This window comes from Phyllobates terribilis, unplaced genomic scaffold (assembly GCF_046119375.1).
Source record: "Phyllobates terribilis strain yellow unplaced genomic scaffold, ASM4611937v1 Scaffold_1__5_contigs__length_1240528914, whole genome shotgun sequence".
Lineage (NCBI taxonomy): Eukaryota > Metazoa > Chordata > Amphibia > Anura > Dendrobatidae > Phyllobates > Phyllobates terribilis.
Window position 1 is genome coordinate 438,388,382 of NW_027362761.1, and position 144,179 is coordinate 438,532,560.

At 43.0% G+C, this 144,179-nt stretch overlaps 3 protein-coding genes across 3 annotated transcripts in view; 2 read left to right on the forward strand and 1 right to left on the reverse strand.

Moving 5' to 3' along the window:
- Positions 1-23,248: 23,248 nt before the first annotated feature.
- On the forward strand, positions 23,249-83,512 carry LOC141267224 (uncharacterized). Its single transcript, XM_073680237.1, has 8 exons — positions 23,249-23,417; positions 38,425-38,592; positions 40,811-40,912; positions 51,379-51,489; positions 66,131-66,309; positions 80,401-80,558; positions 80,799-80,841; positions 83,396-83,512. The coding sequence occupies exons 1-8, from the start codon at positions 23,267-23,269 to the stop codon at positions 83,510-83,512; spliced, it is 1,029 nt and encodes a 342-aa protein (XP_073536338.1). The 5' UTR covers positions 23,249-23,266.
- Positions 83,513-84,952: 1,440 nt separating this feature from the next.
- LOC141167679 (cytohesin-4-like) lies at positions 84,953-90,022 on the forward strand. The gene is made up of 3 exons (XM_073655015.1): positions 84,953-85,136; positions 85,752-85,887; positions 89,559-90,022. The coding sequence occupies exons 1-3, from the start codon at positions 84,974-84,976 to the stop codon at positions 89,656-89,658; spliced, it is 399 nt and encodes a 132-aa protein (XP_073511116.1). The 5' UTR covers positions 84,953-84,973; the 3' UTR covers positions 89,659-90,022.
- Positions 90,023-118,695: 28,673 nt separating this feature from the next.
- Positions 118,696-144,179, reverse strand: part of MACIR (macrophage immunometabolism regulator) — a 26,456-nt gene continuing 972 nt past the window's right edge. The window contains exon 2 of the mRNA XM_073677690.1: positions 118,696-121,129. Coding sequence (XP_073533791.1) covers positions 120,483-121,109 — 627 coding nt within the window. The 5' untranslated portion in view covers positions 121,110-121,129 and the 3' untranslated portion in view covers positions 118,696-120,482. The remainder of the gene's footprint in view (positions 121,130-144,179) is intronic.

Here is a 144,179-nt window from a genome sequence, read left to right on the forward strand (position 1 = left end):
GGCGCCAGGTCTGATATAGATGACGCTGTGCGGCCAGCCAATCACTGTAATGCCGCAACCAACATGGTTACGGCATTACAGTGAGTGGCAGGCAATCTCTGCATGTTCATTGGCACTGTAAAGAGCGCCAAACATGCAGGGAGGAGACCCGAGCTCCCGCCGAGCAACCCCAGAAATACTCGGCGAGCGCCAAGCATCTCGAGCAGTGAGATGCTCGGGTGAGCACCGAGCAGTAGCGAACATGCTCGCTCATCACTAATAAGGACCTAATCCTGTCTAGAGTCCTCATATATACCAGCATCAAAAAATACAATTAGCAGTCACTAAACCTATGTATATACATTCCAGTGTCTATCCATATCGGGAATAAGTAAATTACCTGAATAGTGTGGGGACCGCTGTGTAAGAACAAACACCGGTGCTCCAACCCCGACGCACATTTCGGCGAAGCCTTGGCACACCCCTTGAAAAGCTCGGCGGGACATCTGTGTCTCCACCCTATTCAGGAAATTTACTTATTCCCTATATGGGTAGACACTGGAATGTATATACATAGATTTAGTGACCGCTAGTTGTATTTTTTGATGCTGGTATATATGGGGACTCTAGACAGGATTAGGTCCTTATTATAATTAATACCTGATTTCCTCTACATACTGTTATACACAATATTGTACCGTATATATAATATTTTGGCCGTGTGCTCCAGGGATGTCCACTTGTGTATCCTCTTGTATGCTATCCTTTCACCTCATTTTGTATGTTCTTTTTAAACAATAAAATATGTTTGGATATTTATAACCATGTTCTCTTGGTCTATCTGTTTGGGGGCTGTTCGCTTCCCCTCCCCTTTTGTTTATGGGGGCAATGAAAGAGGGATATAGGACTTCAGCAGGAGGAAAATGACTAAGTAAAGGCTGGAAAGTTATGAGATCTGCTCTTCTGTGACACAGACAAATATTTATTTATTTTTTGTGGGGGGGGGGCCCAATTACAGCTTCTGCTATGGGGTCCCGTGATTTCTTTGCCAAGGAGTAATGTTTCTTCTTGCGGAGAGTGACATGTTAAACATGTCAAGGTGAGGAGACTTTTAAGCCGCAATACTCCTCTGGGAAATATGCAAATTGTCTTTTCAGAGAGGAAGAGAACTAGAACTCTAGTGCCACCTATTGGAAGTAGCAATCCTAAAAGTCAATATCAACTCTCTATCGAGCCTTGTCACATGACTTAGGATAAAAGCCAGAACCAGAATCCCAATTTGCAGACCCTGTATTTCGGGTTACTGCCCCTCATCAGTGCGAAGTGTGAGATCTGGTTTGGTTTGGTGAGAGGCATCTGATCGGGATCCAAGGGAAAACATTTCCAATAGGTGGCACTAGAGTTCTAGTTCTCTTCCTCTCTGAAGAGACAATTTGCATATTTCCTAGAGGAGTATTGCAGCTTAAAAGTCTCCTCACCTTGACATGCTTAACATGTCAGTCTCCGCAAGGAGAAATGTTACCCCTTGGATCCTGATCAGATGCGTCTCACCAAGCCAAACCAGCTCTCACACTTTGCACTGATGAGGGGCAGTACTCAAAAACACAGTGTCTGCACACTGAGATTTTGGTTCTGGGTTTTATCCTAAGTCATGTGACAAGGCTCGCTAGAGAGTCGATATTGACTTTTAGGATTGCTACTTCCAAAAAGTGGCACTAGAGTTCTAGTTCTCTTTCTCTCTGAAGAGACAATTTGCATTTTTCCCACTGAAAAATGTCAACGTACAGTACATCTACTGCTTGTGTCTGGTATTGCAGTTCTAACAAAGAAAAAAACAAAAAAAAAGTGGTTTGGAAGGAGCGCCAAACAGCCGGGATGAGGCAAATAAGTGGGATTAAAAAAAATTTTTTCATTAATCACAACGCATTTCGGCGGAAAAAATCCGCCTTCATCAGGTGATCAGATATTGCAGTTCTGTCCCATTAATTTCTATACATTGACCATAAACAGGTATGGTGCTGCACCACTACTTTAATAAATTCATTAGAATACATTGTCTTATACAGCAATCAGTGTGTTCTCAACCTACAATAGTCTTTTCTAGGTCAGCTTAAAACCATTTTCAACTTATCATACCACGGACAGTACCGTTGGAAAAACGCCTGTGAATGAATGCACAGCAGTGGGGGCAAGTTGAGCCAATGTGCTGATTGTCTATCTACCGGCACTTCTCTGAGAAGCATTTACTGTACATGAGCTTTAACATTTTTGTATTTTTCTATAATATTTTATTTTTTAATTTACTATTCACTTATGCTTATTTTGAGGGTAAAGGTTGAAATACTAGTTTTCTACAGAATTAGTATTTCAAGGTACAATACTTTAACCCCTTTATGCCATGGCCATTTTCTGTTTTTAATTCTCATTTTTTCCTTACCCTTCTCCCAAGAGCTATAACTTTTATATTTTTCCGCCAATATAGCCGTATGAGGGCTTGTTTTTTGCGGGACGAGTTGTTGTGCTTTTGAATGACACTATTCATTTTATCACATAATGTACTGAAATTATTGTACTGATTAAATCAGCTGTCATGTGCGGGGAAAGATGTGAGCTTGGCGTGCAATCCCACATCAAAAGCAAGGACACTACATATGATGTAAATTTACGTCCTATAACATGAAGGGGTTCAAGTTCGCCTTTAACAGTTTCATATTGTAACTGGAGGGCACGCTATATATAGCTTATAATAATTGGTTTTATTATAGTTTGTCTTCTGTATGCACAATATATCTTCTGGATTGTACAATGAATTGTAAACTAAAGCGTTATCTTATCCCCTAACATTTAATCTCTTGATGGTCTAGAATAGTGGTCTTCAGCCTGTAGGTTCTAGACAATGATAGGTTGGAGAATATTGACCCACTTTACTAAAGGCTTCATACACGTTAGATGAACGTAATCGGAACCCGCCAATTTTAATGGGACGATGTGCCTTGCAGTGAATTTCTCTTCTCTTTTGTTTAAAACACTCAGCCGAGCCGAGGGCGCAAGTATAGAGAAGTAGGGATTAGACAGGTGTCTGTGGAGCCAGCAGCTATGTCAAGTGTATGGACAGTTAAAATGAATATTAATGTATTTAATAGGCTGATATAAAGGCTACAGAAATGATAAATGGATGTTTAAACAATATATTGCAAAATAGTCACAAGTGCCTTCAGAGGCAAAAAAACGACATTAAGTGACAGCAATACATACAATAGATAATGCCAGTGCATGAGTACTGTATATTGGCTGGAAAGTATTTCACATTCGCTGTAGATTAGAGATAGGTGGATTGATTCATGGGGCTATTGATTAACCAGGATGTTGGGACGTCATCTAAAGCCATGCCGGGGATCCCAGAAGGTAAGAGATTCGCGAGCCCTCTGTACAGCGGACCGGAGTCCCGCAAATCGATCTGCCCATCTCTACTACAGCTCAATCCGCAGCAGTATGCTGTTTTTCGACAGTCGGTAGGCTAGTAATGGGAGGCTGGGTATTTATAAAGAATTAAATAAAATCCAATGTCCCATGCAGATTATCAGTGTCTTGCTAACATTTTGTCACATTATTAATATAAAACATTTGTTTTTTTGGCCATTCAGCAAGAAGTTTCAAAACAATCGCAAATAATGAGCAGAAAACGGAGAAAACCCAAAAATCGTAACAATTCAGACAGTGATGAATGTAAGTCATGCCGTGACATTATGCAAAAGCATTGTATCTACTAATCATCTGACTGGTTTCCAGTTTGTTAAAGACAGTTTGCAAGTTTGAGTTTGCACTATTTTTCATACATGATATTTAAAAATAATACAATCCTGAGTTTTAACCAGATAAACTTTTTTTAAATGCATCACATTTAAGTACCGTTCCATTCATGCTGAATTGAATCCGTCATTGACTTTCTGAACATGCATAATATTCATTTAAATCCTGGCTAACTATTGTATGTGCTTTTGATTTAAATGGATGAAATGATTGACATCTTAACAACCTTATACAGGAAAAGTTGCTAATCATATAGTTATAAATCTGTGAGGAATCCTCACTGATTGCCAAAATAACAATAAATGTTATTCAACACAAAATGATACCATCAAAACATATAACTCGTCCCTCAAAAAAACCTATTTCTACATAGAATAAAACATTAAACAGCTCATGCAACACGGAAAAAAAATGGAAACATATTTGCAATGTTCTTAATTAGGTTTTCCATTTCTATAAATGTGGTCCCTAAATTATCAGATAATAGTAAAAAAAGGGTACAGATAGTCCTTAACCTCACTGGGTCTAGCACTAGCTCCAGTCTCTGTGTTTTGGCTGCAGTGGTGATATCATGTCGACAAAGCATGACCGCTGCAGTCAGTCACTTAGCTCAGAGGCTCATGCCGTCCACATCTGCAGAGCCACTGAGCTCAATACAAGACTGCAGCAGTGACGTGCTCTGTCGACTTGACATCACTATTTCAGCCAAAACAAAGATATTAGCTGCAGCAGGGAGATGACACTAGATCTGAGGAGGTTGAGTACCATCTATATTCGTTTTTTTTACCAGTATCTGATCATTTGTTGACCACTTTTCTAAAAGTGGAAAAAACTTTTAAGTGTTTATCACTGAAAAATTATTTTTTTTCTGGTTGGACAACCCTTTAAACACAACAATATTTAGAAAACTACAAAGCTACACCTTGGTTATTTTGCACTAATGCATTGAACCAAGTTTTACCTTTCATGGTTCCAAGGTTCTAACATTTGTGTCTCTTTTTAGATCAGCGCTTGCCATTTGTTTGCCGTTGTCGTAGAAAATCCTTTAGTCAGAAAACAGATAAGGAATTTAAAGACAGTCAGAAGGAAGAAGTGAATGGTCATTCCCACGCATGTACCTTACAGACTGAAGCACAGACACAGCCTCAGCACTGTGAGAGTAAAGACTATGACCATCACCACAGACCAGCAGAAAGTAAAACAAGTTCATCAATACATGACAAAATGGATAATTATGTAAAAGTTACATGGCAAGATACAATGTCACAAGGTGATAAAGAGGAACTCTACCACAATACAGATGAAGCAGAGGACAATGGGGAATTTACGGTCACATCTGATGGATTTTATCTGAATTTAGAAATAAATAAGGCAATAGATAAAAACTACAGGACTCATGTTATAATTATCAATGGAAAAAGTGTCAAGAAGAGCAGAAGTTACCATGATAGAGAACACCAGCAAAGTCAGCATAATGCCAACCACAATTGGGATTTTTTGGAGAATTCTGGAAAATTGTCAGACATGGCAGCACTCGAAAACAAGAGTTGTGATAAGCCTTTAATAAAATTAGAGATAATAGGGGAAGATATAGAAGTAAAATATAAAGTCAAAGCTAGACAAAATGTAACCGTTCACATAGACTCTGACGAACAAAAAAATAATGATGTCTTTGGAATTGGTTTTGCTCAAACTAATGATTACTGCTCACCTGAAGGATCCTGCAGCTCTTACCTCGTGTCTGATTTTAGTCTTAATGATGGGAAAGAATTTTGCTTTGATTACAGATATCCTGAGTGGTGTGTAGATGTCCCTCCACCTCCTGCAGAGTTTGCAGATCAAAAAGAAACATTTGTAACTACAGAAGATGGAGCCTTAGTTCTTGGAGAGTTCATGAAAGAACCATATTACATATCTCCATCATCATCATCATGGTCTGAGTTGGAAACTGAGCCACGACCCCCAAAGGATGAGATATGCCCTGAAGAAAGAAGTCAAAACCACCACATTCAGTACCTTAAACAGTCGAAGCAGCGTGCAAAGAAACCAGTTAAGTACTGTCACTCAAGGAAGAGTGATTGTCCCTTTCATGCCAAAGTAATGAGATGTAAAACATTTCCACCACTGTATTATGAGCCATATGTTACTTGCAGTAGCACAAGGCAATCTTTTTTTGAAGCAGGACAACAGTTGTTTGCATCAAATCCAACATCTCAAAAAACTCGAGCTCATGTTTCTTCTCTGGACTTCAAAAGAACACTAGTGTCCTCAACAATTCAAAGCAGCAGAAGACTCAGTGAAGACAAGGATCATAACATCATTCCACCTGATCTTCCAAAGATAATTTCATGTTGGGGCCAAGAAGATTTGGCAAGCACTCAATCAAATGTTTTGGGTCCATGTAAAAATGGTGAGCATGTTTTAGATATTGAGAATAATCAAGTGGATGACGATGATGACATAATGAAGCAAGCTGAAGAACATGTCGATTTTAGCGAAAGTGGGTTTGATGAAGAGATGTTAGATAGTGATAATCATACAGAAGTACAAGATATTTCAGTGTTACACAGCAATAGACTTTTAATACAGGTTACTCCTCCTTCTAGAAGCACATCAAGAGAATATATTCTGGGGAAAAACAGCAACAGTCGAGTGCCTGCTGAATGTCTCCAATCATCTGAAATAAGCCAGTCTAACACTACAGAATCGGAAAATACAAATAGAAAAAGAAGAAGCTCAGTTGTTACTGTTGTAACAGGAGACCTGGACCAAAGAGTGCTAATTCAAGGTGACACTGAGGCACCAGCTGCTCGAGCGCAACGAGAACTTTCCAAAGAGTTAAAATTTCCCTTGTTGCAAAAAGACTCAGTATTAACGCCTGTTTCTGATGTTGAGGAACCTGATTCAGATAACAAAATACACAGTTCATTTGAAGAACAAAGTGCCCTGGTAGGCCAGGATATTTCTTCACAAACAGCTGAGCCATTTGAGCCTTTTTTATCAATGGAACACCGAATTAATATATATGATGAGTCATGTATCAGAGAAGAAAACAGAACCACAGATACAGAGCAGGAGGAAAGTAACAACACATCTCCAAGAAATAGTTCTGATAGTGCCATCCCGGGCACTTCTTTCGAGTCAATGACTTTTCAGATTCCGAGCCTGCCAAAGTCTGATTCTGAAGACAATTATTCAAAAATTTTTGAAAAAGATGAAAACTATATGGGAAAAATTGAAAGTCCAATTAATAAAGGGAATAAAAAAGGTAATTCTTAATTATACCAGTTTATTCTACATGATGATCCATAACTTTAACTCCAATTAGAATGATCATTATTTATATGTATTTGAAAATCAATCTCTCGTATCTGACTCCAACATTGAGAAATCTATCAGCTGATTCTATAATCACCATAATTAGTCACTAAGTCAAACTGCATGTTATTCTTACGCTTAGATCTCATTATTCCTGAACATAAAATATAATCACCCTCTTTGCTGCAACTATTTCTATATACTCCTTTTATTATCTATAGATAAATTATGACCTACATACAAGAAAAGCTCAAAATTATATAATGCTCTCTTCACAGTACCCTTTGAAGTCAAAACGCTCTGCTGGATCAGTTGAACATCAGATACCACTAGTGCTGGATGGTCCTTGTTGACTTATAATGGGGTCCAGAGTGTTTTCACATGTATATCGCCAAGAGACCATTAGTATCCACCTATGCAGTAAATGGTATAATAAAAAGCACATAGTTCTCAATTAGTTAAGATTTTCCAAGACATAAAAACATGCTAACCCCTTTTAATAATTTACTATTATGTGTCTAAGTGCTGAATTTTGAGGAGGGTGTAAGCACCAAAACAATGGCTTACCAATATTATTTACACAAGATAATGTAGCTTGATTATATAATTGCCAACTGCAATTTGTAAAAAAAAAAATCTATTTTGGAAAAACCTATTACAGATTTCTGAATTATTAGTGTGGGATTTATTAGCCACTTGGAGGATGTGGCAGATCTGTGGATTACACGTACATACCTTTCAATGGGCATTGTATAATGCTTCATGGTACTGCATATAAATTGAACCCATCTTTAGTTTTTATTAAGGTAACAGTCGATCACTGGGACTCCCAGAGGGAAGGCAGGGGTGGGTTCAAAGATTTATTAGTTGCCCAAAGCAAGCAACCCCTCTAACATTGTGGTCTAAATCTCATGTAACAAGCAGATCTTATTGGGTGCTCAGCAGATTTTCATGGCAACATTAGGCAAGGGTATTGATCTTCCTATCATTCTTCCATGATCCAGGAACATATGTCAATTTTAAAAAAAAGTTGTAGGGACTACAATCCACATGCACTTCGCTTTAGATGGCTTCATATTTCTGCATTAGAAACTTGCCTTTAGGCACAAAATAAATGATCATGATGCAACTGATGAATGAAAATCCAGCCATAAAAGCATAAAGCCACAAATGTGCAATATAGTTGTAACGGGTCTGGGAGGTGGAACCTCTGAGCAACTATACAAGGGGGCAGTCCTTGTAAGGAAGCGGGTGGCTCCCAGGGAAGGCGGGCAGGTAGTCACGGCTAGTGACGGGGACAGTCTCTGGGTAGAAGGGCAGGAGGTCACGGCAAGTGACGGGGACAGTCTCTTGACAGGCGGGTGGTCACGGCAAGTGACGGTAGAGCCTCCAGGTAGGTTAGCAGGCAGGTAGCAGGTGGACGCTCCCAGGTGAGCGGGCAAGAGTCTCTGGACAGGCAGGTGGTCACAGCACGTGACGGCGGAGCCTCCAGGTAGGCTAGCAGGCAGGTAGCAGGTGAGCGCTCCCAGGTGAGCGGGCAAGAGTCTCTGGACAGGCAGGTGGTCACAGCACGTGACGGCGGAGCCTCCAGGTAGGCTAGCAGGCAGGTAGCAGGTGAGCGCTCCCAGGTGAGCGGGCAAGAGTCTCTGGACAGGCAGGTGGTCACAGCACGTGACGGCGGAGCCTCCAGGTAGGCTAGCAGACAGGTAGTAGGTGAGCGCTCCCAGGTGAGCGGGCAGACTGATCCATAGACAGACTGGTAGGGCTGGTAGGCAGACTGTCGGACCGCAGATAGATAAGTAACAGGCAGGAATCTGGCAGGTGACTGGCAGGTAACTGGTAACGGGACCTGTGGGCTGAAGCAGTGTTGAAAGGCTTTGCAACAACATTGCTCGGGCACCTCCATTTTGGAGGAGGTGCCTTATATATGGGAGGTCCTCCGGCAATTGGCCGGGGACTCCTTAGGACGGCGCGCGCGGTCCCTTTAAGAGAGGGGGAGCGCGCGCGCGCCCTAAGCACACTGCCGGGGAAGGAGCGCGTGCCGGAAGCAGCGGGGAGAGAAGCGCTGGAGGACGCCGCTCCAGGAGCGGGGAGGTGAGAGGGACGGCGTCTCTGCCTAGTACGGGGCAGAGACGCCGATGCTACAATAGTTTTCTATAGTTTGTTATAAACATTTATTGGGGTAATTATGCTCACAAACATCTAATATAAAAAACAGCATTATCAGGAATGAAAAGTCCATGTGGTTACCTTGTTCAAAAAAAGTCTACAGATGACTCAAGGTGTGCCATACGCATTAGCTTTATCAGGGGCCATAAACTAGTAGTTTCTGTAAAAGAAATTGGAAATGTTGTAAATCCTGGAAGTCTATCTAAGATAGTGATCACATTACGCTCTGCTCCCTGCTCAGTACTTCATGGTTTTCTAGACATTCCCCCAGCATAGCCCTTTTCTGTACTGAGGCAGAGTCTAAAATTTAAAACTTTGGATTCCTTTTACAATAGAGTGTTCTACCAAGTTATTGTGTCTAGGAAAAAAACTGACACTGCTGGAAGGAAGACTAAGAGGAGTCCAAAGTTTCATATTTTAGACTTAGTTTGTCTCATTCAGATGAAAGGTTAAACTGAGGGAATGTCTGAATATCACTTTTTGACTATTTAGATGGAAGCCCCCGACAGAGTGGGGAGCAGAACATCATGTGAACAAACTCTCTAAAGAAATATAGGCATATAAGAGAGTGATGATTTCACCCATAGATTTCTCAGTTTGCAATACAAAGGAAAGCAACATACTAACATCATTTATATCTAACCAGATGCAAAACAAGAAACTTTTAACAAACACTTAAAACTACCTAAAGACTTGGTATTGAAGGAATCGAGGAGCTGTGATAGTCCTCAGGAGGAAGGGTCCGATCGCTGGGCTAAGAAAAGGAAACAGTTCAAGGAAACAAGAAACTGCAGCTCAGCTGGAGGCAGCTCAATCACCAGCACCTTCACGGAAGAGTCAGGTGAGATATTTGTTACTTCCACTGTATTAATAAGATATCAATATTACGTATGTGGTTACTGAGTCAGACGGCATTCAGATAGTACTGGACAAAAGTAGAGCAAATGTGAAAAATATGAAAATAACAATAGGGATGATAAAAATAATAACAACAATAATAAGTAGTTTAGATAGTTTCCAAGTTACCTAGAGTCACGTTGTGTTACATTGACTTATACTCACTATTAGTGACGAGAGAACGTGCTCGCCACTAATCGGTACTCGCCCGAGCATCATGGTGCTCGACAAGTTTGCCTCTCGGCGAGTATTTCCGGGTTACTTGGGCAGGAGCTCGGGTCCCCACCCTGCATGTTTGGCGCTCTTTAGACAGCCAATGAACATGCAGGGATTGCTTGCCACTAGTGATGAGTGAGCATCCTCGTTACTCGAGATTTACAAGCATGCTCGGGTGTTTTCTGAGTATCGTCAGCGTACTTGGGTGTTATGCTTTCGTCACTCCATGCTCAGGATTTGCGACTGTTTGACTGCTTTAATAAATGTGAGGAATGCCTATTTCTTAGGCATTCCTCACATGTATTAAAGCTGTCAAACAGTCATAAATCATGGGCATGGAGTGACTAAAACATAACACCCGAGCACGCTGAAGATACTCAGTGAGCACCCGAGCATGCTCGCCGAAAAGGTTAACAGAACACACTCGCTCATCACTACTTGCCACGCACTGTAATGCCGTAGCCATGTTGGTTGTGGGCATTACAGTGATTTTCTGGCCGCACAGCATCATCAGGTCTATATAAGACCGGCACCACTATGCTCATCACAGTCTACCCCGGAAACAGGCAGAGAAGGGAGAGCTGCTGCTGAGTCAGGGAGAGATTGCTTGTTTATCGTTAGTACAGGTATTCCACAACATATATACACTGCTCAAAAAAATAAAGGGAACACTCAAATAACACATCCTAGATCTGAATGAATGAAATATTCTCATTGAATACTTTGTTCTGTACAAAGTTGAATGTGCTGACAACAAAATCACACAAAAATCATCAATGGAAATCTAATTTATTAACCAATGGAGGCCTGGATTTGGAGTCACCCCCAAAATTAAAGTGGAAAAACACACTTGATGTAATGTCCTTAAAACAAGTCAAAATGAGGCTCCGTATTGTGTGTGGCCTCCACGTGCCTGTATGACCTCCCTACAATGCCTGGGCATGCTTCTGATGAGGTTGCGGATGGTCTCCTGTGGGATCTCCTCCCAGACCTGGACTAAAGCATCTGCCAACTCCTGGACAGTCTGTGGTGCAACGTGATGTTGGTGGATGGAGCGAGACATGATGTCCCAGATGTGCTCAATCGGATTCAGGTCTGGGGAACGGGCGGGCCAGTCCATAGCTTCAATGACTTCATCTTGCAGGAACTGCTGACACACTCCAGCCACATGAGGTCTGGCATTGTCCTGCATTAGGAGGAGTCCAGGGCCAACCGCACCAGCATATGGTCTCACAAGGGGTCTGAGAATCTCATCTTGGTACTTAATGGCAGTCAGGCTACCTCTGGCGAGTACATGGAGGGCAGTGCGGCCCTCCAAAGAAATGCTACCCCACACCATTACTGACCCACTGCCAAACCGGTCATGCTGAATGATGTTTCAGGCAGCAGATCGCTCTCCACGTCATCTCCAGACTCTGTCACATCTGTCACATGTGCTCAGTGTGAACCTGCTTTCATCTGTGAAGAGCACAGGGCGCCAGTGGTGACTTTGCCAATCCTGGTGTTCTGTGGCAAATGCCAACCGTCCTGCACGGTGTTGGGCTGTGAGTACAACTCCCATCTATGGACATCGGGCCCTCATACCACCCTCATGGAGTTGGTTTCTAACAGTTTGTGCAGACACATGCACATTTGTGGCATGCTGGAGGTCATTTTGCAGGGCTCTGGCAGTGCTGCTCCTGTTCCTCCTTGCACAAAGGCGGAGGTAGCGGTCCTGCTGCTGGGCTGTTGCCCTCCTATGGCCCCCTCCATGTCTCCTGGTATAGTGGCCTGTCTCCTGGTAGTGCCTCCAGCCTCTGAACACTACGCTGACAGACACAGCAAACCTTCTTGCCACAGCTCGCATTGATGTGCCATCCTGGATGAGCTGCACTATCTGAGCAACTTCTGTGGGTTGTAGAGTCCATCTCATGCTACTACGAGTGTAAAAGCACAACCAACATTCAAAAGTGACCAAAACATCAGCCAGAAAGCATTGATACTGAGATGTGGTCTGTGGTCCATACCTGCAGAACCACTCCTTTATTGAGGGTGTCTTGATAATTGCCAATAATTTTTATCTATTGTCTATTCCATTTGCACAACAACATGTGAAATTGATTGTCAATCAGTGTTGCTGCCTAAGTGGACAGTTTGATTTCACAGAAGTTTGATTTAATTTTGAGTCATATTCTGTTGTTTAAGTGTTCCCTTTATTTTTTTGATCAGTGTATATCCAACTGAATTAACAGTCCTTCTGAGGACTAATCCAGCTGCATATTTTCAGTGGTGAAGGTGATAGCAGGAGTTAGGCAGGCAGGCAGAGTATGTGACAGACTGCAGTGCATGATACTGCACAAGAGGGTCCATGGCGCATTCAACTTCTGACTGATCCTGCTATGACAAATATTTGTAGACATAGCCCCAGATATCAGGGGCCAGGGCTAATTAAATTTTTTTTATCTTAATCCTGATTATTTGCTTAAAAAGCAATCCAGAGTACACCATTTTTCTGTTCTATTTGCTTGTTAGCACTGCAGAATACAGCCAGATCTTGTCCATATTTCAGCGATAAAAATACAGAAATTTGAACTGAACATGGAAAATATTGACCTCCATTTCCATTTTGTTGCAGTGTGTCAGTCAAGCTTTTCACACGACGTCGCTGTGAAGAATAGTATTAGTAAACTACAGGCCTGCCATCTAAAACCGTGGTTCTCAGTCAGCTGTATCACATATAACTGCGTTCCAAAATCAGCCATTTCTGACTTCCATTTCCATTTTGTTGTAGTGTGCCGGTCAAGCTATTCACATGAGGTCTCTGTGAAGAATAGTATTAGTAAACTACAGGCCTGCTATGTAAAACTGTGGTTCTCTGTCAGACGTATCCCACATAACAGCGTTCCAAAATCAGCCATTTCTGGCTTTCATTTCCATTTTGTTGCAGTGTGTCAGTCAAGCTATTCACACGAGGTCTCTGTGAAGAATAGTATTAGAAAACTACAGGCCTGCCATCTAAAACCGTTGTTCTCTGTCAGACGTATCACATATAACTGCGTTCCATAATCGTCAATTTCTGGCTTCCATTTCCATTTTGTTGCAGTGTGTCTGTGAAGCTATTCACATGAGGTCTCTGTGAAGAATAGTATTAGTAAACTACAGGCCTGCTATTTAAAACCGTGGTTCTCAGTCAGATGTATCACAAATAACTGCGTTCCAAAATCAGCCATTTCTGGCTTCCATTTCCATTTTGTTGTAGTGTGCCGGTCAAGCTATTCACATGAGGTCTCTGTGAAGAATAGTATTAGTAAACTACAGGCCTGCTATGTAAAACTGTGGTTCTCTGTCAGACGTATCCCATATAACAGCATTCCAAAATCATCCATTTCTGGCTTTCATTTCCATTTTGTTGCAGTGTGTCAGTCAAGCTATTCACATGAGGTCTCTGTGAAGAATAGTATTAGTAAACTACAGGCCTGCCTTCTAAAACCGTTGTTCTCTGTCAGACGTATCACATATAACTGCGTTCCATAATCGTCAATTTTTGGCTTCCATTTCCATTTTTGTTGCAGTGTGTCTGTGAAGCTATTCACATGAGGTCTCTGTGAAGAATAGTATTAGTAAACTACAGGCCTGCTATTTAAAACCGTGGTTCTCAGTCAGATGTTTCACATATAACTGCGTTCCAAAATCAGCCGTTTCTGGCTTCCATTTCCATTTTGTTGTAGTGTGCCGGTCAAGCTATTCACATGAGGTCTCTGTGAAGAATAGTATTAGTAAACTACAGGTCCGCTAATTAAAACTGTGGTTCTCTGTCAGACGTATCACATATAACTGCGTTCCAAAATCAGCCATTTCTAGTCAAAGTGGAAAATATTGTCCTCCATTTAAAATGGGCAAGGTGCATGGCAAGGGACGGGGAAGTGGACGTGATGGTGATAGTACATGCCGAGGCCGTGGGCAAGCTGAAGTTGTGCCACAACAAACACCCGCATCTTGTCGCTCGACCTTCCTGACCCAATTACTAGGGGACCGCAGGACACCACTATTGAACACAGAGCAGTGTCAAAAGGTTGTTGGTTGGCTAGCAGATAATGCTTCCAGTCACTTTACCACCACCACCACCACCCTGTCTTCCACACGGTCAAGTCTCTGTAGTCATGAGTTTGGACCGCATATTCCTCACCCTGATCGTCCTTCCTCCCACCATGCCGAGTGCCCGGAGACAACTGATCCCACACTTGGACACTCAGAAGAGCTGTTCACTTTTCCATTTGTAGATTCGGCCTCTCACCCGGCCAGGTTTAAGCGAGTCAAGAGGAGAACGCGTGTAGCGATGAACAAATATTTGCGCAGGCACAGTCAAAAGAAGGCAACGGTGGGAAAGTGCAATTACTGTCGCAAGAGATGGATGATGATGATGAGACACAATTGTCAGAAAGTCAGGAGGAGGACCAGAGTGTGGAAGTGGAAGACGAGGTGGTGGATGATATAGTAACTGACCCAACCTGGCAGGGGGACATGCAGAGCAAGGACAGCAGCACACAGGGGGAGGGAGGCGTAGCACCACATCAGGCAGGAAGAAGCAGACACAAGGCGGGAAAGCATTCCCCGTAAAGCCAACATGACGGAAGTTGCCAGTACAACTGTTAGATCTTCCCGAGTCTGATTGCTTTTTAAAGGCTCTGCAGATAACCCCAAAAAGGCCATTTGAACCACCTTCCAGGCCAGCATCAGCAGGGGTAGCAAAACTAGCAGCCTGACCACCACCAGCATGATCAGGCACATGGCAGCAAAGCACCCGACTAAGTGGGCCGAACCCCAGGGTCCAGAAACAGTGTCTGTGGGTGACACCACTGCTTCTTCCACTGTTGTGCGTGCATGCCAATGCCCTGTCCATGATGCATGCAAAGATGCCTCCCACACTGCATGTGTCGTTGCACACTCTCAACTAGCACCATCAGCAAGACCATCCACGTCCTTGTCCCAGCGCAGCTTTCAGTTGTACCTACCCCAGCCCTTGGAACGCAAGCGCAAATACGAAGTCAACGCCCCCCAGGCCACACTACTAAATTCACACATTTCGCAAATGATTGCACTCGAAATGTTGCCTTTTAGGCTCGTGGAGACAGAAGCTTTCCGCAACCTGATGGCGGCAGCCGTCCGTTGGTACTCGGTCCCCAGCCGCCACTGTTTCTCCTGGTTTGCCGTCCCCGCATTACACGAGCACGTGTCCCACAACATTAGCCGTGCCCTCAACAATGCAGTTACTGGGAAAGTTCACCTAACCGTGGACAAGTGCTTGTGGTCAGGGATGGTACATCTCACTGACGGCACACTGGGTTAATATAGTGGAAGCCGGGACCCAGTTGGACCTTGGGACGGAACACGTCCTCCCGACGCCGAGGATTACGGGCCCTGGGTCAATCAGGGTTGCCCCTACATTCTACAGCTCCTGCACCTCATCCTCCTCCTCTTCAGCCTCCATCTCCGAAATGACCGCATCTGTCAGAAGCTGGAAGCACTGCAGCACTGCCTCGGCCAAGCGGCAACTGGCTGTGCTGAAGCTAATATGCTTAGGTGACAAACCGCACAACGCTGAAGAGTTGTGGACAGCTCTGAAAGAGCAGGCAGATCTGTGGCTGACACCGCTGACCTTACAGCCAGGCATGGTCATGTGTGACAATGGCCGGAGCCTAGTGGCGGCTCTGAGGCGTGGCGATCTCACACATGTACCATGCCTGGCCCATGTGCTTAACCTCGTGTTTCAGCAGTTTCTCAAAACCTACCCAGATCTGCTTGTCAAAGTACGCCACATGTGTGCCCATTTTACAAAGTCAGCAACAGCTTCCGCCGCCCTTGCCGTGCTTCAGCAGCGTTTGCAGCTTCCAGCTCACCGAATGGTGTGCGATGTCCCCACGCATTGGAACTCTACATTGCAGATGTTGGAAAGGATTTTTGAGCAGAAGAGGGCAGTTGTTGAGTACCAGCATCAACAAGGCCATCGGTATTCAGTTCAGACTCCACACATAAGACCTCAGGAGTGGACATGGATGTCAGACATATGTACCATCCTCCAAAACTTTGAGGACTCCACCAAGATGGTGAGTGGCGATGACACCATAATTAGCATCACCATCCCGCTTCTCTGTCTTCTGAAATGCTCTGTGTTCACAATTAAAGAGGAGGCATTGCAGGCGGAGCACGATGAGATGGAGCAAGGAACCATACTGGGTGATTCCACATAGCCCAGCCTCATCTCATCCCAACGTGGATTGGGTGACAATGAGGAAGAGGAGGAGGAGGAAGAAGAACAGCTAGTTTCCTGTGCTATAGACGGTACTACCTGCACAACTGTCATACCGTCTGTTCAGCGTGGATGGCCTGAGGACAGAGAGGAGGAGGAGGATGAGGAGGAGAGCATGGTCAGTCGTCCTCTTGGTGAGGACATGGAAGTATTGCCTGTTAGCAGTCTGGCACACATGGCTGAGTTTATGTTGCACAGTGATTCTCGTGACCCTTGCGTTGTCCAAATTTTGGGTGACACTCATTACTGGTTGGTGACACTTCTAGACCCATGCTACAAGGAGAACTTTCTGTTTCTTATTCCTGCGCCGGACAGTCCTATTAAAATGGGGCAGTACCAGAATATCCTTGTTGTGGAATTGTTAAAAAAAATTCCCATCTGAAAATGCTGGAGGTTGAGGTCACAGTTCGTTGGACAACCAAGGAGTACAGGCGAGAGAGACACAAATGCAATCCAGAGGCAGGGGAACACTGTCAAAGTTCTCAGACAGTTTCTCAGACCCTCCCATCGCACAGGCCCTGAGGCATGGGGTGCTCTCACAAGGAGGGAAAAGTTTCGGAAGATGCTGAGGGAGTACCTTGCCGACCGTACCAATGTCCTCCATGATTCCTCTGTGCCTTATAATTATTGGCTATCCAAGCTGGACACATGGCATGAACTGGCTCTCTACGCCTTGGAAGTCCTGGCCTGCCCTGCCGCTAGAGTTTTGTCAGAGCGGGTTTTTAGTGCCACTGGTGGAATTATAACCGGTAGGCGCATCTGCCTGTCAACTGAAAATGCTGACAGGTTGACTCTTATAAAAATGAACAAGGGCTGGATTGAGTCAGACTTCTCAACACCACCGAATGATAGCAGCGTAACATAAACTCAAATCCAGTGTCTTTTTTTTGGGAGGTCTAACTCTATTCCCATGCACCTCTGTCTTCACACCCAGACATGGGTATACACTTCCTGATTTTGTCTATTTGCTCTTGTCCTCCTCCTTCTCTTCATCCTCATCCGCCACCACCATATCTACCATATCACCATATCTACGTCTCTTGCAAGGTGCATTGGAGTTCCTCCAAATTTTTGGCAGCCATTGCATTCACTGCAAAGGCAAACAGTATGGGAGACCCACTTCCTAATAATGGGAACATTGTATTCAGGAGGCCTTCCGACCTCTACGTCTCTTGCAAGGGGCTTTGGAGTGCTTCCAAATTTTTGTCAGCCGTTGAATTCACTGCATAGGCAAACGGTATGGGAGACCCATTTCCTAATAATGGTAACATTGTTTTCAGGAGGCTCTCTGACCTCTGTGTCTCTTGCAAAGGGTATTGGAGTGCCTCCAAAGTTTTGGCAGCCATTGCAGTCACTGCATACACAAGAACAGTATGGGAGACCCACTCCTTTCTAATGGGAACATGTCGTTACTGTTGCCCAGCTCTATGTGTCTTTAAATTGTTATTGGGGTTTTTCCTAAATATTGGCAGCCATTGGACTCACTGCATACCCTATAACTGGATAGCGGACCCGCTCCTTTCTAATGGGAACATGTCGTTACTGTGGCCCACCTCTATGTGTCTTTAAATTGTTATTGGGGTTTTTCCTAAATTTTGGCAGCCGCTGTACTCACTGCATACCCTATAACTATATAGCAGACCCGCTCCTTTCTAATGGGAACATGTTGTTACTGAGGCCCACCTCTATGTGTCTTTAAATTGTTATTGGGGTTTTTCCTAAATTTTGGCAACCGTTGGACTCACTGCATATCCTATAACTGGATAGCAGACTCGCTCCTTTCTAATGGGAATATGTTGTTACTGAGGCCCACCTCTATGTGTCTCTAAATTGTTATTCAGGTTTTCCTAAATTTTGGCAGCCGTTGGACTCACTGCATACCCTATAACTGTATAGCAGACCCGCTCTTTTCTAATGGGTACATGTCGTTACTGTGGCGCACCTCTATGTGTCTTTAAATTGTTATTGGGGGTTTACCCAAATTTTGGCAGCCCTTGCAGTCACTGCATAGGCATTACCACTACAGGAGACCCACTCCTTTATAATGGGAACATTTTTTTCACTGAGGTCCTCCTCTATGTCTCTTCAAAGGGGTATCAGGGTGCGTCCAAATTTTTGGCAGCCCTTGCAGTCACTGCATATGCAATAACAATATAGGAGACCCACTCTTTAATAATGGGAACAAGAAAGCATAGCCGACTGCTGGCCCTTTAAGAATAATAAGGGCCGCCTGATGGCCCTATAAAAACAGTGTTTGTGACTTTCAGAGTCCCTCCTTCATAAATGAAACAGGATGTGTCTGATCATGTCTCACACACCACATGACCAGATAAAGTAGTAAAATGTTAAAATTACATTTCCCGGTGAATGCAATGCAAAAGTGCAAAACCGCATCAAAAACGCAAGATGTGGAGGAGCATTTTTGTTTTTGATTCTTTATTTTGCCTTATATACAAGTCATTACCCTGATAAGGATGTTCCTTAACATTTTTCCCAAGAAAATCCATTTTGGTTTCGTTTTTGGATGTTTTATTGTGAGTCCATAAAAGTGGCCTAATACTCTGACAACATTGTTGACAGCAGTGACCTGGGAGTCAGAAATGCTTCCAGGGGTCTTCCCTATTCTGTTCCCACATCATCTGAGCACTGTTCCCATCGATTTGGGCAATTTTTAGGCCCATAAAATTGGCCTAATACTCTGACAACATTGTTGACAGCAGTGACCTGGGAGTCAGAGATGCTTCCAGGGGTCTTCCCCATGCTGTTCCGATATCATCTGAGCACTGTTCCCATCGATTTGGGCAATTTTTAGGCCCTCTGCTGACGGCCGGGTGAGGAGGGGAGGGGGGCGCTGGAAAAATGCTTGAGTTTCCCATAGACTTACATTGGGCTCGTTGCTTGGGTCGAGCACCCGAGTATTCTAATTTGCTCGACCTGAGCAACGAGTACCCGAGCATTTTAGTGCTCGCTCATCACTACTCACTATGTTTTGTTAAGGAACTAATGCCTCTTTTTACATTGTACATTTACAGGATGGTTTCATTAATTCCCCAAGCAACAAACCTTTTTTTCTAACGTTACAGCTGATTATTTTATGTCTCGTGCACATTGCTAATTCTTTGTAATCAGCTACTAATGCAAAATTAGTTTGTTTAATCCCATTTTGAAGATGTGGTCTGCAGTATATTGTGGATAGTGATTTGGCCAGCATGTGCGATTCAAGCTTAAGTTACTTTACGTCACACTGCCACATGACAATAGACTTCAGATAACAGGAAAAGGTTCACTTACCTAAACTGATAATTGCCCACACAGCCTTTCTGTATTATAAGGATTTGTACCACCTGCTGGATAAATGTAATACAGCTATAAGCCACAGTGGCACACTCAGGGTGCAGTGTCCGTGTGCTAGAATACCAAGTACAAGCCAAAGTTGTTGAATAAATTTAGAAAGGGGATATTATAAAACATGTACTGGTAAATATAGATACTTTTATTTAAGGGGCTGATAACTTTTTTAGCCATATTTCCTTTATGCAGAAATTTACAAATCTGCAGGTGAAAAAAAATAACTCATAAAGAACAAGAAAAAGTATTCATTTTATTAAACACAGTAGCAAATGTCAAAATGTGCAAATGAAGACAACCTTACCAGGCCCAACCGTATATTTCAAGGACATTCATTTTTGAGAAATGCAGTTTTGCAGGCTGTGTCTGAAATTTTGGAAGATTTATATTTGCTTAACAATAATTCTGCTTATTATGCAATACATGCCAAAAATAGTATTTACCCCCGTGGATTTGGGGGGAGGGTGTTGGTTGTGTAATAATATCTTACTATAATTAACCTTGTATCTGTATCTTGTACTGCATCCCACTTTGATGCAATACCAGTCACACTTGAATAAACAATTAGCACAAGAAAGCCCCTTTAACTATTAAAGATTAGATTGAATTTTTTTCATTTCATTGTTTCAAATGTCACACAATTTCACACTTTCATCAATGTAGTAAAGAAGATCGCACTATTGGTGAATGGCCAAAAGGACAAAAGAACACCATAGACAGCAAAAGGACAGGTACTTCTCTGGATGGGTACTGTAAAATGTTACAGTTTTGTGTTTGGCAAAAATGTGCCTATAGAACACAGACCACCGAGATATAAAAAATAAGCCCATGCAATCCTAAACATACACAACACAATGTTGTTAGATATGAAAGATAACACGATGCCTGCAAAATGAAGGACAAAACAGAGCTGCTCTTCGGTTTTTCATAGTTGGTCAGAGCACTGATGCCTGATGATTATGCAATATTCTGAGGGTTATCACATATATAATGACCAGCAGTAGAATATCATTGAGTTAAAAAAAATTACCTCCAGGAGCCCAATGAATGTTCTGATGAAGTTGCAGTCTTGCTCAGATGACAGGTGAGAGTTTGATGTTGGTACACTTACAACTTTGTATGTGAATAAAACCTGACTAATATTTAGAACATTCTGGAGCTACTGTTCCCCTTCCCTCCCAAAGTCGCATTCACATGGCACACAGGCAAGTTGAGTGTGAGAGATTCTTACACATGCACATTTCTACTTATTCCAGGGACCAATTCTAGAGTTCTTCCAACCTGAGGCAAAATTGAAATGGCTCTCTTCCGCACAGTGCAATATAAGCCTGCAGTGAATAAACACAATTGCACCATTGAATTTTGGGATTTGTTCATTGCATGGTAAAAACAACCTGTCAACAATAGGAATGAGCGAGCACGAACTGTAAAGTTCGGGGTTCGTACCGGACACCTAGTGTCCAGAACCAAACCCCGAACATGGACTTCTTACTGTACGTCCGTGTTACTGTTCGGGTTCGGCAGCCTAATAAGGCCTGATGAAAAAGGCTTCAGCACAGCCAATCAACAAGCTTTAAGGCTTTGGGCACCTCCGGTCCCATCACAGCAATGCCAAGTAATGGCATGGCTATGATTGGCCCGGCGCACCATGTGACCCGGCCTGACAGCTTGTTAAATAAATAAATCATTTAAAAAAAAACTATGTGCGGTTCCCCCTATTTTTATAACCAGCCAAGGGAAAGCAGACAGCTCTGAGCTGGTCTTGTTATGCTGGGAAGGGGCCAATATCCATTGACCTTCCCAACCCATTAATATCAGTCTCCAGCAGTCTGCTTCACTTTTTCAGGTTAATAAAAATGGGGGGACCCTAAAAAAAATGACGTGGATATTGGCCCCATCCCAGCATAATAAGACCAACCCTCAGCCACCCCAGAAATGACACGTCTATTAGATGTACCAATTCTGGCACTTAGCCTCGGCTCTTCCCGATTACCCTGTTGCGTTGGCAATCGGAGTAATGGTTTTGGGGTTGATGTTAGCTTTGATGTCAGCCCAGGGGTTAGTAATGCAGAGGCATCTATCAGACACCCCTATTTCTAACCACGTAGTCAAAAGAAAGAAACACACACAAAAAAGTCCTTTATTTGTAAAAATTACTCCCCGACAATTACGCACATCCGGGGTTCGCCGGGTGGTGACTGTGAGGGCATTACGCCCATGCAGGCCGCATGTAACAATTGTTGTGGATTTGCCAGGACCAGATGTTTAACAGTTCAATGAGGGAGACCACCAATCAAAAATAAACTCTTTACTGAATGACAACTTGATAAGAGTTATATACAAGAGACTGTGAGTACACAGTCTTATGAACGTTTCCTTTACAACTTTAAGCATTTTCCACACAGTTTCCTTCCTTAGTAGTTTACTCCAGGGTTCACTACATCCACTGTTTCCCTACTTCACCACAACCCAGCTTTAACACTACAGTCCTGATTACAAGTGTCCTTTACTTGTTCTGCGGTTCCATGTCCTCTTTCCCTCCAGCTTGCCAGTATGGCCGGTAATGCTGTCGCTCTGGAACTCCCACCCAGGACACTCTACTCATACCATGTACTCAGTGCTGTTTAGGCCCATTACTTTCCAGTGTTATAAGCTCGGGATCTCGTAGTTAGGCGTACACTCCTAGGACCTGTTTCCAGAAGGTCACTCTGGCTCTTAGTCGCTTATGCTTTGGATCTTGCTACCCTTCGTCTTTGGTCTCCTCTCACTTAGAGTCACCTCAGAAGGCGGCTCTGCTCACCTTGGACCTTCAGGTCCACTCACGGAGCACTCCAGGCCCTATCTGACTCTCTGACAGAAAATTATCACTTTCCCTGTGACTCATACCCTCACACTCTGAGCTAGTCCCAAACATTAACTCTAACTATCCCTATTGTCAAAATACATATTACCAGCATTACTGACATGAGATATCACATCACACAACAGTATTTACAAAAAGATGCAGGACACAATTCACATGACATTACGATAATGCGATTGGTGTCTTCAGGGAAATGAACGCGACAGCATCAGTCCACCACCTTACACCTTGGTCTAGCATGGCATAACTAATTGCTGAAAATTACAGATTTTCAGGGGTGAATGTGACACTTATTATTACTAATGGATTAGCTGCTACACAACTTTGCAGCTTATATAACCATCTGTTTTCTAGCATTGTGTTGTTAACTAGATCGCTGCATGATTCATCATGCGTACTGTTCAAATGAGTACAACCAGATAAAAATACATGTACTTGTGCTTTATAAGTACCACTCCTCTGCATGTGGCCTTGGCATCACGCTGTCATTATGTTCAATGGAGAATTATACCTTGCAGAATGACCATGAAGGTAAATGCATGTGTGTTTATCCTAGACACTTTAATAGACTGATATGTTTAACGGGAGGACATGTTGTTCTACTAATCATTAGGATTAAGATACCTGTGTTTAAGAAATTGTTATGTATTGTGGGTCTCTCTGGAAGCAATGACATTCTGTGCTTATAATTATAGCAATGATGTTTCTAATGTCTTAGTGTATTACTTCGTTGATATCCTTTATTTTACGTGTAGACAATATGCTGATTGTCTATGTGTGTTTTACCAGTCAGGTTTAAGTTCACTGTGTTTAATACAGTTATATGAAAAAGTTTGGGCACCCCTATTAATCTTAAGCTTAATGTTTTGTAAAAATTGGTGTTTTTGCAACAGCTATTTCAGTTTGATATATGTAATAACTGTTGGACACAGTAATGTTTCTTCCTTGAAATGAGGTTTATTGTACTAACAGAAAATGTGCAATCTGCATTCAAACAAAATTTGACAGGTGCATAAGTATGGGCACCTCACCAGAAAAGTGACATTAATATTTAGTAGATCCTCCTTTTGCAAAAATAACAGCCTCTAGTCGCTTCCTGTAGCTTTTAATGAGTTCCTAGATCCTGGATGAAGGTATTTTTGACCATTCCTCTTTACAAAACAATTCCAGTTCAGTTAAGTTTGATGGTCGCCGAGCATGGACAGCCCTCTTCAAATGATCCCACAGATGTTCAATGATATTCAGGTCTGGGGACTAGGATGGCCATTCCAGAACATTGTAATTGTTCCTCTGCATGAATGCCTGAGTAGATTTGGAGTGGTGTTTTGGATCATTGTCTTACTGAAAGATCCATCCCCTGCGTAACTTCAACTTTATCACTGATTCTTGAACATTATTGTCAAGAATCTGCTGATACTGAGTGGAATCCATGCGTCCCTCAACTTTAACAAGATTCCCGGTGCCGGCATTGGCCACACAGCACCAAAGCATGATGGAACCTCCACCAAAATTTACTGTGGGTAGCAAGTGTTTTTCTTGGAATGCTGTGTTTTTTTGCCGCCATGCATAACGCCTTTTTGTATGACCAAACAACTCAATCTTGGTTTCATCAGTCCACAGGACCTTCTTCCAAAAAGAAATTGGCTTCTCCAAATGTGCTTTTGCATACCTCAGCCGACTCTGTTTGTGGCGTGCTTGCATTAACGGCTTCTTTCGCATCACTCTCCCATACAGCTTCTCCTTGTGCAAAGTGCGTTGTATAGTTGACCGATGCACAGTGACACCATCTCCAGCAAGTTGATGCTGCAGCTCTCTGGAGGTGGTCTGAGGATTGTCCTTGACTGATCTCACCATTCTTCTTCTCTGCCTTTCTGATGTTTTTCTTGGCCTGCCACTTCTGGCCTTAACAAGAACAGTCCCTGTGTTCTTCCATTTCCTTACTATGTTCCTCACAGTGGAAACTGACAGGTTAAATCTCTTAGACAGCTTTTTGTATCCTTCCCCTGAACAACTATGTTGAATAATCTTTGTTTTCAGATTGTTTGACAGTTGTTTTGAGGAGCCCATGATGCCACTCTTCAGAGGAGATTCAAACAGGAGAACAACTTGCAAGTGGCCGCTTTAAGTAGCTTTTCTCATGATTGCATACACCTGGCTATGAAGTTCAAAGCTCAATGAGGTTGCAAAACCAAAAAAAGTGCTTTAGTAAGTCAGTAAAAAGTAGGTAGGAGTATTTAAAACAAGAAAATGATAAGGGTGCCCATACTTATGCACCTGTCAAATTTTGTTTGAATGCAGATTGCACATTTTCTGTTAGTACAATAAACCTCATTTCAAGGCAGAAACATTACTGTGTCCAACAGTTATTACATATATCAAACCGAAATAGCTGTTGCAAAAACACCAATTTTTATAAAACATTAAGCTTAAGATTAATAGGGGTGCCCAAACTTTTTCATATAACTGTATAAGCTAATTGTATAAGAAGATGTTATGATTAATCATTATTATTATCAAACAGCTTTTGGCTTAAAAAGGTTATTTCCAAAAAAACAAACAATGTGGTCTTCTAATAATCTACACATATACCCGTACTTGTTAATTTGTGCCATTATAACCCATTTGTCAAATTACCCTATTTTGCGTATATCACTCTACTAATCATGCCCCTCCAAGTTCCATTTACCTTGCACTTGCCATTGGAACTGTCCTGTAGCTCCAGGTTTCCTAGTTGATCCTGCTCAGGGCAGTCTTTCTCAGCTGACTTCCTGCCAAGAGAGATGTGCTATGTCTAGAGTAGAACTTCTTCTGTGAGGGATGAAAGTCACAGAAAGGGTAAGAGCCTCTATTCCCTGAAGCAGCGATGTGCCTTTGTGCTGGTAACTAAAAGAAGCAATGTACTGCAGGATGGGGCTGTGTATATAGGGAGCTGATAGTAGAGATATTAGAGATATATTGCAGGATTGGCTGAATATGGAGGGGGCAGAAACCAAAGATATACTACAATATAAGCTGCATATAGAGGAAACAGAATGAAATATATATATACAGTACAGACCAAAAGTTTGGACACACCTTCTCATTTAAAGATTTTTCTGCATTTTCATGACTTTGAAAATTGTACATTCACACTGAAGGCATCAAAATTATGAATTAACACATGTGGAATTATATACTTGACAAAAAAGTGTGAAACAACTGAAAATATGTCTTATATTCTAGGTTCTTCAAAGTAGCCACCTTTTGCTTTGATGACTGCTTTGCACACTCTTGGCATTCTCTTAATGAGCTTCAAGAGGTAGTCACTGGAAATGGTCTTCCAACAATCTTGAAGGAGTTCCCAGAGATGCTTAGCACTTGTTGGCCCTTTTGCCTTCACTCTGCGGTCCAGCTCACCCCAAGCCATCTCGATTGGGTTCAGGTCTGGTGACTGTGGAGGCCAGGTAATTTGGCGTAGCACCCCATCACTCTCCTTCTTGGTCAAGTAGCCCTTACACAGCCTGGAGGTGTGTTTGGGGTCATTGTCCTGTTGAAAAAATAAATGATGGTCCAACTAAACGCAAACCGGATGGAATAGCATGCTGCTGAAAGATGCTGTGGTAGCCATGCTGGTTCAGTATACCTTCAATTTTGAATAATTCCCCAACAGTGTCACCAGCAAAGCACCCCACACCATCACACCTCCTCCTCCATGCTTCACAGTGGGAACCAGGCATGTAGAGTCCAACCGTTCACCTTTTCTGTGTCGCACAAAGACACGGTGGTTGGAACCAAAGATCTCAAATTTGGACTCATCAGACCAAAGCACAGATTTCCACTGGTCTAATGTCCATTCCTTGTGTTCTTTAGCCCAAACAAGTCTCTTCTGCTTGTTGCCTGTCCTTAGCAGTGGTTTCCTAGCAGCTATTTTACAATGAAGGCCTGCTGCACAAAGTCTCCTCTTAACAGTTGTTGTAGAGATGTGTCTGCTGCTAGAACTCTGTGTGGCATTGACCTGGTCTCTAATCTGAGCTGCTGTTAACCTGCGATTTCTGAGGCTGGTGACGCGGATAAACTTATCCTCAGAAGCAGAGGTGACTCTTGGTCTTCCTTTCCTGGGGCGGTCCTCATGTGAGACAGTTTCTTTGTAGCGCTTGATGATTTTTGCAACTGCACTTGTGGACACATTCAAAGTTTGCCCAATTTTTCCGACTGACTGACCTTCATTTCTTAAATAAATGATGGCCACTCGTTTTACTTTACTTAGCTGCTTTTTTCTTGCCATAATACAAATTCTAACAGTCTATTCAGTAGGACTATCAGCTGTGTATCTACCTGACTTCTGCACAACACAACTGATGGTCCTAACCCCATTTATAAGGCAAGAAATCCCACTTATTAAACCTGACGGGGCACACCTGTGAAGTGAAAACCATTTCCGGTAACTACCTCTTGAAGCTCATCAAGAGAATGCCAAGAGTGTGCAAAGCAGTCATCAAAGCAAAAGGTGGCTACTTTGAAGAACCTAGAATATAAGACATATTTTCAGTTGTTTCACACTTTTTTGTTAAGTATATAATTCCACATGTGTTAATTCATAGTTTTGATGCCTTCAGTGTGAATGTACAATTTTCAAAGTCATGAAAATATAGAAAAATCTTTAAATGAGAAGGTGTGTCCAAACTTTTGGTCTGTACTGTATATATATATATATATATATATATATATATATACTGCAAGAATGGTTATAGAGGGGACAGAAAGGAGAGATAATCTAAAAGATGGACTATATATAGAGGGGACAGTAAGAAGAAATATACTACAGGAAGGGCTGTATATAAAGGGGACAGAAAGGAGATATATAATACAAGATGGGCTGTATACAGAGAGGACAGAAAGGAGAGATGTACTACAGAATGGTCTGTAAAAAAAATAAGACAATTATTGCAGTATGGGGTTCTGTTTAGAGGGGCTCAGAAAAGTTGAGATTTGAGATGTGTTTGTTGATGCTGCAGACAGACAGTAATGTGAAACTGCAAATGCTGCTCTATTGATGCACAATGCAAAGTACTATCTTCTGTTGTATACATCAACAGAGCAGTATTTGCAGTTTCAAATCACTGATCTGTCTGCAGCCAGCAACAAACCCAGCTCTGCACTACCGTTGTGGAGAAGTGCAGGAGAGTTGAGTTCTGCTAGAACTAGCTAAAGGTAAAATCGGTTAAACAGGGTACTGTACATGTGAATCATACACTTAGATTAGCTTCACGATAATTTAGAAAGGTGGGTCTTGTCAGAAGTACACAGGAGAAATGGTAGAGGTCTGCAGCATTGAGGAGAAGCAAGTGCTGCTAGGAAATGTAGTTTTAGCACGTAAGAATAGGACTGCCTATTCTGCTATCTAAAGCTCAGATAGAGGTTTAAAAAAGACATAAAGGTACAAGAAAGAAGCTTTGTGATGCGCATAGTCTGTATATTAACAATAAGCATTCATTTATTGTGCTTTGTAAAAAGTAATTTGATTCCTATAAATGCTCATTTCCCTATAACTGTACAGTCAACGCAAGATGACGCTCATCTGAAGAGTGAGCAAAACGCTCAATCGCCATGTGAAATTATCTTTTGCGCTGCACACAAAAAATCATCGTTCTATGTGCATTGAATGATCTATTCTTGATCCTTCAGTGTGCATCTGAAGCCGGGCCAGACTTTGTAAACAGGCTATTAAAAGACTGCCGACTGGCCAGCATGTTGTGGTTGGTGGTTGATTAATGAAGTTGTGCACTACTTGGACAACCCCTTCTCATACCCCATGCTTAGCCCCGATAAAATAAAAAAGCTTATACTCCCCTCCTATGCTGGCATCATTCCCGCGGTGTCAGCACTGGCTCTCCCGGGGGCTCCCATGCTGTTGTTGTGACACGTGACCCTGGCGCCCAACCAGCGCTGGCGTCACTGTCCCCGCTCCTGTCAAATTGAACATGAAGAGGAAGTCAGAGATCAGCTGACTTCCTCTTCATGTTTGATTTGTCCGAAGAGCGGAGATAGTGACACCAGCACTGATTGGGTGCCAGAGTCACGTGTCAAAACAACCGCACGAGAGCCCTGGGACCTCGAGTGCTGACACCGCTGGAACGGCGCCAGCACCAGACGTGAGTAAAGGCCTTTTTATTTTGTCAGGACCAAACATTTAGATCAAGAAGAGGTTGTCTAAGTAGAGGACAAAACCCAACACTGTTCATCTTGCAGTGTAAACAGACCATTAGAGTGCTGATCCTTGTGCTTCAACCATTTGCTAGCTAAATTGAAGTGCAGATTCTGAGGGTCAATTCATCTAATGCATTTTAGTGCATTTTTAACCGCATGAAAATCTGCAAGCAAATTTGCAGTTGCATTTTAGTGCATTTTTTCCCCCGCAGCATTTATTCCTGCATTTATTGCAATCATTTCTGGTTCTGGTGGCAGATGTTTCCACAGCATAACTACAGCTTTTCTGCAACAAAACTAGCATGCAATGCATGCAAATTTTGCTGTGGATTTTGATGCTGATTTCTTGCAGATTTTTTGAATAAAACTTTAGAAATCTCATTTATATTGCTATTACTGTAAAATGCGACATATTTTCTACCCAATAAAATGGACAGGAAAAAATGCATCAAAAATGCTGCATGTGAACAACTCTTAACATTAAATAGTGTCTGCAACCAAATCCGAGTAGAAAATCATCAGAACATATGGAACGTGTGAACATACCCTATATGAATTTTTTTTAAAAAAACTCATTTACTTTGTTGGTAATGTATTCAGCTGAATTTTTTTTTAGCACACATTTTTTGGGCAAAAGTGCATAAAAATGCATTATGTGCATTAACCTTTAGGGATCCCTGGTTTTCATTGTTGGTTTGGGCTTTGCTGCAGGCTATACCCATGTCATGGTAGTAGTCATCACCTGGCAGCCATATACTGCAGTGATTGCAGAAGACAGGAATGTAATGACAAAAAGTATTGGGATAGTACAAAAAAAAAAAAACGGTCTCAATCGTGGGATGCTGAAAAATGCAGGTACAGCAAAAAGAGATCGATCCCCAGTCCTCTACAATATTCTAATGGTAAATATAGATGGTAACAGCATGAAAGATAGAAAACAATTTCCTCTCTATTATTTCATCATAAATACAGGGAGACAGCAACTTTTTGACCGCAACAAACAGATGGGTCATGACAAAGACATGGCTTGAAAAAGCCCCTTTGTTTGTTAGGGATGAAACTTTGCAGTCTCCCTGCATTTATGATGAAATAATAAAGAGGGACTTTTTTCTATCTTGGATGCTGTGGTCATCTCTATTCACTATTTGAAGATAGGAGTGTATCCAGGACTGGATGAAAGCAGGACTAGGACTACAGCCAGGGGCACTGAACTGAAGTATAGGCACATGGACATGGGATGGCGGAACCAGACTAAAGATTAACAGAGAAACAACCAATGAATGGTGCTGCAACATAATAAACAAAGCCAAGGTCTGATCTAGTTGTAGAACTATAAGTTACTGACATGGTATTTGTGTTTGCAGATTTCACCCTACTCCATTTACTAGGCACTGAATAAGGTAAAATCTTCAAATTAATGAGAATGCTGCAGTCCTGAATTTGGGTAAATGTTCCGCTTTTCTGGGAGGATGGGTGTCTATCCCAACATCCATTGTATCTGTGTCCTCAAGACTGAAACACTCATCAGATCCCTCCACCTCGGTTCAGTCTGGATAGAAACTTAAGAAACTGGAAGTATTTTCTCGCCACATGACCAACTCAGAAAAGAAGGAGGACATACAGTGGGATATTTGTGTAGGGCATCAAAGTGTTTAGGGTGGATACTAGGGGCATCATACTATGTGAGGGTGACTGTGGAGGCATCCTGCTATGTGGGGCTGTGGAAGCATTAATACTGTGTGTGGTTGTAAGGTGCCCAAGATGGTAGCCATGAGTGAGCTGCTGCTCCATAGCGCCCTGGCACTTTACAAACAAATCATGTCTCAGTCCATATGTGTTGTCCTGTGTAAAGTGTGTTACACTCATTTGTAGCATGGAGGCCTCCGCTGTTTCCACGTCCATGGTTCCAGGAAGAGTCGCGCACACAATTCGATTAAAGTTCAACTTTACTGGCCAGTTCAAGTGCATCAGTCTTTAACACACAGTGTTGTGCACAATACCCTCCGGTTCTGTCAGCACAGTACATTTCAAGCATTTGCTTACGTTTAGCTCGGATTGTCCCTACTTTAACAAATCGGGATTCCCCGTCCGGTACCGCAGTATACCCGAGATTCTCTACATTTCCCTCTCGCGGTTCCCCGTCTGGTTTCCTCTATATGGAAGTGATTAAGGCAGTCCCCTCAGTGCCTAGTTAGGCTGTAGGACCCGGACATTGCAGGAAGGCCGCAGGAAATATGTACTTCACGTGACTCCAGCCCACTGTCACTTGAACTTGACCTTGTCTCTCACGAACACTTTCACTAACTCTCACTAACTGATTCAACCAGAAAGTAGTTCCCTTTTCTACTTGACCTTCTCCTTCCATCCTGGGCTGGTCCCAAACAATTAACTATATCATATACTATTCCTAACACCAGGGCCATATTTGACATTCATGCTGCCCTAGGCACTTTAAGTGGGTACATGCCCTACAGATCAGTTAGACTAAAGCCCCCGTCACACTAAGCGAGATCGCTAGCGAGATCGCTGCTGAGTCACAAGTTCTGTGACGCAACAGCGACCTCAGCAGCGATCTCGCTACGTTTGACACTTAGCAGCGACCAGGCCCCTGCTGTGAGATCGCTGGTCATGTCGGAAAGGTTTGGGCATTTCTTTGATCGTTAAGGCCCCACTGGGTAGCATGTATCGGTGTGTTTGACACCTTACCAACGACCTTGTTGACGACTCAGGTCGTATCGTTGTCGGGATCGCTGTAGCGTCGCTTAGTGTGACGGGGCCTTAAGGGTATGTGCACACAGCATTTTTTTCTGGCAGATCCGCTCTGTAACCCACTCTGTAAACCTTTTGTTCTCTAAGTGATAATCTGCTGCCAGAGATGTCTACCAGTGGCTCTAATAGAGAACACAGGAACATTCGGCAGAGTGAGCAATCCTGTATATGGGAGAGTGGGGCAAGATAGCTGCCGGCTGAATGATCGGACTCCTGTCTGTCGTGTATGGGGGCTTTAGTCAATTTTTTGCTCAGCTGACTGACATTCAGACAGTTGTATTTTTAGTCCAACACGCACTGACCTTATAATGTTTTAGTATCAAGTCTTATAAATGAATGATTACAACATTTACATGACTACATCACCAGAACCACAGTCAGTAGAGTAATACATCACCAGAATGAGTCAGTATAGTAATACATCACCACAACCAGTCAGAACAGTAATACATCACCAGAACCTCCATCAGAGTAGTAAAACATCACCAGAACCTCCGTCAGTGCAGTAAAACAGCACCAGATCCTCCATCAGTGCAGTAAAACATTACCAGAACCTCCATCAGTGCAGTAATACATCACCAGAACCTCCATCAATACAGTAATACATCACCAGAACCAGTCAGTACAGTAATACATCACCAGAACCTCCGTCAGTGCCGTAAAACATCAGAACCTCCATCAGTACATGAATACATTGCCAAGTTTAGTACAGCAATCAATTGTAGTGTCAGTTCAGCCCCAAATACAATTGTAAGCAGATATCTCAAGTTTGAAAGGTATTCCCTTGGAAGCAGTGAGCAAGCTACTTCAGTGAGGAGGGGGACAAGGCGTTGTGATGCTCACTTCAACGCCTTTCACCCTCAGCCAAAAGCAGGCAGCAACCAGGCATCAGAACATGCCTGCAGACTCATTTTGTGCGTGTTCACACTGACACTCGGAGTGCTAGTTAAATTAGTTAGCACTTACTCTCACCAAAGGACCTCTGTGAATTATAACAAGTCAATTGCTTTAATATGCAAATAGGAGGGTGCACCAAGGCATGGGCCACACCAAGGGTGCACAAAAACGCCCTGATTTACATATCTATATAAATAAAAATGTAAATGTTTGTTTGTTCAAAATCTTTAATCTCCGAAAGTTCTTCACCAATTACTTTGAAATTTTGACACAACGTTGCATCCAGATACACACATGTTTTTATATACCTACTATGTTTTTATATACCAGCTGTTGGACGTAAAAGCAACGAGAGGGGGGTGTTGCTAGCTCAGTCCCAGGCTGACTCTCCCCGGCCGCTCAGCATTCTCCCCCTTAGTGATATCTCATTCATAAACCCTTCTCCCTCTCCTTCATTCGCCCCAGCCACTGGCTGTGCTCTGCTCCTTTCGTGTCAAGCGGATAACCCCCTCCTCCTCTGCCGCCGCCTGCCTTCATCTCTGCATCTCTAGCAATCCCTGACATGACCGGCTCAATTGTGACACCTGACAGCAAGTACCGACCTCTTTAGTGACCTGTGCAGAGTACAGGCCTGCTGGGGTCACAGGGTATAGGCTGCCACCATGCCTGCCTGATGGCCACAACTATCAACAGCACCAGCATTGCCACATCCGATATATATATCTATATAATGCAATTCCCAATTCGATTGGCGTTTGCAATTACCATCAACAAAGCTCAGGGCCAATCTTTAGAATTGTGCGGTTTAAATCTAGACACGGATTGCTTCTCACATGGACAATTATATGTTGCATGTTCTAAAGTCGGCAAACCAGACAATCTCTATATCTACACAGACAATGGAACAACAAAAAATATTTTATGCCCTCAAGTATTGTGAAATTAAATATTTTAGAAACGTGCGCTTTTTCTTTTTTCTTTTCCATTTAACCAGACTGAGCTACAGCAACGCGTGGCCGGTACAGCTAGTAAAAAATAAAATAATAAGTTAAATTAAAACTTTATATGCCTGGACTATGTACCCTATATAAATGTGTATGCAAAATAATTGCCATTTTGTGTGTGAAAGACTCTTTATATATCATCGTTCTCAGCAACACATTGTCCTGTGTACACATGTGCTTCTGAGAACAATGCTTTTCTATGTGCACAGAACGATCATGTTAACGATCATTCTGTGCACATGAAAGTGAGACCACATCCTGTAAACAGGATATTAAGCGGCTGCTGATTGGCTTCATATAGCAGATCAGCGGTCATTTAAAGGCTGCAACTGACTAATGTTCATGCACCTTAGATCTAAGTACAGTACAGACTAAAAGTTTGGACACACCTTCTCATTTAAAGATTTTTCTGTATTTTCATGACTCTGAAAATTGTACATTCACACTGAAGGCATCAAAACTATGAATTAACACATGTGGAATTATATACTTAAAATATGTCATATTCTAGGTTCTTCAAAGTAGCCACCTTTTGCTTTGATGACTGCTTTGCACACTCTTGGCATTCTCTTGATGAGCTTCAAGAGGTAGTCACCGGAAATGGTTTTCACTTCACAGGTGTGCCCTGTCAGGTTTAATAAGTGGGATTTCTTGCCTTATAAATGGGGTTGGGACCATCAGTTGTGTTGTGTAGAAGTCAGGTGGATACACAGCTGATAGTCCTACTGAATAGACTGTTAGAACTTGTATTATGGCAAGAAAAAAGCAGCTAAGTAAAGAAAAACGAGTGGCCATCATGACTTTAAGAAATGAAGGTCAGTCAGTGCGAAAAATTGGGCAAACTTTGAAAGTGTCCCCAAGTGCAGTTGCAAAAACCATCAAGCGCTACAAAGAAACTGGCTCACATGAGGACCACCCCAGGAAAGGAAGACCAAGAGTCACCTCTGCTTCTGAGGATAAGTTTATCCGAGTCACCAGCCTCAGAAATCGCAGGTTAACAGCAGCTCAGGTTCTCTATACAGATTTCCTCCTCTCCCCAGGTTCTCCATATGGATTTTCCCCCACTCCCCAGGTTCACCATATAGCGCCCTCTACCCAGGTTCTACATATAGCTTCACCCCTCCCCAGGTTTTCCATATAGCTTCTACATATAGCTTCTCCCCCCTTCCCAGGTTCTCCATATGGCTTCTCTGTATAGCTTCTTCTCCCTCCCCAGGATCTCCATATAGCTTCTCTCCCCCTCCCCAGGTTGTCCATATAGCTTCTCCCCCCTCCGCAGGTTTTCCATATAGCTTCTCCCCCCACTCGCCAGGTTCTCTATATAGCTTCTCCCCCTCCTCAGGTTCTCCATATACCTTCTCCCGCCTCCCAAAGTTCTCCATGTAGCTTCTCCATATTGCTTCCCCGCCCCTCCCCAGGTTTTCCAAATAGATTCTCTCCCCCTCTGCAGGTACTCCATATGACTTCTCCCCCCTCCCCAGGTTCTCCATATAGTTTCTCCCCCCATCCCCTGGTTCTCCATATAGCTTCTCCCTCTCTCCCCAGGTTCTCCATATAGATTCTCTCTCCTCCCAAGGTTCTCCATATAGCCCCCCCCCAACTCCCCAGGTTCTCCATATAGCTTCACCCTCTCCTCAGGTTCTCCATGTTGCTTCTCCATATAACTTCTCCCCCCTTCCCCAGGTTCTCCATGTAGCTTCTCCATATAACTTCTCCCCCCTTTCCCAGGTTCTCCATATAGCTTCCCCCCTCCCCAGGTTCTCCATATAGATTCTCCCCCCTCCCCAGGTTCTCCATACAGCTTCTTCTTCCAAGTTCTCCATATAGCTTCTCCCCTCTTCTCAGGTTCTCCATACAGCTTCTCCTTCCCCTCCCCAGGTTCTCCATACAGATTTCCTCCTCTCCTCAGGCTCTCCATATAGATTTTCCCCCACTCCCCAGGTTCACCATATAGCCCCCCATCCCCAGGTTCTCCATATAGCTTCACCCCTCCCCAGGTTTTCCATATAGCTTCTACATATAGCTTCCCCCCCTCCCCAGGTTCTCCATATAGCTTTTCCCTCCACTCCCCAGGTTCTCCATATAGCTTATCCATATAGATTATCCCACCCTCCCCAGGTTCTCTATATAGCTACTCTCCCCCCAAGTTTTCCATACAGTTCCCTCCTGCCCAGGTTCTCCACATAGCTCCCCCTTCCCTAGGTTCTCCATATAGCTTTTCCCCCTCCCCAGGTACTTCATATAGTTATGCCCCACCAGGTTCTACATATAACCCCCCCAGGTTCTCCATATAGCTTCTCTACCCCTCCCCAGGTTCTCTATATAGCTTATACATATAGCCCCCCCCACCCCAGGTTCTCCATATAGCTTCTCCCCGCCCAGGTTCTCCATATAGCTTCTCCCCCACTCCCCAGGTTCTCCATATAGCTTCCCCCTCCCTAGGTTCTCCATATAGCTTTTCCCCCTCCCCAGGTTCTTCATATAGTTATGCCCTGCCAGGTTCTCCATATAACCCCCCCAGGTTCTCCATATAGCTTCTCCACCCCTCCCCAGGTTCTCCATATAGCTTATACATATAGCCCCCCCCACCCCAGGTTCTCCATATACCTTCTCCCCCCCAGGTTCTCCATATAGCTTATACATATAGCCCCCCCACCCCAGGTTCTCCATATAGCTTCTTTCCCCCCACAGGTTCTCCATATAGCTTCACCCCCACTCCCCAGGTTCACCATATAGCCCCCCCTCCCCAGGTTCTCTATATAGCTTCACCCCTCCCCAAGTTTTCCATATAGCTTCTACATATAGCTTCTCCCCCCTCCCCAGGTTCTCCATATAGTTTTTCCCTCCACTCCCCAGGTTCTCCATATAGCTTCTCCATATAGATTTTCCCACCCTCCCCAGGTCCTCTATATAGCATCTCTCCCCCCAAGTTTTCAATACAGTTCCTCACTCCCCAGGTTCTCCACATAGCTCCACCCTTCCTAGGTTCTCCATATAGCTTATACATATAGCCCCCCGCCCCAGGTTCTCCATATAGCTTCTCCCCCAAGGTTCTCCATATAGCTTCTCCACCACTCCCCAGGTTTTCCATATAGCTTCCCCTCTCCCCAGGTTCTCCATATAGCTTCTCCCTCCCTAGGTTCTCCATATAGCTTTTCCCCCTTCCTAGGTTCTTCATATAGTTATGCCCCGCCAGGTTCTCCATATAATGCCCCCAGGTTCTCCATATAGCTTCTCCACCCCTCCCCAGGTTCTCCATATAACTTCTCCATATTGCTTCTCCCCCCTCCTCAGGTTCTCCATATAGTGTCTTCTCCCCTCCCCAGGTTCTCCATATTGCTTCTCCCCCCTTCCCAGGTTCTCCATATGGCTTCTCTGTATAGCTTCTTCCCCCTCCCTAGGATCTCCATATAGCTTCTCTCCCCCTCCCCAGGTTGTCCATATAGCTTCTCCCCCCTCTGCAGGTTCTCCATATAGCTTCTCCCCCCACTCCCCAGGTTCTCTATATAGCTTCTCCCCCTCCTCAAGTTCTCCATATAGCTTCTCCCGCCTCCCAAAGTTTTCCATGTAGCTTCTCCATATTGCTCCCCCCCCCCAGGTTTTCCATATAGATTCTCTCACCCTCTGCAGGTACTCCATATAGCTTCTCCCGCCTCCCCAGGTTCCTTATATAACTTCTTCGTCCCAGGTTCTCCATATAGCGTCTCTTCCCCTCCCCAGGTTCTCCATATTGCTTCTCCCCCCTTCCCAGGTTCTCCATATGGCTTCTCTGCATAGCTTCTTCCCCCCTCCCCAGGACCTCCATATAGCTTCTCTCCACCTGCCCAGGTTGTCCATATAGCTTCTCCCCCCTCCGCAGATTCTCCATATAGCTTCTCCATATAGCTTCTCCCCCCACGCCCCAGGTTCTCTATATAGCTTCTCCCCCTCCCCAGATTCTCCTTATAACTTCTCCCCCCAGGCTACATCTTCGGCTCAGTGAGAGCTTACCTGCTCCAGGGTCCAGCTTGTCCTCCTCTGTGGACCTCTGTATTCATGTCGGCAGCTTGATGAGGTCTCCTCATCGCGCTGCCATGACATCAGCAGCGTGCACACGGCATGTTCTCCATATAGCTTCTTCACCCTCCTCAGGTTCTCCATATATCTTCTCCCCCCCTCCTCAAGTTCTCCATATAGCTTCCCCTCCCAGGTTCTCCATATAGCTTCTCTCCCTTTTCCCAGGTTCTCCATGTAGTTTCTCCCCCCCACCCAGGTTCTCCGTATAGCTTCTCCCCCACTCCACAGGTTCTCCATATAGCTTCACCCCACCTCCCCAGGTTTCCATATAGCTTCCCCCCAGGTTCTACATATATCTTCTTCCCCCCTCCCCAGGTTCTCCATATAGGTTCTCCATATAGCTTACCGCCCCTCCCCCAGGCTGCATCTTCAGCTCTGTGAGTGCTTACCTGCTCCAGGGTCCAGCTTGTCCTCCTCCATGGCTGTCTGCATCGGACAAAACATAGTCAAAAGAGCATTTTTTTTAAATCCGTCATGAATATTTTAGTCTATGGGTCCGCTGCAATTTATATCTAAATACAGTTTTCTTGCATATACTTCCATTGGAATGCACTGTGTAAATGTGACCATACCCTTAAAGTAACATCTTATTGAACATCATTTTTTTTTTTCATTATGTCTTTCAGGAAACTCAGAAGAAACTCGTTCGGTAGATCTTGCTTCACGGTCTGAAAATAAAGATAAAGGATTATATACAGAAAGTTTTCACTCAGCCTCATGGATATTTCGAGGTGATGACTGCAGCCCTAACAACAGTCCACAATGTCTCAGCAAAAGACCTAGATCGGTAGCAGGTAATTATGTATAATACATTGATCAGCTCCTCTCGATTTTGGCAGAACCATGACAGAGATTTGCTGTTCTGCTACGTCAACTGCATAATGGCCGCGGCCTGGTACTGCACATCAGACCCTATTTGAATGAATAGTGCTTCTCACTAAATTAGAATATCATCAAAAAGTTAATTTATTTATAATTTTATTTACTTCAATACAAAAAGTGAAACTCATATATTATATGGAGTCATTACAAACAGAGTGATCTATTTCAAGTGTTTATTTCTGTTAATGTTGATGATTATGGCTTACAGCCAATGAAAACACAAAAGTCATTATCTCAATAAATTAGAATACTTTATAACAACAGCTTGAAAAATGTTATTAAAATCTAAAATCTTGGCCTACTGAAATGTATGTTCAGTAAATACACTCAATATTTGGTCGGGGCATCAATTACTGCATCAATGCGGCGTGGCATGGAGGCGATCAGCCTGTGGCACTGCTGAGGTGTTATGGAAGCCCAGGTTGCTTTGATAGCAGCCTTCAGCTCGTCTGCATTGTTGGGTCTGGTGTCTCTCATCTTCCTCTTGACAATACCCCATAGATTCTCTATGGGGTTAAGGTCAGGTGAGTTTTCTGGCCAATCAAGCACAGTGATACTGTTGTTTTTAAACCAGGTATTGGTACTTTTGGCAGTGTGGACAGGTGCCCAGTCCTGCTGCAGAATGAAATTTCCATATCCAAAAAGCTTGTCGGCAGAGGGAAGCATGAAGTGCTCTAAAATTTCCTGGTAGACGGCTGCGCTGACTTTGGTCTTGATAAAACACAGTGAACCTACACCAGCAGATGACATGGCTCCCCAAACCATCACTGATTGTGGAAACTTCACACTAGACCTCAAGCAGCTTGGATTGTGTGCCTCTCCACTCTTCCTCCAGACTCTGGGACTTTGATTTCCAAATGAAATGCAAAATTTACTTTAATCTGAAAACAACACCTTGGACCACTGAGCAACAGTCCAGGTCTTTTTCTCCTTGGCCCAGGTAAGACGCTTCTGGCGTTGTCTATTGGTCATGAGTGGCTTCACACAAGGAATGCGACACTTGTAACCCATGTCCTGGATACATCTGTGTGTGGTGGCTCTTGAAGCAATGACTTCAGCAGCAGTCCACTCCTTGTGAATCTTCCCCACATTTTTGAATGGCCTTTTCATAACAATCCTTTCAATGATTGTGGAGTATGTCAATGACTGCCTTCTGGACATCTGTCAAGTCAGCAGTCTTCCCCATGATTGTGGAGCCTACTGAAACAGACTAAGGGACCTTTTTAAATGCATTGGAAGCCTTTGCAGGTGTTTTTTTTAATTATTCTAATTTACTGAGATAATGACTTTTGTGTTTTCATTGGCTGTAAGCCGTAATCATCAATATTAACAGAAATAAACACTTGAAATAGATCACTCTGTTTGTAATGACTCTATATAATATAGGAGTTTAACTTTTTGTATTGAAGAACTGAAATAAATTAACTTTTTGATGATATTTTAATTTAGTGAGAAGAACTTGTAGTTTATGGAGCTGTGCTGTTTCGCTCCGCAACTGATGACAACTGGCCACCTTCTGGCATCAAAATCAGCTAATTGGCGAGGGGTGGCAGGCCTCGCACTCCTATCGACATCAAATTGATGACCTATTACAAGGATAGGCCACCAATATAAAAGTACCGGACAACCCCTTTAAAAAGACTGCCCCTTTATATAGATATTGCACAAAATCTGGCTGTGCCATAAAAATCTAAGTCATTGAGATCTGAGCAGTTGTACCCCTACTGTAATCACCAGATCTCAATGATTGGGATCATGACCACTGGGAGAACCTCTGCTAATTCTAAGAATAGAGGTGCAAGGTTTGGGTTTTCATAATGGGAGGCTGTTCTTCTCAGGTATAATCTGAACAGTAATTTGCATACAGTCCATAAGACAATTCTCTTATCAGTTTTAAAGATAAGTAGATATCTTGATGATTTCTGTTGTCCTAATTTTTCTGACTTCGTCATCCTTTGAGCATAGCCAGCTGCTATTACTGTAATCCATTATTTTAATTAATTCCATTTTCCATTCCTTGACAGTTGACCTGCATACGTAGGGAAAACATACTTAGGATTCAAATTGGCTTCTTTTCCCAGTTGTAGCAGCAGATGAATAAACTCTGAATATGTATTCCCTTTTGAACAGTTCGTGAGCGTACTGTGAGAATCGCAAAAGGTACAGGCGACTACCCATGGGGATTTCGGATCCAATTTTCAAAGCCTATTCTGGTTACTGAAGTTGATACAAGTAAGCGCATTATTTATTGTCAAAAAGAATAGCTTAGTTTATGACCAAGATGTATGTGTGTGATATAATTAGAGACATGGCAGTATCTAGCTGTTATGTCAGAATTCTCAATTCCTGGGCAAAATAGAGATCTTACAAGAGCTCTGTAGAAATCTCCCTATTAAAATAACACGCACATTCAGCAAATCCGGATATTTGATAGCATGCCAATTCAGTAACGGGTTTTAGTGAATTAAATAGTTAAAGAGGACCTGTCACCAGGTCAAAAGTGGCCAGTGTTAGCTTTTATTTTATTGCAGTCAGCAAGGGAAGGTGAAGTTTTTCATGGTTACCATTAAAATAAATGGCCATCCACGTAATACCAAGACATCTTGAGCCTTTTAGAACTGTAGCCGCTCAAAGAGAACAATTCTTTATTTTGGCTCATATAGGGGGCATCCAATTTGACAAGCCCCATAAAGCAGTGTGAAAAATTGTAAGACATTGTTGCAACTTATTAGTTATATTATCATAGGTAACTCTAGATTTTCCTGGACCCAAGGTAAAATTTCCCTGTGGCGGCCCCTCCTATACACAGCTAAGGTGGTTTGAGTGGTCGTCATGTAATTACTCATATACAATTTGCATACTTACAGTCACGTGCCACATAGTTTCTGCTCCTGATTCTCTCAATGGTAAGTGAAAAGTTACATCACCTACTACACTGAGAGAAGAAGGAAGAGAAGCTAGTTGCCATATGACCATAAGAATGAAACTCGCATATGAGTGGTCACGTGATGACTGCTGCAATCAGAAAGCAAAGACAAAATCTGTTAGTGACTATATGACACACTATTAGGATTTTGCAAGCTACAGTGCTTGACAAAAATTTCTCTGGCTCAGAATACCCCTTTAACCTATACGTCCAGGCATATACTGTATGTTAAACAGAGGTCATAAACTTCATGACGCGCCCCTGGGCCTGAGTCGCGCAGCGTTGCGCACGCGGGAGCCTACCCGGAGCCGGATCAGATGGGGGTAGTAGTCTCGTGGCGGTGACCCGGTCCGTGCCCAGGGAGTCAGACTAAGTGGCAGTCTATTAGCAGTAGATGGTGGATGACTATGCCACCCGTTGAATGCAGCTTTAGGGCTGCTGCTGCAGGGCAGACCGCTGAGGCCGGTGGTAGGATTGTGCAGCGTGGTAGTATAACCCCCAACGGGAGGGGTATGGCCTCAGGGCAGCCGACGTGGATGATGGGGGTAGCAGGAACCACTCAGAGACGATGCGGTGTAGTTCAGGGTCTTTACTGGTGACAAAGATAGACCCTCCCGGAGTACTTGCTAGCAATCGGGGCCTGGTCAGTCCTTGAGCAGATGGGATCTCCCCTGGCCAGGCGGAGTTGTAGGCCTTCCCAACTAACTGTACTCTTCTGGCTACCTTGCTAGAGGCGGGTAAAAGTAGCCCACGTCCCTGAGTGTACCGTGTGGTGCTCACCCGTATGGCCGGTGACTCGGGACCTTCTAATGGCTTCCGCTCGACGATGACGGTGCTGGTCCCACGCGTGTGACCGTGCCTTCGGGTTTCTGGGCCAGAGGACCTGCAATCCCCTGCCGGTCGGTTTCTGCTGCTGGGTAGGAGTTAGTCCCCACAGCCTCGGACTCCGGGTCCGGTAAGAAATCTTCTCAGTCAGGGCGAGCTCTGCAGCTGCCAGCCCCTGACTCCTTGTAACACTGCTCCCACAGAGCTCCTGATGTTCTGTTCCTATATTTGCTTCTTCTCTCTGTCTCTACTTCTTCTCTACTCACTAACCCTGCTTCAGCCCTAGGTTTATATAGGGGAAGTTCTTCCCCTCCCAGGACTGGGCAGGAGGTGTGGCATGCATAGGATCCCTGACCAAGAGACCTCCCACCTGCTCTCACACGTAATATCTTTATCACTGTGGCAACCAGACCCCTGGGGTGTCACATTCCCCCCTAGTGAAATTTAGTACTCCGGGACTAAACATATTTTTTTTTTTTTTGGAAAAACATAACAAGGTATAACAATAACAATACAATAAAGAAACACATAAAGGTGGTCACGGCATGTCCGTAACCGGGTGCAGTCTTTGAAGAAAGCAAGGTGTCCATTTCACCAAAACAGGGAGACGTAACCAGGTAGGGGTCTGTCCTGCCCCGAGTCCTTAACAGTCTTTAGTCCGTCCTGGGTTACGCTCCAACTATGTACACAGGATTCCCGGTAAATCCACCAAAGACTCCTATAAACAACTAGAAACACATAATTATACACAAGCAACAAGAAAAACAGGTAACCACAAATAAAACAATTTATACATTTCAAATCCTCCAACGTGCGGGTAACTGGCCTCTAGTGGCCCTAGTGGACCTACGGAGCTGACTGTCTAGCCCTGAACTACAGGGTGTAGGAGCTGTCAAGGGTAAACTGGGCAGCTGTCTACCGGCTCTTTGGCTCACTAGGGGTACGGCAGGCTCACTATAAGCAGAGGGTTGATCCTCCTGTTCTGCTTGTGTGGAGTCTTCTGCCTCCTGGACCGGCTGTTCTTCCAGCTCTACCTGTTGCTCCGTAGGTGCTTGGGATGCTGGTTGGAGGAAGGTGAGTACGGGTACCACAACTGCGCCATTGACTTGAGTCCAAGACCGAGGGAAGTCTCCGAGCACAGTACTAACCATGTCTTCCCTTTCCTCTACGGGTCGAGGGTCTTCTTGTTCCTCTTCAGGGTTCCGTAGCTGTTCGGGACACTTCTTCAGGTGATCCCGGGATACAATGGTTGTGGTTTCCCCTCCGTCTTTACTGATGGTACAGACCTTTGGGTTGTCGTGGCTTGAGGGCAGTACGGTGTACGGGTCCTTCTCCCACTGGTCGTCCAACTTGTGGAGCCATCTTTTTCTCTTCAAGACCTGCTCTCCGGGTACCAGGGGAACAGCGGGAGCATACTGGTTGTAAGTTTTCTCTTGTCTTTCCCTAGCCTGACAGAGACTTCGCTCCACGCTCTCCTGTACTCTCCGGTACTGCTGCTGCCTCTCTGTGTCCCAGTCTGCTTCTGGTGAAGTGTCCTCGGGTGTCAGGACTCCCATTTCCAGGTCAACAGGTAACTTACCAGGTCTCGCCCTCATTAGGTAAGCCGGGGTACAGTTGGTGGAACCTACCGGGATGTGGTTGTATAGGTCCACCAGATCGGGCAGCTTCTCAGGCCACAGACCGCGTTCTTCCAGGGGCAACGTTTTCAGAAGATCCATTACCACCTGGTTCATTTTCTCACAAAGTCCATTAGTTTGCGGATGATAGGGTGTCGTCCTTATCTTCCGGCAGCCATACAGAGTGCAGAATTCTTGGAAGACCTCCGCTTCAAAGGCAGGTCCCTGGTCTGTCAACACTTGGTCCGGGTACCCGTGTGGACGGCAGAAATGCTGCTGGAAGGCTCTAGCTGCTGTTCGAGCTGTTAAGTCTTTGACGGGGACGACAACCAAGAACCGGGAGTAGTGATCCACGATGGTTAGTGCGTAGACGTAGCCACTTCTGCTTGGGGTCAGTTTTACATGATCCAAGGCTACCAGTTCCAACGGCTGCCGGGTGACGATGGACTGCAGGGGAGTCTTCTGGCTGGCACGGTCCTTCCTTCTTAGGTTGCACGGGCCACAGTCTCTGCACCACCTCTCGATGGTTCCCCTCATGCCTACCCAGTGGAACCGCTCGCGCAGCAGGAACTCCAGCTTCTTCCATCCGAAGTTTCCAGCCCCGTCGTGGTATGCCTCCATCACCATGGCTGCGTCTCTTCGTGGCACCACTACTTGCCAGATTAGTTCATGCGTCCGGGAGTTAACCATTCTGCGGCACAACTTCCCCTTGTAAAGGAACAGTCTACTCTTTTCTGCCCACAGTTGCTTGGCTTCCTCCGGAGCGTCTGGGTCAAGGCGAGCCTCTGGCCGAGTCAGCATCTCCTTCACCAGCCGGACAGCAGGGTCACTGTCCTGCGTTTCCGCCCAGTTGTAGTGAGGTAAGGGGTTAAGCGTAGCGCCTTGCTTACTCCTTACCTGATGGGAATACTGGATAGTCCCATGACGGTGAAACGCGGGGAGTTCGACTTCTTCCAGTCCCTCTGGATCTTCTCCTCCGTCCGGTAGATTTGGCATCCTGGACAGGGCGTCCGCGTTGGTATTGGAGCGTCCTGCCCGGTATTTGATTGTGAACTTGTAGTTGGACAGACGGGCCATCCATCTCTGCTCTAGGGCACCGAGTCTGGCTGTGTCCAGGTGTGTCAACGGGTTGTTATCCGTGTACACGATGAGCCGGGAAGAAGCGAGGTAGTGCTTAAAGCGTTCGGTGACTGCCCACACCACTGCCAGGAACTCTAGCTTAAATGAGCTGTAATTCTCAGGGTTTCTCTCGGTGGGTCGCAGTTTTCGGCTGGCATAAGCGATGACTCGTTCTTTCCCCTGCTGGATCTGGGACAGCACAGCTCCTAGCCCGATGTTACTTGCGTCGGTGTAGAGGATAAAGGGCTGGCTGTAATCCGGGTACGCCAGGATTTCATCCCCCATGAGGGCCATCTTCAGCTGGCGGAAGGACTCTTCTTCCAACTTCTCCCATCTGAAGGGCGGCTTCTGGTTCTTGGCCTTCCGGGACTGGCCTATCAGGAGGTCCTGCATAGGAGCTGCCTTTTTGGTGAAGCCGGGGATGAATCTGCGGTAATAGCCTACCAACCCAAGGAACTGCCGCACTTCCTTTACACTGGAGGGACTTGGCCATTCCTTAATTGCGGTGATCTTATCAGGGTCGGGAGCCACTCCATCAGCGCTCACCACGTGTCCCAGGTACTGCACCTTTGGCTTCAGGAGGTGACACTTAGAGGGTTTCACCTTCAGGCCGTAACTTGCCAGGGCTTCGAACACTTCCGCCAGATGTTTCAGGTGGTCCTCATAAGTCTTGGAATATACGATGACATCGTCCAGGTACAACAAGACCGTCTCGAAGTTTTTGTGTCCCAGACAGCACTCCATTAATCGTTGGAAGGTTCCTGGTGCATTACAAAGTCCAAACGGCATACAGGTAAACTCGCTAAGTCCCATCGGGGTGGTGAATGCGGTCTTCTCCCGGTCCGCCTCTGCTACAGGAACCTGCCAGTACCCGCTAGTGAGATCCAAGGTAGAGAAGAAGTTAGCAGATCTTAAAGCAGCCAAAGACTCCTCTATCCTTGGTAAAGGGTACGCATCCTTGTGTGTGATACGGTTGATTTTCCGGTAATCTACACACATCCTCATAGTGTTGTCTTTCTTTTTGACTAAAACTAGTGGGGCTGCCCAGGGGCTACAGCTATCCCGGATTACCCCAGCCTCCTTCATGTCTCTAAGCATCCCCTTGGCGTGTTGGTAATGTGCAGGGGGTACGGGTCGATACCTCTCTTTTATGGGAGGATGATCTCCCGTGGGGATGTGGTGTTCTACCCCCTTGACTCGCCCGAAGTCTAAGGGGTGTTTACTAAACACTCTCTCATACTCTTGAACCACCCGGTAGACTCCCTGTTTCTGGTGGGAGGGAGTGGAGTCAGTACCCAAATGTAGTTGCTGACACCAGTCCTCCATTGTTTTCTTAGAGCCGTTACCTTCCTCCGGGTGAGATGGAGGCAAGGGTTCCACAGATTGTATAGCATTTTGGTTAATGGTATATAATTTGGCTAGCATGGCATACCGGGGCAGGTACACTTCCCTCTTCCCGATATTGATTATGCGAACGGGCACCCTCCCATGGCGTACATTAACCACCCCCCGTGCTGTCAAGATGGTGGGCCTACTGTCTGAGTAAACTGGTTCTACCATTGCCTGGTAATCTCTACCTCTCAGACCAATAGCTGCCCGGCACCAAATCATCATTTCACTTTTTGGGGGCATGGCAATAGGGAAAGGGTCACACATTCTCACGCTACCAATCTCACCGCCGGAGAGTTCCACCTGTTGCCGTCGCATCAGTGCCCGGATCTCTTTTTGGAGCACTCGCTGCTCGCCGGAGCTGGCGTTCTTGGCAACCTGCTGTAAAAGGAAAATCACCTCTGCAAGACAATTTTCAATTACATTAGTTCCTAGAGTTATCTTTGGGTGACTCTCGTGTTTGTCAATGTCTACAATGATCAGTCCCTGTGCTGCCAGTTCAACTCTACCAATTTTAATGGTCACCTCTTTAAATCCGATCTGTGGCACGGGCTGACCATTGCTGGCGATGATACTCAAATCGTCGTCAGGGTAGCGGGTAATATCCGAGTCATTCCAGTACTGCTTGAAGAGCACGTACGGGATGGTGGTGACCTGTGATCCGGTGTCCAGTAGGGCACTCATAGGAATGCCATCCAGTACCACAGGCAAGACTGGACGTCCGCCCACATATTTGTCGCGCCAGTTCGATGGGCCTGATGATCTTTTTCATAGGGGTTGGCCCTCTACCCTAGGTTGTGCCAGTTTAAAGGACAGTACCTTGCCTTATGTCCGGGTTGATTGCAGCGGCGGCAGATGGGTTGTCCGTTCTCGTTGTATCGGTCGCTGGGTCTTCCTCTGGCCGGTGGGGTCCTCCTTGGTCGACGCCACGGGATGTCCTCCGGTCCGGATGCCAGCTGGATCTTCCCTGGAGTGGAAACCTGTAAAGACTGCACAGTTCGGGTTAGCGCGGCAACGCTTTTAGCTAGCTCTTGGACCTGATGGTGCAGGTCTGGAGCCGAGTCATTGTTCAAAGCCTGCGCATCAGCTCCCACAGGCCCTGCCGACAAGGGCGCCGCCTCCTGGTGGTAAGTGGTAGTGGGGCGTCTGTGGGTCACAACGCCACCTGGTGCCGGTTCTCGGAGCACCCGGATGGCTCTGTCCTTGAACTGTGCAAATCCCAGATGAGGGTCCTGTAAGGCCATTGCCCGCAACTGGGTTCGGTGGGCATTGCAATATAAACCCTCTATAAATTGTTCAGTTAACAGCCTGTCCTCGTCTCCCACGCCGTCAGGGTCGGTCTGCTTAATGGCCCTCAGGGCCTCTTGTAGGTTCAGGGCATAGTCCCTTATACTCTCATGTGCCCGCTGTTTGCACCCGTAGAATCTAAGCTTGATCTCGGCTGAGGTGCGGGTATCAAAGGTGTCCCTCAGCCGGGTTAGTATCCCTGCGACAGTCCTCCCCCCAGGTGGCCAGGACTTTACCTCCCTTTGGGCTGCCCCGGTTAATTGGGCCACCAGGATGCTCACTTTTTGCTCTTCTGTGAGGGGGTACACCTGGAAGAGGCTATCCAGTTTTTCTCTAAAGTCCTGCAGGGTATGTGACTCCCCTGAGTACTGGGGTAGCCAGGCTGCCCCCGGGATATAGGGCATGGTAAAAGGCATGACCGCCACAGCGGTGGCGCTGGCGGGGGTTGGAGCGGTGAAGCTCTCCTCCGTATCCGACATCCTTCTCCCCCCTAGTGGACCGTGGCCTACCTTGCGATGATCCTCTTCCGTAGGCCGCGGCTCCGCAGTGGATCGTCAGGGTTGAGGACCTTCCGTCGCGCTCCTGTGACGTCGGCGTCTGCTGGGCTCCTTCCAGGACCTTACGCAACGTCCGGACGTGAGGCGGGGCTTCAGTTCTCGCGCGCTTTCGGAGTCCACGCCCCTCTTCTTCCCGCGCGGCGTCTTCAAGATGGCGGCCAACGGCGGGAAAACTCCACGGATGACGGGAAGAAGGCTGAAGATGGCGCCGGATGGCGGGAAAACCTCACGGATGGCGGGAAGAAGGCTGAAGATGGCGCCGGATGGCGGGAATCTTCACGGATGGCGGGAAGAAGGCTGAAGATGGCGCCGGATGGCGGGAAAACTTCACGGATGGTAAGTTTTAAAAGTCTCTTTTTCAGGCACGCAGTACCCGGTGGTTGCGGGCACGAAATCCTGCCGACTACGCCAAAAGTTGACGCGCCCCTGGGCCTGAGTCGCGCAGCGTTGCGCACGCGGGAGCCTACCCGGAGCCGGATCAGATGGGGGTAGTAGTCTCGTGGCGGTGACCCGGTCCGTGCCCAGGGAGTCAGACTAAGTGGCAGTCTATTAGCAGTAGATGGTGGATGACTACGCCACCCGTTGAATGCAGCTTTAGGGCTGCTGCTGCAGGGCAGACCGCTGAGGCCGGTGGTAGGATTGTGCAGCGTGGTAGTATAACCCCCAACGGGAGGGGTATGGCCTCAGGGCAGCCGGCGTGGATGATGGGGGTAGCAGGAACCACTCAGAGACGATGCGGTGTAGTTCAGGGTCTTTACTGGTGACAAAGATAGACCCTCCCGGAGTACTTGCTAGCAATCGGGGCCTGGTCAGTCCTTGAGCAGATGGGATCTCCCCTGGCCAGGCGGAGTTGTAGGCCTTCCCAACTAACTGTACTCTTCTGGCTACCTTGCTAGAGGCGGGTAAAAGTAGCCCACGTCCCTGAGTGTACCGTGTGGTGCTCACCCGTATGGCCGGTGACTCGGGACCTTCTAATGGCTTCCACTCCACGATGACGGTGCTGGTCCCACGCGTGTGACCGTGCCTTCGGGTTTCTGGGCCAGAGGACCTGCAATCCCCTGCCGGTCGGTTTCTGCTGCTGGGTAGGAGTTAGTCCCCACAGCCTCGGACTCCGGGTCCGGTAAGAAATCTTCTCAGTCAGGGCGAGCTCTGCAGCTGCCAGCCCCTGACTCCTTGTAACACTGCTCCCACAGAGCTCCTGATGTTCTGTTCCTATATTTGCTTCTTCTCTCTGTCTCTACTTCTTCTCTACTCACTAACCCTGCTTCAGCCCTAGGTTTATATAGGGGAAGTTCTTCCCCTCCCAGGACTGGGCAGGAGGTGTGGCATGCATAGGATCCCTGACCAAGAGACCTCCCACCTGCTCTCAGACGTAATATCTCTATCACTGTGGCAACCAGACCCCTGGGGTGTCACATTCATATGAGAAGATTTTCCAAGATTTTTTTGTTAATTCCATTGGCTTTCAGACACATAAAATAACATACTCTGTTATATTCACCTATGCAGGTCTAGTGCTGCCTCTCCATTGCTGGTCCAGTCTTTGTTGATAGGCTGCTATGTTGACGTCATGATTACAGCTGACATGAGCGCTGCACCCAATCACTACGCTCAGCGTTTTTGGGCTGACTATCTCAGCATCACCTCTGAGCCCAGTTATTGCAGCAGTCATGTGAGCTGTGATATTACAACTGCAGCTTGTCAGCAAAAAACAGAGTAGTAGTGAAGAGTTAGCTCTGGATCTTCGGAAGGGTGGGAATAGCTGAAAAAAAGGAAGATCTTTCTAATGAGCAGTACATGCAGAAAAGACACATTGATTTATTAATATATTTACACACACTCACCAATAAACAACCCAAATCACACAGAAAAACTGATGCACACACCCCCACTAATACTGATATATACACTCACTAACACACACAAACACTGATACATATACAAACACATTTCAGAAGTTTTTCCACCTTTAATGTCACCCATAATCTATACAAATAATTTGAGAAACAAACTGAAATCAATATGAGGGGGGGGGGTAAAAATAACAAAACAAATATAATGTGCCTACAAAAGTGTGAACACCCTCTTATAATTGGAGATGTGGTTATGTTTACAATAAGCCAATCACTTTTTAATCCATGTTAAATAGTAGTCATTACACAGCTGACATCATTTACATGGATTCTGATTAACCCCATATGAAGTTAAGCTGTTCTAGCAGGATTTTCCTGACAGCAACATTAAAGGAGCTGTAGGAATTTCTTGGAGGTACTGGTTGTGTACGTCATGTGACAACAATCTCCCATATTTTTCATATATCTGGCCTGTGGGGTAGGTTGATATGATGGAAGGCTTTTTTTTACAAAGAAAAACACCAAGCTTGGTTATGTTTTACCAAAACCTACATCAAGTCTACCAAAGCACGTGGGAGAAAGCATTATGGTCTGAATGAGATCAAGGTTGAACTTTTTGGCCATAATTCCAAAAGGTATGTGTGATGCAAAGCCCACACTGTGCATCACTAAAAGAACACTGTTTCTTTGATTCCTTCCCACAATCTTCACCTCATCACACCGCTGCATGTTGTCTCCAGCCTGGAAGTGCTGGCGCTTAGCGCTTCAATTGTATTGGCATCTGAAAGGCACAAGTACAATTGATCGCAGCGGTCCGGTGTTGTACTGGTTCTCCGAGCCGGCTATCAGCTAACTGGTTTGGAGAATGGCCAAATCCCACTCCCTAGAAATGGCAAAATGCTTAGATGTCTATTTCAGCTGCATGCTGGTTCTTTATGGTGAGTCCTGGTATGCTACAGAAAACATATGGATTTACTGTGTAAAATGCTTCTAACAAAGGCTTCACTACATGATTGGACAAATGCATATTTCAATGTTTGACTGGCTTTTTATATTTACTTTTGGGGTTGTTAGATTTTTATTTTATGCCATCTGTTTCTTCATTCTAATCATGTATATAAAACAGATGGTGCTGCAGAAGAAGCTGGACTTCAGGTTGGAGATATAGTAATGGCTGTAAATGGAACTGACGTCACTAGTATTCCTCACTCTGAAGCTGCAAGTTTAGCAAGGCAAGGTAAGCATGAGAACCTATATGGAGAGATTTAGGGATCTCATGTGATTGCATCCGCTAAGTATGTTGTGTTTGGCATAATAGGTTTGCTCCCTTGTTGTCTGTTCAGAAGGGAACCGCTTCTCAACCCGTAGACTTTTTGATTGCTAGGGGGTGGGAGCTCCTTCTTGATTGACAGTTCAAGCCACCAGCATCATTGCTGCACTGGCCCAAACTGTGCCCTCCCAGTGTTGATGCTTGAAGCAGGTTTGTTACTGCATCATCGGAGGAGTATCATGGAGCTGAAGATGGCAGGGATCGGAAGCTAACAGTGCTCCACAGATCCTGGCCAATTTCAATGAACAAATGAAAGAGAGAGGGAGGTGCTCCCTAAAACAAGGAACTGAAAAAATAAATCAATTTATAGTTTTCCATGTCTTCTAGGAACAAAACCATAAATAGCTACTCAATGATGAGGATTCGTAATTTTCCAAACGAGCTGCTGCTCCTGTGTACGTCCTCCTCAAATCGGACAATCACAGTGTATTGTCATTTGTCCTCATAACATTGATCGGGAATTGCCCACGGTGTAATATATAGCAATTTGTACTTTACATTATAGTATATCAATCTGCACTCATTTCGGTGTTGTGTTTATAACTTCTATAAGCAGTTAATAGTAAAATATAAAATTCTAATTAAAGTATAGTAAAGGGGAAAGTATGGGAATTGTAATGACTAGTGAATTAAAAAATGCTTATTTTAGAAGTACTTTCCAATAGATGAGGATAACCCTTTAAAGACTTCATGTTAAACAATGAAGGATTCAAAATCATCCTCAATTTGCCTGTTTGTAAACTTTTTAAAATATTCATCTTTCAGTATCTGATGGCTACAGTTTTGCTTTTTTCTCATTTCTCAGTTTTTTCATTGCTAAGCGCCTTATGAATGAGAGAAGAGGACACATACTCTTCCAGCTATCATACTGATCTCCACATTACCCTGAAACATTAGTATAGAGAAGCTGACCACTGTGCTGTCACATAGGCTGTTATAAAAAAGTGCAGTGGTGATTTCTACAAAAAAAAAATTGTAATAATATTACATAAACATAATGCTGATACACAGGGGTCTGTTCAAACATTATTATTACTGAGATCTAACTATAAGATATAGTAACGCATATACATGCATTGATTCAAATCAAAGTACATCTATGTGTGTCAAGTCATGGGAAAGGGAAGAAAACCATTTCAGTGTGTTTATGCCATAATGTAATTTATACATTGTATATAGGGGATCCGGGATACCTGAGTAGATAAAACAAAATTGTTAAAAACATCTTAATCAGTGTATATTCTATAAAAGATTATGCAAAAGGTCTACTAGACATGGGACTTATTACGCATTTTGAACCTTTGAACTCCCTGGTTCTTAGCCATAACTAACTAGACACTATACTAAGTATATTCTATATTTAGTCTGTTAATTCAACCAGAACACTGAATGGGATTTTGTGAACTGTCCTGAAAGGGCCGTAGTGAAGCCTCTCGTCCTACAGTGTCTGCAGAAGTTCAGCCCATCTACCTCTGCAGCTTCATTAAGATACAGTTAAATGAGATTTGGGGAGTCAATCCTTGATGGCTTATTCTTAGGGTAGGCCATCTTCGTTATATTAATAAGGATCCAACCCTTGGGAAATCTCTTGATGCTTTGAAATGAAAAGCCACAATGCATATATGAAGGTGACTGTACATATTATTGCAGCTCAGTTGTTTAAGTTAAGTTAAAATTTGGATTGAAAAAAAAAACAAAAAACTGCCATATGTCCTAAAATGGATAGTTCTGTTTTTTATTGAGTTTCTCATGCAAGATTGTATGAACAACATTAAATAACAATTCATACAAATACATAGACTAGCATACCTCCCAACTTTGAAAGTTAGGAAGAGGGATACATATTGTGCCGCACATAGCTCACTGTGTCAATTTTTATTTAACACTAAGCCATTTCCCTAAGCTCGCCCAGCCTGCTATATGTTCCCACACATGAGCACATGAGTGTGCCCACTGTAATATTCCCACACAGTATATTACCCTTTTAATAGCCTCCACAGTGCCCACTACATACAGTGCAATGCTCCCACAGTGCCCACTACATACAGTGCAATGCTCCCACAGTGCCCACTACATACAGTGCAATGCTCCCACAGTGCCCACTACATACAGTGCAATGCTTCCACAGTGCCCACTACATACAGTGTGATGCTCCCACAGTGCCCACTACATACAGTGCAATGCTCCCACAGTGCCCACTACATACAGTGCAATGCTCCCACAGTGCCCACTACATACAGTGCAATGCTCCCACAGTGCCCACTACATACAGTGCAATGCTTCCACAGTGCCCACTACATACAGTGCGATGCTCCCACAGTGCCCACTACATACAGTGCAATGCTCCCACAGTGCCCACTACATACAGTGCAATGCTTCCACAGTGCTCTCCACACATAATCTAATACCCATACACCAGTGCCAACCATATACATACAGGTGCATCTCACTAAATTAGAATATCAACAAAAAGTTAATTTATTTCAGTTCTTCAATACAAAAAGTGACACTCATATATTATATAGCGTCATTACAAACAGAAGGATCTATTTCAAGTGTTTATTTCTGTTAATGTTGATGATTATGGCTTACAGCCAATGAAAACACGAAATTCATTATCTCAGTAAATTAGAATACTTTATAACAACAACTTGAAAAATGTATTTAAAATCCAAAATGTTGGTCTACTGAAATGTATGTTCAGTAAATGCACTCAATACTTGTTCGGGGCTCCTTGTGCATCAATTACTGCATCAATGCCGCATGGCATGGAGGCGATCAGCCTGTGGCACTGCTGAGGTGTTATGGAAGCCCAGGTTGCTTTGATAGCAGCCTTCAGCTCGTCTGCATTGTTGGGTCTGGTGTCTCTCATCTTCCTCTTGACAAAACCCCATAGATTCTCTATGTGGTTAAGGTCAGGGGAGTTTGCTGGCCAATCAAGCACAGTGATACTGTTGTTTTTAGACCAGGTATTGGTACTTTTGGCAGTGTGGACAGGGGCCAAGTCCTGCTGGAGAATGAAATTTCCATCTCCAAAAAGCTTGTCAGCAGAGGGAAGCATGAAGTGCTCTAAAATTTCCTGGTAGACGGCTGCGCTGACTTTGGTCTTGATAAAACACAGTGGACCTTCACCAGCAGATGACATGGCTCCCCAAACCATCACTGATTGTGGAAACTTCACAGTAGACTTCAAGCAGCTTGGATTGTGGCCTCTCCACTCTTCCTCCAGACTCTGGGACCTTGATTTCCAATTGAAAATTGAAACTCTGGGACCCTGTGGAGTGCGTCAATGACTGCCTTCTGGACATCTGTCAAATCAGCAGTCTTCTCCATTATTGTGGAGCCTACTGAAACAGACTAAGGGACCTTTTTAAACACTTAGGATGCCTTTGCAGGTGTTTTTTGTTAATTATTTTAATTTATTGAGATAATGACTCTTGTGTTTTCATTGGCTGTAAGCCATAATCATCAACATTAACAGAAATAAACACTTGAAATAGATCACTCTGTTTGTACTGACTCTATATAATATATGAGTTTCACTTTTTGTATTGAAAAACTGAAATAAATTAACTTTTTGATGATATTCTAATTTAGTGAGATGCACCCACATTGGCTCCCCACAAATATTATAATGCCCCCTTAGTGGTCCATCCACACTTTGTGAAGCCCCCACAGTGCCCACCAGACATACTTTGATGTCTCCAGAGCCAATCACTCACAGTATGATGCCCACAGTCATCCCATACCGTATGATGTTCTCACAGTCCTACACACACACACTATGATACCCCATTACACCTACACACAGTATAATGCCCCATATTGCCCGTAAAAATACACAGTATGATACCATGACATTGTACCTAACACACTGTATGATGCCCAAATGCCCCACACCTCACAGTATGATGCCTCCCCATTGCCTCCAATAAAATTCTGCCCACACAAAGTATAATTCCCCCACAGTCCTCCTCACACACTATGATGCATTTAGTGTCTACCCCAGAAACTATGATGTCCCATGCAAGCATTCCATTTGCCTGTGTATCCTTTCACATCCCTACTCCTTGGCTACAAGGTGCTCTCTGTTGCCATTTTTGTGAGTTGAGAATAATAAGTGATCTGAATGTCCTTGCTTGTTCTTCAACCTCTACACAGACATACACTGTGTGAAGAATTATCAGGCAAATGAGTATTTTGATCACATGATACTTTTTATACATGTTGTCCTACTCCAAGCTGCATAGGCTTGAGAGCCAACTACCAATTAAGTAAATCTGGTGATGTCCATCTCTGTAATGAGGAGGGGTGTTGACTAATGACATCAACACCCTATATAAGGTGTGCTTAATTATCAGGCAACTTCTTTTCCTTTGGCAAAATGGGTCAGGAGAGAGATTTGACGGGCTCTGAAAAGTCCAAAATTGTGAGATGTCTTGCAGAGGGATGCAGCAGTCTTGAAATTTCCAAACTTTTGAAGCGTGATCACTGAACAATCAAGTGTTTCATGGCAAATAGCCAACAGGGTCACAAGAAGCGTGTTGGCCAAAAAAGGCGCAAAATAACTGCCCATGAATTGAGGAAAATCAAGCGTGAAGCAGCCAAGATGCCATTCGCCACCAGTTTTGCCATATTTCAGAGCTGCAACGTTACTGGAGTATCAAAAAGCACAAGGTGTGCGATACTCAGGGACATGGCCAAGGTAAGGAAGGCTGAAAAACGACCACCTTTGAACAAGAAACATAAGATAAAACATCAAGAATGGACCAAGAAATATCTTAAGACTGATTTTTCAAAGGTTTTATGGACTGATGAAATGAGAGTGACTCTTGATGGGCCAGATGGATGGGCCAGAGGCTGGATCAGTAAAGGGCAGAGAGCTCCACTCCGACTCAGACGCTAGCAAGGTGGAGGTGGGGTACTGGTATGGGCTGGTATCATCAAAGATTAACTTGTGGAACCTTTTCGGGTTGAGGATGGAATGAAGCTCAACTCCCAGGCCTACTGCCAGTTTCTGGAAGACAACTTCTTCAAGAAGTGGTACAGTCCGTATCGTTCAAGAAAAACATGATTTTCATGCAGGACAATGCTCCATCACATGCATTCAACTACTCCACAGCGTGGCTGGCCAGTTAAGGTCTAAAAGAAGAAAAAATAATGACATGGCCCCCTTGTTCACCTGATCTGAACCCCATAGAGAACCTGTGGTCCATCATAAAATGTGAGATCTACAGGGAGGGAAAACAGTACACCTCTCGGAACAGTGTCTGGGAGGCTGTTTTGGCTGCTGCACGCATTGTTGATCGAAAACAGATCAGGCAAATTACAGAATCTATGGATGGAAGGCTGTTGAGTGTCATCATAAAGAAAGGTGGCTATATTGATCACTAATTTTTTTGGTTTTTGTTTTTGCATGTCAGAAATGTTTATTTCTAAATTTTGTGCACTGATATTGGTTTACCTGGTGAAAATAAACAAGTGAGATGGGATTATATTTGGTTTTGATTAAGTTGCCTAATTATTCTGCACAGTAATAGTTACCTGCACAAACAGATATCCTCCTAAAATAGCCAAATCTTAAAAAAAAACACTCCAACTTCCAAAAATATTAAGCTTGGATATTTATGAGTCCTTTGGGTTGATTGAGAACATAGTTGTTGATCTATAATAAAAATAATCCTCTAAAATACAATTTGCCTAATAATTCTGCACACAGTGTAGTGGTGCAGGGATCTGATGGTTCCCTGCTCCACCCTGATTGTTGAAAGACACATATACAGTTAAAGTTTCATCTCCCCAATTTCATGACTTTCCTGCTGGATTGAGGACGGTTGGGAGATATGAGATTAGATAGATAGATAGATAGATAGATAGCCTTTCTCAGTCTCAGATCCAAAGCATGGTATACTTACTGTAGGTATGGAATAAATAATTAGCTTTTCACCATGATCAAATATAATTTCTGCCTATTTTTGCATTTTATGTTTGGGGTGAAAGCTTGCACTTTATTTAGGTTTAGTTCTTCTTTGTTTTGTGATTTTTTTAGAAATATATTGTTTATGTATATGATTATAATTATACAATTTTTTTCCAAATTAGGATAATTATACTACCTAATAATAAATGTATATTTATATATAAGCACAAAATACTTATTATTTACTTTTCATTAATTCTCATTTTGTACATATAACGCCAACATATTCCGCGACATTGTTCCAGTTGCTGAACATACAGTGGGTACGGAAAGTATTCAGACCCCTTTAAATTTTTCACTCTGTTTCATTGCAGCCATTTGGTAAATTCTAAAAAGTTCATTTTTTTTCTCATTCAAGTACACTCTGCACCCCATCTTGACTGAAAAAAACAGAAATGTAGAAATTTTTGCAAAGTTATTAAAAAAGAAAAACTGAAATATCACATGGTCATAAGCATTCAGACCCTTTGCTCAGTATTGAGTATAAGCCCCCTTTTGATCTAGTATAGCCATGAGTCTTTTTGGGAATGATGCAACAAGTTTTTCACACCTGGATTTGGGGATCCTCTGCCATTCTTCCTTGCAGATAGTCTCCGGTTCCGTCAGGTTGGATGGTGAACGTTGGTGGACATCCATTTTCAGGTCTCTCCAGAGATGCTCAGTTGGGTTTAGGTCAGGAATCTGGCTGGGCCAGTCAAGAATGGTCACAGAGTTGATCTGAAGCCACTCCTTTGTTATTTTAGCTGTGTGCTTAGGGTCATTGTCTTGTTGGAAGGTGAACCTTCGGCCAAGTCTGAGGTCCAGAGAACTCTGGAAGAGGTTTTCATCCAGGATATCTCTGTACTTGGCCGCATTCATGTTTCCTTTAATTGCAACCAGTCGTCCTGTCCCTGCAGCTGAAAAATACCCCCATAGCATGATGCTGCCACCACCATGTTTCACTGTAGGGATTGTATTAGGCAGGTGATGATCAGTGCCTGGTTTTCTCAACACATACCGCTTAGAATTATCACCAAAAAGTTCTGTCTTCATCTCATCAGGCCAGAGAATCTTATTTCTCATAGTCTGGGAGTCCTTCATGTGTTTTTGAGCAAACTCTATGCGGGCTTTCATATGTCTTGCACTGAGGAGAGGCTTCCATCAGGCCACTCTGCCATAAAAGCCCGACTGGTGGAGGGCTGCAGTGATAGTTGGCTTTGTGGAACTTTCTCCCATCTCCCTACTGCATCTCATACTGCCAGGTCTAGGAAGACTTCTTACATTTAAGGATTATGGAGGCCACTGTGCTCTTAGGAACCTTGAGTAATGCTGAAATTCTTCTGTAACCTTGGCCAGATCTGTGCCTTGCCACAATTCTGTCTCTGAGCTCCTTTGGCAGTTCCTTTGAGCTCATGATTCTCATTTGGTCTGACATGCACTGTGAGCTGTGACTTCTTATATAGACAGGTGTGTGCCTTTCCAAATCAAGTCCTATCAGTTTAATTAAACATAGCTGGACTCCAATGAAGGAGTATAACCATCTCAAGGAGGATTACAAGGAAATGGACAGCATGCGACTTAAATATGAGTGTCTGAGCAAAGGGTCTGAATATTTATGACCATGTGATATTTCAGTTTTTCTTTTTTACTAAATTTGCAAAAATTTCTACTTTTCTGGGGATTTTTCAGTCAAGATGGGGTGCAGAGTGTACTTTAATGAGAAAAAAATGAACTTTTTAGAATTTACCAAGTGGCTGCAATGAAACAAAGAGTGAAAAAATTAAAGGGGTCGGAATACTTTCCGTATCCACTGTAGAATATAAAGCAGATACCATATGCAGGCTAGCAGCAATATTAATTGTGCATTCATTTTTTCCCATCAGAAAAAAACTGCAGCTACAGAACTGTGCTCGCTGTGCTTACAAAACGCGTTTCTCCTATGTATGGCCCCAAAATAGGAAATATACATCAATTCTTTACTTTCGACATTAATCATGGTAAGACTGGAGACAACTTTGGCTTTTATTCTTACCCTACGAAATCCCTTCCTCCAAATCACTAGCTAGCTTGCACCCTGTAATTATTCCTCAGTCTAGCTAGAGTGCTGTATATGCAGTATACAATCACGCATTGGGTATGCAGTAGATAATTATAGTAAATGCATACAGCAAAAATACCTTTTAAGTATTTTTGCCTGAGAACCAGTCGCTGCATTGCAAAATGATATTTTTTAGTCCAGATCATTATATAAATCTCTTGGGATGTGGGAGGATGTAGTCTCCACAAATGTCAAAATATTTGGGGACTGACAATAGCAACCCTGGCATTGAGGACAAATTTTGCACTATATAAGTGGTCAAGAGCTGGGCCATTTTTGGTGGAAGAAGCTACAGAGATGTAGCTTTGGGGCAAAGACAGGATATTTACTATAAATATGGTTGGAGGACACTGAACTGAACCTTAAAGGAGTTTTCTGGTCTTTTGATAAAAGTCTGTTGTTATTCTCAGGACAAGTGTTTGGTGGTATACTGGGCAATTGCCCAGGGCCCCATCCTTTTAGGGGCACCCAGCATTTTCAGAAGAAACTGCAGTGATAATTCAAGCTCTGTATTATCTATGTATTCAGGATTGCCAACCGTCCAGAAAATCCAGAACAAAAATAGGGCACTTTTTTGCCCTGTCCGTAAAAAAAAATTTAAGGTGTCCGTGATTTTTTTGAAGCTGAAGGATTTTCTATAGATTATTTTTACTTTAGTTATCACCCTTATATTACAGTTTACAGTGAATGCAGCTGATGTCTTCATATCAGAATTATGGGCTGTAGAAATGTATCACTTATAATGATTTATTATGGTTTTCCAATGTGTCCGTAAAAAAGATTGTTTGCCCGTGATTTTTGATGAGATGACTAGAAAACATAAAAAGTCACATTAGCAACCCTGAATGTGGCCTGAAGAATGCAAATTGCATACTTGCGTTTACTTGATCGGCCGCTCTTGCCGGTAACACCGGAGAATCCTGACAGCATGCTCATTGCACATTGAAAGGATTCAGAAGTCTGCAGTTACATGGAGTAACTGCAGACTTTTATCAAAACAACAGACCACCCCTTTAAAGAAAACTGTACCTATGGCTATAGAAATCTGTGAACTGTTTTTGTAATGTCTATACCTCCTGCCTGTCACAGCATGTGCTGCTTGTCTTTCCCAAAGAAATATTTAAATTTCAGGTCCTCACCTACAAAGGATACCACAATGCACCATCCTACATCTTTTCTTTTATCATTTTACACACACTCTTTGATTTCTTATTGAATGGAGTCTTACTTTTTTATTGTTCGTCTTCCATACAAGACTTCCCTGGGCTGCACCTGCTCTCTAGACTGCACTATCTCACATAATTAGATGTACTTCCTCATTTCATATTTTGAGTCCCCTGAAAGCTACCTCTTCATGAAGGCCTATGCAATTCCCAATAAATCTGAAGCTCCTTGGTCTCTTAACCAGATCCAGCTTATCTGTTGTAACATGTAACAACTTGCCTTAGTATCCTTTAGATTGTAAGCTCTTGGGAAGAATCCTTTCTTATATTACTGCTTTGTAGGTGTTTTATCAAATATTGATTGTAATTCTGTGTATTTGTCACTTTCCTGAATAGTATGGCGCTGCGGAATATGTTGGCGCTATACATATAATATTAGGCATAATAATATGTAACTATGCTATAGGTATATAGAGTTAGAGTCACTTCCAAATTATAAATGAGATATTAGATTGATTGTTTAGCTCACAAATACCGTATTTTTTGTACTATAAGACACATCGGACCATAAGACACACCCCAAATTTTCAGGTGAAAAATAGGAAAAAAAATATTTTTTATAAGATGGGGGTCCGTCTTATAGTCTGAATAGGTATCTTACCTGTGGGCAGTGGAGAGGGGGTCACAGGAGGCAGGGTCCCTCAGGAAGCCGGCAGAAGTGGAGCAATGCTATGGGCCCTGGGTGGGAGAAGGTGGTGCATCAGCAGTGGGGGGTTACGGTGGTGGTCAAGCGGGATTGCAGGAAGCAGGGTCCCTCCCTCAGGAACCCGACAGTGGCAGCAGAAGCAGTAAGATGCTGCAGGGCCGGTTCCAGTGGTCAGGCAGAGTGGTGGGCATCACTTTTCCGGTGGCCGCGGAGTTCTTCATGAAGCCATGATCCATAGGGAAATGGTCATCTGAGCCGGTGCATGTGCAGACTGGGATCTCGGCGGCCATCTTCCTGAAGCCGTGGGCCTTCCTGCGATCCCGCTCCACCACCACCGCAACTCTCCGGTAAGCTACGTTCAGACCATAAGACACCCCCCATTTTCCTCCCAAATTTGGGGGGAAAGTGCGTATTATGGTCCGAAAAATACGGTACCATTTTTAACAAATGCTGCAGTTGACACTATCGCCTGCTGTACTATCAACACAGGATGACATCAGCATATCCAAAAATCCAGATTTATTTAATAATCTAAACAGTACAGAAAAGATGCCACGTTTTGGGTTATAAGAAGCCTTTTTAACTGTTCTCATACAGCACGTAATTCAATTGTTTGGACTGACACTTAGTAATCCATTCCATAGAACCCAATGAAACCTTAGAACTGCCATCTAACAGTAGTGTGACTTTTCTATTGCTTTACATAGAAGATAATTTGGTTTCCTAAAGGGAGGTAGTGCCCTGTGTGTGGGCAAGGTCCTTATTATCCCCAAGCCATATAAAAGCCAAAGCAAGCCACTTCCTTTGTATTACCACCAGTTTATGTGATGTTTATTCGGCACCTGGCACCATAAACACCTTGATGCTAATTTTCCCTAAAATTATATTATATATGCACATAAGGATCGTACTAGGGGACTATCTGTGTAATTCATGGACATACTGAGTTTTCCAGAGAAGGTGATGCTCTTTTTTAGGCTAATTGATAGAGGTGATGAATAAGGGATTCTATTTAATTCACTTACAGGAAATCCATCACCAGGTTTTTACAACACCATCTAAGAGCAACATGATGTAGAGACATAGACCCCGACTCCAATGATGTGTCACTTGTTGGGCTGCTTGCTGCAGTTTTAATAAAATCACAATTTTATCAGCCAAAGATTATCACTAGTGGACTAGTAATCCTGCCATGTAGTCCTCCATATTCATGAGCTCTGTATAACCCCGCCCCCACCACTGATTGGCATCTTTTTGCCTATGCACAGTGCACACAGAAAGCTGCCAATCAGTGATGTGGGCAGAGTTATACAGAGCTCAGCATTCACAGAACTGGTAGATCTGCAGCAGAGAAAACAGTGACTTTATCAAAACTGCAGCAAGTAGCCCAGTAAGTGACACATCTCTGGAATCAGGGTCTTTGCCCCTACATCAGGCTGCTTTCAGGTGGGGTAGCAAAAACCTGGTGACAGATTCCTTAGGCAGCGTCATTAAATCACCTTTATCATTGACCAATGTCCAATTTTTCATATTTTGCCAATAAAATATATCGTTTTATTTCATTTCTTACTGCAGAAATGGTTTTTTTTTGTTTGTTTTTTATAGCTTTGGATAATAATATTAACACAGCCACCAATTTGCAGTCTTTTCTGCTGTAATGCTATATTCAGGCGTTCTCTGTAGGATACAGTAAATGTATAAAAGATTTTATTAATTTCTAGAGCATTTTGTAAATCCAGAACAAAACAGATTGAATCATTGTTCGTGTTTCACTGCAACCATTTTGTTCTTCTGTCAAATCAAAGATGAAATGTGCCAATCATTGCACAAAATATCTACTATTTTCCCATTTCCTTTGTACAGCGCGCAGCTGAGTCTGACAAATAAAGTCACAATAACGAGAAATCAGATGTTTAACCCTATCCCTACCAGCAGAACCACTGGAGATAGGGAAAAAGAAGGGTTACATGAAAAATCAATGTTAAGCCTATTTGGGGCAATATCTATGTTTTGCTGGACTGTAATATTCATGACCTGTACATAGGGTAAGTGCAGATGAACATATATTTGGTCCGTGTGCTGTCCATAAGGAGAACAGACAGCAGAGGGACCAATGTTATCCTAGGTGCTAGTCCAGATGGGCTTTTTGTCCTAGGGGCTGTATTATGTCCTACTGCGGACATACTACAGCCCCGGAAAAGCCCTTTTTTGCATTTAATTGAACAAGATTTCAATATATCAACATCACCAATGGAGATTCTTGGCTTCTTCTAGGTACTTCACTTTCATCCACTTCAGCAGACACTAAAGGCAATGTACCACCCAGCTGCTCCCCACTGAAAACTGATGTTTACGACAGTTTTCTTTTTTTTTTTAAAGGGGGCTTGGGTAGTTTGTAAATCCCCTTTAAATCTAACAAAAATGAATCTAAAACGTGACAAATTTGCTCAAACAAAGCAAAGCTTGAAGCTGACCTCTAATTACAGATGCAAAATGTATTATATTATTGTATTTCACATTAATTGGATTAAAATGTAGACAGCAGAAACTACATACGGTAATCATCTTTTGAAAAATGGATATTATTTATCTGAGCAGTGGGGCTTTTCTTTCTTTTTGTCCACCCTATAACTTCTAAGGATGTATTATCCACATGTATGTGGATATGTGCGATATTCACTCTAGCATCATTCTGCTTCTTCAGTATATCATGTACATGTGCCTCTAGAGCAGGGATATCAAACTCAAACACACAGAGGGTCAAAGTGAAAAACTTGGACAAAGTCGCGGGCCAACCAGTATACAGTATAATGGGGCCCCATATAGTCCTCCATACAGAATAATGGGCCCCACATAGTGCGCCATAGAGTATAATGGGCCCCACATAGTCCTCCATACAAAATAATGGGCCCCACATAGTCCTTCATACAGAATAATGGGCCCCCATAGTCCTCCATACAGAATAATGGGCCCCACATAGTCCTCCATATAGAATAATGGGCCCCACATAGTCCTCCATATAGAATAATGGGCCCCACATAGTCCTCCATACAGAATAATGGCCTCACATAGTCCTCCATACAGAATAATGGCCCCACATAGGGGTGTTGGTTCTGGTTTAGCGGACCAAATACTGTATAATCACCCTGTGGGCCAGAATTGTCCCACGGACCAGAGTTTGACATGTATGCTCTAGGCTATCTTTCATTTTTTCTGCAAGTCGTAGGGAGCCCATACACATTAGATACAACTGGAATTATACAGTTTATTTTGACTTTGGGAATAGAACGATCAATATAACCAGTTGGATTTTTTCGGACGATGAAAAGCATTGACTGGTAAAAGGCCAGTATTGACTGATGTAGGCTGTAGTAAGTTTGTGGCTTTCGACGAACGATCATTGCTTTAACTGAAGAACAATAATTTGTCTTCCCAATTTTCATCTAATGTGTATGTTGGCCTTTAGGTTTTCTTTTATTGTATGGCTCATTACCAAACTAAGGTTGGCTTGAATTGCTTATTGCCTTTAAATAATAAGTTGCAAACTGCAGCTTAATTGTAATGGTGGAAAGAGAACCTGTCAGCACGAATGTGTAATGTACAGTAAAGACATGGCTGTAATGGCGCTGTAATACTCATTACGTTGATATCTTGGGTGAAGAAATCTGCTATGTGGTTCTTCTTTAATCGCCATTTGAAGTTTTCTCCTTATTAGATTTCGGTGTATAGGGCCGGACTGTGCACTGGGTTTTCTCCTCCCTGTCTGTGATTCCCCGGCCCCTCTGCTGCCTCCAGTCTGTGAATCACCTGCATCCTTTGTTTGAAGTTTGAAATCTTAGCAGTGACCTGTCAATCATAGACCAGAGGCAGGGAGAAGGGCCGGGGAATCACAGACAGGGAGGAGAAGACCCAGTGTACAGTCCTGCCCCTATGCACCGAAATCTAATTAGGAGAAAAATTCAAACAGTGAGTAAAGAAAAATAATAAAGCGGATTTCTTCAACAAAAGTATCAATTCAGTATTACAGCCCCATTACAGCCATGTCTATACTTTACATTACAAAATTGTGCTCACAGGTTCTCTTTAAGTTACCCTGCTATGGTTTGGTTCAGCTTGCACAATGTAGCACAGGAGTTCTCAATAGCAGTCTTCAAGTTCTTCCAATAGGTTGCAATATCTATATAGCCAATAGAGAGGATAGCTGTTGCAATGCTCTGATAATTATTTTGTTACCTGTGCAATATTAAGGAAATCCTGAAACCATGTCCTGATGGCAGTCGGACCAGCATAACTGTGACAACAAGAGGACATTTTATTTTGAGGGCCAATTAGCGATGTATTTAAAACATAAGTCCATTTTTTAATTACATCCTGAATGATGTTGTTATCCTGTGCACACAGGAGATATCATCAATAAATTCTAATATGTTACTTGTGAATTAATCACAAATGATTGGCCCTAAACCATCTTCATATCAGTCTCCTGTTGGAAGATTGTGCCTGTTATTGTGTCCGAACCTGCGCCTGATTCCTTAATACTTGATTCCCTGTTCCTGGGGGTATTTGATAAGTACAGAATATTTTTTTGTTTAGGATTTTATCTAATTTAATTTGTTCTTCAGGTCCTGATGTTTTGACCCTGGTTGTTGGATCAGACATCAGTCACTTTCCTAATACTCCCAGACCCACATGCCGGGGTTATTTACATAAGCGAACTCATTCGGGATTATTGAAAGGATGGAGGAAGAGGTGGTTCGTTCTCAAACATGATGGGAGTCTTCACTACTACAAGCATAAAAAGGTAAATAACAGATATTGCATGCAGTGTTGTAGATGTAGCATTTTCTGACGACGCACATGTCACAATGCAGAAAACTATTATCCGACACTTAATTTAAATATTAAGCCAATAATATTGAAGACCCATCTCTGGAATAGGTCATAAGTATAAGATTGGTGAGACCCAACACCTAGAAGTCTGACAAATCAGATGTTGGTAGCTCCATTGGTGGCTGGACGTCAACACTGAGCAGAGCTGCACTGATCAGCTGCATTCAATGTGTAGCGGCAGATCAGTAATTATAATTTACTCCAATTACGTCCATTCATGCCTTTTATGTTAACCACACAGAAGTAACAATCATCATTGTGATTACTCTTTTCTCTCCAGGCCAGAGGAATGCCAAATTTCAGACATTTCCTTGTACCATTTGTCCACTGCCGAAGGTGCCCAATACAAATTTTACAGACAATGTGTGGAGCTTATGTCTTATCTTGGTCTTCTAGTTTTATTTTGAAATAGCTTAGGTTGCTTTGGATTTTCTTTGTTCCCTCAATGTATACTCTCCACAAATGTAGCAAAAGCAATCGGAATGATTCAAACACTGTCCTAGTGAGGAGGCCATGTTATCACCTGCAAGAGTGAAAAATATAAAGAATAGACAAAATAAAATAAAAAAGTAACAATGTTCCACTGAATCAGTAAGCACGGCACCTTGGTCTTCAGCTGAATCAGTAAGCACGGCACCTTGGTCTTCAGCTGAATCAGTAAGCACGGCACCTTGGTCTTCTGCTGAATCAGTAAGCACCGCACCTTGGTCTTCTTCTGAATAAGTAAGCACTACACCTTGGTCTTCTGAATCAGTAAGCACTACACCTTGGTCTACTGCTTAATAAGTAAACAAAGCACCTTGGTCTTCTGAATCAGTAAGCATGGCACCTTGGTCTTCTGCTGAATCAGTAAGCACCACACCTTGGTCTTCTGCTGAATCAGTAAGCACTACACCTCAGTCTTCTGAATCAGTAACCACTTCACCTTGGTCTTATGAATCAGTAAGCACTGCACCTTGGTCTTATGAATCAGTACGCTCCGCACCTTGGTCTTCTGCTGAATCAGTAAGCACCGTACCTTGGTCTTCTGCTGAATCAGTAAGCACCGCACCCTGGTCTTCTGAATCAGTAAGCACTGCACCTTGGTCTTATGAATCAGTAAGCACTGCACCTTGGTCTTATGAATCAGTAAGCACTGCACCTTGGTCTTATGAATCAGTAAGCACTGCACCTTGGTCTTATGAATCAGTAAGCACTGCACCTTGGTCTTATGAATCAGTAAGCACTGCACCTTCGTCTTCTGAATCAGTAAGCACCGCACCTTGGTCTACTGCTTAATAAGTAAACAAAGCACCTTGGTCTTCTGAATCAGTAAGCATGGCACCTTGGTCTTCTGCTGAATCAGTAAGCACCGCACCTTGGTCTTCTGCTGAATCAGTAAGCATGGCACCTTGGTCTTCTGCTGAATCAGTAAGCACCGTACCTTGGTCTTCTGCTGAATCAGTAAGCACCGCACCCTGGTCTTCTGAATCAGTAAGCACTGCACCTTGGTCTTATGAATCAGTAAGCACTGCACCTTGGTCTTATGAATCAGTAAGCACTGCACCTTGGTCTTATGAATCAGTAAGCACTGCACCTTGGTCTTATGAATCAGTAAGCACTGCACCTTCGTCTTCTGAATCAGTAAGCACCGCACCTTGGTCTACTGCTTAATAAGTAAACAAAGCACCTTGGTCTTCTGAATCAGTAAGCATGGCACCTTGGTCTTCTGCTGAATCAGTAAGCACCGCACCTTGGTCTTCTGCTGAATCAGTAAGCATTACACCTTGGTCTTCTGAATCAATAAGCACTGCACCTTGGTCTTCTGAATCAGTAAGCACAGCACCTTGGTCTTCTGAATCAGTAAGCACTGCACCTTGGTCTTCTGAATCAGTAAGCACTGCACCTTGGTCTTCTGAATCAGTAAGCACTGCACCTTGGTCTTCTGAATCAGTAAGCACTGCACTTTGGTCTTCTGAATCAGTAAGCACTGCACCTTGGTCTTCTGAATCAGTAAGCACTGCACCTTGGTCTTCTGAATCAGTAAGCACTGCACCTTGGTCTTATGAATCAGTAAGCACCGCACCTTGGTCTACTGCTGAATAAGTAAACAAAGCACCTTGGTCTTCTGAATCAGTAAGCATGGCAACTTGGTCTTCTGCTGAATCAGTAAGCACCACACCTTGGTCTTCTACTGAATCAGTAAGCACTACACCTTGGTCTTCTGAATCAGTAAGCACTGCACCTTGGTCTTCTGAATCAGTAACCACTTCACCTTGGTCTTATGAATCAGTAAGCACTGCACCTTGGTCTTATGAATCAGTACACTCCGCACCTTGGTCTTCTGCTGAATCAGTAAGCATGGCACCTTGGTCTTCTGCTGAATCAGTAAGCACCGCACCTTGGTCTTCTGCTGAATCAGTAAGCACCGCACCTTGGTCTTCTGAATCAGTAAGCACTGCACCTTGGGTCTTTTGCTGAATCAGTAAGCACAGCACCTTGGTCTTCTGAATCAGTAAGCACTGCACCTTGGTCTTCTGAATCAGTAAGCACTGCACCTTGGGTCTTTTGCTGAATCAGTAAGCACCGCACCTTGGTTTTCTGAATCAGTAAGCACTGCACCTTGGTCTTCTATATCAGTAAGCACCGCACCTTGGGTCTTTTGCTGAATCAGTAAGCACAGCACCTTGGTCTTCTATATCAGTAAGCATGGCACCTTGGTCTTCTGCTGAATCAGTAAGCACCGCACCTTGGTCTTCTGAATCAGCAAGCACTGCACCTTGGTCTTCTGAATCAGTAAGCACTGCACCTTGGTCTTATGAATCAGTAAGCACTGCACCTTGGTCTTATGAATCAGTAAGCACTGCACCTTGGTCTTATGAATCAGTAAGCACTGCACCTTGGTCTTATGAATCAGTAAGCACTGCACCTTGGTCTCCTGCTGAATCAGTAAGCACCACACCTTGGGTCTTTTGCTGAATCAGTAAGCACAGCACCTTGGTCTTCTATATCAGTAAGCATGGCACCTTGGTCTTCTGCTGAATCAGTAAGAATAGCACCTTGGTCTTCTGCTGAATCAGTAAGCACCGCACCTTGGTCTTCTGAATCAGTAAGCACTGCACCTTGCTCTTCTGAATCAGTAAGCACTGCACCTTGCTCTTCTGAATCAGTAAGCATTGCATCTTGGTCTTATGAATCAGTAAGCACTGCACCTTGGTCTTGTGAATCAGTAAGCACTGCACCTTGGTCTTCTGAATGAGTAAGCATCGCACCTTGGTCTTCTTCTGAATCAGTAAGCACTGCACCTTTGAATTCTTAAGTATTCTAGGAAGAAACATACAATGTCTAGTTAATACCAACCTTTCATTCTCAAAGCCAGTAGCACACTGACTCAGCTTGAAGTGAAAAGATGTCACCGAGGTTGCCAAATGCTCTACTGCGTTGCTTTGCACACATTTCTGTGGAAAACGCTGCCAACAGAGTCGGTATACAATCACAGATGGTCAGTTATGTATTTGACTAATAGTTTAATACTTATTTAAATGCACACTGTATTTAATAAGTATTCGTCACATACCTTACAGACAATCCTTGATTCTATAACTAATACCACTGGCGAGGAAAAAATCCCAAATTCATGTGTGGGCAATTATACATTATCTCAAATAGTAGAGCTACTACCAAAAAATTAATGACATATTCTTATTCAGAAGACTGAACCATCTCTTGAATAGGAGCTAATCTGCAGCACTTGGCAACGGACTCTACACATTGAATGGAGTTGTGCAGTGCAGCTCTATGCTGTGCTTAAATCAGGACACCGCCGTAGCAAATAACAGCTGATTGGTGGGGGTGTCGGGTGTCAGTCCCCCAACAGTCTGATATGGATGCCCATTGATGCCCTATTCTCATGATGGGTCATCAGTATCATATGATTGGACAACCCCTTTAAGTGTCAAATTCTGCATCAAGATACTGTTCTGCATCATGATATACAAAACATAGCTACATCTGTATATTGCCATTTGCAATATTGCAATGTTTATCCACTTTCACAGAAAAATTTTCAGCCAATTTGAAGCCACAATTTACTTTGGAAATATGTGCAATAGTAAAACTGTTACATTGAAAATGAAATAATTGCATGATTTTTTTTGTCTCAGTTCCCTTTGCATCCACACGGTGGCGTTTATTGCTGTGTGTTCCGACACTGGAGATTTCAGCAGCACTGTATTTCCATGTGTGATAGTAATACTGACATTTACTGGCAAGGTAGTGAACAGTTAATTATCATTTCCCAGCTGGTGTAATGTGAATATTTTAGAACATATTCTTTACTAGGATTTTTTTTTAACTCAATTGAGCAAATATTAGGTTGACTAAATGAATGCAGAGCGATATTTCTAGCATTCATATTAGCTAAAGGGTCCTAATTCACAAAGGGATTATAATATAAAATGCTATAAAATTTACAGAATGCAGTGTCATACACCACACATAGTAACCATTCCTACAAAAAATAATGAAACACTTTTGTCCTAAGCCTGGATAACTCCTTTAATCAATTTATATGTACTCATTATTTAAAAATGACATATCTTGAGAAACGTAGAAATGGGGAGAACGTAGAAATAGTTTTATTCCCATGAAATGTGCATAATTAGTAAAAAAAAAAAATACTTAAACATTTTTGGTGCTGCACAAACTTATTACATGCTCTTTAAAAAAGGAGTCTTCCAATAAATTTTTTTTTATGCAGCGCTGCTCTGCTCTTCTTCTCAGTGACGTTGCCCCTCTCCAAACTCTTTGGGTCACACTGCGTTCTGCATGACCCAAAAGTGGCTTTTAAGTGTATAAACCGTCAGAACGAAGCTCCATAGACTTACATTGTAAAAGAGACTTCCTGTTCACGCATAGAGCGAGACAGATAATCTGAAGTGCAGTGACATCACTGAGAAGAGAAGAAAAATGGCGCTGGACATAGGAGAAGGTGGCGGTGGGTGAGTATATTAACACACACACTAGACTACATACACATACAGTCCTGTCCGAAAGCGTTGACATCCTTGAAATTGTTTCAGAAAATGAAGTATTTCTCCCAGAAAATTACACATATTTACAGTACAGACCAAAAGTTTGGACACACCTCCTCATTTAAAGATTTTTCTGTATTTTCATGACTAGGAAAATTGTACATTCACACTGAAGGCATCAAAACTATGAATTAACGCATGTGGAATTATATACTTAACAAAAAAGTGTGAAACAACTGAAAATATGTCTTATATTCTAGCCACCTTTTGCTTTGATGACTGCTTTGCACACTCTTGGCATTCTCTTGATGAGCTTCAAGAGGTAGTCACCGGAAATGGTTTTCACTTCACAGGTGTGCCCTGTCAGGTTTAATAAGTGGGATTTCTTGCCTTATAAATGGGGTTGGGACCATCAGTTGTGTTGAGCAGAACTCTGGTGGATACACAGCTGATAGTCCTACTGAATAGACTGTTAGAATTTGTATTATGGCAAGAAAAAAGCAGCTAAGTAAAGAAAACGAGTGGCCATCATTACTTTAAGAAATGAAGGTCAGTCAGTGTGAAAAATTGGGAAAACTTTGAAAGTGTCCCCAAGTGCAGTTGCAAAAACCATCAAGCACTACAAAGAAACAGGCTCACATGAGGACTGCCTCAGGAAAGGAAGACCAAGAGTCACCTCTGCTTCTGAGGATAAGTTTTTCCGAGTCACCAGCCTCAGAAATCGCAGGTTAACAGCAGCTCAGATTAGAGACCAGGTCAATGCCACACAGAGTTCTAGCAGCAGACACATCTCTACAACAACTGTTAAGAGGAGACTTTGTGCAGCAGGCCTTCATGGTAAAATAGCTGCTAGGAAACCACTGCTAAGGACAGGCAACAAGCAGAAGAGACTTGTTTGGGCTAAAGAACACAAGAAATGGACATTAGACCAGTGGAAATCTGTGCTTTGGTCTGATGAGTCTAAATTTGAGATCTTTGGTTCCAACCACCGTGTCTTTGTGCGACGCAGAAAAGGTGAACGGATGGACTCTACATGCCTGGTTCCCACCGTGAAGCATGGAGGAGGAGGTGTGATGGTGTGGGGGTGCTTTGCTGGTGACACTGTTGGGGATTTATTCAAAATTGAAGGCATACTGAATCAGCATGGCTACCACAGCATCTTGCAGCGGCATGCTATTCCATCCGGTTTGCGTTTAGTTGGACCATCATTTATTTTTCAACAGGACAATGACCCCAAACACACCTCCAGGCTGTGTAAGGGCTATTTGACCAAGAGGGAGAGTGATGGGGTGCTACGCCAGATGACCTGGCCTCCACAGTCACCAGACCTGAACCCAATCGAGATGGTTTGGGGTGAGCTGGACCGCAGAGTGAAGGCAAAAGGGCCAACAAGTGCTAAGCATCTCTGGGAACTCCTTCAAGATTGTTGGAAGACCATTTCCAGTGACTACCTCTTGAAGCTCATAAAGAGAATGCCAAGAGTGTGCAAAGCAGTCATCAAAGCAAAAGGTGGCTACTTTGAAGAACCTAAAATATAAGACATATTTTCAGTTGTTTCACACTTTTTTGTTAAGTATATAATTCCACATGTGTTAATTCATAGTTTTGATGCCTTCAGTGTGAATGTACAATTTTCATAGTCATGAAAAATCTTTAAAAGAGAAGGTGTGTCCAAACTTTTGGTCTGTACTGTATATAATATAACTTTTTTTTATTTAAAGGGGGAATGAGATGGTTTAAATTTTATATATTTTTTTCTCTTTTTACTTTATTTTTTTTATTCTCATGCGCTTCACAGGCGGACTAAGATGGGAGTTATTGGGGACCTTTTATCAGGCCGCTGGCAACCTGGTAACCCATAGATTCTGAGTGATTGCGTCGTGGGGGCCATTGTGATGAGCAATCGCATCGGAAAGTATGTAATTGAAATGCCACTGTCAGAGTTTGAAAGCGACATTTAAATGGGTAGACCGCAGCAATCTGAGCAAGCTCCGGCCACTGCCGGTACAGAATGAATATTGGCTGTGTAACACAGCCGGTGTCTGCCTGGCATGAAGCCGGCTCAGCTTCTGAGCCAGCGTCATACATTCTTGATTGAACTATGAGACAAATGTACATTGTAGGTCATTAAGGGGTTGAACATTGCTCACATAGACTTTTTTCCTTAAAACACGTTTTCCTGGCAAATATGTAATCATGTTAATGTCCCATGTTAATGTATGTAGAGTGCAAGGATTAAAATACTTACAAATCGCCGTCTTCTGACGTTTCCAGCACAGCTTCAGCTCCCTCCTACATCATCTGGCCATAGCTACGTCTTGCTGGCTCACTCCACAGACTGTAAGCTCTTTTCTTAATGTAAGTTTATAACAGCCTCCTTTTGAGTCTCATAGACTTTCGTTAAGTAAGTGACTTCTGCACACGCATTATTAAAGAGACATTCTGGTATGGATTTGCAAAGTACGTACACCATCTTCATCAGGCCAGGAAATCTATTAGGCTTCTATATACTGTATGAGCTACACAAAAACATCTCATTAATGAAGGTATATAACTACTCTGGTAAAGAAGTGGTCCTTGATCTTCACACAGTACCATATATTTCACTCTTTTAGTAAAACAAGACAGGCCTTTCCCTAAATTGGTCACAACAACGAGGACATTATCATATAATTGTATATTCTGTATATAAAATGCTTTGTTCTGCTTCCATCTTCCTGGGTGTAAGCCTAAGTACTTTATGTAAACAGCTTAGCAATGCAATAGGCTTATGTTTAAACCTCTGCTAGTGTACATGCCGAATGCCTGCGTTATCAAGCCACTACCAATACTGGGAAAAAATATAACCTTGGACTGGAGCAAAAATATAAAGTGCTTAGGTCGTTCTCATTCATTTATGTACTCTACCCGGCGACAAAGCACTTTTATTTAAAAGTAAATATACAATCAAGGGTTTATATACAGTGGAAAAAAAAACTCCACATACCCCTGTTATAATGCTCGTCCTGTAAAAAGAAATCATACCAAGAAGAATCATAGCAGAATCTTTTCCACCTTTAATGTCACCCATAATCTGTACTGATCCATTAAAAAATGAACTAAAATCATTTTGAGGGGGGAAACATAAATCACAAAACTAAAATAATGTGTTTACTTAAGTGTGAACACCCTTTGATAATTATAATTGGGGATGTGGTTGTGTTCAGGATTAGCCAATCACGTTTAAGCTTATGTTAAATAGTAGTCAGTACACAGCTATCATTATTTATAGTGATTTTGATTAACCCAATATGAAGTTTACCTGCTCTGGTAAGATTTTTCTGACATTTTCTTAGCTGTATTTTACAGCAAAAGCCATGGTCTGTAAACAGTTTGCAACAAAGCAAAGGGATCTAATTGCTGAAAGTTTCAGTTAGAAAAAAGTTAAAAATAATTTCAAAAGCATTGGATATATCATGGAACACTGTGAAGACTATTATCAAGAAGTGGCTTCAATTTGGCACAACAGTGACAATACCTAAAATTGGACGTCCCTTAAAAATTGTTGAAAAGACAAGACGAAAATTGGTCCAGGAGGCTTCCAAGAGGCCTACAGCAAAGTCAAAGGAGCGGCAGAAATTTCTGGCAAGTACTGGTTGTGTACTCCATGTCTGGCCTGTGTGGTAGGGTGGCATTATGGAAGCCTTCCTTACAAAGAAAATCCAAGTCTGGCTATGTTTTGACAAAACCTATATCAAGTCTTCTAAAAGGATGTGGGAAAAGCTGTTATGGTCTAATGAGACCATAACCACAGTGGATCATAGAGGAGGCAGTATTAGTCTTTGGGGCTGCTTTTTTTCGGAACTGGGGCTTTAGTCAAGGTGGATGGAATTATGAACAATTCCAAATATCAGTAAATTTTGCAACAAAACCTTCAGGTCTTTGCTAAAAAGCTGAAGATGAAGAGGAATTTCATCTTTCAGTACAAGGAACCTAAGCATAAGTCCAAATCAACAAAAGAATGTCATCTCCAAAAGAAGATCAAAGTTTTGGAGTTTTCAAAGCCCAGAGCTGAACCTAATTGAAAGTCTGTGAGTTGACCTGAAGAGGGCACTGTACACAGGAAATGCCCTCCAATCTGACAGCTTTTGAGCACTACTACAATGAAGAATGGGCAAAGTTTGCCAATTTTAGATGTGTCATGCTGATACTCCTACCCAAAAAGACTGAATGCTGTCATAAATTTAAAGGGTACTTCATACAAAATATTAGTTTAATGATATGCATATTTATGTGACCACAATATTTTTGTTCTTTATTTTTCTTTTTCCACCTGAAAAGATTTCAGTAAATTATTGGGTATCCCATTGGTGTCTTGTCCTGTGTGCATATCTATAAGAAGATTAAACTGAGAAGTATTTGAACTATATTGCTGAGTTGAACAACTAAAGTATTTGGCCAGTCTGAGTTATATTCTGTTACACTCATAATGAGGGAGCAACAACCTTGTTGCAAGTACTTGGGTGAAGTTTGTGACAGCCACAGCCAGGCTTGTCAGATAGTCAAAACAGTGAGAGTCAGGGAGTATTTCTTGGGACAATTGCAAATATATTATGGGCTTCCTAAAAGAAGAGTAATGATTGCCCACCATTGGACAAACTTGGATCATGTTCTACATCTTGTCAGGAAATTTCTGGTCCCCAAGGACTACAGAGAGTGAGTGAACAGCAACTGTTAAATGAGAAGAACCCTTCGGTAGGGCAGAACAGTGCAAACCCGTACTCAAGGCAATGTTGGTATCCAAGCTGCCAGAGATGAGTATCCAAGCTGTTTGTTTAAAACGTGAAGTAATTGATGCTCACGAGAGATATAGATTCATCTACCAGAGCAACAATGATGAAGATATGTTAGTCCATTGGACCGATCTTAAGCAAAGGAGCATGCCCAATTGCCATTACAGACTTATACGGCGAGGGCCAGTGAAGTGTGTGCTAGTGGTAAGAGAAAAAGGTGATTGGGCTTTACTAGAAGGGTCCCAGCTAAGATGAGCAGATTTGCCCACAACAGAAAGTGTCCATAAAGTGTCCATGCTCCTGGCATCTGAGGAGCGTTAACACTGCAGAGAGGGCCAATCAAGGAGTCACTGACTCTAGGCTTCCTTAAATTAGAGAATAACTGTGGATAGACATCATGGTGCCATAAGACCATTGAACTTTGCATTGAGTTAAAGAAAAATATTAGGATTTAGAGCTCACTGTCTCTTCGACAGGTAATGAATGGTTCCTATTGAGAATTGTGCAGTTAGACTTCTTCTTTTATTCGAAACCTGGTTTGCTGTGATTGTTCATTACTTTTTATCTACGAATAAAAGAAGATGTCTAACTGTACAATTTTTAAAAGGAACCATTCATTACATGTCAGAGAAACAGCGCGCTGTAAATGCTATTTTTCTTTAATTCATCCAGAATTACAGGCACCGAGCAGTGAGTTCACTAGGAAGAACAGCAATTGCCTCATCCAAAGACACAAAAAGATTGGAGGCAGCTCCCATCATTTCTCCCACTACTGCCGCATCATATGTTTCAGTAAAGTTCTATCTCTGAAAGTGCCTACAGTATGTCCTGAGTTTTCTCTTTTGCCTCTACCACATACACAGTTGAACTTTGCATTGCCTCATCTGTATGTGAATCATGCCAATTCATATTCACCGTCACTTAAAAAGAACCTTTCACCAAGTTTTGATGTTGAACTGGCTACACAATGTAATAGCGACTACAAACCAGGATAATTTTTTTTCGCCTCTCCATTGCAAAGATATTAGCAAAGTATTTGCCACCTAATGAGTTAACTTTTATTAAGTCAAAGTGGGTGTTATCAGTTAGTTTTCACTGGGACATGAACTTCTTCTTTCTGTATGATGCTAACCAATCATAAGCAGGCAACACACTGGAGAAAGAAAAACATGCCCCACAATAGCTTAGAACAGGTTTCTCATTGTGTGAGATATAGGCTAAGGTTACAGGGTGACGTGTGGCGCGACACTGAAATCGCAGCAACACATTGCAACATTAAATGTATTGATTTCCTATGGTGTGTTACTGCAACCTACAATATACTACGACACAAATCTAAATGTGTTAAATTGAATTTTCTGTCGCTGGTTGCAAGTTGTAAGCGACACACTTGCCATAAGCTTCAGTGCCAATCGCACTCGACATGTAACTTGTCTGCAACTTGGCTGTTTTATTTACTGCAGAATCCAGGGGCGGACATACCACCGGTGCACTTGCAGAGGCGTCCGGAGATGGAGGGGGCCCTTGCAGGCAGGGGCATATTGCCCATAGTGGTATTTTTCATGTTTTGCCACAACCTGGAATTTCAATGTTTTTTTGAGGGTTTGCATCAGTTCATGTAAGGAACATGCCTACAACTGTGAACATTTGGTTTTCTTTTTTTGTGAAGCAAATAACAAATGGGACAAAATAATTGAAAACTTTAGTGTGCATAAATATTCACCCCATAAAGTCAGTACTTTGTAGAGCCTCATTTAGAGGCAATGACAGCTGCATGTCGCTTTGGATAAGTCTCTATGAGCGTTCCACATCTTGCCACTGGGCTTTTTCCCCATTCCTCAAGGCTACTCCAGCTCCTTCAAGCTAGATGGTTTCCTCTGATGAACAGCAATCTTCAAGTCTGACCACAGATTCTCAATTGGATTAAGGTCTGGGCTTTGATTAGGCCACTCCAAAACATTTAGACGTTTCCAGTTAAACCTCTCGAGTGTTGTTTTAGCAGTATGCTTTGGGTCATTGTCTTGTTGGAAGGTGAACCTCCGTCCCAGTCCAAAATCACTGACAGGCTGAAACAGGTTTTGCTCAAGAATATCCCTATGTTTCGCACCATCTATCTTACCCGCGAATCGGACCATTTTCCCTGTCCTTGCTGTAGAGAAACATCCATACAGAATGATGCTGCCACCATGTTTCACCATGGGGATGGTGTTCTTGGGGTGATGAGCTGTGTTGGTTTGTTGCCAGACATAGAGTTTACCTTAGTGGCCAAAAAGTAAAATTTTGGTCTCATCTGACCACAGCACCTTCCTCCATATATTTGGGGAGTTTCCCACTTGCCTTTTGGCAAACTGTAAGGCTTATTGTTGTCATATGGACAGATACTCCAGTCTCTACAGCTCCTTCTGGGTTACCTTTGGTATCTGTGCTGCCTCTCTAATTAATGCCCTCCTTACCGGGCTGAGAGTTTTGGTGGGCGGCCCTCTCTTGGTAGGTTTGTTGTGGTACCATGTTCTTTCTATTTGATGGTGCTCCGGGGGATCATCAGAAATTGGGAGATTTTTTTATAACCCAACCCTGACTTGTATTTCTCAACAACTTTGTCCCTGACTTGTTTGGAGATCTCCTTGGTCTTCATGGTGTTGTTTGATTAGTGGTGCCTTTTGCTTAACAGTGTTGCTGCCTGTGTGGCCTTCCAGAAAAGGTGTGTATATACTGACAGACCATGTGACACTTAGATTGCACACAGGCGGACTTCCTTTCCCTAAGCATGTGACTTATGAAGGTAATTGCTTGCACCAGAAATTTTTAGGGGCTTCATCTCAAAAGGGGTGAATACATATACACATGCCAATTCTTAGTTATTTGATCCCATACATTTAATTTATGCCTATATTTTTCTCACTTCACCAACTTAGACTATTTAGTACTGATGCATCACACATAAATCGGATTACAAAAATATTTAAACACAGGTTGTAATGTAACAAAATAGGTAAAAAGCCAAGTGGGGTGAATACTTTCGCAAGCCACTGTGTGTGTGTCTGTATGAACATATTTTTTTTTGGTTCATGTATGATACTGTAATTTTTAAAGAATAGGAGAATCAACCTGGCTCTTTAAAGGATTATCCATGAAATAATCAAGTTATCCTGATCCATAGGATCGGGGACAACTTGCTGATTACTGGGGATTCGACTGCTGGGTCCCCCAAATATTACGAGAACAGGACTTTGTAGTCTTGTCCTGAATGGAGCAGAGTTGTGCATGCTTGGCCTCTGCTCTATTCTATAGAGCTGCTGAGTGCTGTGCTCAGCTATTTCCTTCAGTTCCATAGACAATGAATAGAGCAGAAGTCAAGCTTGCGCACTTTCAATCCATTGATGGCTGAGCTGCAGAGTCCTGCTCTTAGGATCGCTGGGGGGCCCAGTGGTCAGTCCCCCAACAATCAGTAAGTTATCCATATCATTGGGATTGGGCATAACTTGATTTTTTTTGGCCTTTGTTCAGCGTGTACACCATGATGCATAGGTTAAACAGTTGCCTGCACAATAAAAAAAAAAGTAAATGTTTTAAGTACGTCTTTTACAGGATACCATTGTATGGACTCGTGCAGTCTACTACATTATTCCATACTTTTATTTGTTGTATGCTACCAGATGGTATGGATACCAGATATACAAGTTAATATGATATCTACATGGTTGGGCTCTGCTGGTTCCAGCAGTAATCACATAACCACGAGGAACGAGGATGCGCTTTGCACACTTGCTGTCATGTGCCAACTAGAGTGTCAGCCACGTCTTGCAGTGTCCTATCCACCAACATAACTGACTCTCTAGTTGTCAGGGCAGTAATAGTGAGGAAAATCTAGCCTATTGCTCGAAGCCTGAGGCTCCGGGGGTCCCGTGGCCAGATTGTCCTCATTATAACCGGTGTGCCGGGCAGGGATGGGGGCACAGACACATTTCTTGCACAGGGGCCCCAAGCTGTCAGTGACAAAATCAGAGCTCTAAAATAGTTGCCGATAGCAAGTCACAGACAGGTCGCACAAATGTTTTTGTCACGTGACCTTTCTGAGATTTGATGTCACGCAACACAAAGATAGGTTGGATCATCAGCACATACACTGAGGAACGGAAAAAAAAGGTGTTAAAATACCACATGATGTTTGTCATTTTACTTCAAAATGACAGCGTATTAATTCTTATTCCAATGCAGGATGAAGGAAAATGCCGTCCACTTGAGGTGACCAAATTAGAAGGCTCTGAAATTGGCATTGATACTACGCTGGGGAAACCATTTGTCTTTAGATGTGTCCCACAATCTGGAAACCGGATATTCTATTTTTGTGCCACATCCAACCAAGAGATGAAAAGGTAGATATTTATTGCAGGTTCCCCAACTTGTACTAACAATGTCAAGAATCCCATACTTTATTCTAGAGATGTATATAGAAATATAATTTACAAGACTGGCTAAGAAGTAACAGAAAGTTCAAACTCAACCAATCAAAAGTTATATTGAATCCACATTTAGCTTTATATTGTACATCATGTTATGGCACTATACAGCAGATGCATCTAATGAGAGGTCTCATCATGTATCTCATGTTCTAGGTGGCTGGAAGCTATGGATAAAGCAATACATCCCCTTAATCAGGTAAGAAACAAAATGATCCAGAGAAATACTATAAGGCCACGGCCCCACTATCAGTATTTGGTCAGTATTTTTTCTCAGGAGTGGGAGCCAAAAACAGGTGAGGAACAATCAGAGAAAAGGTATAATAGAAACAAGTCACCAATTCTGCATTTATCACCCACTCCTGGTTTTGTCTCCTACTCCTGAGAAAAAATACTGACCAAATACTGACCAAATACTGATAGTGGGACCAGGGCCTAAATGTATGATCCGATGGGGAAATCAAGCTGCCGGTCATATGAATGAGAGGATCTATGTTTTCCTTTGAAACAAGTCTGATTTACAGCAGTGACCCCCAATTTTTCCAAGGGATATAACAGGTAGTGCTTGGATTTATTACAGAAAAAGACCACCAAAAACATAAATGCTTTATTGAAACGCCATACTGTTATTTTATTGGGTTTATAAGACTTAAAATCAGGGCAATACCAGACTATTAAAAGTTATGAAACCTTGGGGAAAAGGGCAGTGTTGTGCAAGGGTATTTGTGGTCTCCCAGTGAGCTAAAATGTAACAATTCACATGGCAGCCCAATATTTCACCCCATGTGTCCCATGTTAGCTCTGTCACCAAATAGTTTTCCCATCATGATATATCATGATCAAATATTCTATTCTATATCATACTCATATGGCCAAATAATACTTTACAACAGTAACTCAATAATACTTCTGTTGTATGATTAAATACTACCACCATACCACAAATAAATAATAGTGCTATACTACTGTATGTTAAAGCCTTATTATTATACCTTCAATGATATCTTGGTGAATACCACTACCTTGTCACACAGTTATAACATGACTGAATTAATGTCATTCCATAATCCTCTCATCATACAGTGACTGAAAAATATTTCCACACCATGACCAAATATTACTTTCATACAGTGACTGAAAAGTGTTATGCGATGATCAAACATCACTATCATATCATGACTAATACCTTCATACCAGGACAAAATATTGTCACAATACCCCCTTATTCTCCTTTGGCATCCCTCCTTGTTTTTGTAGTATTCATTTGGTAATATTTTTATTTATTCAAATATTTTGTAATCTATTGCTGTATTATTTATTGATATACTTTGGTTACTTTACTACTTTGGATTATCATGCATTGCACAGATTCTTTTTTGCACTTTGGCACTTTATATGATATGTAATACATTATATTTTCTATGCTAGGGGGTTTGCCACCTTACGTGGTATTTTTGTGGGATTTTTTGGGTCTTGTATTAAGTATTCAATATTTTAATGGTATTTTCTGTGTTTAGTGAATTATTTGGTTTACTTAATAAACTAAATACATTTTTAGTCAATGTGCTGGACCCATTCTATATAGCTGCCTCTTATTTTTTCTGTGTTATAAGTGCTTAGTTTGCTATATGGGGTTGTATCACCTATTTTTACATACTGTGTGGGTGGTGACCGCTCCCTATGTTTTTCTATTAAACATAGCTACCATACCATGACCAAATATGTGTTTCACCTTGCAAACTACAAAACAATACCCACTGTTGTTAAATGAGGAAACTGTAGAGGGACGGTCTAAAACTTGATATTTAAGTCAAGGTGTCTCCATATACAAATAGCAAGAGACCTGACAATCAAGCTGTGCAAGCCTGGGAGAAGCCAGAGGAGGCTGCCAAACGACTCTTCTCCTTGATCCTGGCTCATATTTAAATCTTAACCATCGTTTTATTTCTTTATTTCTTTCTTTAGTTTCTTTATTTTTTTTCAGAGATCAATAGTGCACATGAAAATAAGAAAATTTGTAACATATCTTATTAAAGAAATCTGTTTCATTCATTCTCAAAAATCTGTCTGTAATGAATATAGATTTTTCCAATATTGAGCTAGAAGATGGCAAGAGAACTTGCAGCAAAATGTATGCGTTTGTCTCTAGCTCCTCATTTCTCCCCTCTCCATAGAATTATAAAAATACTAACTGTTATGTCTAGAGATGAGCAAATATGTTGAAATTGAATTCTACTTGAACTCTACATATATTTGCACTGCCAGAACAGTGGCTGTTGGCCGTCATTTTTCTGAATCGAAAAGGGACATCAAAAGGTTAAAAAGTAAAAAAAATATTTTTTTTAAACTCACCTTATCGCTCATCTCTCCAGCCCCTCTGTTCCTCACAATCACCTATCCAGTCCTCGTCGCATCTGCTGATCTTCGCAGCGAGCGCTGTTATCCCCAGGCCTCACACACTGAGCCTGGACTTCCGGCTCTTATGGGAGGGTTCTGCGTATGCACATGCAAGATCACGACATGTTGTGACGTCATGATGTTTGTTGACATTTAGCATGCTTGCACAGAACCCTTATCAGAGCCGGAAGCCCCAGCCTAACGTGAGAGACCTGGGGATTTCAGCACTTGTGGTGAAGATCAGAAGATGCGGTGAGGACCAGACGGCTGACTGAGAGCAATGAAGGGGCTGGAGAGCTGAGTGGTAAGGTGAGTATAAGGATTGTATTTATTATTTAAATCTTATGTTTATTAAGCTCTGGGGTTTGCAAAGACCCCAGAGTATAATCAGGGACATTACATTTGCAGAGAATAACTTCTCTGTTAATCAAATTTCCCAGGAAAATTTGCGTGAACCGACAAATCTTTCCTGATCCGTTCATCTGTAGTCATCCTCTATCTCAGTAATGGAAAAATCTGTCTTCACTAAATACAGATTTTTTAGCCTTTACCCCTGAATTTATAATGAAAGATCAGTCCAGGAGGAGAAAGCAGCAAATTTCATGTGTACTATTGATTATAAAATAAAATTTAAAATTATGCTTACGCTTTAAACTATGTTTTATTCTGAAATACCACAGCATTTCAGAATAAAACAATACAACATCTGTTTGTAATGAGGGAAACCATCTCTATGTCACGCAAGGTGTAGGAAAGACTAAGTGCAACACGAAGGGAAGGGGGAAAAGGGGGCCCAGACTCTAGAGAAAGGTGGTAGTGGAGACCTCCTAGGCTGACCTTATAATCACCCTGTCTCCCCTAACGTCCCAATATTGGTTCCACACCAATCGCTGCACAGGAACCTCGCCCTGTCTTTCCCTGGCGATTGGCCCTGGCTAGGGAAGGGAGGGGATGAGCGCTAGTCAATCCCCACTGACAACTAAAGACGACAAGGGGGAACAAACAAGGGAAGATAGCTTAGCTTTAGTCGACTTCAAAGAGATGAACACACGTCCTCTTAGCACCAGAGAGGAAGAAGTAATGCACGTTCTCCAAGCCTTCACCAGGGGTCATATGAGTATCACCGGCACCTCCCTCTAGCAAACAGCAGATATTTATACACCCAGGCCAGGATGTTAATTAGCAAGAGGAAGGTAGCTGCTGGGTCCTAGAGAGACAGCTTCTAAGAAGGTGTCTGTAATGCCAAACGAAGAGATCTCCTGCAACCAACTGCTGGGCGACTGTCTGTCACTTCTGACACACCCATGACACTCTATTTCATGCTTACTGGGGTTCAGGTTGATGACCTATTTTTAGGATCTCTTGGGGACCAACTCCTGGCACCACACCAGTCAATTGATTGAAGGACCTGTGGCACTCCAGCCAAGAACAACTCCATATATGTTGTAGTGACTATGTCTACTACTGTAGCCCTCTGAAGCTCAGTACCTCTCAAATTAATGGGACTGAGTTGCAATTCCAGGGACAGCCACTTCAACACGTATGGAGCTATCACTGGTATACAATAAAAGGCGCAGATTTTGCCAAATGTCATGGCCTCCTCAATCAGCTGTTTGGTTTGTCGTGTTAGATTGTGACAACAATAACATTAAAAAATCTGTCCCAAAGAAAGCAGGACCCTTTAAGTTTTACATCGATTTATGTTAAGTGGGAAGGTTAGAATATTGGAGTTATTCATAACGAGTCACTAGTTACACCCATGGATATCAGACTTTCAGAGGTGTAGATTCTATTTAAGATTTTGTAAAAAAATAAACACACAAAGAAACAACCTAATGGTCTATAGAGAGGGCAAGAAAATAATATTTTATTCAACATGTTGTCACTGTTTCCTTTCATCACTTTTACAGAACCACGTGTGGGTTGACGTCACCATGCACAATATTTCCCTTCCTCCTCTCGCAATCAAGAACCCAGAATGTTTAGGTCTCCTGCATCAGATGGACAGAAACAAGGACACTTGGATAGAGCATTACTGTATCCTGAAGGATGGCTGCTTGTATTTCTACTCCAGCATTCGCTCAAAAAGCGCTCTTGGTAATGCTTATCTTTTAATGAATGTTGTAGCAAGAAAAGACATGAAGTGTTGGCTGTACGACCCAAGATGTTCTAGCTGTTGTGCATAAGATGTTGAGCAGGGTGGGAAGATGATACTGGTATGCAAGCTACTTTTTACACTTTGGAGCCAGGTGATAGGGCATTTTATTTTGCATAGAAAGTTGTCTGCTTTTCCTCATTAATGTCCTTAAAACCCTAGAGAGCTCTGTGTGCCAGCCTCAGATGACCCTCTACAGCCTGATTCTTACACAAAAGCTCCCTTCTTACTCTTGCCGATCTACAGATTCTTTCTCTTCTGCCCCCAGCCTTTTACTAGGATCCCAGGATTCATCATCCACACACCGAACCTGCGTAATTTAGAGGTATCGCCAGATACTCACTTTGTATTACACTCAAACAATTAAATAATTTTCTGGGAGAAATACTTCATTTTCTGGAACAATTACAAGGGTGCCAACACTTTCAGCCTTGACTGTATATTGTTATTAGTCTTTATACAATAGCTCACAGGTAGTGGCACAGGATTTCTCTACGCCATCTATTCCATAGGCATCATTTAATTCTTGTCGTTGATTCTCCCCTTCTAATTTAAAGGTGGCATCTATCTGCAAGGATATACGGTCAGCGAGCAATCATTGAACTCCCGTCGCTGCATTATAGAACTAAGACCCCCGTCTGAAGAGTTTAAGACATTTTATCTCAGCGCAGGAAACGCAGCGGAGAACAAACGGTGAGTGGCATACACCAGCTGCAGCCATTAAAGCAAATCTGTCACCAAATTACACGGTTTTGATTGTGGGCGCATTGTGGTTTGGAGACAGGTCCGCTCCTATCACAGAATACAGTGGATTTATCAGTCTACATTGGACAAGACCCGATTTAAGAGGATTGTCTTGTCTAACTTCAATGTTGATTCATGGGCATCATGGGCAGGAATACGTCAAAGTATACACCGCAGCATGTCAATCAATGACGAAAGGTGGGGAAAGGCAAAGAAAGTGCTCCCATTATGAATACAGCAAGCTCATAATTTGAGCTCACTGTATTCATTAATACCTACGTGATGTAGTCCCAGTGGAAGAAAAAATTACAGATTTTGAAATAAGTTCTAGGAGATTTTACATGGATTTTGATGCAGATATGCTTTGCAATGGATGAAATCCACTCTGAAAATTCTCAGCTACTATTGACAGCCTGAAGATTTAAAGGAGTTGTCCGCTTTTAGAAAATTCAGGTTGTCAGGGGCAGTTTTCTCTGAAGAAACAAATTTTGTTTTACTAACCCTCCGCAGGTCAAGCACTGACTTTCCACAGCTGCCGCGCTGATGTCACCTTGACAGTGCGGCAGCCAATCATTGAGCTTAGCGTCTTTCCCGTGTAGACAGAACGCCCCACTCACAGCCGCAGACCTCCCTGATTGGCTGTCACAGTTGCAGCCAATATCCGATACTGGGAGTAGCAGATCCAGAGAGGGTGAGTAAAGTGTTTTTTTTTATTTTTTTTAATAACAAACTACCCAAAGATCCGAACTTTCTGAAAGGCAATAACCCTTTAAAATCTGCACCACTGGTCAATTTCTGTGCTGTTTTTTCTTAGTAATTGCGTGAATGTGATTTGGTAAAATATACTGTAATACACTGTGGATGGTATATCCAGAAGAATGCAACAGAAAATCCAGTGTGAACATACCATTAGCCAAAAGTCCTAATATTCTTGCTGTTTGGATTCATAGTAGAGCAAATCTGACTCCAAAATATTAAACATCTGCTTTAACAGTTTCTCACAGCAGCCCAAAATAATTAATACGCCAATTAAGCTGGAATACATAATGGAATCACACATTTTGTAGGCATCTCCAGAAAAGCACTTTATTTCCATCTTTGAATATTATTAGTAGAAGAAGTTTAGGGGCTAACTAAATTTGGGACTTGGAGCTTTGTGTCAGAAAAAAAACTAAATTCTATTGCTATCAAGAAATAAACAGCTACTGAAATTAGAAGCAAGAAATTAAGCAGCACAAAATTTTGTACCTAAAAATTGGTAATCTAAAGTTAGATATTCACTTCCAATCAAGGATGTACATAGCATAGAAGAAGTCCCACGCAGCAGTGTTCGGGGTTCATGGACGTGCCAAAAAGTTTTGAGACTGACACAAATTTTGTTTTTCATAATGTTTGCTGCTTCAGTGTTTTTAGATCTTTTAATCAGATGTTTCTATGGTTACTTAAACATTTCATAAGTATTTCAACTTTTATTGACAAATACGTCAAGTTTATACAAAGACTCAATATTTACAGTGTTAACCCTTATTTTTAAAGTCTACTGCAATTCGCCCTGGCAGCTGGATATCCGTTTCTTGAAAAAAAATCTTGACTGATGGCAAACCATTCTTGCCTAACCATCGCTTGGAGTTGGTGAAGATCTGAGGTTGTGGGTTGTAAGTAATCACCTAGGGAGGTTACCGATGCAACAATATTTTATTAATCACATCCATGGTAATACAGCAATTCCAGGTAAATGGCCAAAATACAGTTCTCTCAGTCCTCAAGTTCCCAAGTACTGGGATCAGTAGTTCCACTGACTTTGTATCAGGCCATACTCACTGTCTACCAACTTTTGGTTGGTCCACAGATTTCGTATCTCCAGCCAGTATAGTCTGTAGCCACAGTCCACGATCCTCCAGACGACAGACAAAACGATTGAAGCACAGGTATCCAGTAGCAACAGTCCTTTAAGAAAGTTTAAATCCAAACGACATATCCACAACTGTAGCACGTTTATCCAGCTTAGTCGGTAACTGATCTCCCACAATCCATAAGCCACCCATCAGCTCCATGTCCACAGCTATAGATCCTCTCCCTTCGGCGTCCTTCCACCAACTCGTCACTAAGACATGTCATTCTCCCTCTCTGGGCTAAGCCCCCTCATAGGTCAGAGTGATGACACCCTCCGCCTTAAGCATTTACTTTTCACCTCAAACAATGAAGAATGTTCCAGGGGCCTTCACCTGAGACTGCATGTAAGACTCCCTGTGGTGACAGCTCCACTGTGTCTAAAATCAACACTCTCACAATGGGCTTATTCACTGTTTACACAATGGTTTAAGGCTCCTGAGATACTGATGAGATTACTGGAATGCTGGACACTTTACAAGTAAAATTAGTGTACCTAAACTGGAGAGCAACCAGAACATTAATAAAACACAGCCAGCAAATCTGTAATGAAACAAAATAATAATATCGACGGAAACGGTGCTCCGTGCTGGAAAAGTCTCTTAGTCTTTAAGTGGGCAGCTCCTCACAGAGTTTATCACAATTTCTTTGTTTTTGTTTTGAGGATTGATCACAGGTTCTCAATGGGGTTTAGGTCTGGGGAGTTTCCGGACCATGGAGCCAAAATGTCAATATTTTCCTCACCGAGCCACTTAGTTGTCACTTTTACCTTATGAGATGGTCTTCATCATGCTGCAGAAAACATTGTTCATCACCAAATTGCTTCTGGATCATTGGAAGAAGTTGCTCTTAGAGGATGTTTAGATACCATTCATTATTCATCGCAGTGTTCTTAGGCAAAATTGTGAGTGATCCCACTTCCTTGGAAGAAACATAACCCCACACATGAATGTTCTCAGGATGCTGTACTGTTGGCATGACATAAGATTCATGGTAGTGCTGACCTTTTCTTCTCTGGATCTCTGGATAATCCTTGTTTCAGATAATCCTTGTTTTCAGTAAAGTTATTTTCTTTGATGAAGTCCCCTTCAGACTGTTTGGGACATCTGTAATTATTCTGCACTAATTATGCAAGAATGGGTTGCAATCAGCCAGTACATGGTCCACAAGCTGATCCAGCAGCCATGGCGCATTGCAAAAGTTTTGAAAAATAAGGGTCAACAGTGTAAATATTGAGTCTTTGCATAAACTTGATGCATTTGTCAATAAAAATGTAAAAACTTATAAAATGTTTATAATTTTACTTCAGTGACCATTGAAATATTCCACTAAAAATCTAAATGAAGCTGCAAAGTTTGTGAAAACCAAAATTTGTGTCTGTTTCAGAATTTTTGGCCATGTCTGTAGGCACAGCTGAGGTTCGATCATTCAGGTCTCTAAGTCAGCATGGTGAACCTGCACAAGGTCCCTCCAATAGACAGATACCACAGCAGAATCAAACGATAGATGTGAAAACTAGCAAGGCATGGGAGGAACAGGAGGCAACGTGTTCCAGACCCTCGAGTGATGTGGTGTAAGAGAACTTGCTTTAGTGCCTCCTTTTATTTATGTTTACTCTTGTCTGAAAATGTATGTATCGAAAAGACAGCCAACCTGTAGTTTAATTCATAAACTGTTACATGTCATCTTGTCTTCTTCTATAGCAATAATGTAAATTATTATTTTACCAGCTGGATTACAGCTCTGAAGATATCAATAAACAAGTGGCTACCCTTGCATCAAGCAATTCAGGATTTCATGAGTCGGCCATTAGAAGAGACCAGAATGTAAAGGAACTTGGTTACTATTTCTTCTCACTGCAGAACTGAAATAATGGACGAAATTACGCAGGAAACGTCTTTCTTTTGCTACATGACACAAGATGAGTTTTAAGCTGGACTAGATCACTCAGAACACATCGATGTGCTGGCCTGATGACAAGATTAATGGGATGAATCTGTATAGCAAACATATGAATATTTATTTTCTTCTTTTGTAAATGGCATGTTGGTGAATAATAAAAGTAGTTGTTTTCTGTTATTTAAGTCTAAATCAAATTATGCAACCAACTATTTATTTTAATGGGTTCTGAATCTGTTTTTATAAAATAAAATAAATATAATGATTGGTTGTTAAATAAATAATATAAATGTTATTATAGCGTAATTTTGTGATTTATATATAGTACCCTGGAGGAAAAATTGTACTCACAAATCTACCTATTATGATAGGGAAAGGAATCTGATGATGCTCCAAGTCCTGGCATTTATTTGGATAGTACTTTAGAATATATCATCTAACTAAACATTGTATATACACAGTGTGGTACACATAATTGGACACAGTTATAGACACATATACACACTGTGACATATAAATATTTAGGGTGCATTCAGTCGTCTGTATAAATCGGTCCGAGATCGGGCCGCAATGCACTGACTGGTCGGTGGGTCTCCTGATCTGAGCGTTACAGCTTCATATACTTCTATAAAGTGGTCATGTACGCGCCGGCCAGTCAGTGCATTGTGGTCCCATCTTGGACCGCTATATAGAAACGTCTGACATACAACTTCACTGATGACTTTCTTACACAGTTACTAAAACACAAGGTTTAAATAGCAGCAATTAGGCTGAGGCTGGGAATCTCTCTCACTACCTGCAGCTCTCTGGCTGGAATACTTTTTACAAGGTTATCTATTATCGGTTGATGAAAGGTGAACTTCTCATTTCTACTTTCATCAGCAAATAATAGACAACAATAAAGGGAACCTGTCACTTCGAGATACACTATTCACCTGCAGATATAATGGTATTCTGCATGTACATAGCATTTAAACCTTGCGTAACCGGCTTACTGGAGCAGCAGCTACAGGGAGAAGACAAAGTTACATTCTCCCTGCAGCTGCTCGCTTCTAGTTATTGGGGCAGTGCGGGGAGCCGCTACTGTCAACATTCACTATAGTAAGCGTGCTACAATCACGCCTCTGCACTTTGATTGACAGCTACTCGGCTGTATGTGTGTGCAGTGTGTGTGTGATAAGTAGGCTGTATAATGAGCGTTGACTGCAACTGCTCCCTGCACGACCCGAATTGCAAGCAAATGGCCACAAGGAGAATATAACTTAATTTTTTCCTTTCCTGTAGCTGCTGCTCCAGTAAGCCAGCTGCACAGGGATTAAATGCCATTTACCTGCAGTTTACCCCTATATCTGCAGAGAAATAGTGTTTCTCAAGGTGGCAGGTTCTCTTTAATTACATAAAATACAGACTGTCTAAGGTGTGAGGGCACAAGGGGGTACTTTTAACTCCGTAACTGCCTCTAGTGTGAGGGGGGGCGACCAAATTGAGAGCTGCAGCTGTTCTGGTATTCTATAAAGCGGAAGCAGCATCTGCATCATGTAAGGAACTAATGTCTGTAAGAGGGAGGAGGGATTCAGAGAGTGAGTGTAGGTCGAGGTGTTTAAGATTTCTGCAAGGGTATGCAAGTTTGTGGAGTGGGGATTGTGGACCTGGAGAGGAGAGGGCAGAGAATGTGAGTAGGCTGTGGTCAGAAAAAGGGAGAGGTGAGTTAGAGAGGTTAGATAGGGAACAGAGGTGGGTGAAGATGAGGTCCAGTGTGCGGCCATCTTTGTGAGAGGGTGCGGAAGACCACTGAGAGAAGCCGAAGGAGGAAGTGAGAGATAGAGCACGGTGGGCTCAGTGGTTAGCACTGCAGCCTTGCAGCACTGGAGTCCTGGGTTCAAATCCCACCAAGGACAAGATCTGCAAGGAGTTTGTGTGTTCTCCCTGTGTTTGTGTGGGTTTCCTCCGGGTTCTCCAGTTTCCTCCCACACTCCAAAGACATATTCATAGGGAATATAGATTGTGAGCCCCAATGGGGACAGTGCCAATAATGTCTGTAAAGCGCTGTGGAATTAATGGCGCTATATAAGTGAGTAAAATAAATAAATAGTGTTTGCTGGTGGAGGGCTCCCAGGTCAGGTCTTTGTAATTCAATTAGAACCTAAGATAAAAACAAAATGAGCAAATGCCCTGTAGTAAGTAAATAAATAGTAATAGTGCATGAAAATAACTTGGGGTACTTAATTAACATTGTTTTGATCAAAAAAATGTAAAAGCCATCCTACCATGACAAAGTGTATAACCCAATCAGGACGATACCTAACTCTTGTAGTTCACCTCACTACATGTCAGCAGTCGTAAAAATAGAAAATGGCAGAGTAGGGCCTGGGTCCCGACTGTTTAGACACCTACCATTGGAAAGGTAAATAAATAAAATGAACAGCCCAAAAAGGGGAGCTACATCCCTTTTTGTACCAAGTACAAAAAACTAAACAAAAACCTAAAAAAATTGATCCAGAGCATATGTTGGTATAGGTGCAATGCTCAATTTGTTTTTAGGCTTTGTAATACAATTACATCAGAAAAAGGTTCTAGTCTATCGTGCACCTTATACTGATATATCCAGTATTACAAAAAGACAAATCCTGTGTTTAAAGTTGAGCAAAAAAATCTCTTCAAAGGAATGTCTCATCAAAGACAAACCTTTTAATCAGATAATCCAGCTCCAGCCCTGGCAAGCATCTGAGGAGGCAACTGCTCTAAGCAGAATTACATGGTTGGCTGTTTAGTGGCTCTCTGTCCCAGCTCATAGTACGGGATCATCCCTCTATGATGTCCATGTAAGAGGGTATAGGCCCAAGGGTTGTACTGAAGGAACAACTCCTTTGACATTAACTATAATCTTGCAGCAAATGAAAAGTTACACAAATAAAATAGCACCATTATTAAAAGAACCAATAGACACTCCTTTTGGAATTACCCCAGGTTGTACTGCATGTACTTCCTAGTAGTATTCTGCTTCCACTTTTCACTATCGAATGTAGAAACATTCGTTTATTAAAAAAAAAAAAGACGTAGTTACTTACCGGTAACGGGATTTCTCAGAGCCCATGGCGGCACCACGGAGAGAGGGGATCCGCCCTTCAAGGACAGGAAACCTACAGATAAAAAGGGCGGTACCTCTCTCCCGCATCAGTTGTTTACAGAGCACAGAGAGGACCCCCAGGTTAGTAACACAAATTTTAACATTTTTAAGGAGTTTATCAGACACACCTCGTGACTAAATATAGGTATCAAATAAATGTGCACACCCATGCGTGACGGGAGGGAATGTACGGGTGCCGTCATGGGCTCTGAGAAATCCCGTTACCGGTAAGTAACTACGTCTTTCTCCTTCCCCCATGACAGCACCACAGAGAGAATTGCAGAGAAGTGTCGTTTAGGGAGGGACCACCGCTTCCAGAACCCTTCTACCAAAGGTAAGGTCCGAAGAAGAGGTTAGATCCAGCCGGTAGTGCTTAAAGAATGTAGAAGGGGAAGACCAGGTTGCAGCTCTACATATCTGTTCAATTGAAGCGCAGGCTTCATCCGCCCAGGAGGCTGCCACTGCCCTAGTCGAGTGAGCCTTTAAATCCTCCGGGGCGGTCTCCCCGCTTGCTGAGTATGCCAAGGAGATGGCGTCTCTTATCCACCTTGCCAGTGTGCCCTTGGAAGCTTTCTGTCCCTTCCGAGGACCCTGGAAGCACACAAAGAGAGACCTGTCCTTCCTATACTCCCGTGTGGCCTCTAAGTACTGGATAATGCATCTTCTGACATCTAAGGTGTGTAGGTCTTGTTCCCCCCTGTTTTTAGGATTTGGGCAAAAGGAAGGGAGGGTGACCTCCTGCGATCTATGGAAGTGTGATCAAACCCTAGGAAGGTATGCTGGGTCAGACCTAAGAGTCACCCTGTCATCTAGAAATTGCGTAAAGGGGGGCCCTGCTGATAAGGCTTGTATGTCGCTAACTCTATGTGCCGATGTGAGGGCTACTAAGAGTGACGTCTTAAGAGATAGGACTCTTAGAGATGCATCCGCTAAAGGTTCCAAGGGATGTTTGGTTAGGGCTGAAAGAACTAAATTTAAGTCCCAAGGAGGAGTATTCCGGGAGGGGATGGGCCTAGACCTGTGTGATGCCTTGATGAACCTAGAAATCCACCTATTTCTGGCCAGGTCGCAGTTGTATAGGGCTCCTAGTGCCGCAACCTGAACCTTTAGAGTGCTTGTGGCCAGACCCTGCTCCAACCCCTTTTGAAGGAACTCTAAGATGGAAGCAATGGGGGCCTCCCCTTGTACCTTCGAACCCACAAATGAGAGGAATTTTTTCCAGGTTTTACCGTAAAGTCTCGTGGTTACGGGTTTCCTACTTTGTAGTAGAGTGGAGATTAAATTCGGGGAAAACCCTCTATCCCTTCAGAGCGCCCTCTCAAAATCCAGGCTGTTAAGTGTAGATTTGCTACCTGAGGGTGGAGGACCGGTCCCTGGAAAAGGAGATCCGGAATTTCCGGAAGAACCCAGGGGTCGGAGGTGGACATTATCCTCAGCCAGGAAAACCAGGGCCTCTTTGGCTAGAAGGGGGCTATCAGAATTATTCAGAATTATGCTTGACTTGTCTTCCCTGACTTTCCTCAGAACCGCCGGAATCAAAGCGATCGGAGGAAAGGCATAGGCTAGCTGGTGGTTCCATGGGATTGAGAAAGCATCTAATGCTGCTGGGTTCCCCTTGGGGTTGATTGTGTAGAATATGTCCACTTTTTTGTTCTGCCAGTTGGCGAATAGGTCTATGGAAGGGTTCCCCCATAATATTGTGAGTTGGTTGAACACCAACTGATTCAGCTCCCATTCGCCCTGTCTCAGCTGGGTCCTGCTCAGAAGGTCTGCTGTGATATTTTCTGTCCCTTTTATGTGGAGTGCAGACAGGGACTCCAAATTGTTCTCTGCTAACTGGAGGATGGATTTTGACACCTGTAGTAGAGAATGGGACCGGGTCCCCTCCTGGCGATTTAAGTATGCCACTACTACCCTGTTGTCTGAAAAAACTCTTACATGGTATCCCCGTAGGATGTTTAGGAATTTTGAGAGAGAGAATTTTACTGCCAGAAGTTCCTTCATGTTGGAAGATACCCCTTCCAAATCCTCTGACCTGACCCCCTGAGCTATTTGGTCGTTTAGGTGAGCCCCCCACCCCCTGGGGCTTGCATCTGTAATTATTACCTGCGACACTGAGATTGCCCATGGAACGCCTCTGGTTAAACTGTCCACCTCCGTCCACCATGTTAGGGAAAGCAAGGTTTTTGATGACAAAATTAGCCGACCTTCTAAGCGCCCTTTTAGTGACTTTTCTGCCCCCAAGATTTCCCATTTCAAGTCCCTGGTATGCAACTGAGCCCAATGGACCCGCGGGATACAAGCAGTCATGGAACCTAGAAGGGACATTGCTCCCCGCAGACTCATAGAGGGATGGTCTTTCACACGAGATATCCGGGCTATCATATTCTGGATTTTCCCTGCCGGGAGACGGCATTCCTGATTCCTCTAATCTAATAAGATGCCTAGATACTCTTGTACTTGCTCGGGCTCCAACCTGGACTTTTTTAGGTTCAGAAGCCAGCCTAAATTCGTCAAGGAATCCATGACCCTTGCTAGATGGTCCTTGCAATGGTTGAAAGAGTTGCCTATTATTAGCAGATCGTCCAGGTACGGGGTGATAAGGATGTTTTGCTCCCTCAGATGGGCCATTACCTCTGCCACTATTTTTGTGAAAACCCTTGGGGCTATCGCTAGACCGAAGGGGAGGGCCGTATATTGGTAGTGTTTGACTGTTCCTTTTAGCGATATTGCTACTCTCAGGAATTTCTGGTAGTCTCTGTGTATAGGGACGTGATAATAGGCGTCCTTGAGATCCAGGACAGCCATAAAACAGTCTGGGAACAACAATTTCACTGACGATTTTATTGACTCCATCTTGAAGGTTTGCACCCTTAGAAATTTGTTCAATTTGTTTAGGTTTACAATTGTCCTGAATGTCCTGTCTGTTTTTTCCTGAGGAACAGAGGGAACTAGAATCCTTTGCCTTCATCCTGTGCAGGGACTTCTTGAAGGACTGCTTTCCCTAATAGGCCTAGAATTTCTTGTTCTAGTGCTAGTTGTTCTAACCCTGATGACCTCATGGGGGTTACAACGAAGTTCGGACAGGGAATGGAGTGAAAATGGAATTTTAGCCCTGTTTTTATCAGGTCTAAAATCCAAGAGCTGTTCGATATTTTTTCCCAGGCTGGGAGGAAATGAAGAAGTTTCCCCCCCACCTGGGGCTGACTCTCATGGGGCGGGTTTCCTGTTGTCGCTGGGGGGCCTGTTAAACATAAACCCTTTGGCCTTTTTCTTCCTATCCTCCCACCTATCCTGGTCTTTGGGGGGTTTTCTAAGCATAAATTTTCTGCTCCGAAAGGACTTCCTGTATGAAGTACCGGAGAGGACCGGGAAGCGTTTCTTGTTATCCCCAGCCTTGTCAAGGATATCATCCAGAGTAGATCCGAATAGGAACTCACCCTTGCAAGGAATGGAACACAGCCTAGATTTTGTTTGGTGGTCACCCGGCCAGCATTTAAGCCAGAGGGCCCGCCTGGCCGCGTTAGAGAAGCTCGCAGCCCTGGCTGCCAGCCTAACGGAATTGGCTGATGCGTCAGCCAAAACAGCTGCTGCGCCCTTCATTACTGGGATGGAGCCTAGTATGTTATCCCTTGACGTTTTGTTCTTAAGTTGCACCTCTAGTTGATCAAGCCAGACCATTAAAGATCTGGCTGTACATGTGGCTGCCACTGTGGGTTTTAACCCTCCCCCTGCAGCCTCCCAGGCTCCTTTTAGGAAGGTGTCCGCTTTTTTGTCCATTGGGTCCTTTAGCACCCCCATGTCTTCAAATGGCAGGGAAATTTTTTTAGAGGCTTTAGCTATGGCTACGTCTAACTTTGGTGTCTTTTCCCAGAAGGAGCATACCGGGTCCTCAAAGGGGTATTTTCTCTTAGGTGACAACAAGCCCTTCCTTTCCGGCTTTTTCCATTCCCTCTTAATCAGGGAGTGGACTTTATCATTGAGAGGGAAAGATCTTCTTTTCTTTTGTTCCAGGCCACTGAACATCATATCCAGGACTGATTTCTTGGGGCGAGGATCTACCAACCCCATAGTGGACCTAACTGCCTTAATTAAATTATCCGTACCCTCTATAGGGAAACAGCTACGACCCCGAACCTCAGAAGATGACGAGGACGAAGATAAGCAGGACGAATCTGAGTCTACCACCTCCCCGTCCGAACTGCTAGATCCCAATACAGGGGATAGGTTCCTGTTTTTTTCTCGTTTCTTCCCCCCCTTCTGCAGGGACTTGAAGGTATCCTCAACCTGGGATTTAATCAGGGATCTGAGCTCTGAGGCGAACTTATGGGTCTCCTCGCAAATTGTTTGTTCAATACACGAGTTGCATAGTCTTTTTTCCCATGTGGTGGGCAGATCCTCTGCGCAAAACGCGTAGGTCCTGTGTTTGGACTTGCCCATACTCTTCCTTCCCTGATGAGAAAAGAAAAGAGAGAGGGGGGTCCCAAGTTACAAGTGAGCTTTCACGAAGATCACTTACCGTCCCGTTGTAAGAGGGAATACCGGATTTGAAGAGGAACCCGTTCCAGTAGATGGGCCTTTCATCGAGGTTGACGCCACGCTGGAGTCCTTCCCGCGTTGCGAAGACCTGCAGGACCGCCCGCTTCCACCGTCACCTTGGCTGTGCTGGCGTGAAGGGTCACTGGGGGGGTCCTTTCGCATGCTTCCCATGTTGCGGAGGTGGTGGTGAGTGGGGGTGCAGGGACTGCACCTCCTGTAGCTCCTGCTCGCTCATAGCTGGTGCCAGAGTGCCAGGAAGCACTTCCCTGGTGCATTCCCAGCATTTTAACCCCTGTAGGGCTCCGCCCCCCCTCACCTGACTTGTTTACTTGGCTGTGCACCTCCAGCATGGGAGACGCCCTCCCCACAGGGGAGTCCATCCCTCCCCCCAACGCTTCCTCTTGCTGGGCATAACGTGCTCCGGGTTCCCGCGCGCGCACGCGTTCAAACGCGCCGCTTCCAGAGGGCACCGCCGACACCCAGTGGTGCACTGCGGCTCGCGTCAGACACACAGGAAGGCGTTCAGCGTGTGCGCTTCTGCAATGGGCCCCCGGAAGCCCAGGCATACTCACCGACCTGGGCCCCCGACACCACTGGAGAACGCAGCGGCTCCGGTCTTCTCCTGCGCTGCATCTCCCTGCCACCCTGGAGGCCCACTGACCTCAGCGGTGGCGCTACAGGGCACAGCACCAGCCGAGGAAGGGAACCCCCGCTCTCTGAACTGGTCTGGCCGGGCCTGGTAAGTCTATATTCTTCTTTCTGATTCTTTTATTTTTCTTTCTTTCATTCTTTCTGTAGTTCCACGTCAATGACAGGAAACCAACTGATGCGGGAGAGAGGTACCGCCCTTTTTATCTGTAGGTTTCCTGTCCTTGTTCGTGGTGCCGTCATGGGGGGAAGGAGAAAATAGCATTTAAGAGGCACACAGGTTAGGCTATGTGCCCACGATGCAGAAATGAAGCAGAAATTTCCTGAGCATTTCTTCATCTCCTTGGCAGAAAAAACACATGCGGATTTTACATGCGGTTTTTCTACCAGGGATAAGTTTTTCAAGCGTTTTTGCATGCATTTCTGCATGCGTTTTTTCAAGCGCTTTTCCAAGCGATTTTGAGCATCACTTGGAAAAGTGCTTGACAAGTTGGTCACACAATATAAATCCATGCAACTGGCTTTGATTTATAGTGTGTGACCAACTTTTGGTGCTTTAAATGCAGCATCAATAGTAAAAAAAGAAGAATTAAAACGTAAAAAATAAAAAAAAAACATTATACTTACCTCTCCGGTGGCCCCCGATCTCCTTCTCCGGTGGCATGCTCTGTCCTCGGCGTTCCGCGGTGTTCAGAAAGGACCTGCGCTGACGTCATTTAGTCAGCAGACAGGTCACACAACCGCCGACGTCAGCGGTCGCCTGACCGTCACATGACTAAATGACGTCACCGATGACAGAGAAAGCCATCGGAGAGGAGACCGGGGGCCACCGGAGAGGTAAGTATAATGTTTTTTTTTATTTTTTACTAATGGTACCCGGGTCTGGTGGAGAGTTACCCGGGTCCGGAGGAGAGTCTCCTCTTCTCCAGACCCGGGCACCATTCGTGCATTGAACCGCATAACATCCGCATGCATACACGTATGCATGCGGATGTTATGCTGTTCAATGCAAGTCAATGACGGCGATTACGCACAAGAAATGGTTGTGCTGCGGATTTTTCCGCAATGATAATCCGCAGCAGAAATTTCTGCAGCATGTGCACAGCACAGGACCTTAGGTATCCATGGTTACGTCCACTGATAAAGTCACAGTTAGTAAGCTAGTTGCTAGTGGTCGTAACCGTGGATACCTAAGGTCCTGCGATGACTGCACATGAGGTTAGAGAGATAGTGAATCATAAAAAATCTACTACATTTCTAATTGGAGATATTTGCTAATATTATTATTATTACACCTACTACATATAGGAATAGGATCTTGGAGATGGGAATACCCCTTTAAGTGTACCATACACATTACATACAGTCTGTATGCGGTCAACAGCGGTCTATGTAAAAGCTTTACTGAGCAGGAAACACAGCTCATCATCCGCCTCAAAAACGTATTAACAATTTCACCAACAATTAAGAATTTTAATAATGAACTTAATTTACGGAATTCCAAGAATTTTTGTGTGATAAATTAGAACAAATTTTCCCTTTGTGCTAGCCCTACGCAGCGTGCTACTGGAGTTAGTCACCCCAGCTCGATGTACAATAAATTTTAATTTCACCAAAAATTACAAAGAAAGTGAGAGTCATGAGACTATTGAAAATTTGATGCACGGAACAAGATAAGTTTTGTTCTGTGAAAAGTTTAGCATTTTCTGTCAAAAACCTGGCAAAACATCTTTATTCAAATTTATACATAATGGTGGCTAGGTATCTTCCATTAAAGCTGGGAACATGGTATTCTTTTGCAAAAGGCAGACAGTCCAGCTGGTTTGGCATCGATTGTCTAACTTGGACATGTGGGAGTTCAGTTTCCACCCAAGCGGACAACTGGAGGCATGTTTCTTGGGCATAGAAAAGGCTAACAACGCACTGGTGGAACAGTACGGAAAGCAGTAGATGATCATGATAATGGAGTTGATTACAACAACAAGGTACTACTTGCGAGTGCAGACAGGTTACCAAAAAGATGATCATTAGGAAGAGGATAACAGTTTTCGCCTTGCTTATCTTGATGGTCAGTTTGCTTTCCCCATCCCTTTTCATACGCTGACAGAGCGATGTAGTTCCTAGTTAATGTGTGCCAAGTACATGGCTTATTTCCATCAGCACATCCTGCACACTGCAATAAATTGGTCCTCTTGCAATGCAGAAATTTATTCCCACACATGAGATGCCCACATATAGGAATCGTCACGACCAGCACCAAAGTTTTCAATCACTGTTACAACCTGAACCTCTTACACCAACAGATGCGATGTGACATACTCCCGAGTTTAGCACAAACCAAGCAGATCTACACCCAAAAAATCTTTTGGCTAGACATCAATTCTACTCTTTTATGCAAACTCCAATACACGTTCCCTCTGATGACATCACCTCCTTGGCACCCCGATTTGATCCTCAATCATCATCAGCATTATCCATGACTCAGTTAATAGTTGCCTCTATGTGGAAAATACCAAAGCTCCTTGTCGACCTGCCTAAATCCCACCAAAAGACTTGCCCTGGCTAAGGATGCTACTACCATTGCAACTACCATTCCTCCTACCACCACTGCTCATAAAACAAGCTTAGCGTTAGTCATGTCCTCCATCTGCTCCTGCTCCATGGAATCTGAGTACAAAAGCTGGCTGTTCATTTCTTTCAATAAATTACCTGGAAGAAGTTGTTCTGGTGTAGTATATTCTTTACTCCCTGGGGGAGCTGTGGGTTAGGAGACTAAGAAGGAGAACAGACACAGGTGTCATTGCAGAATGGAAACTCTGTTATGTACAACAATAAGTGTAATGGCGTCAGGGGAGGTGGAGAACACTGATGCAAGCTGAATGTTTTGCTGTCAGACTTCAGCATTCTTCTGTGATTGAGACGAGTGATATAACATATATCCCATTACGCCCTCCATTTTCTCTTAATTAATATGTTTACCAAAGGGAAAGGAGACCAAGTATGACCTGCGTTTGGTACTACTACTGAGCGGTTGCTGCCAGCAGCGTCAGTGGTGGTTCTAATGGCTCCCACACTTTTTTCTGTGGCATGTTTTTTTTTCTCTCATGGTGATATGTCCCTTAACAGTGCCACTGTCCATCCGGATGCCAATATGCACACGTATGCCAAGAGTTCCCAATTACCAATGTCATAGTTTTTCTCAGCGGATGACAATTTCTTAGAAAAATATGCACATGGACGCCATTTATTAGGAGATGCACCCTGCAACAATACAGCTCCAACCCCCACTTCAGATGCATCAACTTCTACAATAAATGGCTGTGTGACGTCAGGCTGTATAAGAATCGGTGCAGATGCAAAACATTTCTTCAAGGTATCAAAAGCCTCCCTGGCCAGACTAGACCATTTGGAAAAGTCTGTCCTTTTTCTGGTCATATCCGTCAGAGGTTTGGTCACTACCGAAAAGTTTTTGATGAACTTACGGTAGTAGTTGGCGAAACCCAAAAACCTTTGTGACGCCTTGAAATCCTCAGGACAATCCCAATCCAGTACCACTCGGATTTTTGGCAGATCCATGCGCGAAAACCAGTGGATGATAAATAACCCAGAAAAGGGATCTACTGAACTGAGAACATACATTTCTCTGGTTTGACAAATAATTTATTGTCTATCAGTAAGACCTGCCTGACATGTACCTGATGTTACTCAATGTCAGGCGAATGAATTAATATGTCATCAAGATAGATCACAACAAACCTACCTGCCAGGTGACTAAAAATGTAATTTACAAAATGTTGAAAGATGGTGGGAGCATTAGTCAACCCAAATGGCATCACGAGATTTTCATAGTGACACTCAGGAGTATTGAAGGCTGTTTTCCACTCACCCCCCCTCCTTAATATGAATGAAATTATATGCCCCCCCTGAGGTCCAGTTTAGAAAACCATTTGGCTCCTATGATCTGATTAAAGAGCTCCAGGATTAGAGGGACAGGATATGGATCCCGAACGGTGAGTCAATTAAGTTTGTGAAAATCTAGGCAGGGGCATAACCCCCCCCCCTCATCTTTTTTTCTTTACAAAGAAAACCCCCCCGCTGCAATGGGAGATGAAGAAGGTCTGATATGGCCCTTTGTCAGACTTTCAGCAATATAGTCCTTCATGGTCTGCCTCTCTGGACCAGAGATATTATATAACCTGCTTTTTGGCTTGGCACCAGGAATAAGATTAACGGCGCAATCATAAGGACGATGGGGAGGAAGTTCTTGACATCCCTGTTCTGTAAATGCATCCCCAAAGTCAGACAGGTATTCAGGCAGAGATTGGATACCCACTCTAGCTAGCCAGGTGCCCAAGCTGTGTCCTTGGCAATACTCCATTTTACCACCTCCCAAGTCTGCCAGACTACCACACTATTGTGCAGTGTAAGCCAAGGTAGTCCAAAAAGTAGAGGGAAAGCCCTCTAGCACATAACAGTCAATAAATTTTGAGTGCATGGCCCCTACTTGTAGATGTAACACAAGAAAGACCTGAGTAAAATACCCCTGGCTCAAGGGTGCAGAGTCAGTGGCGATTACGGGTATTGATATAGACAATTTATATGGTTTGGGGCCCTGGACGAACCTAGCTTCGATCAAATTCAACCCGCCCCACTGTCGAGAAAGGCAGAAATAACCATTTTATTTTTGCAAAGATGGATCTTGGCCAGTAAAAAAATTTTGACCTACTCACAGAGGAAATATGTATACCTGGGTTGCCAACCTCCCCGCAACCCGGGCTCCTTAGTTTTCTGGCGGCTGTTTAAGGTGTGATATGGAAGGACAAGCACCCACAAAATGACCCTTTCCACCACAAAAGAAACACACACCCCCTTTATGCCGAACTACAGTTAAACCTACAGAACGAGATGGTGGTCCACACGGATAGCGAGAGATATGGCTGCCTAAAGAGAATCCGGAGTATCATACAGCGCCAAGGCATCCTTTACCCTTATAGATAGCCCTTGACTGAACTGGCTCTGGAGCGAGGAATCATTCCATTTAGTATCTGTGGACCACCTCCGAAACTCGGAGCAATACTCTTCCGCTGGCCGGTCTCCCTGCTGAAGCGGACATTGCGTAGACTCGGCCAGGGAGACACAGTCAGGGTCATCATATATGTGACCCAGAGCCTGAAAAAAATCCTCAGCCGTCCGAAGCGACTGAGAATCTGCCGGGAGACAAAATGCCCAGGCTTGAGGGTCACCCTGAAGGAGTGAAATTACGATCCTCATCTGCTGCTCCTCGGTTCCTGAGTAAGGACGTAATTTAAAGTAAAGCTTACAGGCCTCCCTGAAAACAACAAACTTATCTCGCCCCCCAGGGAACCTAAGTTGCTGTAGTTGCCTACCCAGTGCAGTAATTGGATCCATGATCAAAAAATGGTATGGGCCATTGTTAACGCCTTTCAAAATAAAATAATAAAAAAATCAAATGTACACATATTTGGTAACGCTGCATTTAGAATCGCCCAATATATAAAATAATTAATCCGATTGGTAAATGGCGTAACGAGAAAAAAAATCAAAATGCCAGAATAGTTTTCTTTGGTCGCCGCAACACTGCAATAAAATGCAATAACGGACGATAAAAACATCGTATCTACCCCAAAATGGTATCAATAAAAACGTCAGCTCGGTGTGCAAAAAATAAGCCCTTACAGGGCCCCAGATCCTGAAAAATGGAGACGTTACGGGTCTTGGAAAACTTTGGATTTTTTTTCACCACTTAATTAAAAAAGAACCTATACGTGTTTGGTATCTACGAACTCGAAATGACCTGGAGAATCATAATGGAAGGTCAGTTTTACCGTATAGTGAACGTGGGAAAAAAAAAACATTGTGAAATTGCACTTTTTTTGCAATTTCACCGAAACAGAAAAGGGCAGAAGCGTGAAGGCGTTAATGTCACGGCACTTTTTACGGCTATACTGGGGCTAGGGGCTCCTTCCCTATCCCTAAAGCTAGGGGCACTATAGTTATCCTTGCTCCCGGGATTACTTCTAATGGTGAAGACGACAGGCCATGTGCCTTGATAAGCTCCTATAACAGCCCTTATCTGTCCCCTCCCGCACCCAGGGAAATGGAGAGTTGAAGTTTATAAGAAAACACAAACCAGACTAACAATGGAAGACGTTCAGGGATAAATGAAACCCCTGATTAACCCCTGCTCTGCTAGCAGAAACCTGCACTGTTTAATATAATGGTGGAGTGCTTCTAATCAGTGCAGGAGTATGTGAAATCAGACAGCATGGTCTGCTGGCCCCTCTCTGTCGCGGTAAACCTGTGACAGCCACATTTTGGTTTTACATACATTTTGGACACAAGTTTAACGTTTAATTTGTTAATTTTTTTTACCACACTTAGCCAACATTAGAAAAATACGAAAACAACCAGAAATATTAGACAGAGTTCATATGATTGACAAAAAGGAAAATGAAACAACAGCCTGTCTGTAAAAACGGCGTGGTGTATATATGTCTCCAATTTGACAAGTTAAACAGCTTTGCTAAATAGCCAAACACAGTTAAATTTCTCCATTTACTGTTTGCAGATTTTTGGTTAAAGCAGATTAATTCCCCCTGACCAAAAAGGAAGATATAACAAATGCCAGAATATAGAAGCACGGCCTGAAAGTGCTGTCAAAGATAGCCATGGAGTGTATAGTTGTAATATTAAAATAAGTATGCAAAAAAGTAAAACATGTATAATGTTTTACAATTTTTATTTTATTTTTAAAACTTTATTATCCTCCCTGACACAAAAATGTAAACGAGAATCCTACATTAGTTGGTAGGTACACGCAAGGAAAGGAACTCGCGGCAACGACAATGACAACAGCATTTTGTGGCAAATACGCTTGTAAAAGATCCACTCCCATGAAAGTTTTTACCCGTGTAAATGTATATGTAGTATAGTATAAGTGTGTTAATATAATCTTCAGCTGTGTGTGAAATGGCGCCAAACATTTTTTTTCCCTGTTGATCCCTGAGAGACGAATCGAAAAGTGTTCGAATTCGCGGGGATTAAGGAAATTCTACTTCATGTCGATCCTCTGCAGATTGATCCACTCATCTTAGTTGACCACCACTTCATTCTCATGTGACTCTTTATAGCCTCGGTTTTCAGGATCAATGAGTGTCCCACTCATTGGACTCCAGTGATTGGTAAGGATAACTTCCAAACTTGGTACAACCCCTTTAAACCATTTAAGGATCGGTGGGGTAAAGGTTTGAAGAAATGCTCAGCACCTGCACGTACATCGGTATAGAGGCTCAATAGGTTATAGGGGCACTGTTGAGCGCTTCTGCGCAGTGATTTGAGCAATTGGTGGGAGTCTAAAGAACAGAATCCCACCAAAGTATTGAAAACTTTAAATTGCATTTTGAAGATTTTAATCACTTTTGTGCCACTGCCATATTTACATCATCACAAAGTGGGACATTTAAGATTCTGTTTATGCGGTGTATAAAATATTCTCTTGTCCCTGGTGCGGATCTGAAGGACAGTGACAAAGCGCAGTGCAGCAAATTATACCAGTGTTTTAAGAGAAATCTCAGCACACTGTGACCTACTTTCCAGCTCTTTCCTGATAAAATGAATACCCACCGCTTAAAACACTTGGCCTGAATATCATTCACATTTGAGAAATGACATGGCATTTTACTAAGGCAGCAGCGGTCTTATTCTAATTTCTGTGTTCTCATTCCTCAGCAGTCCTCGACACCATACATAATGTTATTAATTAAGGAGCGTCTTGCTTCAAGGTCTCACTTGAAAGAGAAGCTTCCTGAAATAACACAGAGCACACTTTTTATGGATTTAATCAACTGGTATTTCACAGCTAAACATATACCCCTGGCTTCCCATTATATGTCATGGAGGATTATGCCATCAATTGGAAATTAACTTTTAGTATATTGTAATGAATTAAAATAAACTTTATAAATTGACCTAGCGGCTCTATTACGCTAATGGATTTTATTTTTGCCTATCTTTGTAGATACTGTAAATGGGTCCTGCATAGTCCACAACATTTGGAAAATATTTTCTTGCAGTTTTTGTTACCAAAATAAAGCAAATACTTTTACGTTTTAGACCCACCCTGGCTGAAGTCCTTGCAAAAATTGGAGACAGCACTATCTACATAACAATTGACGTTTAGTTGGTGCTTTCTGCTCTGGGGAACGCCAGAATTGGAACTTATGCATTAATATATTTTTGGAAAAGTAATGAACTGGACATTGTGGGCCCAATTCATCAAAGTGTTAATGCCAGAATTCTGGAGTAAACCGCATTGAAAAGTTGCAAAATTTTGTCGTTTTCACAACACTTTTGTCCAGCTCCACCAGAGTTGGCGGAGTTGGGAGGAGCTTTGGCGGGAAGAGAAGTGGCAATGCCCACCTGATAAATTCATTAGAAGTTGCGGTGTACATTACGCCAGAAATCTTACTCCAGTCCTGAGCTGGTGTAACATTTCTAGCGAGGAACCTGACAGCTGATACTTGCTGCCTGAACCACGGCCACCATATATGACACTGGCTGCATGGTTTCAGCCAGGTAGGTTTGACGCTGCAGTTTTTCAGAGAAAAACATACCTTAAAAGCCGCTGGGAACTGAGCCACAAGGTTAACTAGTCAGACAGGCTCTCTTTATAAATGCTGCTCCAGTGTTTCACAGTGAAACATACCCGACTGAAATCATGCAGGCAGTGTCCTCTGCAAGCTACCTGTGGTTCAGGCAGCATGCATCAGCTGTCAAGTTCCCTTTAATGAATTTGGCGCATCTTATTCCTTCACATTCATTAAGACTGGCGTAATAAGTAGCCAGTCTTAATGAATTGTGGCGTATGTATTTTTTAAAGTATATGGTCCAAACCCACCTTAAGGAAATCCACAGTATTTAACTGCATGAACTCTTAATACAAAATCTGTACCCCCCCATTAACCATATGCTATTTATAATACTGAGGGACTTTTGAGTTCGCTCAGGCACCATAATTTGAATGAAGACGAGGAGTGTCATAAAACAGAGAAGATTGGGTTTTACACTATTATGTTACATAACTGCTTTGTCTCTGGATAGTTCTTGGCAGATGCAATATTCACGCTTAGTGGATAAAATGAGAAAATCTTGACTTGTGCAATGGATTATCAAATAATACAATAATAAAGAAGCAGTTCACAAGATAAACTGAATAAAAATGAATGGCTACTTATAATTAGAGATGAGCGGTGTTCGACTAGAACTGTTCGCCAATCTCAAATTCGAGCTGTTTTGGGCGGTGTTCGAGTTGTTCGACGAACCCGAACGATTTGCAAAAAATTCGGCTGTTCGAGGTTATGTTCGATAACTGTTCGTGCACCAAAAGCGTGTCCTGCATGTCTGGCGCTATTTAGAGCACCAATCATGCAGGGATTGTCTGCCACTCACTGTAATGCCACAGCCATGGTGGTTGTGGCATTACAGTGATTGCCCAAATCGATGGGAACAGTGCCAACAGTGAAACATGAAAAGCCGGCAATTCAGCAGCGGCATACACCGGTACCCGACAATTTAGAACCGAAAGAATAGAGCTTCACACATAGATTAGATAGATATAAACATGTCAGCCACATATATACGAAGTACAGTGACAGTGCTGCTTACTGTACTTGTCATTTAGCGTAAAGGATTTATCAAAAAAAATAATAGTGTTTTCATGCACCGTCTCTTTAAAAAAGCCGGCCGGCAATTCAGCATCTGTACCCGACAATTTATAACAGACAGAATAGAGCTTCACACATAGATTAGATAGATAGAAACATGTCAGTCACATATATATGAAGTACAGTGATAGTGTTGGTTACTGTACTTGTCATTTAGTATTAAAATAAAGGATTTATTATTAAAAAAATTGGCGTGGGGTTCCCCTTAATTTTAGGCTCTAGTGGAGGTTAAGCAGACGGCTGGGGCAGATGTTTGAAGCCTGGGAAGGGGGTAATACCCACGGAGCTTCCCAGGCTACTAATATCAGCCCCCAGCTGAATACATAGACTTTACTAGCTATTAAAATGGGGGACCCCCCCAAAAAAATGACGTGGGGTCCCCCCTAATTTAATAGCTAGCAAAGGCTAGGCAGACAGCTGGGGGCTGATATTAATAGCCCAGGAAGGGAGCCATGAATATTGGCCCCCTCCCAGGCTAGAAACACCAGCCGTCAGCCGCCCCAGAAATGGCGCATTCATAGGATGCGCCAATTCTGGCACTTAGCCTCGCTCTTCCACGCTGCCCTGGTGCGGTGGCAGGGGGTAATAGGGTTGGGGTTGATGTCAGCTTATAATGCCAGCTGACATCAAGCCCAGGTTAGTAATGGAGAGGCGTCTATAAGACACCCCCATTACTAACCCCATAGTCAAAGTTTAAAAAAACACAAACACCCAGAATAAAGTCCTTTAATTGAAATAAAGACACAATCCTTTATTATTCTAAATTAAACCATACTTACCGTCACGCCCATTCCAGCTGAAGCCAACGATCTCCTGCAATAAAAGAAAAATAATAAAGCAACCTCATCCTTACCTTTCCATGGTTCCCACGACAGCTTCAGCTCTGCTACATCGAGATGACAGGCTGGACCGCAGCAGAACGCTGCCATCCAGCCTCTCATCCCGCAGACACTGAGAAGCGCAGGCTTGCTTGCGCTGCTCAGCGTCTCTCTGTGACGACATCCAGATGAGCCGAGTTCATGTCCAATGAACTCGGCTCACCTCATGCACGTCACTGACAGCGTGGGAAAATTCTCACGCTGAAGCGGTGAGTGCAGGAGAATTCTCCCACGCTGTCAGTGACGTGCATAAGGTGAGCTCATGTCGAATGAACTCAGCTCACCTCCTGCACGTCACTGACAGCGTGGGAGAATTCTCCTGCACTCAGCGCTTCAGCGTGAGAATTCTCCCACGCTGAAGCGCTGAGTGCAGGAGAATTTTCCCACGCTGTCAGTGACGTGCATAAGGTGAGCTCATGTCCAATGAACTCAGCTCACCTCCTGCACGTCACTGACAGCGTGGGAGAATTCTCCTGCACTCAGCGCTTCAGTGTGAGAATTCTCCCACGCTGAAGCGCTGAGTGCAGGAGAATTTTCCCACGCTGTCAGTGACGTGCATGAGGTGAGCCGAGTTCATTGGACATTAACTCGGCTCATCTGGATGCCCTCACAGAGAGACACTGTGGAGCGCAAGCAAGCCTGCGCTTCTCAGTGTCTGCGGGATGACAGGCTGGATGGCAGCGTTCTGCTGCGGTCCAGCCTGTCATCTCGATGTAGCAGAGCTGAAGCTGTCATGGGAACCATGGAAAGGTAAGGATGATGTTGGTTTATTATTTTTCTTTTATTTCAGGAGATCGTTGGCTTCAGCTGGAATGGGCGTGATGGTAAGTATGGTTTAATTTAGAACAATAAAGAATTGTGTGTTTATTTCAATTAAAGGACTTTTTTTCTGGGTGTTGTGTTTTTTTTAAATACTTTACTAGAAATTCATGGTGGTCATGTCTAATATTGGCGTGACCCCATGAATTTCGGGCTTAGGGCCAGCTGATAATGCCAAGCTGGCCCTAACCCCTTTATTACCCAGTGAGCCACCGCATCAGGGCCCTGGATGAGTTGGGTACAGCGCCAGAAGATGGCGCTTCTATGAACGCGCCATTTTCCGGGGTGGCTGCGGACTGCAATTTGCAGCGGGGGTGGCCCAGAAAGCTTGGGCCTCCCTGCGCTGCGGATTCCAGCCCCCAGCTGCCTAGTTGTATCTGGCTGGACACAAAAACAGGGCGAAGCCCCACGTCAATTTTCTTTAAATTATTTCATGAAATAATTAAGAAAAAAAGGGCTTCCCTATATTGTTGTGTCCGGCCAGGTACAAATAGGCAGCTGGTGGTTGGGGGCAGCCCGTTCCTGCCTGCTGTACCTGGCTGGACACAAATATAGTGCGAAGCCCCACGTCAATTTTTTTTAAATTATTTCATGAATTTCCTGAAATAATTTAAAAAAATTGAAGTGGGGCTTCGCACTATATTTGTGTCCAGCCAGGTACAGCAGGCAGGAACGGGCTTCCCCCATCCACCAGCTGCCTATTTGTACCTGGCCGGACACAACAATATAGGGAAGCCCTTTTTTTCTTAATTATTTCATGAATTTCATGAAATAATTAAAAAAAATTGAAGTGGGGCTTCGCACTATATTTGTGTCCAGCCAGGTACAGCAGGCAGGAACGGGCTGCCCCCAACCACCAGCTGCCTATTTGTACCTGGCCGGACACAACAATATAGGGAAGGCCTTTTTTTCTTAATTATTTCATGAATTTCATGAAATAATTAAAAAAAAAGTACGTGGGGCTTCGCCCTATTTTTGTGTCCAGCCAGGTACAACTAGGCAGCTGGGGGCTGGAATCTGCAGCGCAGGGAGGCCCAAGCTTTCTGGGCCCCCCCCCCGCTACAAATTGCAGTCCGCAGCCACCCCGGAAAATGGCGCGTTCATAGAAGCGCCATCTTCTGGCGCTGTACCCAACTCATCCAGGGCCCTGGTGCGGTGGCTCACTGGGTAATAAAGGGGTTAGGGCCAGCTTGGTATTATCAGCTGGCCCCAAGCCCAAAATTCATGGGGTCACGCCAGTATTAGACATGACCGCCATGAATTTCTAGTAAAGTATTTAAAAAAAACACAACACCCAGAATAAAGTCCTTTAATTGAAATAAAGACACAATTCTTTATTGTTCTAAATTAAACCATACTTACCATCACACCCATTCCAGCTGAAGCCAACGATCTCCTGCAATAAAAGAAAAATAATAAACCAACCTCATCCTTACCTTTCCATGGTTCCCACGACAGCTTCAGCTCTGCTACATCGAGATGACTGGCTGGACCGCAGCAGAACGCTGCCATCCAGCCTGTCATCCCGCAGACACTGAGAAGCGCAGGCATGCTTGCGCTCCTCACTGTCTCGCTGTGACGGCATCCAGATGAGCCGAGGTCATGTCCAATGAACTCGGCTCACCTCATGCACGTCACTGACAGCGTGGGAAAATTCTCACGCTGAAGTGCTGAGTGCAGGAGAATTCTCCCACGCTGTCAGTGATGTGCATGAGGTGAGCTCATGTCCAATGAACTCAGCTCATCTCCTGCACGTCACTGACAGCGTGGGAAAATTCTCCTGCAATCAGCGCTTCAGCGTGAGAATTTTCCCACGCTGTCAGTGACGTGCATGAGGTGAGCCGAGTTCATTGGACATGAACTCGGCTCATCTGGATGTCGTCACAGAGAGACGCTGAGCAGCGCAAGCAAGCCTGCGCTTCTCAGTGTCTGCGGGATGACAGGCTGGATGGCAGCGTTCTGCTGCGGTCCAGCCTGTCATCTCGATGTAGCAGAGCTGAAGCTGTCGTGGGAACCATGGAAAGGTAAGGATGAGGTTGCTTTATTATTTTTCTTTTATTGCAGGAGATCGTTGGCTTCAGCTGGAATGGGCGTGATGGTAAGTATGGTTTAATTTAGAACAATAAAGGATTGTGTCTTTATTTCAATTAAAGGACTTTATTCTGGGTGTTTGTGTTTTTTTTAACTTTGACTATGGGGTTAGTAATGGGGGTGTCTTATAGACGCCTCTCCATTACTAACCTGGGCTTGATGTCAGCTGGCATTATAAGCTGACATCAACCCCAACCCTATTACCCCCTGCCACCGCACCAGGGCAGCGTGGAAGAGCGAGGCTAAGTGCCAGAATTGGCGCATCCTATGAATGCGCCATTTCTGGGGCGGCTGACGGCTGGTGTTTCTAGCCTGGGAGGGGGCCAATATTCATGGCTCCCTTCCTGGGCTATTAATATCAGCCCCCAGCTGTCTGCCTAGCCTTTGCTAGCTATTAAATTAGGGGGGACCCCACGTCATTTTTTTGGGGGGGTCCCCCATTTTAATAGCTAGTAAAGGCTATGTATTCAGCTGGGGGCTGATATTAGTAGCCTGGGAAGCTCCGTGGGTATTACCCCCTTCCCAGGCTTCAAACATCTGCCCCAGCCGTCTGCTTAACCTCCGCTAGAGCCTAAAATTAAGGGGAACCCTACGCCAATTTTTTTAATAATAAATCCTTTATTTTAATACTAAATGACAAGTACAGTAACCAACACTATCACTGTACTTCATATATATGTGACTGACATGTTTCTATCTATCTAATCTATGTGTGATGCTCTATCTTTCTGTTCTAAATTGTCGGGTACCGCTGCTGAATTGCCGGCCGGCTTTTTTAAAGAGACAGTGCATGAAAACACAATTATTTTTTTAAATAAATCCTTTACACTAAATGACAAGTACAGTAAGCAACACTATCACTGTACTTATTATATATGTGACTGACATGTTTCTATCTATCTAATCTATGTGTGAAGCTCTATTCTTTCTGTTATAAATTGTCGGGTACAGCTGCTGAATTGCCGGCCGGCTTTTTTAAAGAGACGGTGCATGAAAACACTAATATTTTTTTTAATAAATCCTTTACACTAAATGACAAGTGCAGTAACCAACACTGTCACTGTGCTTCTTATATGTGTGACTGACATGTTTCTATCTATCTAATCTATGTGTGATGCTCTATTCCTTCTTGTCTAAATTGTCGGGTACCGGTGTATGCCGCTGCTGAATTTGCCGGCCGGCTTTTTTAAAGAGAGTGTCTTCTGAGCAGTTTGTCAGCTTTTGGACACCTTTGCAGGTGTTTTCTATGTGTTTCTATGTGTTTTTGTTTGCCTGCCATTGGTTTTAACGGTGTTCGACGGTGTTCTAAGGTGTTCGACGAACAGTTCGACGAACAGTTCCTCGAACATCCCGGTGTTCGACGAACTGAACCGAACCCGAACACTATGGGGGTGGCTCAACACTACTTATAATATATACATCACATTTAAATTACTGCTGTCGGATACATCATAAATGTGTGAGGGGCAGCCGAAAAAGTGAGAAGTCTCTACAATATTCTTATCAATAAAGTATTTGGTCATTCTAGAAACAGTCAAGTAAGAGCCATATTCTTGGCAAAAACAGGGTTTATGGCTGCACCATTTTCTCCTATGGATTATCCTATAAATATCAATAGACCTTGTGAACATAGGGCCATAGGGCCCTATACATCATTGGCGTTTTTTTTTTTTAAGTCACTTTTCTTATTTTATCTTGTATTATTCATTGACTTTTTTGCACCAAATTCATCAACATCAGTTGCACAAATCCAGCATCACAACCAGGATGGATCTTTAGTGGTTTCTGCATCTTGTGCACGTCGTGAAGTTTTCATGTATACATGTCAATAAACGTTTGGATTTTATCTTATTTGAGATGTGAAGATGGATTTGTGTAATTGGTAAATTTGTTTCACATACTCGGGCTATGTCCTGTGCTCCAGCAGCATGCAAAGAAGGAAAGATTTCGGAGTGAGCTGGGGAATGCCTATAAAAAATAGTCAACATGGCGTCCGTGGATCATGAATTTTTCGTAAAGTAAAAAAATTGTCGTTTTTTCAGTGTTTGGAACTTTTTTGCCTCATTTTGGTAAATGTCGCAAAAAGCGCATACAAATTTCTGGTGTACTTTTGAACAGTCGCAAATGATGAAGGAGGTGAAATTGTCAGGAAACCCTAAACACCGACCATAGTGACGAACTAATAGAACAAAAAAAAATGGGTGAATACATAAAATAGGCTTTAAAAAAAGGCACAAAGAGAAATTAATTTGGTGTAAACTGAGAAAAAAAAAGTTTCAAAAACTCGACAAAAACCCCCCCAAACAGGCATGAATGCAATAGTGAATCGGGTCCTTATTATTTGGGTGGACTGTAGCATTACTTTATTATATCCATGTGAATTTTTCCTCCTGTCCTGTCAAATTTCAGATATTAGAGTAAATCCTACTCTTATAATATGCGACAGAGAAAATTTAAAGCATTCTGAAACAATCATCTGATTCATAGACATGAAAACCATCATTATGAACGTCAATTACTGGTGGATCATCAGTGATTATTGTTACATCAATGGCTGGCTTTAACCTCACGAACAAAGCAAAAGCCGGCTACTTCTAACAGAGCAATCAGCGGATATGACCACGATAAACACAACAGGACTGGAAAGGGCAAAAGTAGTGAGAAGTATTCTGTGACACACAAAACTAACACCTTCAAAGTATTCCGGCAAATGAATACAAGAGGCACACAACTCCAGAGAATAGAAAAACTTTTATTCTTGTATTATTTATTTTCTTTTACATTTGGCTTTTGCTTGTTATCAGCCTTAATGAACACAAATCAATGTGAATCATTCACCAATACAATAAAATATTAAAGATGCATTGTGTTTTAAATCATACATGAGCTTTAATGATGTCCAATGTCACAAGTAACCAAACCCAAATGTGTATAACAATGCCTTTGGATTTCCTGAAATAGCCACAGTCAATGAATAATATATTGCACCAACACTTGGATCATTTACAAGTTCCTCTGCAGAACTACAAATATACCAGCATGTCAGCACTTATCAGGCCGAGTGGCAGGAGGAGAAATCTGTACGCTGGGACTGCAATGCGAAACAATCTCAAACTGTATAGTGCTCCAGCATTGGAGCATTTACTAGTAGAAAATTCAGCAGTGACCTCTTGTAGATTTAAAGAAAAAATAATTCCCATGAGCACTTAACCTCAGACACCAGGAAAAAAGTATAACCTTCACACAATGCTGAAAATCTAGGAAACGTTAAAGGGAAGAACGTATGTTGAAAGTCTCCACCAGTAGAGAAAAACATTAATCAGCTATTAAGCTACCTCCCTTTGCTGACTCTGTCCCAGTCTACACAGCAAAGCTTAAGTGACTTGAAGAAAACAGAAAATATCAGTCTAAATATATACGGTATATATAAATATCTTAAGCCCTGATTCATGTTATTTTCTAATTAAGCATTACCTTTAAAGACTTTTTTTTGAAGAGTACAAGATATTTCTCAGCCATGAATCAATTTAAGACCTTTAACAATGCACCCATACTAGACGTTATCTTTTTGTTAAACAGCAATGCCCAAAATGCAAAGTAATACCGGATGCACCAGAAACAGATGCACCAGATCTTGGATTGCCTGCTACGTTTCTACTGGTTTTACATGTCATGGCACTCTCAGATAGCTTTTCATAGACTTAGAGTAGGTGGTACATTATTCTTTTAAGACACCTTAAAAGCTGAAGAACCTCTTTTTGAAGTTCAAGACTATCATCCACTGATTGATTAATGCAGTCTTTCTTAAAAAAATGTTCTGAAGCACCTGAGGTTTGTATATGATTTTCTTTAACAACTAGGGCACAGATCTGTAATGTACATACTGAAGTTGCTGAAGAACCTCTTTTTTTTTTTTTTTAAAGACAACTGCACATCAGTTACTATAGGAGGTTCTGGTAACTATTAGTACTACTGATGATCAATAAAGATAAGTTTAAAGGGGTATTCTCATCTCCAAGATCCTATCCCAATATGTAGTAGGTGTAATAATAATAATAATAATAATATTAGTAAATACCTACAATTAGAAATGTAGTATAGTTTTTCTGATTCGCTATGTCTCTTTCCTTATGTGCAGGCATTGCAGGACCTTAGGGTATCCATGGTTACGTCCACTGATAAAGTGACAGTTAGTTAGCTAGCTGCTAGTGGTCGTAACCGTGGACACCTAAGGTCCTGTATTGCCTGAACATAGGGTAAGTGACATAGCGAATCAAAAATACTATACTACATTTCTAATTGGAGGTATTTGCTAATATTATTATTATTACACCTACTACATATTGGGATAGGATCTTGGAGATGGGAATACCCCTTTAAGGTAATATTTCACCTATAGTCTTAAAAAAAATGCAACCTGGCAGGATCTAGAAAACCACAGACTGTAGCAGTTCATTATGAGTGATTAGCCTAACTAGAGTGCCACTAAAACCCCACCATATCTGAACCACAGGAGGCCAGTTAGATCTTTGTCCGGTAACAAGTCCTGCTATGTACTATGGCCCCGATTCATCAAAACTATGTATCAATCTACTCCGCTCGTTGGGCTTTAAAACATACAGCCATGTTCAATATGGTGGGTTCACTGTTAAAAATGGTATAAAATTGAGGAGATTGTCCACTTTATCTTTATTGCCCTGAGAACGCGATTTTGTGGTATTACTAATACATATTTATTACAGGTTCTCCTCCTTGTTAGTGCCGCCTTCCTCAGATTTCACAGCTCTACTGCCCATAAATTGGCCGCTGGTGGAGGAACGTGTGACCAGACCTGTCCGACTACATCCTCCAGTTGAAAAACAAGTTTCCCATGTGCAGCCATTTTATAGACAGAAGAACTGTGCAGTCTGTGAGGAAAGTGGCACTAACAATGAGGAGAACCTGTTATAGATATATATTAGTAAGTGCCACACAATCATGTCCCCCAATACACAAAGATATAGTGCCCAACCCCTTCAATGCCATTACCCATGATTTCACTGTGCCAAAGTCTACTTACTGTCTATTATGCAGATGTAGTGTATAAGATAATACATGTACAGTTAACAAGTAAATGCAATCAAAGCATTCCCAACCATGAGTAACCTTGGATCGTGTCTAAAGAGTTTATCAGAATATTAGGAAAACATTTTTAGATGCCAACGGCATTCTGCTGCAGTAATTCCTTCACGCCTCTAAAAAGAGGATTAAAACGCAGGTCTAAAAAAATTATACTACCAGCCAATGTAGTAAATAAGCTGCTGAAAAATTACTTAAAGGGAACCAGTCATGTTGTACAAGTAGTCCAATCTGTGGACAGCACGGTATAGAGAAGGAGAAGCTGAGCAGAATGATATTTAGGTTTGTTGGAAAAGATGCAGTATAACTGAACCTTTTCCTACAAAATATACATCAATCTGATCAGCTCCTCCTGCTCTATAATATCCTGCCTGCCGATCCCTCGAAAAATGTAAAAAATAAATCTATAGTCAATAAAACAACTTAACATCATAAAGTAAATGAGACCAAAACTGCTTTTCAAAAATGTCAATCTATTTATGACGAGTAAACTACTCGCTCCTGCAATTGTAACTGTTTTGAGGGCAGGATAACAGCACCACACCACACCATGGGATCCTCTGTTAACTCTTTAGGCAACATTTAGACAATCTCAGAGGCGGAGAATGGAATGGGACAAGTTCCATTTTTCCTATGACAAGAAGAAAAAAACATAGGTAGAATGAAGATAGATCAATGTGCAGCGCTGAGTCTGGAGATGAGAGATTGTCCACTGTTGTCTGATGGAGATGGTGGACTCATCGGAAGAAGCAGAAACATTAGGAGGTATTACCAATGACACCAATGGGAATTATTTCAGCCCAGGAGAATTTAAAATTGATTTTGAAAAACCAATTGTTTTCAAACGTTCAGTTAGATTCTAATTAAGAGTTGGTGCGAATCAATTCACACGTCCCATTCCATGGGGCAACGACAGTGTTCTGTGGCTGTTGGAATGGGAGAGGGAGTGCAACCTCTTACCAAATGTTGTATACGGCTCTTCCTTTAATTAGCTGGCCTGGCACATCGTCGCATGTGTGTCACACCACAACAATGACTTTCGTTAAGGTGAGCTAATCAAAAGAGGATCCACATACATCAGCAAGTAAGAGGCGTTCCTCCCTCTCCTATTCCAGCGACAACAGATAATTCTTGTGGCTGATGGAATGGGACGTGCAAATATAATCGCACAAATTGTAATTTTATATCAAACTTATCATGGGGTGACCCCTTTAAGGAGTACTACAAAGCTGTTGATCACCATCATCTGAGCTTGTGTCAGTTGCTCCACAGCAAACACTCACATCCACTGCCTAAATTGATTTCAGTCGCTCCTCCACTCAAGATACAAACTGCCTTTTCTTTAGTTGCAGTGTCCATAACAAAGCTGCAGTTTGTAGTCTGTGGCTACAGAGGACATTGAAGAATTGTGACTACATACAGTACAGACCAAAAGTTTGGACACACCTTCTCATTTAAAGATTTTTCTGTATTTTCATGACTTTGAAAATTGTACATTCACACTGAAGGCATCAAAACTATGAATTAACACATGTGGAATTATATACTTAACAAAAAAGTGTGAAAAACTGAAAATATGTCGTATATTCTAGGTTCTTCAAAGTAGCCACCTTTTGCTTTGATGACTGCTTTGCCCACTCTTGGCATTTTCTTGATGAGCTTCAAGAGGTAGTCATCGGAAATGGTCTTCCAACAATTTTGAAGGAGTTCCCAGAGATGCTTAGCACTTGTTGGCCCTTTTGCCTACACTCTGCGGTCCAGCTCACCCCAAACCATCTCGATTGTGTTCAGGTCTGGTGACTGTGGAGGCCAGGTCATCTGGCGTAGCACCCCATCACTCTCCTTCTTGGTCAAATAGCCCTTACACAGCCTGGAGGTGTGTTTGGGGTCATTGTTCTGTTGAAGAACTTAGAATATAAGACAAATTTTCAGTTGTTTCACACTTTTTTGTTAAGTATATAATTCCACATGTGTTAATTCATAGTTTTGATGCATTCAGTGTGAATGTACAATTTTCAAAGTCATGAAAATACAGAAAAATCTTTAAATGGGAAGGTGTGTCCAAACTTTTGGTCTGTACTGTATGTGGGAAATCTGCATACATGGACCTGCCCTTTATGGAGTACATAAAGCAAGAAAAAAAAGATATGAAAAGCAAAACGGTATACCGTAATAAGCAGGGCTGTGGAGTCGGTAAGCCAAACCTCCGACTCCTCAATTTCCATGACACCGACTCCGACTCCCTCATACATGGCTCATGTTTAAGTGATACATTTATTGTAGCACAGATTCATCTCAGCTAAAAGTCCAGACCCTTAGATCAGGAATAGAACAGACATTTATAGGACATTTCATAACTTTCCCAAATTCTTATGAAAAAATATTCCCCTCATCCTGCATTGAACTACTGTGCCCAATTTATTATATATTTTAGAAGTTGCAGTCAGTCCATTTTCTACCGACTCAGATTCCACCAAAATGGACACCGACTCCACAGCCCTGATAATAACGTATTTAGCATTATTATCATAAACTGGTGCATGTAAACAGTCAACCTAGGGAGATTTTGAAATAATTTCCATAGTCCAATATGTGACTAAATCCTTCCTGTAATCATGTGCTATTACTGTATATCTAGCACTTACAGAGTCAAATAAAATACCATATCAAAAGAATTGACGATGGTCACATCTAAAACAAAGACATATATCTACATAAGGGTTTGAGAGTGGGAACCAGTTGCAAACAAGAGGGTGGCATACCCACTTACGTGAAGACCCCCAACAAGGTTTTAATTGGCATCATCTCCGAACAAGTTTACATAGGTGAATTGTTAAAGGCTGGAAATATAAATATAATTATTATTATTTTTTTTATATATACCATTTTCCAGTTAATGGGCCCAATATGAGACTAGATGTTCTGGGTTCAGCTGTGTGACAATCTCACACACGCGTAGGCATAGACAATATGGTGTATCGTATGACATTACACACCACGTTGTTTATCTTGCCTCAACGCTATCCATCTGTACAGATATTTCCCTCATAACAGCCAGCACACTTCACATTTCAGTAGTATTCCCAAGCACTGTCAAGTTTATAATTAAAATATATATATATTGCTTAATCCTACAAAGTAAACACAAGAGGAAAGTAGATTCAAAATTCATGAAAAACCTGGAAATGTCGGCTTCTTAGGAAAGCAATCCACAGACGGTAGATTTAAGTTTCTGAAGAATGAATGGTAAGAAAGGGCACGATTTCTGTCTATATAATCACTCATATATTAAAACTACTACAGTATATATTAATCTTAAAACATTCAGCAAGTAAACAACAAAACGAGTACTCAAGGGTATTTTCAGCATCTAAATCATAACTTATTTACGCACATATATTTTAAGTTAAGTCATTGCTTAATCTAAACCCTATTAACCACAACATATTTTAGTGAAAAATCAGCAAAATCCTTCATCTTAATTCAGTTAAAACTTTTCAAAAAGTTCTTCAATCAAAAATGATTCCGCTACCTAATCCTAATCCATGGTAATTCCACACTCAAAGTCTTGCTCCTTGAAGAAAGAAATGGCTTTAAAACCGATGCACCTCAACAAACTGCCAAACCAAGGGCTTCAGTAAGACGCTTGATGTCATATGGTAGGACTTGACAACCTATCTGCAGACGCTACCTAGACAACACATCCACTAAATTGTGTAGCACAGATGTTCCTCGAGGTGATTTTCAGATGTGCTACAAGAAAGGTGCAAATTAAATCAGAATTTTTCCTCTTCAAGTATTATTTCTTGCAAAAACGCGATCGCCCCTCAGAGTAAGATGCTGGAGTTGGTACTGCAACACTTCTGTGTCTGGGGACTCCTTGATGTTCATCTTATCTAGGTTGAGGTAGTCCAGGGACTTTGAATGTATCCTCTTGCCCTTAAGAAGACAAAGTGGTAAAGGACCATGGACAGCCTTGTAAGACTCGTATGGAATAACTTTATTGCACTTATCTCCTGAGCTTGGCATTCGCCTTCGTCGCCTTCCATTTATGGCAGGAATTTCATATGGTTGATAATGACGCCCTTTAGCTTTGTATATTCGTGAAGAGCGGGAAAGTCCAGAATCATGCTGCTTGGAGCGAAAAGATGGTATGGCTTCAGTAGAAGTCTCTTCGGTTGCTGCACACTTGTGTGCTAGCTTCAGAAGCTCTTCTCCAGTGGTAAACCCAACTAAATAATTGGAATCCATGTGAAGTATCTGATACCCTGACACTGTCCTACGAATTGGGGAGCATGGTGTACTAGAACAGCGGGGTTTCTCAGGTTCTACTTTTAATGGAGAATTCCGTTCTATAGAGCTAGAGAGAGGTATAGAAGAAATGCTAGTCCTCTTATCTCCTTTAATATCTACTTCCATTTTGGTGGTTCCAATTGATCCTAAAAATACAGAAGAATACATAGGTTATACAATCTTAAATTCACTAAATTTATGATTTATCTGTATTTACCACAAAAGAAGTGATAGCCTATTGCTAGTATAGTCGATCAATTCCTGATGTCCCCCCCCCCCCCCAGTGGTGGATCAGGGTCATCTCCTGGTTGTCCATGCAGGGTCCTGGAAAATGCCACGCATAGACAACAGGAGACAATGTAGTACCATGCTTTCAGAGTGCTCCCACCACTTTGCTCTAGCGTTCAGAGAGGGTCACAGAAGTTGGACCTCCGGAATCATAAATTTCCTGATAGTAGTTCACCTTCATTTCCGGGCCGTTTAGCCAGTGTCCAGAAAAGCCCAATCAAGAGATAAAGTAGTATGATGGTTCAAATTCCTCTGGCTACTTTGTTTTAGAGATCAGAAGGGTTCACCCTAAGCCACCAAAGCCCCCCATAGCTATATGCCACCACCTTTAAAACTGACGGTTTAAAACTGATATTCCATTAACAAATAATAGGTAGAGGTTTGACTTTCAACCTTGTAAGTTCACATTCTATAATTCACCTCTGTTGTGTCAGATTCTGCTCATTCATCTATTGCACAGGTCAGAGGTAGGACCCTCCAAACTGCAGCCTATAACCACAGTCTTTAGAATAATGGTGGGCATGCTTTAACAACAAATGAAGGACACTGCCCCATAGATTTTTTTGTGACATAAAATAAAATACGGAAGTATGTTTTTAATAGAAATTCTTAAAGGGAGATATCAGACCGCTACTATGGGCATACAGGTGATAGAAAAGTAAATCTATACATACCTGTATGGCCCATAGTAGAGGTTTGATTGCAGAGAAAAGTAGTTTTATCTTTTTGGTTTTCAACAGACTTGGCGTCCGGGGGACGCCAAGCAATGCCCGCATATCTGATATTATTCCCCTAAATCGCCGCCTATCAGCCTAGTTAGCATTTTCCCACCCTCCCCTGCACGTCACAGGGAGCTGTGACGTGTGCTTTCCTTACTCACCTCCTGGCGCATGCGCAAATCTTATAGACCGCGCTTTGTTTCCTCACGGCTGGGTTTGTAGGAGCACAGTGCCGCAGTGCTCTATTGTGCAGGCGCCGAGGAGTCACTGTGACTTCCGCTCCAGTGACTCCCGGCGCATAACAGGAAGGTTTTCTGCGGCACTGTGCTCATACAAACCCGACCGGGAGAAAACAAAGCGCAGTCTATAAGAGCCACGCTTTGCGCATGCGCCGGGAGGTGAGGAAGGAAAGCGCAGCACATTCACCCGGGATGCGAGGAAGGAAAGCACACATCACAGCGCCCTGTGACGTGCAGGGGAGGGTGCGAAAATGGTAACTAAGCTGATAGGCGGCGGATTTAGGGGAATAATAATCAGATAGGCGAGAATTGGACGCCAAGCCTGTTGAAAACCAAAAGGATAAAACTACTTTTCTCTGCAATCAGACCTCTACTATGAGCCATACAGGTAAGTGTAGATTTACTTTTCTATAACCTGATTGCCCATAGTAGTGGTCTGATATCTCCCAGGGGGGTGACAGAGTCCCTTTAATGATACCAGTAATGTCCCAGTAAGTTAGTAAGTTGGTGTAGTGTTAGTGTAGGGAGTACAATTGGGGGAGAAAGGCTAAACTTGATGGGCCTAGGTCTTTATTCAACCTACGTTACTATGATACAATTATAATCACTATTATGCATCATCAAGCTTAGTCTGAATCTTCAAGACATTATGACACAGCAATAAATCTAAAGAAATACATTTTTTTTCCTGAAAAACAAAAGCACTGTCCATTTTCAGAAGAGACAATAGTGTCACGGTAGATAAACTCCACCGGTAGGTGTGCAGATAAACAATGTGGAGGTGGCAGCCGTGGGCGGTTTCTATGGCTGCAACATGCTGTGTGATCAGAACATGAACATGGGCATGCAAACCGGGTCCATTTACCGTGCTTTTCAGAAAGATCAAATAAATGATGAAAATGAAGAATATTTAAAGCAGGTCTATCAACCAAGAAAAGGCAAATAAAACTACTTATACAGTTATACTTGCAGTATAAATTTCACTGATTAAGAGGCTGTGGAAAAGCAAATAAAAGCCTTTAGCGCACTGTTAAGCCCTCTCAATTTGCATTCTGCCATTTTCCTTATCCTGATTGACAGCACTCGCTTGCACAGAGTAAGCGCTGTTGCTGCATTTATTCAATCCACGGCCCAAAGTTTACACACTGACACTACAGGACCCTATCTGTGTACACAGTGCAAGTGCGAACTCCACGGACTAAGTACAGGGCTCAGGCAGTGCTCGGTCCGGCTAGAGAGTAACTCACTGAGGCCTTGACCACACAAGGGTACACTGAAGCCCCCTTTTTATATATGAAATAAAACACTCTTTCACGGCCACTAAAACACTGGAATCTACACAGCAAGAATGATACTTAACCACTTAGTGACCAAGCCAATTTTAACCTTAACCCCTTCGCCCCTGGGCTATTTTCCATTTTTGAGCTTTTGTTTTTTGCTCCCCTTCTTCCCAGAACCATAACTTTATTTTTCTGTCAATATGGCCATGCGAGGGATGAGTTGTACTTTTGAACCACACCATTGATTTTACCATATAGTTTACTGGAAAATGGGAAAAAAAATCCAAGTGCAGTGAAATTGCAAAAAAAAGTGCAATTCCAGAGTTGTTTTTTTGCTGTTTTTTTAACATGTTAACTAAATGCTAAAACTGACCTGCAATTATGATTCTCCGGGTCATTACGAGTTCGCAGATACCAAACATGCATAGGTTTGTTATTTTTTTATTTCAGTAGTGAAAAAAAAATCCAAAGTTTGTAAAAAAAAAATGAAAAAAAATAAAAAAAAGTGCCATTTCCCGAGACACGCAGCGACTCCATTATTCGGAATCTGGGGCTTGATGAGGGTTTATTTTTTGCGCGCCGAACTGACGTTTTTATTGATTCCATTTTGGGGTAGATACGTTGATCGCCTGTTATTGCAATGTTGCAGCGACCAAAAAAACATAATTCTGGCATTTTGATTTGTTTTCTCGTTACGCCGTTTACCGGTCGGATTAATTCTTTTTATATTTTGATAGATCGGGCGATTCTGAATGCAGCAATACCAAACGTGTATTTTGATTTTTTTTGGTTTTATTTTGAATAGGGCAAAAGAGGGGTGATTTGAACTTTTAGATTTCAACATTTTTTTAAAAAACATTTTTTTACACTTTTTATTTGCTTTAATAGTCTCCATAGGCGACCTGAAGCAGCGATCTTCTGATCACCTGTGCTACACATACTGTAGCTACTGTACGTGTAACAAAAATGCTCATCTGCTATGACAGCCACAGGGGTCTCCTGCAGACCCCGGGTTGTCATACCAACCCATCCGCGGCCAACGATCATGTGACGGACGCCCCGATGGGCCTTATGACTCGCTTCTGGCACAGCCATGTTAAATGCTGCTGTCGGAGATTGACAGGGACATTTAGCATGTTAACAACCGCGGGTGGATCGCGATTCCACCCCGCCGCTGTTCAGGGCACATGACAGATGATCAGATCACCTGTCATGTGCCTGAAATGATGCGGGCTCAGCACTGGAGCCCGCATGAAAGGGAGGGAGGCGACATATGACGCATATATACGTCATATGTCGTGATAGGGTTAAAGAGGTTGTCCACTACTTAAAAACTGATGACCTATCCTTAGGATAGGACATCAATGTCTGATCAGTCGGGGTTTGACACCTGCCACCCCTGCCAATCAGCTGTTCTCTGTGTCAGAGGACAGAAATGCTCCATTGCAGAGCTGCTCCGTCTTCTGATAGTGGCCGGCGCAGGGTACTACACAGCCGCCTCCTATTCAAATTAAGGAAGAAGCACTATTTGGTTTTTGGAGCACAGATTTTGCTAGAATAGTTTGCCCATGACATTTGAGGAGCCCGTAAGGTGCCAGAACAGCAGGTAAAACCCCAAATTTACCCCATTGTAGATATTGTACCTCTCAATGAATTCATCTACGGCTGCAGTGACTATTTTGTAACCAACCCTGGCTTGATTCTGGAGAATTGTAAATCTGCCAGCTTAGTGCCTATACAGTATAGTGCTTCCATATATTGTAGCGCCCCCATACATTATGTTCTGGGGCTGCTTTGCTGCATCTGGCACAGGGTGTCTTTCAGGGGCGGAACTACCGCCCGTGCAGCCGGTTCATTGAACGGGGGCCCCGAGGGAGAGGGGGCCCCTCTAGCCTCCAGTAGGGCCGCCATCAGGGCATGACTGCCCTGACTCCAGTATGGGGCCCAGCCGGTAGGGGCCCCCTTGGGGGCCCCCCTCTTGTGCGTCTCTCTCCTCATGGGGCCCCCGGCCCCATGCTAAGCGCCGGGTCCGGGACATCTCAGCGCTGCGCTGCTGCGGCAGCGCTTTCATGATTCCCCTGACTTCCGGTCATGTGACGGCGCCGTCACATGACCGGAAGACAGGAGAACCTGGTGTCAGCGATTTGGACGAGCGCCAGGATTCTGCAGGGATCGCATGGGGGTAAGTATAACAAGTTTTTTTTTTTTTAAATACAATTTACTAGGAGTGGGGGGAATGGGAGATGCACATGTGGTGGAGGGGGATGAGAGAGGTGCACATGTGGGGGAGGGGAATGAGAGAGGTGCACATGTGGGGGAGGGGGATGAGAGAGGTGCACATGTGGGGGAGGGGGATGAGAGAGGTGCACATGTGGGAGAGGGGAATGAGAGAGGTGCACATGTGGGGGAGGGGGATGAGAGAGGTGCACATGTGGGGGAGGGGGATGAGAGATGTGCACATGTGGGGGAGGGGGATGAGAGATGTGGACATGTGGGGGAGTGGGATGAGAGATGTGCACATGGGGGGGATGAGAGAGGGGCACATGTGGGGGAGGGGGATGAGAGATGTGCACATGGAGGGGTGAGAGCTGCACATGGGGGAGATGAGAGCTGCACATGGGGGAATTGGGAGAAAATGAGCTGCACATGGGGGAATTGGGAGTAGGGGGATAATGAGCTGCACATAATGAATGTGGGGTGGGGGACAGTAAATGATAAATGATGATGGGGTGGGGAGAGCACGGACATGATATAATGAATTGGGGCAGGGGGTGCATGTAAATAATGAATGCGGGGAGCAGGAAGTATAGAGTAGGTGGCATTGCGGATGCAGGAGTGTAACTGGTAACAAATTGGCGGAAATAGTAGAGGTTCTAATTAAATTATATATTAAGTGCCTATTTACAGTTAATGGGGGCACCGTGGTGGATTACAATTTATATTTGGAATGGTAGGTTGCATAATAACTAACCATATATTGCTGGTGGATGCACGTCTGTATTCAGCTGCGTAATGTAGAAGTTGGGGAATGTGCTCTAGATAACTGTGTTATTTTATGCAGAGATGAGACCTGGCTGGAAGACGTGATGGCGGTCTGTGCTGGATGAAGGAGAAAAGCGTAGCTGAAGGACTTCACCTAGAGACGTCACCAGTGAGTCAGTGCATTACATGTACACTTACACTATATACTATGTACCGGGCTCCTGTGTATAATGTCACTGGTGATCACTGTATTACCTGTACACTGACACTATATACAGAGCTCCTGTGTATAATGTCACTGGTGATCACTGTATTACCTGTACACTGACACTATATACAGAGCTCCTGTGTATAATGTCACTGGTGATCACTAGATTACCTGGACACTTACATTATACATACCATGTATAGAGCTCCCGTGTATAATGACACTTATGGTAATATTAGTAATGTGGTGGTAATATTAGTAATATGGTGGTAATATGTGGTCTGGTCATGGTGTGGCAGTTTTTCCCCCTTCTGTGTGGTATTATTCGGTCACTATGTTGTGGTAATATGTGGTCTGGTCATGGTGTGGCGGTATTCCCTGTATGTGGTATTATTGGTCATTTTAAAAAAAAAATGTATATGACACATTCCCTTAGAGAAAACTAAATAAAAATATATCTAAAAAGAGTATTGGATATTTTAAGAAAATTTTAATAGGTTAGAGTAGGGCCCGGCCAGAAGAGTCTACCTTATCGTGGTGGCGGCTTTAAAAATCTTTTGGCCAAAACAAAAGCTGATGGCTATGCATGTGGCACCGTCACATGGCCGAACGTCAGGAGAGCCTGGTGGCAGCGACGTGGACGAGCGCCAGGATTCTGCAGGGATCGCATGGGGGTAAGTATAACAAGTTTTATTTGTTTTAAATACAATAATACAATTAATTAACTAGGAGTGGGGGGGATGAGAGATGCACATGGGGGGGGTGAGAGATGCACATGGGGGGGATGAGAGATGCACATGGGGGGGATGAGAGATGCACGGGGGGGTGAGCTGCACATGGGGGGGATGAGAGCTGCACATGGGGGGATGAGAGCTGCACATGGGGGGGCGAGAGATGCACATGGGGGGGTTATGTTTACATAACTTTGTTGCCTTATGAAGCGCAGGGGGGGGCCCCCAAAAATTTCTTGCACAGGGGCCCACTACAGTCTGTGTCCGCCCCTGGTGTCTTTAATCTGTGCAGGGTACAATGAAATCTCAAGACTATCAAGGGATTCTAGAGAGAAATGTGCTGCCTAGTGTCAGAAAGCTTGGTCTGAGTCACAGGAATCGTTTGATTGCAGTGATTGCCTCAAAAGGTTGTTCAAGAAAATATTAAGTTAAGAGTACCATCATTTCTGTCCAGGCCTATTTCATGAGTTTAATTTTTTAAAAATTCTGTGGAAGCAGGGCTGAAAAGCAATGTCTGAGTTTTATTTGTTCATTTTCATAGATTTTTAATTTAGTATTACTTATGTCAGATTCAAGTTATTTCTGTGACCATTGTGGGTTTTTCTTTCATTAAACGAGGGGTACCAACAATTTTGACCACGTGTGTAACATTTTTTGGTCGCTTCCAGTATACGGCTGGGATCACATTCTTGTGTTCTACGCTGAGTGCTTACGTCGAGGTTTCCATTTAAATTCCACAAAAATGCAATTCAGTCCCCCCAACAGAACCACCCACCATGATGAGGCAGATGAAGACAATCTGGACTCCGTTTGTTCCGATGATATCCAACCTTTTAGGCCTTTATGGAACTGTGGTCGCCCACACTTGTGCGCTAAGAAGACATCTAATATGATGGAACACCACTGGAACGCAGATCAGACTGAGTCCAAAGTGACTCGATCTGCCTCATATGAGAGTGGTTCCGTTGAGGGTTTTGTCTGAATCGCGGTTTTGGGGATTTACACAGAAACACCAACGTAAGTGCTCAGTGGAGAGCTCAGGATAACTGTGAGCCAAGCCTTGTTCCAACTTTTGGGAGGCAGAATGAATAAATAGACAACAGTACAAGAATAGTTCTTATTTTTATTTTTGCGCCGTTCCTTATGTGGTATAAATAATAAGTCAGTTTTATTTTTCGGGTCGGTACAATTCCAGCGATACCAGATTTATATGTTTTTTTATGTTTTACTTATCATGCAGTAAAAATGCTTTTTTCTTTAAAAAAATATATATATTTTGTCGCCATACGCTGAGAACTTTTTTATCTTTTTCCCGAATGAGTCATAATAGGGGCTTTTTTTTTGCGGGACGGTTTGGCGTTTGCATTTATATCATTTTTTTTTTTACATATGACTTTTTGATTGCTATCTATTCAATTTTTTGGTGTGTCACTATGATGAAAAAGCAAAATTTTTTACGGTGTTCACCGTACCTAATAAAAAACAAAAAAACAGGAAACAGCACAAAAAAGCAGTTTAGGTGCAAAAAGTCCCCCAGGGGCTGTGAAAGGTCCACAACATTGGACCGAAAAGTTGCCACATGGGCTATTAAAGTACTTCACGTCACTATCTGTGTGCAGCCTCCATATTTTTATTGGATAATAAGAAAACAAGAGTTTTATACATTGGGTCGTTCCGGACTCTGTGATAACAATTATGTGTACTTTTTTGGGTCTATTTTTGCTTTCATGCAAACACTGCATTTTAGTGGCTTTTCTGCTTATTTTATTTAACTTTTTTCACTTAGTTCCACTGTGGGACATGAATATTTTTTACCTTGATAGAGGGTCTCATGCATTGTAGTACTCGTGTACTGCAAAGCCTGAGACCTGTCATTGTCTCTCTGACAGAGCCTGTGACACGTGGCTTGTAGCAGGCCACCGTACCCCGGGGTCATCAAATCACCTCAGGGTACTATGGCAAGGATCGGCATTCGCGATTCACGGGGGGGGGGTTGATCCTGCCATAGGGGGTCTTTTAACCTCTTTTTAGCCACTTAGATACCACTGTCGCGATTGACAGTATTTAGGGGGTTCATCAGCCCAGATTGGGTTCAAAAACATCCAGGGCCGATACCGCAGGGTGTCAGCTTGCATGTACAGCTGTCACCTGTGAGAATTTCAGCCACGGGGCGGCACTATACGCTTATTCCCAATATTTGCTTTAAAACAGTAATGAGGGAATAAGGCCCCTTCGCGGCTGCCGTTTTAATGCTTATCGCCGGTCGTTAAGGGGCTACAGAAGCTAAGTGAGACTCCCATTTATATCCATTATGAATGAAGACAGGCATATCCAGGATTACCACCCTGAGATAGATAGATGATAGATATCATATATCTACAGATTTTTCTGTATTTTCATGACTATGAAAATTGTACATTCACACTGAAGGCATCAAAACTATGAATTAACACATGTGGAATTATATACTTAACAAAAAAGTGTGAAACAACAGAAAATATGTCTTATATTCTAGGTTCTTCAAAGTAGCCACCTTTTGCTTTGATGACTGCTTTGCACACTCTTGGCATTCTCTTGATGAGCTTCAAGAGGTAGTCACCGGAAATGGTCTTCCAACAATCTTGAAGGAGTTCCCAGAGATGCTTAGCACTTGTTGGCCCTTTTGCCTTCACTCTGCGGTCCAACTCACCCCAAAGCATCTCGATTGGGTTCAGGTCTAGTGACTGTGGAGGCCAGGTCATCTGGAGTAGCACCCCATCACTCTCCCTCTTGGTCAAATAGCCCTTACACAGCCTGGAGGTGTTTTTGGGGTCACTGTCCTGTTGAAAAATAAATGATGGTCCAACTAAACGCAAACCGGATGGAATAGCATGCCGCAGCCAGATGCTGTGGTAGTTATACTGGTTTAGTATACCTTCAATTTTGAATAAATCCCCAACAGTGTCACCAGCAAAGCACCCCCACACCATCACACCTCCTCCTCCATACTTCACGATGGGAACCAGGCATGTAGAGTCCATCCGTTCACCTTTTCTGCATCGCACAAAGACACGGTGGTTGGAACCAAAGATCTCAAATTTGGACTCATCAGACCAAAGCACAGATTTCCACTGATCTAATGTCCATTCCTTGTGTTCTTTAGCCGAAACAAGTCTCTTCTGCTTGTTGCCTGTCCTTAGCAGTGGTTTCCTAGCAGCTATTTTACCATGAAGGCCTGCTGCACAAAGTCTCCTCTTAACAGTTGTTGTAGAGATGTCTGCTGCTAGAACTCTGTGTGGCATTGACCGGGTCCCTAATCTGAGCTGCTGTTAACATGCGATTTCTGAGGCTGGTGACTCGGATAAACTTATCCTCAGAAGCAGAGGTGACTCTTGGTCTTCCTTTCCTGGGACGGTCCTCATGTGAGCCAGTTTCTTTGTAGCGCTTGATGGTTTTTGCAACTGCACTTGGGGACACTTTCAAAGTTTCCCAATTTTTCGGACTGACTGACCTTCATTTCTTAAAGTAATGATGGACACTCGTTTTTCTTTACTTAGAATTTGTGTTATGGCAAGAAAAAAGCAGCTAACAGTCTATTCAGTAGGACTATCAGCTGTGTATCCACCAGACTTCTGCACAACACAACGGATGGTCCCAACCCCATTTATAAGGCAAGAAATCCCACTTATTAAACCTGACAGGGCACACCTGTGAAGTGAAAACCATTTCCGGTGACTACCTCTTGAAGCTCATCAAGAGAATGCCAAGAGTGTGCAAAGCAGTCATCAAAGTAAAATGTGGCTAATTTGAAGAACCTAGAATATAAGACATATTTTCAGTTGCTTCACACTTTTTTGTTAAGTATATAATTCCACATGTGTTAATTCATAGTTTTGATGCCTTCACTGTGAATGTACAATTTTCAAAGTTACGAAAATACAGAAAAATCTTTAAATGAGAAGGTGTGTCCAAACTTTTGGTCTGTACTGTATATCTCATATATAATATGAGTGGGAACATACAGTACACTGAATGGGACAATGCCGCACATTTCACTGACATGAACCCATGATTCGCCTTTACGGAATATCATGGCTTCTGGCTCCTTCAAAACTGATCTGAGGTTTCTTGTTGAAGAGATCTTGAGATTTCTTCCTGTCTCCCTATTTATTTCTGAACATGAGACTTATCACCTGCATTGTTATCTATATATATCACCTCTAAATGTATTATTATACTCAAAATGTAAAATGGTCCTCCATAATGGTACCTCGGTTATTCCAGTCACAGATCAATGTGTGTACAAAGGATTGGGTCTTGCTCTTCTTTCTGCCATTTATTCAGTGTTTTGCCTCTTTTGGCCTCTCATGGTTTGTAAATGATGGCTTTCTAAATTTAGCATGTGGTGTCCCAGATCTTTTCATAATGTTCTTCTCTACAAACAAGCTAAAGACTTCAGCTAGTAAGCATCAAGCACCCCAACCACCAGATAAAGTACCATACACGTTCTTCTCCACAAAACTTGGACAATTGCAGAGCACCGGAGACACCATGGAGAACAAGAACTTGCCATGCCCGACACACTACCCACAATTTTTTATCGAAAAGAAGTGAAATAAATCAATCAACAACAAGAAAAAAGATCTTAGGTGTGAGACCACTGTCAGCTTTAGGAAAATATAGAAAACCAAAAAATTGCATTGGCATCACAAAATAATGAATTCCACAGATATACTTGTCTGCATATGTATATACCGTACATACAAACATATATATACATACATATACACACACACTTTTTTTTAATTCTATAGGCTAGATTCACATATTGGTGGGGTTGTATTAGTAGAAAAAACATGTATAACCTATTCACACAGACTCAGAATTGAAAACCCTGGTGGCTTGCCCCGAGCTGCAAGCATGTACAAAAAGATGAGCTTAAATGAGGTGTGGGTCGAGCATGCAGAGTGGAAGAATGGATTGAACATTGCTTGTTGAGGCCCATTTAGAACGGCTGATCTTTGCCTAAATAACGGTCACCAATCAACTATATACAATTTGTTCCCTGCTTCTTTACGGCCCTGTTTACATGGGCCAGCAAAAACAGATAGGAACAGAACGATCATTACTACAATTGTTCTGTTCCCAGCATTGTGTTGTCGGCAGCACATTCCTTGTTTACACCGGGTGTTGCGCTGCTGTGAATAATTATTTTTACATCAACATAAATGATCTGCTCATAAAAAAAAATAAAGGGGCCAATTTATTAAGGTGCTTATAATAGAATTCTGACATAAAAAACCTTAAAAAAAAAAAAATCACAATATTTTTGGACATCTTGGAAGTTGCACAGAATTATAAAGACTTTTGCCATTTACACGCCAGTATCGACCAGCTGCACCAATATGGGTGCAGCATTGGAGGGACAAGGTGTGGCTTCGCCTGTCCGTCAAATTCATGAAAAGTTACACTACTTTAGAGTACCCTAGTTCCTGACTGGTTTACATTTCTGGCAGAGGCGAACACCAGTTAATAGATGTGCCCAATTTATTTATTACTATTCCAGCGAGCCCATTCGTTAAAACTGGTGTGTAGAACAAACACTTACATCATGTCATGTACTGCAGAGTCATAAAAAAACAAAATATATGTAAGAACAATGTAGAGTAATGCACCTAGGACATAATAATCCTATTGCTTCATATACACTGCTCAAAAAAATAAAGGGAACACTTAAACAACAGAATATAACTCCAAGTACATCAAACTTCTGTGAAATCAAACTGTCCACTTAGGAATCAACACTGATTGACAATCAATTTCACATGCTGTTGTGCAAATGGAATAGACAATAGATGGAAATTATTGGCAATTATCAAGACACCCTCAATAAAGGAGTGGTTCTGCAGGTGGGGACCACAGACCACATCTCAGTACCAATGCTTTCTGGCTGATGTTTTGGTCACTTTTGAATGTTGGTTGTGCTTTCACACTCGTGGTAGCATGAGACAGACTCTACAACCCACAGAAGTTGCTCAGGTAGTGCATCTCATCCAGGATGGCAAATCAATTCCAGCTGTGGCAATAAGGTTTGCTGTGTCTGTCAGTGTAGTGTCCAGAGGCTGGAGGCGCTACCAGTAGACAGGCCAGTACACCAGGAGACGTGGAGGGGGCCATAGGAGGACAACAACCCAGCAGCAGGACCGCTACCTCCGCCTTTGTGCAAGGAGGAACAGGAGCAGCACTGCCACAGCCCTGCAAAATGACCTTCAGCAGGGCACAAATGTGCATGTGTCTGCACAAACGGTTAGAAACCGACTCCATGAGGGTGATATGAGGGCCTGACGTCCACAGATGGGGGTTGTGCTTGTCAAGGTAAAATATATTATAGAAAATCAATTAGTTTCTTTTAATAGATTACCTAATCAGTGTGAATCAATATAGAGATGATGAAATAATCTATGTGTATGTATGTATGCAAATGGTTAATTAGCTTCTCTGCATGCACTCGGACATCTTTAATTTGGAGGAGAGCAGTTACCTAGTGTATCTTAAATTGGTGAAACCTTCACATGCTCACAGCCCAACACCGTGCAGGACGCTTGGCATTTGCCACAGAACACCAGGATTGGCAAAGTCGCCACTGGCGCCCTGTGCTCTTCACAGATGAAAGCAGGTTCACACTGAGCACATGTGACAGACGTGACAGAGTCTGGAGACGCCGCGGAGAGTGATCTGCTGCCTGCAACATCCTTCAGCATGACCTGTTTGGCAGTGGGTCAGTAATGGTGTGGGGTAGCATTTCTTTGGAGGGCCGCACAGCCCTCCATGTGCTCACCAGAGGTAGCCTGACTGCCATTAGGTACCGAGATGAGATCCTCAGACTCCTTGTGAGACCATATGCTGGTGCGGTTGGCCCTGGGTTCCTCCTAATCCAGGACAATGCCAGACCTCATGTGGCTGGAGTGTGTCAGCAGTTCCTGCAAGATGAAGGCATTGAAGCTATGGAGTGGCCCGCCCGTTCCCCAGACCTGAATCCGATTGAGCACATCTGGGACATCATGTCTCGCCCCATCCACCAACGTCACGTTGCACCACAGACTGTCCAGGAGTTGGCAGGTGCTTTAGTCCAGGTCTGGGAGGAGATCCCACAGGAGACCATCCGCAACCTCATCAGGAGCATGCCCAGGCATTGTAGGGAGGTCATACAGGCACTTGGAGGCCACACACAATACTGAGCCTCATTTTGACTTGTTTAAGGACATTACATCAAAGTTGAATCAGCCTGTAGTGTGTTTTTCCACTTTAATTTTGGGGTGATTCCAAATCCAGGCCTCCATTGGTTAATAAATTTGATTTCAATTGATGATTTTTGTGTGATTTTATTGTCAGCACATTCAACTTTGTACAGAACAAAGTATTCAATGAGAATATTTCATTCATTCAGATCTAGGATGTGTTATTTGAGTGTTCCTTTTATTTTTTTGAGCAGTATACATTAAATGGGAGTATACTCAGGACTACAGAACAGGAGAAGGTCTTGGGTATTCTGGTTACAAGTAAGCTGAGCAGCAGTACTCAATGTCAAGCAGCGGCCGCAAAAGCAAACAAGATGTTAGCATGTATAAAAAGAGATAAAATCCCGTGATTCCAACATAGTTACCCCTCTATAAATCACTTGTAAAGCCACATCTAGAATATAGGATCCAGTTTTGGGCTCCACATTTTAAAAAGGATATTCAGAAGCTAGAGTCAGTTCAAAAGTGGGCAACTAGATTATTACAAGGGATGGAAGGCCTCTCATATGAGGAGAGGTTGGAAAAGTTGCGCTTGTTTAGCTTAGAAAAAAGACATCTCAGGCTATGTGCACACGAAACGTTTTTACTGCGTTTCCGCTGCGGTTTTTCCACTGCGAAAACGCTTGTTAATAGGTCTGCCAGCTATAACAATAGTAATACTGATGTGCTGTGCACATAATGGGGAAATTTCCTCTCAGGATTACCATTGCGGTATAAACCGCAGCATGACCCCTGGGTGGGAGTTTCCGCTGCGAATTCGCGCCCATTCACTTAAACTGAACCACAGCAAATATGCAGGTATAATATTTATACCTGCGGATTTGCTGCGCTTCAATTAAAGTCAACAGGCGCAAATTTGCGGTGGAAACACGGTGCGGGTGGTACCCAGGTTGGGAGAGGAGGACTACTACTCCTCTCATCCGACTGCCGCTCCCGCTGATAACAGCGAGAGCGGCGCGGCTGGGGGGGGAGCAGTAGTCTCCTCTGCCAAGCCGGCTACCACACGGTGTAAAAAAAGAAAAACCAAACACTATACTCAACTGTCCGGCGCTATAGGGCAGTGGGAAGAGCGGAAGCTAAGCGCCAGATTTGGCACATCTTATGGATGCGCCATTTCTGGGACTGCTATTAATAGCCGCGGAGGGGGCTAGTATTCATGGCCCCTTCCCTGGCTATTAATATCAGCCCGTCTGTTTAGCCCTTTCTGGTTAGATTTTATAGGGGGACCCCACGTAAATTTTTTTCTGGGGTCCCCCTGTAATCTAGTCAGTAAAGGCTAAACAAACAGCTGTGGGCTGATATTAATAGCCAGAGAACATTGTTGGCTGATGGCCCCTTCCCCAGCTACTAATATCAGCCCCCAGTGGTCGGCTTTCCGTCTGCTGGATATAAAAATGACACGGGAGCCCACGCCATTTCTTTTTTAATTTTAGTTTTTTTTTTTCATTTTAGGTGCCCACAATCAGGACGTAGCAGCGCTTTGGACGCATATTTTTTGCTGCGTCCAAAACGTTGCATTCTATTGAACCCAGGTAAATCCACATGTGTTCACTGAACCATGTGTATTTACCGCATTCAATACATTCTAGTGGTCAAATTTATGCTGCGGAGACTTGCAACTCCGCAAGAGAATTTGACATGCTGCAGTCCTGAAAGACGAGCCGCATGTCTGTGCCCATGGGCGATGAGCAGCCTCAGATGCACACATAGTGGACATGGAATTTTTAGAGACCATCCACTATGCTGTAACACCTGGACACTGCGGGTTTGACGCTGTATAAACAAGCAGCGTCAAACCTGCAGCTGCTCCTGATTGTGGTGACTTACCCAAACTCACCCGCAGCATGTCAATTTCTGTGGCGGACACGCTAGTCTCCACTGCAGATTTTGACCGATTGAAGTGTCATTATATGTGGTGGATTCACATGTAGCGACAACAGAAGTGCGGCATTAGAACACCACGTTTTGAACCCTGCGAAAATACGCCACGTCCAAAGCGCTACTGAGTGCTAATCAGGGGGACGTAACGGCTAACCAAACAGCTGTGAGCTGTTAATACTGGCCAGGGACCATGTTTGCAAACGACACCTTCCTAGGCTAAAAATAGCAGTTCACAGCTGCCGCATAAAATACATGAATGGAAATGCTAATGAGATTGGGCGAACGGGATTAGCTGACACATAGCTCCTTTTGATTGGTGAAGACAAGGTGTCAATCAGACCCTTTCATCACTAAACCTAATTAAATAAATAGTTAAATAAACACACAGAGCAAACACTTTATTTGAAATACAACGGACACATTCTTTAATCATTTAAATTAACCAATATACTCACCCCAGTTCTGATGGTAATCCAAGGGTTTAAGCAATGTCCCACCAAATAACTTTATTTAGCTCCAAAAAGCATTCATTGATATGCAAAAAAGCTTCAAAAACCGCATCAAAGAACTAGTCAAAATCGCGCGGATTTTCCTGCCAAGGAGATGCAGAAACGCTCAGGAAATTTCTGCTTCAAATTCTGAACATGCGCACATAGCCTAAGAGGAGATCTTCTTTACTTGTATAAATACAGTGTGCAAAATAAGAATTTGATACACTGACAATTTTGCAAGTTTTCCCACCAACAAAGAATGGAGAGGTCTGTAATTTGTATCGTAGGTACACTTCAACTGTGAGAGACAGAATCTAAAAAGGAAAAACAGAAAATCACATTGTATGATTTTTAAATAATTAAATTGCAAAGTATTTGATCACCTACCAAGCAGCAAGAATTCTGGTTCTCACAGACCTGTTGGTTTTCCTTTAATAGCCCTCCTAATCTCCACTCATTACCTGTATTAATTGTACCTGTTTGAACTTGTTACCTGTATAAAAGACACCTGTCCACACACTCAATCACACTCCAATCTCTCCACCATGGCCAAGACCAAAGAGCTGTCTAAGCACAGTGGCTCAATGGTTAGCATTGCAGCCTTGCAGCACTGGGGTCCTGGGTTCAAATCCTACCAAGGACAACATCTGCAAGGAGTTTGTATGTTCTCCCTGTGTTTGTGTGGGTTTCCTCCGGGTTCTCCGGTTTCCTCCCACACTCCAAAGACATACTTTGAATTGTAAAGTGCTGCAGAATATGTTGGCACTATATAAATAAAAAGATTATTATTAATATAAGGACACCAGAGACAAAATTGTACACCTGCACAAGGCAGGGATGGGCTACAGGACAATAAGCAAGCAGCTTGGTGAGAAGGCAACAGCTGTTGGCACAATTATTAGAAAATGGAAGAAACATAAGATGACTGTCAATCTTTCTCAATCTGGGGCTCCATGCAAGATCTCGCCTTGTGGGGTAAAGAGGATTCTGAGAAAGTTCAAGAATCAGCCCAGAACTACACGAGAGGACCTCGTCAATGACCTGAAGAGAGCTGGGACCACAGACTCACTCACTCTACGCCGTCATGGATTAAAATCCTGCAGGGCACTCCCTAATCACGCCAGCACAAGTCCAGGCCCATTTGCAATTCACCAATGACCGCCTGGACGATCCAGAGGAGGCATGGGAGAATGTCATGTGGTCTGATGAGACTAAAATAAAATTTTTTGGTATCAACTCCACTCGCCGTGTTTGGAGGAAGAAGAAGGATGAGTACAACCCCAAGAACACCATCCCTACAGTGAAGCATGGTGGGGGAAACATCATACTTTGGGGGTGTTTTTCTTCAAAGAGGAGAGTACGACTGAACTGTATTGAAGGGAGCAAGGATGGGGTCATGTATCGCAAGATACAACCTCCTTCCCTCAGTAAGAGTAATGAAGATGGGTCGTAACTAGGTCTTCCAGTATGACAATAAGGAGTCGCTGTGTAAGAAGCATTTCAAGGTTGTGGAGTGGCCTAGCCAGTCTCCAGACCTGAACCCAATAGAAAATCTTTGGCGGGAGCTGAAACTCTTATGTTGCCCAGCGACAGCCCCGAAACCTGAAAGATCCGGAGAAGATCTGTATGGAAGAGTGTGCCAAAATCACTGCTGCAGAGTGTGCAAACTTGGTCAAGAACTACAGGAAATTTCTGACCTCTGTAATTGCAAACAAAAGATTCGGTACCAAATATTAAGCTCTGTTTTTCTATTTTATCAAATGCTAATTAATTATGTAAAAATCATACAATATGATTTTCTGGATTTCTTTTAAGATTCTGTCTCTCACAGTTGAAGTGAACCTATGATAAAAATTCCAGACCTCTCCATTCATTGTAGGTGGGAAATCTTGCAAAATCAGCAGTGTATCAAATTCATTTTTCCCCACTGTATATGTGTGGTAGGTGCAAAGTACTGGCACATAACTTAATCCTTCCAAAGAACACACTAAGGACCAGGGGGCACTTATTACAGGTGGAAGAAAGACAATTCTGGCAGCTAAACAGGAAAGGGTTCTTGACAGAGCAGTCAGACTGTGGAATGCAGACCACAAGAGGTAGTAATGGCCAACACTAACAGCTTTTAAAAAAGGACTGGATGATTTCCTCGATACACATAACATTGTGGGCTATAGTTAATTTAGTGACAAAATGTGTAATTGGTGGAGAAAGGTTGAACTTGATGGACTTAGGCATTTTTTCAACCTATGTAACAAGTATACTTTATAAGAGAATGGGGCAGATCTACCTGTTACTTCTTTCCACCTGTGTTGGCCATCATCTATGGCCTAGTGCTCATCAGTTGCTGTAGGTTTAGATGTACTCTCCAGTTAGAGGCAAGCTAAAATCCACTTTCTGATGAAGGCTATTCCCCCCTACTTTACATTACCATTAATGTGTACTCAGATTTTCTGCTGTGTAGTAACTTAGCCCCACCCCCCACCCCCTCCTAAAATCACCAGTTTTAAAATGTCAGTAAGGCTAAGCTCACAAGAGTGTATATAAAAAAAAGTTTTCTTGATAAAAATCTGATAAATGATTTTTCATCTGTATTGTCAGGGACATAACTTTAATAGGTACAGGGATTGCAATCAAACCCGGGCTCTTGAGCCTAAGGGTCCCCAAAATTCCCTTTGGCCCATATGAAAAGACCAATACTATTAAAGACCCATCATTACGTATGGGGGCCATGTTGGGGATTTTGCATTGGGGCCCAAGAGGTTGCAGTTACACCACTGTGTATGGCATCTATTTTTATCAGCAGTTAACATTTACAAGACATATACACTTTCCTATGTTAATAATTTAAAATGTATTCGTAAATATCAGATACAATACGGATGATCCTTGCGAGATCCGATTATTTTTGAGCACCAATAGGACAAATACGGAAGAGACTAGTGCATGCTGCAATTATCTTCATACGGTCAACCGGTCCATGTACATAGCCTCACCTTGACAGGTGTTTGGGGTCATAACATCACTTGTACTGCCCACCTCTGATGTGGAAGTGAGGGGTCACCAGAATACCCCATTAAATTATGACTCATCTCCTATATATATACAGTACAGACCAAAAGTTTGGACACACCTTCTCATTTAAAGATTTTTCTGTATTTTCATGACTATGAAAATTGTACATTCACACGGAAGGCATCAAAACTATGAATTAACACATGTGGAATTATATACTTAACAAAAAAGTGTGAAACAACTGAAAATATGTCTTATATTCTAGGTTCTTCAAAGTAGCCACCTTTTGCTTTGATGACTGCTTTGCAATTTTCACAGTCTGTACTGTATGTTATTATTTCAATATACTGTAATGCATATGTGACATGCAGAAGTAGTGCTGTTGCTTCAAAATCATCCAGCAACTGTTACAAATAACACAAGCACAGGAGACAGGAAGTGTTGTGCTTCAGAAGCATCCAGCAACTAGAGGGGTTAACACAGTCACAGGAGACAGGGAGTGTTTTAGCAGAGCCCCAGGGGGATTGTGGGGAACATGTTATTGTAGTCTGGCTGAAACCAAAGAGAAAGGTAGTGTGTTATCTGTATCTCACAGAAGGCAACTGATCAGGATTCAGATCAGGAGAGAAACTAAACACAGGTCAGATAAACTCCCTGAACTAACAATGCAGAGTATTATCGGGCAGGAAGATAAGGACTGGAAGGAATTGTGTCACAGGGATCATCTCCCTCATCAAACCCTCCCCACCCTCCATCTCCATGCAGGATAAACAATGCTGTGTACTATTCTGTCCTTGTGCAGGAAAAGCCTGTGGTTGTGTATGCATAGAAGTGTGCTGCTAAGATATCTAATCCATGCTGAATTATGCTACTGAAGAGACTGTAATACTGTGCCTTGTGAAGAAACTACTGTATTGTTACTGGAGCCGGTTGCTGAAGATTGTTGCTGTAATATTCCTGAATTGCACTGGCTGTACTTCAGATTAAATTCCACTGTTAAACTGTTGAAAAAGACTCTTGTCAGATGTGTCTGGTCAGCAATTGAATCTATTGTGTGCCTGAGAGAGGCTGCAGCCTATGGTCCTCCTGAGTAATGGTTCCCCCAGGATTCCAAAGAATTCATGAAACCAGTCTCGCCCTATCTGAACCTAGCGGCATGGGTATAACACAGATACAATGTATACTCTGCTCTGCCCACTGACCGTACTGGTGATGATACCAGCAGCAGAAGCCACAACGCTTTTCCTGAATTTCTTTCTCCGTGGTAGGAATGTAGATGGCAGATCCGTGCTTACTGAAGAGACTCATCTATGCAGTGTTATTTTTTAATATAAGAGGTGTCAATAGTACAAATGATTGGGAGTGCGGTTTTATTTTTATTTCCGCAGCACCTGACACAAAGGCCCTGACTGATCACACCATACTGCAATCTGCTGCCTCCAAGGAATAGCGAGGCAGAAATGTGAGGAAGAATTTTCTCACTTGATAAGACACAATACAGAGCGTCAGGTCGTCCAGGTCATTGCCAGAATATATGGGCTCGGTATTTTGACTTCTTAGGAACATTATTAGTGGCTGCAGCTTCTTCTGCCATAAAGCCATGTCTACACAGTCAGGATTAGCAGACGCCAATTGCAGAGCATTCAGGTTTGGATATGAGCTCATTCCCGGTTTAGTTCGCTGGTGCCAATACACGGCTTTTCTGAGCTTGCAGTCAAAACATGACGCGGGCATCAGTAAATTTTAGGGGAATCCTTTCTAATATACAGACAGCATAAATTTACATTAAAAAGTCCTAAATTGCAGTTTCATTTTCCTAAACACAGACAACTCCTTTAAATACTACACATATAGAGCACGTCCCAAATCATGGAATCTGCCATTGGCTAGAAATGTGCGTTCAGCAGACAGCCCCTCCTGGCACCACTGGTTCCACTATAAGATGTCTAGGGCATAAAGGGAACCTGTCACGTCCTAGTTGCTATGTATACTGCCCCCATAGCATTGTTAGTGATGCAATGTGCATCACTAACATGCTTATTTCATTAAAATTGGTGGTAACATAATGAGTCTATAACATTTTATATACTTATATCCTACCTGCTCGTTTCAGTCATAGGGGTGCGATCCTGGTAGTCAGTCAGGGGCAGCGCAGCATTCAGTCAGGGCTGGCGCCGTCCACGTATTTGAATTTTGCTCCCAGCTAGCGCTAATATAAGTGGGGCGCATGCGTAGTTTTACATCGCCAGCTGCGGCTCCCCGCGCAGGCACAGTGAGGCTGTGTAGATCCGAGCTTCACTGCGCATGCACTGTGACGAGCGGCTTCGGCTGCACACAGTGAAGCTCGGACCTACACAGCCTCATTGTGCATGCGCGGGGAGCCGCAGCTGGCGATATAAGTGGGGCAGTTTTACATCAGCGTTAGCTGGGAGCAAAGTATATAAAATATTATATACTCATTATAGTACCACCAATTTTAATAAAAAAAAGCTTGTTAGTGATGCACATAGCATCACTAACAACGATATGGGGGCAGTGTAGATAGTAGATTGGGACCTTAAAGGGAACCTGTCATGTCCTATCGGTTCAAAAGTTGTAAAACTTTGAGATTTAAAAAGAAAAAAAAGCCTTGCCCCAGGGCACATTATACTATAGTGGTGCAGTCCCATAGTTGAGATTTCTGACATGTAAAATGTGAACGTACCTTATAAACCTGCAAATAATTTCCCTACAGGTTACAGTTCGCGCTGTACCTGCAGGACGGGAAGTAATAGTGACAATGACAAGATAATGACTGGAAATGGGGAAGAAGGAGAACAAGTACCTGACCGTGCAAACTGGATCCACAACCCTGCCCAAAGGTCATACGGACGTCAGTATATTCTATATATCACTGGCGGACATAGACCAAAGAGGGCCCCTGTGCAATAAGTGTATGGGCCCTCTGCAATCCAATATCTCATCATAATGCAGAACTCCATCCGTTTTGGAGATGGAAATGCGCCCCCTTACCTTTTGGACCCCTGTATGGCTGTACAGGCTGTACCAGCGATATGTCCGTCCCCATTTTATATATATATATATATATATATATATATATATATATATATATATATATATATATACACACACACACATATACATACACACACACACACATATAAATACACACACACACATATATACACGCACACACATATATATATACACATAGATTTATACACACACGTGCATCTCACTAAATTAGAATATCATCAAAAAGTTAATTTATTTCAGTTCTTCAATACAAAAACAAACTCATATTATACAGAGTCATTACAAACAGAGTGATCTATTTTAAGTGTTTATTTCTGTTAATGTTAATGATTATGGCTTACAGCCAATGAAAACACAAAAGTCATTATCTCAGTAAATTAGAATACTTTATAACAACAGCTTGAAAAATTATTCTAAAATTCGAAATGTTGGCCTATTGAAATGTATGTTCAGTAAATGCACTCAATACTTGGTCGGGGCTCCTTTTGCATCAATTACTACATCAATGCCGCATGGCATGGAGGTGATCAGCCTGTGGCACTGCTGAGGTGTTATGGAGACCAGGTTGCTTTGATAGCAGCCTTCAGCTCGTCTGCATTGTTGGGTCTGGTGTCTCTCATCTTCCTCTTGACAATACCCCATAGATTCTCTATGGGGTTAAGGTCAGGTGAGTTTGCTGGCCAATCAAACACAGTGATACTGTTGTTTGTAAACCAGGTATTGGTACTTTTGGCAGTGTGGACAGGTGCCAAGTCCTGCTGGAGAAGGAAATTTATATCTCCAAAAAGCTTGTCGGCAGAGGGAAGCATGAAGTGCTCTAAAATTTCCTGGTAAACGGCTGCGCTGACTTTGGTCTTGATAAAACACAGTGGACCTACACCAGCAGATGACATGGCTCCCCAAACCATCACTGATTGTGGAAACTTCACACTAGACCTCAAGCAGCTTGGATTGTGGCCTCTCCACTCTTCCTCCAGACTCTGGGACCTTGTGGAGTGTGTCAATGACTGCCTTCTGGACATCTGTCAAGTCAGCAGTCTTCCCCATGATTG

What these genes read in the sequence shown, in the direction of transcription:
- LOC141167679 (XM_073655015.1), top strand. Translation starts at nt 84,974, where the DNA reads ATGCACAATATTTCCCTTCCTCCTCTCGCAATCAAGAACCCAGAATGT. An exon ending in TCGCTCAAAAAGCGCTCTTG is followed by an intron (nt 85,137 to 85,751) that starts GTAATGCTTATC and finishes TCTAATTTAAAG; the next exon opens with GTGGCATCTATCTGCAAGGA. An exon ending in AACGCAGCGGAGAACAAACG is followed by an intron (nt 85,888 to 89,558) that starts GTGAGTGGCATA and finishes TTATTTTACCAG; the next exon opens with CTGGATTACAGCTCTGAAGA.
- LOC141267224 (XM_073680237.1), top strand. Translation starts at nt 23,267, where the DNA reads ATGATTCATCATGCGTACTGTTCAAATGAGTACAACCAGATAAAAATA. An exon ending in AAGACCTAGATCGGTAGCAG is followed by an intron (nt 38,593 to 40,810) that starts GTAATTATGTAT and finishes CCTTTTGAACAG; the next exon opens with TTCGTGAGCGTACTGTGAGA. An exon ending in TGCAAGTTTAGCAAGGCAAG is followed by an intron (nt 51,490 to 66,130) that starts GTAAGCATGAGA and finishes TTTGTTCTTCAG; the next exon opens with GTCCTGATGTTTTGACCCTG.